The sequence below is a fragment of the Antechinus flavipes genome, chromosome 2 (assembly GCF_016432865.1).
Source record: "Antechinus flavipes isolate AdamAnt ecotype Samford, QLD, Australia chromosome 2, AdamAnt_v2, whole genome shotgun sequence".
Lineage (NCBI taxonomy): Eukaryota > Metazoa > Chordata > Mammalia > Dasyuromorphia > Dasyuridae > Antechinus > Antechinus flavipes.
In genome coordinates this window covers 148,587,492-148,731,670 of record NC_067399.1, presented here as the reverse complement: position 1 = coordinate 148,731,670, position 144,179 = coordinate 148,587,492, and the positions used below count along the sequence as shown (strand labels likewise).

The window sequence follows — 144,179 nt, the reverse complement described above, 5'->3', positions numbered from 1 at the left end:
AAAAAAAAAAAAGTAAAAAAAAATTTTAAAAGCATGAATTAAGTTTGGAAGCCTTTTTTCTGAAACAGATCAGGATAGAAATCAGTGTTTAATATACTCTTACAATTTATGTGACAAAAAGAGGATTTCTCTATAAATCGGTCAACCCCAAATAATAATCAGAGCTCACATTTAACTATTTTAAAGCTTACAAAGCACTTCCTTAGAAACAGTCCTCTGAGGTAGAGAATATATTGTTATCCCCATTTGGGGCTGAGAAAAATTAAAGCTTTATATTTTATAGTCCATATGGATAAAAAAATTTGCAACAGGTGACCATGGAAACTATTAAATGAGTGAGTGAGTGAATGAAATAGAATTTATTAACAGCAAACTACACCCCAGGCCCTCTGTTGAAGCTTGTAATGATGCAATTACAAACAAGCAAGACATTTCTTGCCCTCAGGTGGCAATGGAGAAATGAAAGGGATGGGAAGGATGTAAGATGGCAGCAGCATGATTGAGTAATGTCGGGGAAGTGATGTGAAGACCTGATTCTATGCAAGATAATGCAAAAGTTCAGCCATCAAAGCCTAGGGTCTCAGGGGATGAATCCAAAATTCAAATAGGAGAAGGATGAGAAGGAATAAAGGAAACAATGAAGATGGTTGGAGTAAAAGTAGTATGGCTTGGAAATGACTAGGAAGTCAAAAATCAACATGTATTCAGAGCTTTTCACCTAAAAACTATTTCAACTCCTAAAACATGCTTTCATTTCTCTACTAATCAACATAGAGATGATGTCCTAAGAAACAGGCAAGGTAACAGACTCAAAATAAAGGGCTAGAGCATCAGAACACTGTGGAAAGAGGTACAACATCTGACATTTAACTATACTGACAGAATTATAAAAAATATCACTTAGAAAATTAAAAGGCATTATGGTACAATATCATAGAAAGACAGCATTAAAGAAAGGAAGTCTTGTGTGACCCTGGGACAGTAACTTATGCAGAACAATTTCTAATCTATGTTGGTAAAGGAAATTTTCTTAGTAGAAGTTCCCCTAAAGCCATCAAAAATAAAGGTCTATAATAATAATCTAATTTAAACTGACAAAAAGGAAGAATAGAAAGAAATATACTAATTACGTATATTAAATGAGAATAAATAGACAGAAATAATCCAGATATGGTTTCAGGAGTGTCTTAAAATATATGCTATGGAGATTACTGGAGTGTATAGGAACTGGTGGCGATATTGAAGGGCAAAGAATTATGAAAGAATCAGATCTAAGGAAAGGTACAATGATAAAAAGGTTATGGTTATAAAAATAAATTTCGGAATTTTTTCATTGTGAATGTAGAACATTTTGGGGTCATGGAGAGAACATCTGGTAACATTCCTGAATCTGGAAGAGAAGTAGAGAGTGATGGAAGTTGAAGAGATTGTTGAACTAGAAAGTGGTATATTCTATAACTCTCTGAAGCACTAGATAAGTTTGATCACCCCTTTCCCCTGGTTGTTCTCTCCTTTCTATTTTTGTGATGCTATTCTATTTCACCTTCTGCCTATCTGCCCACTTTTTATCATTCTCTCCAAACATTCCTCTTGTCCTTATTTCTTTCAGAACATTATCCTCCTTTCGATATTCCAGGTTTGTAATGTCATAATTAGCTTGTAGTCCTTACTATCCCCCTCACTCTACACATATAAGTTAATAAATGTTGTCATTTTTACCTTCACATCACTCACATTTCTCTCCTCTCACACATATATTGCCTTAATTCAAAGTCCTTCCTCAAATCTCATTTATTGCAGCAAGCTTTGAATTGCTCTTGCTGTCTTCTTTCACCAATTCAGTTCATCCTTCAACCTGCTGCCAAAGTAATTTGACAGTTAAGTTCATATTTGAACATTTGATTCCCCTACTTAAATCCAGTGGCTCCTAGGATAACACAAATTCTTCTGTTTAGATTTTAAAGCTCTATTCAACCTCGTCTCAAGCACTCTTCCTTGTGTTACTGGATTTTACATTGCCTCCTGACCTTTGAAATCTGGCCAAATGAGCCTTCCCTCTGTTCTTTATACAAGACATATAATCACTCACCTCCTTGCCTTTATACTAGTTGTCCCACATTCTTGGAATGCACTCCCCTCCTTAACCCCACTTCATAGTCCATCAATTACATTAAAATACAATTCAAAAGGGAGTGGAGAGGGAAGGAGAAAAAATTGGAACACAAGGTTTTGCAAGGCTTAATGTTAAAAATTATCTTTGCACGTATTTTGAAAAATAAAAAGCTATTACTGTTTTTTAAAGATGCAACTCAAATCTCATTTTCTGTATGAAGTCTTTCGTGATCCTAAATGCTAGTCCTCTGCTTTCCGAATAACTTGGTCTTTAGCTACTTGGCACATATTTGTATTTATTTATTTTATATTTATTTTTGTACTTACTGTTTTCCCTTTTAGAATGTAAGCACTTTGAGAGTAAGGATTTTTTGTTACTTGTATCCATTAGATTGTGAATAGGAACTATTTTATGTGTCTTTTTGTGTTCTTGGTGCTTAGCACAGTGCCAATAGATGCTTAATAAATGATTACAGATTTTTAAAAATAGATTACAGAATTCACAAAATCACATGCAAAAAAAAATAAAACTTACCTGTTCCTGAATTGCACGTTTTAACTGAGGTAAGCCCATGGTAAATTTCACTCTCTGAAATGTCAAATCCCTCATTTCATCCAGACTTAGGTCGTATCTGTGAAAACCAGATGCCAAAAGGATGTTTTTTTAAAAGGTACAGATAATTTAAAAAATAAAAAAGAGTACCAGCAGAAATTAATAGAATAGTATTATTCTGCTATAAGAAATAATTGACAGGATGAAAAAGATTTACACCAACTGATGCAAAGTGGTAGGGAAAAAAACAGCCAGGAAAAGAATATAAATAGTCATGATAATGATGTAAATGGAAAGAATAAATTCCCTTCCCCGACACACACAACTCAAGAGAAAATGTTGCAAAATTACAAAAGAAAGAAAGAAAGTAAGAAAAGATAAAAGAATACACATGCCTTTGCAGAGGTAGGAGGGTGTAAGTTATCTGTGGGTGTGGAATGGATTGCTTCAAAATATCAGATTATTTTGATAAACTGATCAATTTTGCTGAATTTTTTCTTTTCTTTCTTTTTTAAAAAATTGTATAAGGGATAGCTTTCCGGAAAAGGGAAGGGGAAGGGAAAGGAGAAAATAGATTACAGGAAAACCTAGGAAAGAAAGGAAGGAAGGAAGGAAGGAAGGAAGGAAGGAAGGGAGGGAGGAAGGGAGGGAGGAAGGGAGGGAGGAAGGGAGGGAGGAGGGAGGGAGGGAGGGAGGAAGGGAGGGAGGAGGGAGGGAGGGAGGAAGGGAGGGAGGAAGGGAGGGAGGAAGGGAGGGAGGAAGGGAGGGAGGAAGGGAGGGAGGAAGGGAGGGAGGAAGGGAGGGAGGAAGGGAGGGAGGAAGGAGGGAGGAAGGGAGGGAGGAAGGGAGGGAGGAAGGGAGGAAGGAAGGGAGGAAGGGAGGGAGGAAGGAGGGAGGAAGGGAGGGAGGAAGGGAGGGAGGAAGGAAGGGAGGAAGGAAGGAGGAAGGAAGGGAGAAAGGAAGGGAGGAAGGAAGGGAGAAGGAAGGGAGGAAGGAAGGGAGAAAGGAAGGAGAAAGGAAGGAGAAAGGGAGAAAGGGAGAAAGGGAGAAAGGGAGAAAGGGAGAAAGGGAGAAAGGGAGAAAGGGAGAAAGGGAGAAAGGGAGAAAGGGAGAAGGGAGAAAGGGAGAAAGGGAGAAAGGGAGAAAGGAGAAAGGGAGAAAGGAGAGAAAGGGAGGAGAAAGGGAGAAAGGAGAAAGGGAGAGAGAGAGAAGAGAGAGAGAGAGAGAGAGAAAGAGAGAGAAAGAGAGAGAGAGAGAGAGAGAGAGAGAGGAGAGAGAAAGAGAGAGAAAGAGAGAGAGAGAGAGAGAGAGAGAAAGAGAGAAAGAGAGAAAGAGAGAAAGAAAGAAAGAAAGAAAGAAAGAAAGAAAGAAAGAAAGAAAGAAAGAAAGAAAGAAAGAAATTTTAAAAGAAAAAAAAAAAGCATAGGTAAAATTTCTTCCAGTAGCTTTCTCAACATGTTATGGGTTCAGCCTATCTTCTGTGTGAATATACAAAGATACTAAAATCCTCTTGTTATATAATGTACACCTTATAACTCACATCATTTCATAGGCTTATCAACTCTTAGAGTAAGGAGGGACCTTAGAGACCAGTTGATCCCACTGAATACATGAGACCCTCCATCACAAGTGACTATGAAAAACCAGGAGGGCTGTCTTCCTGAATAACATGTCTGGATTACAACCGAAATCCCAAAGTTAGCATTAGAACAAACTTAGACAGCATCTCCATGAATCACAAAATATAAGCATTGGAAGGTACCTTAGTGGTCCCCTAGTCAGATCAATAACGAAAAGAAATCTTCACAATTATGGTGAGTAGTAAACAGCTGATTAAAAAGATGATGCCTTGAGGCAGCTAAATTGGGCAATGGACAGAGCATTAGCCCTGGGGTCAGGAGGACTTGAATTCAAATTCAACCTCAGACAATTGACACTAGCTGTGTGATCCTGTGCATGTCACTTAAACCCAACTGCCTCCCCCCCCCCCAAAAAAATGTCTGAGAACAGGATTTAAAAGAAGTCAATTGCTATGTACCCAAAGTACTTTTCTCTGGCTGAGAACCCTCAATCCCAGAGAAGTCTGGAAAGGCTAAAAACTATATGAAATCCTATGGGAGGAAGGGATTACCAGAGTATAGTTATCCCTTCTATATCCTGATTTTCTCAGTCCTGCTTTCAACATATCGCAGGTCAGCATAAGAAATTTAAATGGGAATTTGGGGAGAGTTTTGCAGAAACTGAAGATGACACTCAAAGGCCAGCAGTTGAGACAAAAAGTTTAGAAACTCAGAAATACATAAAATATATGTATAGTATTTTATAAAATCAATGTTTTATCTTTTAATATCATAATAATTAAGACTTCTTCTGTGGTATGAAGGGCGGGCCAAAACATTTTCCACAGATTTTCCAAATCATGAAGGCCCTGCACTCCTAATCGCATGGATTAGAAGGGATAATTGTAGAAGGTTCCTTAACTCCAGCAGTCTTTCCTCAAGCACTTTTCCCTGTCCCCTAATCAGGAGAAGGAGCAACACCAATGTAGAATTATAGGTCTGAAGAACAGACTAAAGTCTCTGGAGGAGGTAGGTCCACTGAAGATGGAAGAAGAATTTTCTTGATTGCTTGTGGGCTCAGATTTGGGGTGCTTTGAATTTTCTGTTGAATCAAAGTCTTACAGTTGATATTTCTGTAACCTGAGTAATGGCAGGAGAATTGAGGGTCTTTTTCTTTGCGGAAACTTAGACATGATTACATTCAGGGGAGAGATTTGGATTCACAGGAACCATGGGAGGAAAGGACACTCAGGGGAATCTTGCCCATTCTGATCCCTTTTCTTGAAGGTTCCTTTTTAAAATAGTTCAATGGAAAGAAAGGACAGCCTTAAAAACCTAAGAAAAAATCTTGGAGAACCAAAAGCTATACAACATCTTCATTGAGTCTATTAACTTTTACATTAAATTATAACAAATTTTAAAAACTCTAAAATCAGCAAAAAGCAAATTCAATAATCTCTCCTCTAAGTAGAGCACTTGCTTATAATAAACATAGAATCCAGAAAGAAGTGGGCAAAGAAAACCCTGAATAAAAGCAGCCTAAGACCACAAAAGTAATTGATGTTCAAGTTTTCAAAGTGGCACATAAGAAAAGACTTTAAAAACTAATTTTAAGCCAAAACTACAACTAAATCCCAAACGCAAAAGTCTTGGTGATGGGAGTTGGGTGGAGAATAAACAAAGTCTATCTTGGCTGAAGCAACACACTATGATATGGTCAGGAATACTTCACATAAAAGAAGCCTTTCAACAAGCCTAAATGAAAAAAATCCTGAAGAAAAATAAACAATAGAGAAGAAGGAGGGTGATGGGGCGAATCACAGGAAGATACAGGCAATCCTTGATTTTCTGAGGGTCTTTATCTATTTTGTCTATTAGCTAAACTCTTTCTTTCTCAGTGTACTTCCAGCTGCATGATTTGGGATCTATTCTTTTCTATTTTGAGTAACTTCAGCAGAGAACAAACTGGAAAAAAGGAGGTAACTCTCAAATTGGTCCTGCAGCAATGGAAATGGGCACTGGTAACAAATGCATAACTATTAACCAAAATCAGTGAATATATTATCTGTGGATTCTATTTAGCTTTGCTGTTCCTGTTTCCCATATGCCATGCAGAGGTCTTCAAACTTTTTAAATAGGGGGCCAGTTCACTGTCCCTCAGACTGAGGGTCGGACTATAGTAAAAACAAAAACTTTGTTTTGTGGACCCTTAAATAAAGAAACTTCATAGCCCTGGGTGAGGGGGATAAACGTCCTCAGCTGCTGCATCTGGCCTGTGGCCGTAGTTTGAGGACCCCTGTGACTAGGTAATGGGATTTCTAAAGAGGCAGATTCTAAACCAAGTATATTAGGAGTACAGTGATTCTTAAACTAGGGTCAAGAGGATGGAATTCATTAATTTGCAAGAGAAGAAAGTTCCATCTTTATTTCAAGGTAACTGGTTTCCTTTGGAATCCTCTGTATTTTATTTGATGTATTTTAAAACATTTTTTACCAAATGGCCACTAGGGGCTATAGTACTTGAAAAAGTTAAGAACCCTTGCTTAGAGCTATATTTTCCCAACATAATGAAATGTTTTAGATTTTCATATTGTTAACTTTCTTTCAAAAAGATTAAAAAATACAGAAAAATAAGTTTCAAGATGTAAGAGATATACTTGTTTCCCTAGAAATCTCTACCACCTTGGAATTCATATTCTTATAAAAATGATCTCCTTGGTATTTTTCTGCCATGCTAAGGATGCTTTCTGAAAACATTTCTTTCCACCAGGACATGGACAATTGGAACCCAGAGATACAGCTGCTATTATCTCACAAGAGTGCAAACCCAAAGAGAAACTTAAAATTTAATATCACCAGTGCTACTGTCAAATGGTGTCTTTTTTAAACTAGATTGCAAGCTTTGGAGAGCAAGGACTAAGTAGTCTTCGTGGATCTGCCCTATACTCAACATAGTTCTTTCCACAGGGTATTTGGATGCCCGGTCTGCCCGACATCAAGCTCAGCACTCTGCCCACAACACCATACTGTCTTGTGTCCCTAACTATAAATAATAACACTGTAAGATGCCCTTAACAAACATGTTAAAAAAAATCAAGTAAATTCTTGCTCCAGATCCATAATAACCTACGATTTCTGCCTTCTCCCACCATCCATTCTTGAACAAGAAATTAATCTCATGTGTCTCTAAACCCTAAATGCCCACTGGACACAAGGAATGACAGAGAACTTTATGTTCTTTACCTATCTGTGCCTGACAACAATTCTTCCAGGTGGGAGCTGAAAAATGTTTTAGAGGCGAGGAAATCTGGGAGAAGTAAGTGCCTTTGCCCGTGGTCACACAGCTGGATGTCAGAGCTGGAATTTGGATTCTGCCCGACATCAAGCTCAGCACTCTGCCCACAACACCACACTGTCTTGTGTCCCTAACTATAAATAATAACACTGTAAGATCCCCTTAACAAACATGTTAAAAAGACTTGGCTGAGCTCACGATTTTAAGTTTTTTATAACCACTAGGTGGAGCACTAACACTTTGACCAAGAGGATATTCAGAGCTACCACTAAGAATTAAAATTAAAAGTAAAAATAAAAGATATAAGGAATAACGCATGAAAATATTTTTGGTTTGTGTAAAAAGCTTGAAGATGTGCTCACAAAATTTAAAGTGTCTAAGTTTGGTTTTGTAATATGTAAAATTATTTTACCGTGAAAATTATCTACAATTCAGACGGAACAAATAAGAACTGACAATTATATAACAGCCTACATATATTATTTCATTGGAATCTCACAGAAACCCTGTGAGGTAGGTACTACAGGGGGTATTATTTCTATTTTACAGATTAAGAAACTGAGGGAAATTTCCGAGGGTCTGGATTCAAGAATTTGGACCAACCTGGTATTTCCAGCACACCTTTGAGGAGCCAGGGGAAGACCGAGTCATGGCAGAGAAGAAAGTCATGGAAGAGGATCATCATTTCTATAGAAATCTTAGAGTGGAGAAACCAGTCTGAGGGAAGTCCCAAGAAAAAGCCAGCTTTCCCTCTTTGTCCCTGGCTTGAAAAAGCCAGCTTTTCCCTATCTATCCAGAGACACTATAAAATAATGAATTAGGATAAATGGGGTGTTCAGGGAGCACTTGCTGAGCTCCTTTCGGAGATGTTCATCCACCTTTGGTATTGGTATCTACCTAGCACTCACCTCTCAATTGTGGCTGTAGAAGTTGTAGTACATGCAACAGCTACACCCCAGTAAAACCATCTCAGCAGATGGACTCTGGGTTAAGAGTAACTAGGAGGGTTCAAAACTCTCAGTGAATTAGGGGTTATTTACCCACCCCCTTATCCTCGCAGAATGGGCAGATGAAAACCATTTGTTCCAGCAACCATAAAGGTGACTAAAGCAGGTGTTGTATAGCTCACTAATTGCTTGGTTAAACATTAAAAAAAAAAAAAAAAGACCAAGGCAATCACTCAATGCATCCCAAGCCATCACCCTTGACATTTTGACATTTGTCTTGTCATTAGACTTTGATGATTCTGGAAGAAAGATTGAGGCTGACAACTTTATGCAACTCTGCCTCACTTATTCAATTCATGAATAAATTATGACATAATCCTGTCATATCATTAGTCCTCTTCAAAAGTGAAGGAAAAACAACAAAATAATCAACTCAATTGTATAGTGGTTAGAGCCCTGAGCCTCGGGTCAGTAACATCTGAATTCAGTCTCTCCAATTAGGAAAACACTTAATTCCTAACCAGAGAGTTGCCTCACCATATCTTTATTTCTATCTGCTCTTTTTGTGAGTGAGGCAAAATTTGGTTTATTAAGGTAGGGAGTAAGTATGTATTAAGTGCAAAACATTTTATAAATATCTCATTTGATCCTTACAAAAATCCAATGGGATAGATGTTATTATTATTCCCATTTTATAACTGAGGAAAACCTTTGTTAAGTGACTTACCTGGGGACACACAGCCAGTAAGTATCTGTGGCCAAATTTCAATTCAGATGTTACTAACACAAGGCTCAGAGCTCTAATCACTAGGCAACTGAGCTGGTTATTTTGCTGTTCTTCCTTCACTTTTCAAACACCAACTCCTGCACAAGCATGTTAGGAAAGGATGCCTCCTAAATAGGGCAGGGTTCTGCCAACTTTGTGTCTTGATTTCACCTTTTTTCAATCTCCTCAATGCTGATGGCCAGTCTCTACTGGAAACGTTTCTTCCAATTATGGGGTTTTCTCTATGTAATATTCAAACTTGTTTATATTATTCAGTAAAAAGGTTTCTTTCCAGAAGCTGAATTATGAGGTTCTTGAGCACTTGAGCACAGTGTCTTCTTGTCAATTTCCTATATCTAAAAATTTTCAGTTTTGAAAATTTTCAAGATATGAAAAGATCCCAAACTCCTTTGCAGAGATCCATAGATGTGAAACATATAGTAGCAGATTTCTTTTAATATATTTGATCAGTTTTGCTGAATTTTTCCCCCTTCTTTCTCTTATTTTTTCTTTTTAAATTCTATCTTAAATGAAATAGTATTCTGGAAGGGAGTGGAGAAGAAATACAGGGTGAAATCAAGCTATTGTAAAATCAAAAGATATTAATGAAAATTTATTTTTTGAAAAAGTGAACAATAACTTTAATAATTGCTTTCATAAAACACAACCATTATTTAGTAAACAAACATGTTAACTGGTCATTTCTATGCCCTTTGCAAGTTCCAAGAGCTGTTCCTATTGCTCCTTAATCCTTCCCAGTTTATAAAACTGACTATGCTGGAGAGATTAAGGCTGGTGACTTTGCCCAATTCTGCCTCACTTAAATCCAATTCACTTTCAAGTCAAGACATCACTCTCTTGATGTCATTGGTCTTCTCTGAGAATGAAGGTTGAACAATCACAGTTTTCATAGAAAGTAGACAAACTATGATGGACAAAGCCAAGGTTCTCAGTTTCCTCATCTATAAGATGAGAGCATCCTTTTGGGGTCTAAGTGGGTTTTATACAGAACCACAAACTCAATAGATTATGACCACACCAAAATGAGAAGAGTGAAGGGAGAGAACTAGCCTCATCAGTGATGACATTGTGTCCTTTTACTGTTGCTCCTGTCATATGTACCCCATAGAGATCAAGTCCCATTCATTATGGTAGCATGTTAATTTTTACCTTTAAACAGACCCAGCCCCTCAACTTGTAACATCCTATAACAGCAGAAGATGATTAAACTATGTAATCTTTCTCCTCTTGGTGGTACAGTGGATAGAGCCATACTGGGATTACAGTCAGGAAAACTTGAGTTCAAATTTGATCTCAGACACTTCCTAGCTATATCACCTTTGGACAGTCACTTAATCTGTTTCCTCAACTATAAAATGAGGATAATGGGAGCAGTTAGGTGGTATAGTGGTTAGAATACCAGCCCTGAAGTCAGGAGGACCTGAATTCAAATCTGTCCTCAGACATTTAACACTTCTTAGCTGTGTGACCTTGAGCAAGTCACTTAACCTCAATTGCCTCAGCAAAAATAAACAAATAAATTAATTAATAAAATAAAATGAGGATAATAATAGCACCTACTTCAAAGGATTAAATAAGATAATATTTGTCAAGTGCTTTTCCAAACTTAAAGCCCTATATTAGTACCAGTTGTTATAATTATTACTATTAAGAACCTAGTATCAATTCAAAGCTTTGTTTATGCAAAGTTAAAACTAAAAAACAGCTCCTACTTTTAGGGAGCTTACATTCTATAACACATAACAACTTTTGGCTTTCTCTTTGAATAGAGAAAGCAAAACTTTCTAAAAAAACTTTTTTTATACTTTTGCCTACTGGCTCACCCTTAGCTCTTTCCAGAAAGTGAGGAAATGAATACCACCCTCCAACCATTTCCTAAAAAAGTATATCAAAAATTAATACTCAGTGGTATTCACTGTTCAGTCTGTACACAAAGGAAGATTGGTCTTCATTTTATTTTTAATTAAATTAAGAAAGATTATTAAACTAATGTTATAATTACATTAAATTCTAATAACAATTCTTTAGGAATTTTCAAGGGATCAAAAAAAAATCTGTTTCAATTAAGTAGAACAATGCCTTTTTCCACTGGCATGCAGTTCTCCTTATTTTGGTAAGGTAACTACCACTGGACAACTTCCAGTGAAAAGATTCTGATTTTATTCTGGTCAATTACACCAGGATCCACTGATGTGGGTTGACATTCTGGAGAGTTTGGAAACAAACTGCATGTAGAGACATGCAGGTATCTAATACCATTGGCTTAGAGTAACTCAATTAAAGTGGGACTTTAATTTAAAGATTTAATTTACCAAGCATTTATTAAGCACTTACTATGTATACGGCATTATGTCAGGCACTGGGGTAAAATAAAGACAAAAATGAAACAGCTCTTCTTCAGGAGTCAGCATTTTAAGTAAGGGGATATTATATTACATATAGCCAGATAAGTAAATACATGATAATTTGAGAAGGAAGAAAATACAAATAATTGGGAAATCAAAAAAGGCTATCCATAGAGGATAGAACCTGAGCTAATATTTAACAAAAGCTAATGATTCTAAAAGGTAAAAGTGAAGAAAGAGTGTATTCCAGGGGAACAATTTACACAGAGATTAGAAATAGAATGTCAACTTCAAAGAAGAGCAAATTTGGCTGAAACTTAAGAGTATCTCTCATATTGAGAGCAATATGAAATAAGTCAAGAAAAGCAGACTGAAATCAAAAAATGAAACATGAAAATTTTAAACTCCAAGCTGAAAAACTTATTTTATCCAAAAAAAAACCAATAATAGTGAGCCACAGAAGCTTCTTGAGACATCTGTATTAAGAATATTTTGGAAAGGAGAGAGGCTAGGAACAGGGAGACCAAATAGAAGTCTATTGCAATGATACAGTCAAGAAGAGATAAGGGCCTAGACAGCCCTGTTTGTAGTGGCCAGAAGCTGGAAAATGAATGGATGTTCATCAATTGGAGAATGGTTGAATAAACTGTGGTATATGAACGTTATGGAATATTATTGTTCTGTAAGAAATGACCAGCAGGATGAAAACAGAGAGGACTGGCAAGACTTACATGAACTGATGCTAAGTGAAATGAGCAGAACCAGGGGATCATTATATACCTCAACAATGATACTGTATGAGGATGTATTCTGATGGAAGTGAATCTCTTCGATAAAGAGAGCTAATTCAGTTTCAATTGCTCAAGGATGGACAGAAGCAGCTACATCCAAAGAAAGAACACTGGGAAATGAATGTAAACTGCTTGCATTTTTGTTTTTCTTCCCGCGTTATTTATACCTTCTGAATCCAATTCTCCCTATGCAACAAGAGAACTGTTCGGTTCTGCACACATATATTGTATCTAGGATATACTGCAACATATTTAACATGTATAGGACTGCTTGCCATCTGGGGGGAGGGGAGGTAGAGGGAGGAAGGGGAAAAATCAGAACAGAAGTGAGTGCAAGGGATAATGTTGTAAAAAATTACCTTGGCATGGGTTCTGTCAATAAAAAGTTATTTTAAATAAATAAATAAAAAGAAAGGGGAAAAAAAAAAAAAGATAAGGGCCTAGATTAGGTGAGTAGCCATGTGAGTGAAGGAGACAGACATAAAAAAAAAAAATGTCATGGAGGTAGAATCAACAAGAATTTGTTACTGTTTAGTCATCTCAGTTACTTCCGACTTTTAATGTTCCCATTCTTGGCAAAGATACCAGAATGGTTTTGCCATTTCCTTCTATCACTCACTTACAGATGAGAAAACCAAGGCAAACAAGCTTAAATGTCTAGCCTCAAGTCACACTGTTAGCATCTGAGACCACAGTTAAATCTTCTTGACTCCAGGCCCAGCATTCTATCCACTACACATCCTAGCTGTCCATGAATTAGCAAGATTAACCAAAATTAGCAATTCATTAGAAATGAGGGGAGGGAGGTAGAGGAAAAGTAATAGTAAAAGTAAAGGAGGGAAACAATTTTGGTCAGGTAAAAATGGTTTCTTTCTTTTTTTAATAGTTGTCTAGTAAATAAAGAACAAGTTCAAATCAATAAGCCTTCCTGTCAAGCATTTGACAAGCTTACAGTGGTCTGCCCTCAAGGAGCTTATATTTTAATGGTGGAGACAAAACATAAAAGGGAACTAAAAGGGTTGGAGGTGATAATAAATAGTATAGGCCTACCTGGTCCTCGTTGTCCTTACAGTTTGTGGGGTGTGTACGGGTGTGTGTAGGTGTGTGTGTATGTACTGAAGTTGGACTGTAATTATCTCTATATGTCCTCAGTCACAAACTCAATGGGGGAAGGTCCTGCCCACTTCAGTCTTCATATTTGCATCTACTTTTCATTTGATGCCTTTGGTTATGTGGTTAATGCTATTTTCTCTTCAGTAATCAAATAAGTTTTCATCTTCTCTGATTTTTTTTAATATAGAGAAAACTAACAAACCAGTCACCTAATCCTGGCATTATTATTGCTTTTTCTTTTTTTCTTCTCTGACATGGGAGGATTTCAATATGAATCCAATTTTTTTAACCACTGCAATATATTTCTTCATTGCTTGGCTGAGACTTGAAAATCCAACTGTTTTTTATGCTCCTCATTTCTATTTTCTCTCCAAATCAAAGCAGCTTGCTTTAGGCATGTTACAGTTTCCAACTATCTACAAGTAATGGTGAATGTGTACAAGAGCAGCTTCTTGCTGACTAGAGGAAAAGGGGCAGGACCTAGAGTCAGGAAGTGGTAGTTGTTGCATATTCTCCATGACCCCATTTGTGATTTTCTTGGCAAAGATACTCTTGGAGTGGTTGGTCATTTCCTTCTCCAGCTCATTTTACAAACGAGGAAACTGAGGCAAACAATGTTAGGTGACTTTCCCAGGATCACATAGCTAGGAAATGTCTGAGGCTGAACTCGTGTTCCTGACTCCAGATCTAGCTCTGTATCTCCCTCAAACACTAGCTGTATGATGATAGAACAGCATCTACCCTTGAAGGTTGTTAAAAGAATCATTTGCAAAACACTTAGCCCATGGCCTGGCACACAGAGGAAGTGCTGCAAGAATGCTTATGTCCTGTCTTATCCTTAAGCTAGACCTGGCCTTGGGGCTGAGCTGAAGCCTGCTCAAAGAGCTCTACCAAGTTCTTAGACTCCTTCTCCTAGGGACCAGTCAGGGACTCCCCAATGCTCTCAGACTCAGCTCCCTGCCACTGTTAGCAGAAAAGGCCCCACAGCTGGGTAGGAGAAAGCTCAGTCTAGCTCAGTCCCTGCTTATTCTGCCTACTACCTTTTATAGGCTACTTCTATAACTGTGCCCTGGGGATGCTGGAGATGGAGTGGGTAGCTGCTACCTCCCCTTGCTCTCTTTCCAGGCAGAAAGTTCTAGCTGTGTACACACACACACACACACACACACACACACACACACACGAAGGACATTCCACTTTTTGCTTGCAATTCATTAAAAAAATTTTTTGATTTAAATTTTAAGTTTTTTTAGAATCTGCATTTATCTCCTCCTCTATCAGACCAGCTTCTTCCATAGCCACCGCCTCTTAGTGCTTAGAATCACCTATAGAAAGGTACATCCAGCCATGGAAGAGGGAAAGTCCTTCATCTTGTTTGCCAAAAAGCTCCTGACCACTATTCCCTTCCATGCTTCAGTAACTTTCTCTTCCATCACCATTTACATTACAAGTGATGACCTTAGAGGGTGAGCCATGAAGCAGGCAGAGTTTTATGAGAGTTACTATAACTTTCTTATGAATTTCTGAAAGATAGATTACTTACTAAGTTCTGGGTGCTATGCTAATCAGTCACCAGGACAAAAGAGATTGTACTCTAATTGGGAAGGACAAATACATAGGGTGGCGTATTGGCAATAGTATAAAAAATAAGTGACATGGAGCCCGGTTCCAATCACAATAACATGAAAGCTTACCCATGAAAGCTTGGTTACCCCTGTAGACTCTACCATAAGCCAGGAGGCTCCCCTAGATTCTGGCTACCCACAACTGTAATCTATACATAGAGCAAAGCCCAAGATTTCCCACAATTTAGATACCTAGTGTCAGACACTTTCACAGGGAGATGCAGGCAACTCACATAGTGAGCTTAATAAATGCCCCCAAACATTTCCATTCATAATTTAAATGTTCCCCCACTGACTTTTCCACCCACCAGGAATGAGAAAATCCAAGTGGGAGCCACAGAAATGGGAATGCAGAACCTGCTCCCAGAAGATGCTGCCATTGACCCGCTTACACTGTCACTGGCAACAACAATGTTCTCCAAATGTTTCCTGGTGCACTGACACTTTCAGTTGGGCTACAAAGGATCCCAGTTATTTCTTTATCTCTTACTCATCCCAGGCAGAACATTGCTGCAGGATAATAGGCAAGCTCTCAGATGGAAAAGGAAACTAGCAACCACCATTACTTCCTTAGACCGGGAATTACCACTCTTCAAACGTCTGCCCTACCCCCTTGATGCCATTTCTCTCTGGCTATTTATGTCTGGTCTCAACTTTATAGAAAAGATTATCTGGTAGCCCAGAGTCACTTGTCCATAGATATTAGCCCTCAAGAAGCTTACATTCTAATGGGGTAAGCTGACACCAAAAGTGCAGGGAATAGGAGGTGAGGAAGAGAAAGACTATTGACAAGAAGGTGGAAATCACCAGAGTAACAAAGGAAGGCAGAGGTGATCATGGCCTGGAAATCTCATGGGAAGATAGTCCTGATCAGGGACTCACAAATCAGGTGAGTGAGATTCTGGACAGAGTAATCTCTATTAGGCAATGATGTCCTACAAACTACCAAGATGACCAGCTGTAACTGTCATTTTTCAGTAGCTAACTCATTTATTCCAGGAAATCAAAGGTAGCTGTGCACACTGTGTCCCCAAAGGTAATGAGAAAAGAAACATGAATAATGAACCTTCTAGTAAATACCACAGTCAGATTCACAACCACCCCCAGATAGGGCATTTCCAACCCCAAAGTTCTCTACCCCCACTTCTATAAGCCATACTCACCAAAGACACCTCTGAATAGTAATGAAACTTACTACTATGCTTGTTCAGACCATCAAGTGAAACAGAAACTACTTGATCATCTTGTGGTAACTTTCAGAGATGTCAGATCTATAGAATGACAAGAGTGATATTGCGCAGTCCCAAGACTAAGCTTCAAGAGTGGTTTCTTTGGGGATTGCTAAATTCACTGCATGTGAGGGTTAGCAAACAGGACACATCTGCTAACAGAATCTAAAAAGGCTAAGAGATTCCCTTCCCAATTAAAAAAAAAAAGTACACGTTTTCTTTCACTAATGGAAAACTAAGATTAGTGATATAAAAGGAATCTCAAATCTTGATAGAGGAATTTTTTGGGAGGGGGTGAAGCAATTGGGGTTAAATGACTTGCCTAAGGTCACACAGCTAGTAAGTGTTAGGTGTCTAGGCCAAATTTGAACCCAGGTTCTCCTGCCTGACTTTAGGGTAGTGTTCTAAATGCTGCACCATCTCGTTGCCTCTGGTAAAGGAAATTTTAAGTCCATAATAGCATAGCACCGACCACTGCTTTCTTTGGGTTTTCATATTCAACAAGAAAAAGAAAATTATTAGTTGCATCAGGAAATGGTGAATTTATTACCATATATCCACATAAATATATTCAAAGTCTGTGTAAGACAGTTGTCTTATGTGGATGGAATATGTCAGAAAAGAACGGTCAATTTTAAAAGGTACCTGACCAAGTCAGGGTCCTCCCTGCCAAAAAGCAGGCAAAGGTGATGGAGGAGAAATATAGGTGAATTTTCTTCCCCCAAATCTACCTTTCTTCCCAATTTGCCTGTTGCTTTGTCAAGGGTATTTCTGTCCTTCCAAATCACTCAGGTTCACTACTTTATGAAATCATCCTAAATTTGTCACACACACCCCTCACCTGCACATGTGATTTTACTCCCACAACATATTTTGTATCCATCTCCTCTCCATTCTTATAGCTCCCCCCCCCCCCATGAATTCAGACACTTACCATATCTTACCTGGACTATTATAAATAGCCACCTAATTGTTTCCAGGCTTTCCATTACAATCCTTCCTCCAAACAGCTGCCAAAATGATCTAAGATATGACTAGGATCACTTCACTAAAGAACCTTTTCCAAGAACCTCAAGAACCTTCATTTGCTCCTAGGATAATACACAAACTTCTTAGTTTGGAATTTAACTTAATGGCTTCCAGCCTCATATTGTTGTTTCCTTCACAATCCTTCCATTCTAGAAAAGCTAGACTGCCCATAGCCAGCGCCACCTGTGAGTGCCTAATGATTGTGTCTGACACGAAATAAATGGAGTCTTCATGGCTATCAAGTTGTTAAAACTCAGCAATCCACCTCCCATTTCAGTACTTTTGCAAAAAGCTGTCCCCAATACATGGAAAGCAGTCCCTTCTCATTTCCCTCTCTTAGTATCTAGAATCTCCTTCAAGGCTGAACTTACTCTGTTGCCACCTCTGGCAAGATGTTTCTTCTGAGTTCACCAATTGCTACAAATTAACATCTAAATACCTATCCTTTTACATCTTGTATGCTCCAATTAAGATGTAAGCCCTTTGAAGCTAGGAGTGTTCATTTTATCTCTAACTGCAACTTGCACATAGTAGAGTAAGTGCACGTAAGTGTTTGGTAGAGAGTGAATCAAAAAATTTAGGTATGGATTGGGCTAGGAATATTGGCTCTGAGGCCTTTATCAACTCTGATGTTCCATGATTCCATGGACTATTTTTCCACAGTGTCTAGCTTTTTATTGAAAAAAGTGGAAAAAGGAGAGATGAGGGGTAATAAAATCAAATTAGTTCACCTCTCAAAAGAGCCACTTATATATAGAATGGAGAAACATACCACTTGTGTAAATGATTTTTTTCTCAGATTTCAGCTCCCTGAAGAACATCATGGCTCTAATTTGCATCAACTCTTGGCAACAATATCTTGGCAAGAGTCTTGGATTTCATCCAGGTAAGGAATGAACTCTCAGGGGTACTCATTGTCCTTCTCAGTCCCAAATATGCTTCAGTCCACTTTGATCTTTTCTATTTCACTAGCTACTTACATTCTTCTCTATGGCAAATAGGAAGCCCATTCCCCAGTATCTTTTTCATCCTGCACTGCTGGAGAAAATGTTCTAGCCATGAATCTTGTTAGTGCTGGTCATCAATACATGGCTTCGTCATTATGGTGGAAAGCCAACTGGTGGTAACAGTGTGATAAGCAATGGTAAACAGAGTGGCTGGCCAATATAAAGGATGCCACCATCAGCAATGAATGGGACACAGAAGCTCTGGGCTTATTTTGTGCTCTTGTTAGAGAGCTATTGCCTGGAGCCACTCACTTGACAACATACAGGCACTTCAGTATCAGAATTCCTACATGTTCCTGCTGAGCACATTAAGACCCATAACCTAATGACTGTAATATTTCTTTTTATAATATTTAACATTGCCAGCTGAAAAAGTAGAGTCTAAAACAATAGTTGCACTATACACAGAAGCAATTTCTTGACACCTTTGGATGCCAACAGGTAGTCCCAGTTCTTAAGGTACTTGCCACTTTGTTTTGTCTTTCATTTTCTAAGAGGACCAAAGATATCACAAGGGTGGTGTTCTGACATACTCCTGAAAAGGATTAAATGAGGCAGAGCTGTACAAAGTCATGAACCTCACGCTCTCCTCCTAAGCCATCTAAGATCAGTGGCAGACAAAAGTCAAGACAGCTGGTAATGGCCAGGGATGTGGTGGATGACCTTAGCTTTTCTAAATTAAAGTCCCTTCCCAAGTCCCAGTGTGTCTGAGGCAACATCCATTCAATGACCAAGGCCTAGGTAAGGAATGAGACAGAAAACAGTCTATAGCATAATCCAAAGACAAAAACACTTCTGTTTCTTTTTCCATTCACTCACATCCAAATGTTCTCCACTATGATTCCCACTTCTGGTTCCTAAATTTCTTTATTATAATTATAATTATATTATTATAATATATAAACATTTATATTATAAACTTTATATACATTATAAACGTTTCTTGATCTCTTCTACTTTATCTATTTATTTCTTTGGAACAAGTTATACCCACCCAGAGCCATATTTTAGGTTCAAGTTTCAGCCCACCAAGACTCAGTGATACCTCTGAAGTTAAATTTGCCTTCTTACACTAGGAACTTTAGTTTCTTGTACTTATTACCTAAATTTGAAGTATCTGTGCGAGGACATTTAAGGCCTAAATTGTATTACTACTCTTTCTATGGATTTTGTCTTGTGAATTTCTGAGTGTTTTTTCTTCATTATAGGTACTTTCTATGATATAAGTACCCTTAGTGAATAATATAAGCAATTCTCTCTTCCCTACCACCTATGTTATTATTTTAAAGCCCTTTTAAATACATTTGCAGGACATCATGCTATCATTCCTGCATGTTATTTTTTTAAATTATTGCTGCCTTTGTTTTCATATCATATATATCTCCAGTTATATCTTGTATAGTGGATAGAATGCTGAACCTAGAATCAGGAAGATCTAAGTTCAAATCTGGCCTCCACCACTTATATGTGAACATGGACTTTCTTTTTAACAGGTGTTTCAACTGTAAAATAAGAGTCATACCACCTCCCTCCCAGATTGTCACAAGAATCAAATGAAATATTTGTAAAGTGCTTAGCATGGGAACTGGAAACTGAGTGGATGTCCATCAGTTGGGGAATGGCAGAATAAATTATGATATATGTAAGTATTGGAATATTATTGTTCTGTAAGAAAGGATGAGCAAGCTGATTTCAGAAAAGCCTGGAAACACTCACACAAACTGCTGAGTGAAGTGAGCACAACTAAGAAAACATTGTTCACAGTAACAGCAAAATTATGTGATGATCAATTGCAATGGACTTGACTCTTCTAACCAATGTAGTTATCTAAGGCAATTCCAACAGACTCAGGATGGAAAATACCATCCACCACCAGAGAGAAAACTATGAAAAACAATGTGGTTAGAAACATAATATTTTCACCTTTGGGTTGTTTTTTGTCTGCTTGTTTCTTTCTCATATTTTTCCTCCTTTTGGTCTGATTTTTCTTGCACAACGTAATATGAAAATATGTTTAAAAGATTTGTATATGTATTTAAACTATATCAGATTGCTTGCTCTCTTGGGGAGGAGGAATATAAGGAAGAAAAGAGAAAAAAATCTGGTATACAAAGTCTTATAAAAATGAATATTGTAAACTATCTTTACCTGTATTTGGAAAATAAAATACTATTGAAAGTATATGCATGTGCAGGCAATGATGGTCAATAACTCATCATCCTCATTTATAATAAGTTGCTATCCTTCCTTGTTCTACTGCAGGATTTCATTCACTTTTTCATAATTTGTGCAGGAGTCATCCCTATATATCTCACTTTGTCATGATCTTGCCCACAAATTGGTCATGCCCCTCTTCTTTGTGAATTCTTATGTCCTAAAAGGAGGCGGTGTCCATTAGGTTGCTGCCCATCTTGCCAATGTCAGTAATGACTACCACACAAAGGTTTTCTTTGACATACCATGCTTTTCCCTCAAACACATCTTTCATTCTATTTTCAATGAAGCCTTGATTATATTTCTTCACTTTATACATTTCATTACCCTGGAAACACAAAGTTCAGTTTTAATAAAGACAAAACAATCTATGAGTACCAAAACAATGGCCATCCCAGCCTGAGTGACTATATCACTACTGGGGAATAAGTGAATGAATGAAAAAAGTGCAAAAGCATAGTGCTAAACAAAGAAAATACAAATGGAAAAGATAATCCTTGCTCTCAAGGCATTCACAATATATTTTTTTTAATTTTTCAGTTGACAAAAAATTATTTTTTTCTCTTCTATCTCCTCTCTCATTAAAAGAAAAAAGAAAAGCAAAAAACCCTTTTAATATGGCAAGTTAAATAAAATAATTCCCACATTAGCCATATTCAAAAATCTATATGTCTGATTTTGCACCCCAAATTCATCATCTTTCTGTCAAGAGTAATATGCTTCATTGTTGGTTCTCGTGGTTGGAATTTGTATTCATCATTAGAAACTGTTTATCCTTATAATGCTGTTGCTGTTGTTTTCATCCTGTTCACTTTGCATCAGTTTGGATAAGTTTTCCCAGGTGTCTGCAACCATGCCTTTCATCATTTTTACAGCACAATGGTGCTCCATTATTATTGTATTATAATTTGTTCAGAAATTTCCCAACTGAAAAACACCACTTTAGTGTCCAATTTCTTGGTACCCAAAAAAGAGCTGCCATATTTTTGCGTATGTGGATCCTTTTTCTTTGCTCTTTTGAAGGGGAGGGCTATAGACCTAGTAGTGGTGCCACTGGCAAATTCTCATTCTAATGGGGAAGATGACACATAGAGAACATTTCACTTACAAATCTGATGGAAACATTCCATGGTCCTTAGGTTGCAAGTGGCAAAACAGATGATAATCATATTCTTTTTTCTGTAACATTTGTTTTGAAATTTTATTTTCCATTTATGGAATAAAACAAGCATTCTTATGAAATAAAATATTTATTATGAAAATTTTTTAAAAGACAATTTTACATGAAACTGCAAATTTACTACACACAAACTTCCTTTCGCAAAATTACTTTCCTATTCAACAAAATTATCATGTAAACTTTTTTCTTTTTTTTCTTCCCTCCCCTGTTCCACTTTAAAGACAGCTATCTTTAGATACAAATTGGTATAGGAATGTGTAGTGTGTGTGTGTGTGTAAAATTATTCTACATATACTTCTATTTATCAGTTCTTTCTCTGGTATAGATAGTGTCTTTCTTCATATGTTCTTTGGGTATTTATAATAGACAAAATAACTTACTGTTTACTCAAAGTTGCTCTTAAAACAATATTGCTGTTAGTGTATACAATGTTTTCTTGCTTCTGCTCATTTTGGTCTTCATTATTTAGTGAAAGTCTTTCCATAATTTTTTAATAGTTGAACTCATTTCTTTGGGGAGGGGCAGGTTTTGACTTAAGAGTATTTTATTTTTTCTAATGACATATAAAAATGAATGTTGGAAAATATCTTATAAGTTTTTGAATTCCAAATTTTTCTCCCTCCTTCCCTTCCAAGACAGCAATCTAATATAAGTTATTCATATACAATCATTTTAAACATAATTGTTTCCACATTAGTCATGTTGTGAATTCAGAATGTTAATTCAGAAAAAAAGAGAAAAACCATGAGAAAAAAAAAGTAAAAATTGTATGCTTTAATTTGCATTCAGACTCCATAGCTCTTCTTCTGGATAGGAATAGCATTTTCCTTCACAAGTCTTTTGAAATTATCTTGGATCATTGTATTGCTGAGAAGAACTAAGTTGATCTATACATAATGTAGCTCTTACTGAGAACAATGTTCTCCTAGTTCTGCTCACTTCACTCAACATCAGTTTTATAGCCTTTTGGGCATAGTTGCAAATTGTTCTATAAAATGTTTGGACTGATTCACTACTCTACCAACAAAATAATGTATATTCTTTTGTATCATTTCCATTGGCAAAATCATTTCATTTCTGCTGTTGAATCATTTGACAATGCCAAGGATTTTATGATAAGAAATGATCAGTTTTCTGGGTCTTTGATACCTGTGGCTACAGTACTAATAGACTACATTTCTACAAGGGTTGAATGGGTTCATGGCTGTAGGATCAAGGCTGATCTGCAATCAGGGCTAGTGGTCTGAAGGTAGGGCTGTTATTCCCAGGGCTTTGGGAGCACTTATGGAAGGGAGGCAAAAAAAGGTGAGTCTCTTCTCCAGTGACTCCTTCCCTCAGTGATGGCTGTATAGGGATTGGTTTCCTGGGAGTATTTCGATTACAGGGCTTTTGGATTCAGTGTCCTGAGCTCTTTCTATGGGGATCCAAGGAAGGTAGTGATCTAAATGGGAATGGTTTTATTAGTCTGGAATCAGCCATCTCCTGTGTCTCTTTCAGAGTGCCTAGTTGCTTCAGCCTTATGGATGGGTTCTTCAAGATTATGTTCTTGGTTAGTGCTGATATCAGATCATATAGTCTTAGTGAAGTCAATATAAGCCTAGGAAATTAAATAAGTCATTGTATTTAATCATGCCTGTGCCTGTAACTATAAAGCACATTAACCAGGGCTTTAAAAGTGCCCTGCTAATTAGAGAGACAGGTAGGGCAGGGCCCAAGTAGGAAAAAATGAGCCAAACTGGAGGGAGGAAGGGAAGGAAACTTCCACTGTGGCTACACCATCTGGATCTGTTGCTTGTCCCAAAGAGAACAGAACCTAACACTTTAAAAACATTTAAATAATACATATCAAGATTCCAAAATAAAAATATGAAGTGAATTCAATATAGAATGAACTCATTTATGATATGCATGTTAAAATAGATTACCTGCTGAAATGTTAAAGAAGGGATCCACATGGAATTCCATTTTGCATTTTTATCTGGTTTATAATTAGAGGTTCTAAATTCTCTATATTGAACATTTATTTCAAAGTTAACTTTGAATTTCATTAAGGCTATAATTTACAGAGGAAGATTTTAGAGGTCATCTATTCCAAACACCTCAATTGTGGATTAGAAAATGAAGCCCAGGAAACTGAGTTATACAGAGAAGATGACAGGTAGAGATACAAAAGCTATTTGAAACTAAGTTCAGACTCAGCAATCTTCTTTCTTTTTCATTTGACACTGAGAGGAATATTTCTAATTCTCAATAGCCTGTATTCACTCAAAATCAACAAACTATTCAAAAAATAAATCTTCACACAACAACACTAAGAATTTTCCATTAATACAAATTAAATTCTACCTAAACTATACAATAGTTTTGTAACCAGGATTACCTAAAATTATATGTCTAAAAAGTGAAAAATCTTTGTAATATTTTTTCATAAACAATTAGCAGTGGAAACCATTTTGGAGATTATTTAATCCCATACTTCACATGGAGCTTGTAAACTTTTTTCCTAATGGTTTGTTAGTTGTATTTCTATATAATGGGTTTCCTTTTTACTCCTTCATATTTTATGTTTTGTATTTAAAAACACGAATCTTAGAAGAGATTCATAGGCTTCCCCAGATTACCAAAGGATCCATGGCACAAAAAAGGTAACAAATCTCATTTCTTACTACAATCAAGTATGTTTAATGTTGTCAGTATTATTGAACAACAATTCAGCAAACATTTATTGGTGCTTATACATACAAGTTTCTATGCCCTCCCAACAAATTTACTGATGTATGTCATGGTCATGAATGGAAAAGGTCAAACCAGGCAACATCAGAAAAGTGAGAAAAGCCAAAACTCAAATATTGAAAGGATAGCCATGTTAAAGAGCTTGGGGCAAGCAAAAGTAGGGGAGGGGAACAAATTTAAAATGATGGATACAAACTTAAATGGAAATATTGCCTCTGTATAAAGAGCTTGATTTAACATGTACGAAACAGAACTCAGTTTTGCTGCTAAAATACAATAAAACTTTCCTATTTCTTTTATGGGAACTAATATCCTCCCAATTCTACAGCTTTAGAATCTTCCTTGTTGACCCACCACATTTATTTGTGTATTTAGTTATCAATTCTACCTCCACATCCTCCTTAACCATTTATCCCCTGGCAGCAAGATGGTACAATAGAATACTGGACAAGGGATTTAAAAGATCTAAATTAAAATCCAGCCTCAGGGGAAGGGAAGGGAAGAAGCATCTATATCGTACCTACTATGTGCCAGGCATTATGCTAAATGCTTTTACAAATATTATCTATTTTGATACTCAAATAACCCTGTGAGGTAAATGCTATTATTATTCTCATTTTATAATTGAGGAAACTGGAGCAAATAGTGGTGAAGTGACTTGTCCAGAGTCACACACCTAGTTAGTGTCTGAACTTGGTTCTTCCAACTGCCACTGGCACTTACTAGCTGGGGTGATTCAAAGCAAGTCACTTAACTTCTCTGCTTGTCTCAGTTTCCTCACAAAATAGGAATAATATCACCTACTTTTGAGAGTTGTCATGAGGACAAAATGAAATGTTTTTATGGCATTTTCCAAACATTAAAGTGCTATATAAATGCCAACTATTCCTGTTGTTATTAGTATCATCTACTCACAAAGTTACCACTCTGGTTCAGGCTCTTATCACCTGTTGCCCGGACCATGGCAATAGGCTCCTAATTGCTGCCCACTGACCACACACACACACACACACACACACACACTCTTGTACTTGACCCATTTCCAATCTCTCCTCTCTCCAATCCATCCCCAACTCACACACAAAGCTACTAAAAATCATCTTTGTAAAACATTGGTCCAATCATATTTCCCTATACAATACCTCAGCCTGGCATTTAAAGCCTTTCTCAATCTGATGTTGATTTAACTTTCAATTTACAGATCACATTATTCTCTTTCTCTTGGTATACCTGCTGTTTCAGCCAAATTGGACTATTCTCCAAACTCAACATTCCTTCTCTTGACTATATGTATTTGCCTAAGCTTTCCTCTGTTTTTGGAATACACTCCCTTCCTCCTCATGACTCCTCTCAAGAATCCTTATCTTCCTTCAAGGCTCCCCTTGACTTCTCTGGAACATTTTCTATCAGCACCATTCTTTAACACACACCAGCTGCTAATGTTTTCTAAATCCTCAAATTACCTTTCATTTCCCTGTGGAAGTTGGATCTCTGCCCCAAGTCCACCCAGTAGAATGAAACCCCATTTACTCTCCTAAAAATAGACACAGCCTCATTTTCCATTAGATTATAATAAGCTCCCTGAGGACAGGGGGCTACTTTTTTGCCTCTTTTTTTTTTAATCCCCATCAGTTAGCACAGTGCTTAGCATGTAGTAACTGGTGCTCAATAAATGTTATAGTCTGATCTTGATGTCCATGTTTTCTAGAGGCAGTATGGCACAGAAGAAATCTTACATTTGGAATCAAGTTTGATTCCCAACTCTACCACTTGAGCAAGTTACTCGACCCATTTCCCCATAATTCCCTCTCTGGGCCTAAGATTACTCTTCTGTAAAATAAAGGACTAACATCTCTGCAATCACTTCCAGCAACAAATCTATGATCATGTGACTTTTTTCTTTGTACCCCCTATATTGAGTATGGTATCTCATGCACTCAATTCATTGCCAAGGCTTATCTATTCTACCTTCACAATGTCTCTCTTAAAAATTCCCTTCTCTCCATTCAGAAAACTTCCCCCCAACTTCAATCCTTGGTCATTTCTTATCAGGACTATTGTACTAAATGCAATAATGACTTCCTTGACTCAAGTCTCTCCCCATCCCAATCTATCTTCCATAAAGTTACTTAAATAATTTTCCTAAAGAATAAAAGTCTGACTCCCTTTATCCCTTTCCCCATTCTCCATCATATACTCCAAAAAAAAAAAAATCAGTGGCTTCCTAATACTTCCAAGATATAATAAATGCCTCTATTTAGGTATTTAAAACTCTTCATATCCTGTCCCTGAGTTTGATTCCCCAAGTGACTTTGGGAAAATCACTTACCCTGTTTGTCTCAGTTTTTTCATCTGCAAAATGAACTGGAGGAGAAAATGGCAAACAACTCCAGCATCTTTGCCCCAAATGGGGTTATAAAGAGCCAGACATGATTGAAATGACTGGACAGACAACAAGTATTTTACAATCTAATCATACTGATCTGCTTGCTGATCCTTATATATGACCCTCTGTTTCCTCCTTCTATGACTTTGCTCATCTGTCTCTCTTCCACTTCTTAGAATTCCTGGCTTCTTTCAAGACTCAATTTAACTTGCGGGGCACGCGCATGTGCTTGTGTGTGTGTGTGTGTGTGTGTGTGTGTGTGTGTGTGTGTGTGTGTGTGTGTGTGTGTGTATTCGTGTGTGTTTGTGTGTGTGTGTGCGCGTGTGTGTGTGTTTAACAGAGAGAGTAGCAGAGAGAGACAGAGAGATCCTGGGGTTTTCTATCTCATCCAGGTTTTAGGAAGACATTGATATGCTAGATAATGTCCAAGGGAAGGCAAACCGGATAATAAATAACCTGAAGATAAAAGCATATGAGGATTTAAAAGAAAATCTGGGAATATTCAGCCTAAAGAAGACAGAGGGAAAGCATGATAATAGTCTTAAGTGTTTGAAGGATTATCATATGGAAAAATGGATACTTTTTTTGCTGCTTAATCCCAAAGAGCAGAATTGGGAGCAATGACAGAAGTTTCAGACAAATTTAGGCTTGTTGTCAGTAAAAACTAAGAATTACAGCTGTCTCCAAGGGACACAGGCTGCCTCAGGAGGTAGTGAGTTCTCCATCAATAGAAGTCGTTAAGTAAAATGAATGACCACTCATGAGGCACAATGTAAATGTCTTGGAATTCAATACCAACAGTCATGTCTATATAACAGGATGAAGATGGTATATAACTATTGATGCTACCTTTACAATATCCTTCTTAAAAGTTCCCTTCATTCTCAAAGAGAACCAATGACATCACAAGTGGGATATCTTGACTGATGAGTGAACTGGATTTAAGCAAAGTGGAACTGTGCAAGGGCCTTCTTGCTCCCTTTTCTAGTCTTAAACATCTTTAGTGTAGGTAGATTCAGGCATTCAACAAATCTTCAAACAAATTTAAACAAAAACAAGTGTCTACTCTGTGCAAGACTTTAGGAATACAAAAATCAAAAACATAACATAATCATTCTTTTTTTTTTCTTAGAGAAACTGAGAGGGGAGGAGAGGAAGGAGAGAGGGAGATAGAGAAAGAGAAGGACATAGAAAGAGATAACAAAAAGGGGCAGTAGAGTGGGGTTATTAATAGACTCCAAAAGTTTCAATGAGTTAGGAGTTGTTTATCCTAAGCATGTGAAGATCTTCCCTAGTAGAAGGAGCGGATAAAAACAATTTGTTCCAACAGTCATGAAGGCAGCTGAAGCAAGCTGTGTGGAACACCTAGAGATCAATCAGATATCAAAGGCACCAAGATCACCCACTGCATCCTGGGCCATCAGCAGTCACCTTTTGCTTTTGAGTATTCAGAAAGATAAAGGCTGAGGACTTTGTGCAACTCTGCCTCACCCAAATTCAATTTACTAGGGAGTCCACACATTACCTTCGATGCCATCAGTCCTCTTTGAAAATGAAAAACAAAACAACAAAAACAGGGAATAAATGTTGAAACCAGGATATGAACTTTGATTCTCTGTTCTCTGACTCCAAATCCAAAGCTCTGTTCCATGAAGGAAAATGCAGAACTTTTTAAACACCCAAGAAAATACCATCCATAATTAGTATTCTAAAATTTGTCACAAAATTGCCAGGCCATCTTATTATTTAATTTTATAAAGAAATACAGGAAGAATATTAACACACAATTTCAAAACTGAATATAGAATTTATGGCTCAGTGGACAACACTCTTAATTCTTTTTCTTTCTCCAAACACAAAGCAGATTTTCATATCTGAAACTTAAACTCCAAAGTGTTTTAACAAACATTCTTTCAGCATAGTGCTGTAAAAAGAACACTAATTTTGTTATTGTTCTATAAGAAACAATCAGCAGTCTGATTTCAGAAAGGCTAGGAAAGACTTACATGAACTGATGCTAAGTAAAATGAGTAAAATCAAGAGAACATTGTACACAGCAACAAGATTACATGATGGTCAACTGTACTGGACTTGGTTCTTTTCAACAATGAGATCATTCAGGCCAATTCCAACAGATTTGTGATGGAGAGAGTCATCTCCATCTAGATCTAGACTGAATGTGGATCACAACATGGTATTTTCACCTTTGTTGTTGTTTCTTTGCTTGTTTTTTTTCTCATTTTTTTCCTCTTTTGATCTCATTTTTCTTGTGCAGCATGATAAATATGGAAATACAGTTAGAAGAATTGCTCGTGTTTAACCAATATTAGATTGCTTACTGTCCGAGGGGAGGGGAAAGATGAAAAGGGAGGGGGGAAATGGGAACACAAGGTTTTGCAAAAGTGAATGCTAAAAGCTATGTTTGCATGTATTTTGAAAAATAAAAATCTATTATTATTAAAGCAAACAAATAAATAAAATAAATCCTTTCTATCTTTTTAAAAGAAAAAAACACCAATTTTAGAATAAGAAGACATAGGTCCCTATCTTAAATCTACTACTTACTGACTCTTTGAGCAAATTATTAATTTTCTTTCATTTACAAAAAGAGGACAATAGCTGTATTACCTGTCTCAAAAAATTGTTGTGACAATCAAATGAAACAATGTAAATGTAATTAAAGTCACTTCATAAACTGTAAGAAGCAGAGCAATGTTGTTAAAGGAGCCAGAGCCATACCTATGGCGAGACAACCAGAGCTTTATAACCACATGGCACAATTTATAGGGTGCAAATAGCACCATTCCAAGGAATACTTCTTCTTTCCTCCAACCTCCAACTAGGGATCAGATGTCATATGAACTTCTCTGAACTTGCCTCCCTGGACAATAGCAGCTTTGACCCAGCAACTGCTTCCTCTTCCCTATAGCCTCTGCTCTGTCCCACTCTTCTTGTTTAAGGCACAAAAATTTCTTGTTAGGACTCTAAAAAGCATACTGGACTTGAATATGGGAGACCAGTCTTACTACTCATAATGTTACAAAGTCACTTAAGTTTAAAGTTTTGACTAAATATTTGTAAAATTGATATACAGTAGATTCTGCTAAAATGTGCTATAATGTTCTATTACTATACATTTTTCAAAGACCCCATCTATCATATCATCAAATTTCTATCTTTCTTACAAGCTTATCCCACATTTATTTTCTAATCTGCTTTAAGTGAATTTATAAGAAGATTACTGTCTAATCTTTATTCCATGAATTGGGGACTGAAGATAGCCTCTGCAACCGCCCCCCCCCCCATTTTTTGAAAAACTCAGCAATACAATTAACTTGAGAATTTTCTGAATAGTCTTGTCTCTGAAAAGGAAAATCTGTGGAAATAAGATAGTTTGAGGAAAAATAAGGGATGATTTCAACATTTTGTTAAAAAAAAAACCAAACCTGTCATTCATGAACACTGAAAAAAGGTGGGTTTGTTCATCTCATAACATAATATTCAAAATATCAGTACAACTAAAAATCTGTCCTAATTACAGAGTCAAAGAATTTTACATTTAGAAAGGACCTAAAGCAAGGATCCTAATTCATATACAAAAACCAATCTCCTCTAACCTAAGGAGACATGGTTATCTACCCTCTTCATAAAGACTCCAAGGAAGAGAAACTAAGTACTCGTAAGCTTCTGGATGTTTTTTCTTAATGATAGCTATTTTCTATGATATATAACTTTGTGAATAATTTAACCAATTCTCTCCTCTCTGCCACCCATGTTATTATTTTAAAGTCCTTTTAAATATATTTGCAGGATAGGAATCTGAACTAACAGACAAACAAATAAACATTCCTGAATGTTATTTCTTTTGTCTTTTGTCTTTACATCACATACATTTCCAATTATATATGGCATAGTGGATAAAATACCAGCCCTGAGTTATGAAGACCAGAGTTCAAATCTAGCCTCCAACACTAACTAGCTGTGTAAACCTAGGCTTACCTTCTTTTTCTCAGGTGCTTCATCTACAAAATGGGGATAATAATAGCACCTTTTCCCCAGAGATATTATACAGACCAAATGAAATATTTTTAAAATGCTTTAGCACAATCTCTAGAACATTTTAAGTAATTAATAAGAGCTAATGTGTGTATGTGTATACACTCCTTTCAATCTCTTTTCCAAAACTTAATACACTGACCACATCTGATAGCCTATGTCATATTCTATACCCATGATTTCCCTATCTCTCCAGTGAAGAAGGATGTATCATCTCATCCCTGTCCCTTTCTCCCCATCCCCTCCGGACTTTTATGACTTAGTCATAATTAGAATTCTTGGGGTTTTCTGTGTTTTCCATTTATACTGTTGGAATCATTAACTATATTGCTTGTCTGGTTTTGCCTACTTCACTCTGCATCAATTCAAATGCTTTCCCATGCTTCTCCAATTTGTTGTGTTTTCCATTTCTTATGGCACAGTAAAATTATGTTCACATATCATTTGTTTAGCATGTCTCAATTTTAAGTTTTTCAGTTTTAACGGGGAAAAAAGGGATTCATGGGATTTTTTCTTTCTTTCTTTTTTGCTGAGGCAATTGGGGTTAAGTGACTTGCCCAGGGTCACACAGGTAGGAAGTTTTAAGTGTCTGAAGTCATATTTGAACTCAGGTCCTCCTGACTTCAATGCTGGTGCTCTATTTATTGCACCACTTGGCTGCCTTTTTTTTTCCTGGTAAACAAGTTACCAAGCTTGTTTCTAATTCTTTACTCCCACAAGGTGCTGGTATGAACATTTTGGTACATATGAGACCTTCACATCTTTGACCCCTCTAAAATCTGTAAGTCAAAGGAGATGTATATTTTAGTCCATTTCTGGTTTTGTTTTGTTTTGGATTTTTTTTTTGAGGCAATTGGGGTTAAATGACTTATCCAGGGTCACACAATTAGTAGGCCTGGTTTCACTGTGCCATCTAGCTGCCCCTCATCCATTTCTTAGTATAATTCCAAACTACTTTCAGAATGACTAGATCAATTAACAGCAACTTAAACAGTATATTAATGTGTTTCTCTTCCTATATCCCCTTCAATATTGACTTATTTTTTGTCATCTTTAGCAATTTTCTTTATCTTGTTTTTAGCTTTTTTTTTTATTTTGAAGATTTCCTTTAATTTGCACCTCCCTTATTATGAATAGGGAGCAATATTTCTTATAGTTAAGAGTTTGCAATTCTTTTGACAATTATTTGCTCATATCTCTGATCACTTATCTATGTGAATATGCTTTTGGTCTTAAATAATTGACTTAATAGCCTACATTTTGGACATCAGATACTTACAAAAGATGTTTTATGCAAGGTTTTATGGAATTTATCATCTCTTTTTATCCTAATTGCACTGATTTTATTTGTGCAAAAACTTTCCAATTTTCTGTCATTGAATTTGTCCTTTTTATTCTTTATGATCTCCTCTTTTCCTTTTTTGATTAAGTTTTCTCCCTCTAGCCATAATTGTGAGATATGCCTCCTGAGATCAATTTACCTTCAATATTTTAATAAAGTGTCATTTTATATTTAATTCAAATATCCATTTGGAACAGTGGTATGCAGTCTGTAAACTGTGAACTTTACTTCAAAGCTTAGGAAAACTCTAGATTACACCATTTTAAAAATATCTAGAATCTAAAGGAATAATTACAAACAGCCCACATATTTTATCAAGACTCAATCATACTAGAACAACTGGTGGCACAGCAGATAGAGCACCAGCCCAGGAGTTGGGAGGATCTGAGTTCAAATCTGGCCTGAGACACTTACTATGGGACCCTAGCCAAGTTATTTAACCCTGATTGTCTAAAAAATAAATAAACAAATAAATCATACCAGGACTAACCTTGTTTCCCTTTTCTTTTCTTAACATGATTAATAAGTTGTAGAATCAAGAAAATGCTATGGATACAGTCCACTTTGATTTTAGCAAAGCATCGATAAAGTAGCTTGCTAATCTCATGGCTAAAATGGAGAGAACTATAATATAATTTGATAGATTCAGAAATAGTTACAATGATAGGATAGAACAATAGTCAGTGATATAATGGAAACTTGTTAGGTTCCTGTGTTCAATGCTTTAGCATCTGCATAGATCTGTACTGTTTGTCATTGTTATCTATAACTTAAAGATATAGATGGCAACCCAGAAAGAAATGAATTCCACAATGGAGTCAGGACCCAAAATGGTCTTAATAGGCATTGGACTGAATCTAAGACAAATTCAATAGGCATAAATACAAAGACTTAAACTTGAACTAATTTTTTAAAAGAACTTCACAAGTACAAGCTAGCACCGGTATTGGCTCGTTATCTGAAGAAATCTAGGGTTTATAGAGGATCAAAAGTGCAAGATGTGGCAGTTAAAAAAGCCAAGATAGAGCTTCTAGGAATTAGAAACTGATCCTGGATAGGCCACATTTAGAGTACTGTGTTTAGTTCTTAGCGCCACAATTTAAGATGATAATATCTGAAGGACAACCAACCAATGTGATTAAAGACCTTAAGTCTATGCCAAATGAAAGTCCATTGAAAGATCTATGGACATTTATCCTGGAAAAAATAAAATTCAGATGTGAGATGTTAACTTTCTTCACATACCTGAAAACTAAGTGGCATCAGATTTATTGTTTGGCCAAAGAGGGCAGAACCAGAAAATAATAAGTACAAATTGCAAAGAAGGAAGTTTAGGCTTGATGCCATTAATATATTCCTAACAATCAGAGATGTCCCCAAAGTTCAAAAAGCTATCCTGGGAGGTAGCAAATTGCTCATCATTAAAGGCCCTCAAGCAGAAACCAGATGAACATTTGTCAAGTATATTACAGTTTGTAGAGGTCCTTTCCAGAAATTCTTTGAATCTGTGAAAATGCTGTTCCAAACCAGTTTTTCACCAAATTGTTTACAATTTTCCTAGCAGCTCTTGTCAAATAAAGATTCTTTTCCTAATGGAAAAATTAGGTGGCACATTAGATCAGTCGCTGGACCTACAGTCAGGAGAACTTGAGGTCAAATCTGACTTCAAACACTTATTAGTTGTAGAACCCCAAACAAGTTACTTAACCACTGTCTGCCTCAGTTTCCCCATTTGTAAAACAAGAATTAAAAATAGCACTTACTTAATCAGGATTTTATTTTGGGCTTTTGGGGGCATTGGGGGGGGTAGTTGGAGAGTGAGGATAAAATACAATATTTATAAAGCATTTTACAAAACTTATAACGTGTTATGTGAATACTACCTGATACTGTTAGTTTCTGTTCTTGTGTATATTATTTATAGAGAAGATGTATTTCTGATTCTTGCTTATGTCATCTGTCCCACTGTTAGTCCCCAAATATAAGCTATGCTCTAGATATTCAAATCCATTTCTTGGACATCATCTTCTTAGCTTGCTTTTTATTTCTCTTCTACAACTCTGGCCTTCAATGAGTAAGAGTGAGGAAAACAATATGTATTACTATGATCTTCTATTTCTTACTCTAAATCCTATAATCCTTGGCAAAACTTTCTAAATTCCTTAAGTAAATATTATTTATATCCAAGAGACTTGTCAAGTCTTGGAAAGTTCTCTGTTATATCTCAGATCCATGTTCTGGGAAGATAACAGACCTTTCTGTTATTATCATGTTACTAAATAGCTGCCTTGGTACCTTTGAACAGGGAATCACCAGCCATTTTAGAACTCTTCTTCCTCTGGTCCTTATTAGATGATTTTGCACCTACCTGATAGCTTTTGTACTTCTCCTTTCTTATTCTTTAGAAGCCAAAAAAATTTTTTTTAAATTAAACTATTTCCTCCTCAAAGCAATCACCTCTCTCTTTTTCAGGGAGAGCATCAAACTTTTTTTTTTTTTAAATCTTCCAGTGTACTGTTGTCCTTTCCTTCCCTTCTTCAATGAGATATTCTCTCACGTTCAAATCTCCTAACAGGGATCAAGTTTCTGCTCTACCACATTATTTCCCCTCCTCCATTGAAGCTCTACTCCCATAATTTTTTTTTAAATAAATACTTCATCCTCTCTCCCAACAGGAAGGAAGGAAGGAAGGAAGGAAGGAAGGAAGGAAGGAAGGAAGGAAGGAAGGAAGGAAGGAAGGAAGGAAGGAAGGAAGGAAGGAAGGAAGAAAAGAAAGAAAGAAAGAAAAAACCTGTATTACGAAGAAGTGCTTTTGAGTCTTTTTACCTTCTATTCTAGGAAGGAGTATAGCCTACACTTGTAACATAATTACTTAGGCTATGATAGAATTATAAATATGGCACAACTCAGTGCTAGAGAGGAAAAAATTCATCCTACTCTTTATCCTGACTATAATTCTAAGTCTTGTCTCTTTTTTTATTTTTAAACTACTTTCAGATGTTTACCCAACTCCTGAGTACCTCTTTAAGATCTTTATCACTTTTAAAAACTTTATGGCTAAACCAAACTTCCTTTCTTTTATCTCAACAACTTACTTGTTATATCCTACTTCCTTTCTCCTTTAAAAACAGCCTCTTATTTTGTTTCAACAATTTGTTTTACTTAAAAACTTATTTTATATATTTAGCAACTACCTTCTTCATTTCTTTGGATTTGGAGTTGGAAGAACAAGTTCAAATCTCAGCCTTGGTTTAAATTCCACCCTTGCCATTCAGTAGCTGTGTGAAATGAAGTCATTCTTATAAGAAATCTCATCTTCATCTATAAAAATAAGGAGTTGAAGTAGATGGCCTCCAGAATCCTTTCCTGCTCTAAACAGATAACATATGATTCTTCTCAAGTCCTTCACTTCAGGTTCTCACTCTTAATCCTTTTTAAAAATTCATTCAATTACTGATTCTTAGTTCTCCCACATTTCTTTTCTCCCAGATTTAACTTTTGGCTGCCTTTCCAATTCCAGCCTCCTCAAAATCACTTTCTTCTTTTTTCTTTGATATGTGTGGGGAGGGTGGGGAGGGGGGGAGGAAAGAGGGTTAAGGGATTGGAGGAAAGAGCAATCACATTAACCAAATTGCCTAGGATCATGAAGCTAGTGTCTAAGTCTGCATTTGAACTCAAGTCCTCCAAACTACAGAGCCAGTATTCATTCCATCCACTAAAACACACAACCACTCCTCAAACCATCTACCCAGTCTCGTCTCTTTTTCTATGTCTTTCTCCTGTAATCCTCTTTCATTGAAATTGAAAGCCAATTTTCAGTTTACCAGTGCCATCCTTAAGTGTTTGTTTTCTTTAAAAAAAAAAACAAAACAAAACAAAAAAAAAAAAAACTCAAGATTTTCTCACAGTTACTCAGTACCAGGATTGGTTTATTGTTATATTTTTCCCCACTTGCCTAGTCTATCATCTATAATATTCCCCATACCAACTCAATATAGAGAACTTACACATACAATAAAGGACAGAGAAAAAAATCATTTTATGGAAACCCAAGGCCTCCAACTAAGCCCTTTTTTAGGAGAGAGTACTCATTTGAAAGAATTATTTAATGCCTTTCTATCTTGGTATTTGACACATAATAGGTAATTATTAAATGCTAGTTGATATAGTTAACTTAATGAAACTTAATATTATACCTCAGAGTTCTACTGAGTATTATAAGCAAGCAAAGAGGGCAAAAAATAAGTTGGAAAAATTCTGGAACCTCTATGCTTCCTGAGTTAAGATATCCTAAGAAGGGGGAAAAGTTTAAGTGGAGCAGTACGGGTGTAACAGGAACCCCAGAGTAAAGGAAAGAGTTTTCAAACATTGAAAATAGGTGAAAAACCACAAGCAGACACTTCAACTTCCATATGAGGACAAAGAATAGCCAGATAGCTGGCTTCTGAACCAGAAGAGCTGATGAAACAAACGCTTACAATGATAGGCAGTGAAAAGAGATTCCCAATTATTTTTTGAGCAGCAACTCAATATATATTTAAAAGAGGTGACCCACTTTTTGGCTTTGCAAAATGAAGCTTTTTTGAGCCATCTTCTGAGAGTGAGATAGGAGGACATCTAGCTCCCTTATTTCTCTTTTTTTTTCCTGAAGCAATTGGGGTTAAGTGACTTGCCCAGGGTCACACAGTTAGGAAGGGTTAAGTGTCTGGGGTCAAATTTGAACTCAGCTCCTCCTGACTTCAGGGCTGGTGCTCTATCCACTGCACCACCTAGCTGCCCCTAGCTCAATGATTTCACCTAGCCTCTATATGCCCATAAATCTATGTCCTAGTTAGTTAAATCAGACTAGGTTTGGATTTCTTCTTCTGTTTACATCCCTGTGTACATGATTAAGTATCTTGAGACAAAGTGGCCAAAGATCTGGAGGCCTGGCAGGTCAGCATACACCAAATAGACAGTGATGCATATGAAAGGAAATAGCTACATTAGGGAACAGAGTAACACATCAAAACAGAAGGATAGTTAGTTACCTCAAGGAGATAACAGTTTCAAGAAGTACAGCAACCTCTTTTATCAAAGAAGAATTCCAACTGCAGAATCAAAGGATTTTCAAGCCAGAAAGTAGGAGTTATGCCTTTGCCAGCTAAGCAACGTGTATCGCTATCTTTGTATTCTTTAAGTTTAAGCCTGCTACTTACTCTGGATGACATATAATACATATATATATGTATATATATATATATATGTGTGTGTATATATATATATACATATATATATATATACATATATATATATGTATATTTTTTAAAAGAGAGGAGGGAAAGAGAGAGAAGGGGAGTATATATATATATATAATGTCCTAAAATGAGGTATAGTTTTGGGTGGGAAAATGTTTTATAAGTACATTGTTACATTTGATTAAATTCCTTTGATAAGAACTATTTAGCTGTACTGGCTGATTGTCAGTAGTAGGAGGTTTTCTTGTTGGGGCTCAAGGATTACAGTATAAATATAGCTTCACATACGTACCCTTAGAATCTTTAGAGTACTGAGCTGTCCTTTAGGGAAGCCAACAATCAAGTGTAAATGAAAGTTAGGTAACTAGATAGAGTATTATATTTCATTTTAACATATTACCAAATGTGAAGAAATATGTTTGGAGATGTAATTAGAAAAATTGTTTCTGTCCTTAAAGAACTTATAATTTATTACAATCTTTGCTTCAATATTCCTGTTCCATAAAATAGAGGGTAGCCATGTTCTCAAAATGGAGGAAAATCTGCCTATTTAAAAAAAAAAAAATTCAGAGCAATTAGATGGTGAAGTGAGTAGAGCACCAGCCCTGCAGTCAGGAGAACCTGAGTTCAAATCTGACCTCAGACACTTAACAATTACTGACTATGTGATCCTTGGCAAATCACTTAATTCCAACTGCCTTGACGAAAAAAAAAAATCAATAGATGAGATATACATGTATTATTAATGTCTAATTTTTAAGGAAATTTTTTGATATAATTCAAATGAAATTAAAGACAACCGTAACCAATCAGAACTAAAGCCTGTTTAAAAGCATTCACAAAGAGTCTCCTAAAAGACCTATTTCCATTATTCTCTGCTTGCCCTTTCCAAATCCCAGAATTCTGGCAAGAGTTCTTAATTTTTCCCCTGGCTATTCTCGTGGTGATTACTGAACTGAAACGAAGGCTGCTCTCAGAGACCCCCAAGAAACTGAACCAAAGAACATTACAGACACATCTCTCTCTTTATTTTTAAATTTATTTAATATTTTTCCCCAGTTACATTCAAAACAATTTTTTTTGCATTTGTTTTTAAGATTGCTTAGTTCTAGGCTCTCTCCCTTATCCCCACCTACAGTTAAGAAACTACATGTGAAGTTATGCAAAATATTCCATAAAAGTCAAGATTTGAAAGAAAACATAGATCTCCCACTCTAATGAAAATAAAAACTCTCCAGAAAAATTAATTTAAAAATAAAGAGAGAAATAGAGAATGCTTCAATCTGTATTCTGACACAATCAGTTCCTTCTCTGGGTTTGGAGAGGATTTTTCATCATAAATCCTTCAGAACAGTTGTGGATGGTTGTACTACTGAGAATAACAAAGTCATTTACAGATAGTCATTGCAAAACATTGCTATTACTTTGTGTATAGTATATTTCACTTTGTTCATGGAGGACTTTCCAGGTTTGTTTTTGTCTCCCCCTGAGAGCATCCTGCTCATCATTTCCCAGTGAACAATAGTATTCCTTCAGAGAAACTTGCTTCAAAACTGTTTTTATAATTACTATTGTTCATTGTATTCCCCCCATTTGTCCTCTCTCTCCTTTCATCCTATCCCTCCTCAAATGTTTTGCTAGTGATTACTCCCTGCCCCAATATACACTTTCCCCCCCTTCTCATGTCCCACTACCCTCCTATTCCTTTTTTCTTAATAGATTTCTATTCCGCTGTTGAGTATGTATATTATTTCCTATTTGAATCAATTTTGATGACAGTTCTGATGATATGGTTCACTCACTCACCCTTTCCTCTCCCTTTTACCCTTTACTGTAAAAGCTTTTGCTTGTGTCTTTTTATAGCAAATAATTTGAGCCATTTCACTTCTCCCTTTTCTTTTTTCCCCAGTACATTCCTCTAACCCCTTAATCTCATCAATTTTTAAAAAAGATATTATTCCTTCATATTCAAATCACACCCATGCCCTATCTACGCATACTCCTTCTAACTGCCATAATAATGAGAAAATTCTAAGAAGTTTCAAGTATCATTCTCCCATGTAGGAATATAAACAGATAAAGCTTATTAAGTGCCTTATAATATCACTTTCCTGATTACCTCTTTATTTCTTCTCCAGATGGACACATCTCTCATAAGATTGCTTTTTGGGGAGGTCATATCATACTCTTTATTCATATTAACCTTGAAGGCACCAAAGGCTAAAAATATTTTCCCCCAAGTAAAGTCAATACTTTTTGTTAAGCAGATATTATGTGGCAGATAACTGAGCCAAGTTCTGGGGAATACAATGAAAGACTAAAAAAAAAAAAAAAAAAAAAAAAAAAAAGTACCTGACCTCAAGTAAAAATGCAAATGGCAGGCAAATAATTATGTACAAGCAAGTTATATGCAGAATAAATTAGAAGAAATCGTAGAAGATAAGGGAGGATCAAGAAAATCTTCTTATAGAAAGTGGGATCATATTGGGATTTTAAGAAAGTCAGGAGACAAAGATAATAAGAGAGAGAATTCCAAACATAGGGAACAGCATACTCAGGAGAAATAATTTATGCAAAGAAGGAAGAAGGGGACTAATTGTTTCCTTCTTCACAAGACAGGTTGTAGAGTGGCTGGTAAAATGGGCAAAGCCTTGGGCCTGGGGCCATGAAGATTTGAGTTCAAATCCAACCTCAGTTTCTGTGTGATTGGGCAAATCACTTAAGCTCAGTTTATCTTGTAATAAGAGCCTAATTCTCAAAGTTGTGAAGATTAAATACAATAATAATTGTAAAGTGCTATTTTTTTCCTCTCATTTTTTCCCTTTTGATCTGATTTTTCTTGTGTAGCATGGTAAATGTAGAAATATAATTAGAAGAATTGCCCCTGTTTAACCTATAATGAATTATTTGCTGTCTAGGAGAGGAGACAGAGAGGGAGGGGGAGAAATTTGGAACACAAAGTTTTGCAAGGTTGAATGTTGAAAACTATCTTTGCATATATTTTGAAAAATAAGAAGCTATTATTATTATTTAAAAATAATTGTAAAGTGCCTGGCACATAGTAAATACTAATGTAAATGTTAATTATTATTATTAGTTATTATCCCCATTTTATACATAAAGAAGCTGAGATTCTGAAAGGTTGAAGTTATTTGCCCTAAGGTCACACAATAATAAGTATCAGAGTCGGGATCTGAACCTAGTTCCCTTGATTTTAGATCAATTCAATCTAAAATGTGTATTAAGCACATTCTGAGTGGAAAGAAACTCTACATAAGGGACAATAGACAAAAAATAGTGCTATGCTGAGCTGCCTCTCACAAAGAACTTTTCTACAAATCCTCATTCTACAGAAGAGGAAACTGAGGGTCAGAAGAATGACTCTCTCCATGGTTACACAGCCAGTAAAAATCAAATTCAGTTTTGAAGCTAGCACTTACAACTCCAAGCCTTATGTTTTTTCTCCTATAGCATTTGAAACAAGTATTTATTAATCACCTATTATGAGTCAAAAACTGTATTAAATGCTTTACAACTATTATTTCATTTGGATCTTCTGAATAACTCTGAAGGTAGGTGTGCTTATGTGTGGAGCAAGGAAATATAACTAGAGCAGCTCAAGATTAAGGAAATCAGCACCAGCAAGTGGGCTGTTGAAAAGGGAGAGATATTTTGCTTAAGGCAGCCAAAAGGGTCTTTTTGGCTGACCAAGTTCAAGTGCAAATATCAAGATTCTAACTGAAGGGAGGATGGAAAGGCAAAGCCTTCTTTAGTTTATAATATTCTTTAAACTATGGGAAATGGTCTAAAAGGCTGACAAAGCCCTTTAAATAAATTCCTAGAATCTACATAGCACAAAGCAACCCTATAATTTTCTCAAGGTCTAAAACCAAGTAGTGATGTTCCAGAGCTATGGCATTTAAAAAGCCATACACGAGGCTCATTTCTTTCTGTGTAGATTAAAAATAAAACAAACAACCCTACCACCATTTTAGCTCGCATGACAAAAGAAACTATTTTAAAAGCTCAGTTCTATGACTGTACCCATAGGACATCCCACATTTCCATTCCATTAGAAAGAAAAATGAAAGATTTCAAACATATATGTTTGAGATGGGAAAACATATATAATCAGGAACTATCCAAAGCTTTCCATAAGGATGACATGACCCAGCTTACATGCTTTGAAAGAAGAAAAAGAAAAAAGCAAGAAGTCAGGGGAATTTGGGGCTATCTTTTCCCTTCCTTCTCTTCTATACCTTTCTCCATATATGTAATATGCGCTAAAGAAAAGTTTCTGGGATTCCAGATGCTATAGACATTGTGACTTAATGGAAAGATTACTGGATTAAACATTGGAGAATCTAGGATTGGAGAACCCCTGGATCTGCCACTTAAGCTCATTAAGCCTCAGTTTCTATAAAATGATGAAGTTGTACCTGATAAGCTCATAGGCCTTACTAATAAAGTTAGACCTGTGTGCAGAGCAACCTGTGTGAGTAAAACATGCTCTTATTTAAAAAAAAAAAAAATAAAACATTTATTAGTCATATTCTTGACAAAGTGACACATATAATATATTCAATTTTTAATTGGATTATATTATCAAATTTGAGGTACTATTTGGTTTTATTGACAGTTTACTAATTTTCCAATACCAATCGCAAAGAAAAAACCAAAAGTTCTAAAAGTCCCCAAATTGAAAAGTGTTTAATTTCACCCTGATAAACAAGTTATTTTGGGGTAAGCAAAAAAAGGACAATATACTACCTTCTATATCGAATGAGTTGGTCAGAAAGCTCAAAGAAATGAGGCATAAAAGTTAATAATGAACTCAGCAGAGAAGTTTAGTGATTCCCTCCCCCCCCCCCCAACTTCCTTTGTCATGTACAAACTCCTGCAGATCTGGAGTTAGGGACCTTGATTTCCTTAAGGCCAGAGGAAGATAATAGGGCACTTACAAAGACATCCTGAACAATTACTTGACTGGTAAAAAGCTCTGTACTTCCCTTTATTACCAAAGAAGTTTTCAGCTGACAAGTATTTTGATAAAGTCCTGAGTAGGATGATCCATTTACCCTTAAGGAGTTTTTTTTCCCCACACACTGATTGTACTAGTTTATTTCCATCTTAAATTATTTCATCCCTAGCACATAAACCCCAATTGACTGGAGTTGCCTAAACCTCAGCAGTATTCAAAGAAAATGGCTTGGGGGGAGAGGGAGAGGGGGAAGGAATTGGCCTTTTGACAAGGAATATCTTTTTGACACTTTCTTTGCAGCCTCACTCTTTGCAGAGACAAGAAAAGAGCAAAGTTAATGCCCCCTTTCAAATTATATATATATATATATATATATATATATATATATATATATATATATATATATATATATATATATATATTTATATTTAGAAAGTGAGAAAATAGTTTTCCTTAATCTAAGGGCAAAAATTCTTCACCTTTTCTGGGTCATGATTCCCTTTGGCAATTTGGTGAGTCCTATGGGCCTCTTCCCAGAATAATGATTTTAAATGCACAAAATAAAATATGCAAGACCACAAAGGAAATCAATTATACGGAAATAGTCATCAAAATATTCATTTTCATAAAACAAGATCATGGAAACCAGATTAAGAACTTCTGCTGGAATATCATAACTCCACAAATTAAAAACACAATCTTATGTCATTACAAAAGAAAACCATCCCGCAGAACAGTAGAAACCTCAATAAGGGTACAATTTTGTAGTCACTTTGAAATGATGAATAAAGAGGCATTTATTGAATGGTTACTATGTGCAGAGTACTAGAGATATAAATAGAAGATAATCCCTGCTCTCAAAGAATTTACATTCTGACACTTAACACATATAGGGCGGTTTCATTGGTACAGTATATAGTAATATGTGATTCATCATCTCCATGAGAGTTACTTTCTTGATGAAGTATGGTTGCAGGGGCCAGCCTGCAATCAGGACTGGTAGTCTGGAAAGCACTTCTATACCAACCTCCTCAACATAAAAGAAGTGATGCTCAACTGTAAACAACTGGTGCTTTAATGGAAAATAAAGCAGCAAAGTTTCAATCCCAACCTGTGAGCATCTGGTTGTCTCAGAATTACTGAAAATGGATCCTTATCTTATACTATCAGCAGATAGAATCCCAGCCTGAAATCAGGAAGACTCATCTTCATGAAAGCAAAGCCAGCCTGGGACACTTATTAGCTGTGTGACTTTAGACAAGTCATTCAATCCAATTTACCTCATTTTCCTCATCTGTAAAATGAGCTGGAGAAAGAAATAGGAAAACCATTTGAATGTTTCTGCAAAATAACAAAACAAGCAAAAAAAACTCAAATTAGATCATGAATTAGACAGGACTAAAACTACAGAACAATACTATACCAAAAGCTATTACTAATAATGCAACTACTAACAGGGGGGTGGTCTGTGAAATGTTTTGACATCAAAAAAGTCAGAAGGTCATCCAGGGAAAATGAACCTGAGAAATTTTTTCAATTTGAAAGTTTGGAAACTTATGCCCAAAATAAAACAGTGGAGTTTCTACTATAGAATTCAATGGATGAGAATAGAGGAAGGAAGTGTACCCCTTTGTGTAATAATGCCCAGTTTACACAAACACAATCCAGATCCTATCAATTTAGATTCAACTAATCTCTGTTTTTAAAATACAGAAGAAATATATAATTAAAATAAGCAGGGGGGAAGGGCGTTGGATTTGTAATGGTGATACCTATATACAATATGTCTAAAATGATTGATTACATTGACAGTGGCTGATAGAAAGAAGTGTCCAACACTTCTTTCACCTTGGACATAATTCTCATTTGCTAAGTTTAGTTTCTTTAGATTTTCCCCTCTTAGAGTTTCCTCCTCAGATTTTCCCCCCATTGCATTAGTGACATTGAATTGTTTCCCTCCACAAGTTTCTATGAGAAAAATACAGAAAAAAATACAAAAAATATTGAATATTTTTTCATTCTTTCTAAAAATTGCCTCAGGTTCCATCAGGTTAAAAAAAAAAAAAGGCAAAACCAGAAAGATAGTTCTTCCATGCCTTGTGTACTCATTTATCATCATGACATGATTTTCAAACTTCAAAATTTCACTGAATGTAATGGGAAAAAACACCTCAGTAACTCTTCTAGGTATTAAGGAGATCTGTATCTCCTAATGCATTTAGAACTTTTCCACTCTGTTGAGAAATATGTATATATGAAAGTCAGCCAGACTTGGATTCAAATCTTGACTAACAAGAGTAGGTCCTATGAAAACATGCTACTTAGCTTTCTGTGCCTCAAGCAACTCCCTAGAATTTATTTAGTAAAATCTGCAAAGGTTGAGACAGCCCCAAAACCTGAGAAAAGCTAACCAAATTAACAATTCCTTCCTGTATTTGTATATATGCATCATCCTATAATGTTGACTTATAAAATGGAAAAAAAAAAAAAAAAGCATTTCTTCTTAGCATGCCTAAGCTGTAATTCTCAGGAAACCAATGACCTGGATTCTCATCTAAAAGAAAGTGGTTATATTGGCAGATTAATTAAAACATCTAGAGACAAAATCTATTTCTTTTATTCTTTCCAAAATAGAAATTCTGATTGTTAATTTGCTCACTGAAAGTATGTAATGAGAACCAGTTGTTTGACCTAGCCTGTGCTGGCCCCCGGTAAACATCATCCACAATCAACTTTCATGAAGTAAGAGGAATAAAGTAAAAAGAACCTTGAATTTGGAATCACTGCCCCATGGGTTCATATCTCAATACTGGAATTTACTAGTAGTATCATTCTGGGCAAGTGATTTTATTTACCTCCTTGGGCCTACTTTTTTTTCTATCTGTAAGAAAAAAAGAGTTTGTGTATTTGAAATCAGAGTCCCCCAGTTCAAGTCCTGGCTCTGCTTTCTGTTATCTCATTGACCTTGGACAATTTTACCTTTTTGGGACTCAATTTTCTCATCTATAAAATGAGGGAGTTGAATTAGATGATCGCAAGTTCTCTAGCCCTAAACCTGTGACTACCGATAAATGGGATCTATTTCAGCCTCAAAATTTACCTTAGTTTTAAGCTTTGTAGTCCTTGCTTGTAGGACAACATTCTGATAAAAATTGTTTTGAGCTACAGGCAGGCCAGTGAGACAGTCTCTCACTGGAGAAGAGGGGGAGGATTTTGGACAGGGTGCTCTCTTCTGCCAATTGCTCCTGGGACCCTGTGTTCCTTTGAAGAGAAAACATGTGAGCCAAGCCATTAATGGGGCATGACTGCTACTGCTGCTGCTGGGGCTGTTGCTGGATACACTGACGATAGACCCATATATACAAGCAGCTTCAGGGCTAAGCATCTCAGTAATATCTATAATCTTTTTATTTTATGTAGTCAATGTGAACTATAACATGACTGTGTTTCCTTGGGGGGTCTATGGAATAGGGAAAGCAATAAGAATCTTAATGAAAAAATGAAAGAAGAACAATACCTAGGTATGATTGAAGATTATTTAACCTGAAGTCAACATTAACAAGCCAAAATTGTGAAAATGTATGAATTACTATATGCAAATAATCCTTTTATATTTTAAAATCCTACTCCAAATCTAGAAGAATCTGGACTAAGATGGAAGATGGAGAGAAGGAAGGAGAGTCAATGGGTTTATGAGCACTTCCTAAATAATCAACAGATTGTTGCCTACCTAGCTCTCCTACCTCAAGTAAGGTATATTCTCTACTCTCCCTCTACTACTTCCTGTGAATACACAGGATTCAAAACAAAATAGTTGTGCTTATTAAAAAGGAAGAAAGTACAGAGTGAATTGTTAAAGACCAAGAAGGCTAAAGAACATGGGAGAGAAACCACTACAAGGCTTGGGGAGCAAGAGAGGAAGGATGGTAAGAAGGAGCCATAGTGGATGAGGGAAGAATTTGGAATGGCTTAGTATCATCCTCACATTTCCTCTCACACTTCCTCTAAGTATCCTTCACCACTATTAGAGAGCATTCCTCTCTGATTTAGCTTGGAGTAAAAGCATGGGGGTGGGACTAGAGAAGCAGAGTCAAGATGAATGGGGGGGGGGGGAGGTTTGCCTTGTACTTGCACTGTGCTACTCCACTCCATTGAAGGTAGGGAGCACCACTCCATCACCATTATCCCTCTTTTCCAAACCAAAATGCACTGCTCTCTGCCCCACTCTCAAAGTGACATCACTCTGTGATAAAGGAGTTCATGACAGTAGCTAATGACAGATTAATGAAATAAGTCCTAAGTAAGGGCAAGTAAGTGGAGCTTTCTTCAAATAAGAAATCAACAAAAGTGGGGATTCTATCCATCGGTATTTGAATAGAATGGGGACTAAAGACAAAGTGGGTGCAGAAGATCCTTTTCCTGCCCTTCCCTAATAATATCAGGCCACATCAACTTTCCTTTTCTGCCTACTGCCTTATGAAATACTACAGGCGCCCTGCGAGCTTAACTCCACCATGGAAACGGAATGCCTGTAGAGCCTTATCAGTATTGCTTATCTGGCTTCAGTCTACTCTTTCCCCAGCACATCCCATGTGCAAGCTTAGTCCTGGGCAGGACCAGGGCCCTCCCCACTGGAGCTTGTGCTAAAACTCTCACACTGAGTTCTTTTCACTACACCTCAATGGCCCAACCTACTTCTTTCCTTGATTCTTTGCCCTCTCTAACACCGGTGATTGAACGCGTTTTAAAAATGCTTTTGTAAGTGAGCAACTGAGGATTCAGGCGATCAGTGGGAGTCTAAGTCCTCCTCTCAACTTAGCAGGAGAGTTACACTGATCATAGGGGAAAAGAGAAGGAGTTAAGAGAGCATCCCACCTGTCTAAAAGCAAGCATTGATGAAGCTGGCAAAGCCAGCCAGCCAATCTTTATTGTCACAGGGACTTGGAGAGATGATCTAATCCTTTCCTCAGCGTCCGATTTACCTCATCAAACCCATCTCATCCCCAAAACAGCCTGGGCTATTGTTCAGTATCTTCAGAGGAAGTTCGCCCTTTGGTAAAAACCAAAAACTCCTTAACACATAACCCAAATCCCCAACTTCCCTGGAGTGTGGCTGAACCTCGCTCCCGGCAGTAATCAAGCACACATTCCAGACGGAGAGCAGGTCGGGTTCCACTCCAAGCCAACATAGAGAAAGGAGGGCTTTAAGAATCCCCCTGGCTACTGGGAGCTTAGACAAAACAAGGGAGGGGAAAAGAAAAGGCCCCAGAGCTTGCACGCTCTCCTCCTCCCTCCGCTAATTTCCAACCTCCAGTTTGGAGAAAGTGGGAGTTCTAGCTGCGGTTCAGCTGGGAGAGAGGGGGGCCACAGGTACCTGCTGGCAGTTCGACAGCAGGTATTGCGGCTGCTGGGAGGCAGCTGTCTCTGACGTTGGGGAAGGCTGACGGGGGGCAACAGCTGCTACAATCTAAAGAGATTGGGGAGCAGCTTTGATTGGGAGTGGGGGAAGGAGGAGCAAGGCTTCCGCGCTCCCAAAGCAGGGCACGGAACAACAGGGCGAGAAACGAGACAACCCCGAAGCTCCGGGAGATAGAGGGGAGTGAGCATCAAGGGGTAGGCTCGGGGGCGTGCACGGATAGGGAAAGAGGTACCTTTGCCAGAAGAGGGGACAACCGGCCAAGAGCCTGCGGAGCTCATTCTTCAGCTTCCAGAAATCCCCATCAAGGTATCTGTGCAAGGAGGAGTCGCCCAGTCCGAAGTCCCGGGCGGGCTCCGGCTCCATTGTGCTGCTTTCCCTTTGGCGGCTCGGGCGGCTCTGCCTGCGCCCACAGTCGCGGCTCTGGGCGCCTTCACTAGCGGGCTCGCTCGGCCCCTACTCGCCACCTGCTGACAGCTTCGCGGCGGCAGCCGCCCGAGCCCCACGGCCTCAAGCTGTTCCAGCTGCGCCAGCTGCAGCGGGGGCGGCGGCCGAGGCTGTGACTAGGACATCGCCGTATTGCCACCTCTCCCCGGCCCACTTCACGTCACGTGGGTGACAGGCACATTTTCCCCCTCCCCTCATTTCTTGCCAGGAAGCTCACTCATTTCCCCTTGTTTCTCACCTCTCCCGACCCTTTCTTTCGTACCAATCTCTCTTCTCTTTTTACCTGTTTTGCCCCTTTTTTCTCTTCCTAAAACACTCTCTTTTCTCCATCCTTTTCCACTTCTTACTTCACCCCAATTTCCTGTTCCTACCGCCTATTCATAATCCCCTCCAAATGAGGGAGAGAGGAAAAGGTGCTGATCAAAACAAGGTACTCAGCCACCTGTGGGAGCTGGGTGCTGAGATAGAAAGTCCCTACTTTACTTGTGGTTGTGCTTGTCAAGATTTAATGAATTAATTTTACTGAATAAGTAAAGATTTGGGGGAACTATAGTATAGTATGGTGTCAAAGATAATCATGATGATGGTTGTCAACTACCCTTCCCAGACTATACTTGCTCTTTCCAGACTTCCAGCTTTTTTCCCGAAAAGCAAAACGGTTTGTCCCACTCTCAAGCAGAATCTCAAAAAAGTTTTGCCTCCCTCCACAGAAATTTCTATTTCATCTGCCCACTATTTTCAATGCAACTTGAGGTAACAAAGAAAAGGGGTAGAAGGGAGCTGAGTTAGTCAAGTCCTTAAAATAAGCATTGATGGCCCTAGGCTGAGCTTGAGCACCCACAGTTTAGAGCTTTAGGAAAGGAAGATGAAATAGGAAAAGAAAAGGGAAAATTGAGCCATTCTGGCTAACAAAGGCTTTTATGTTGGAGTTTGTTTTTTTTATTATGCATGACTCAGAAAATTCAATTGTTATGAAGGATGGGACGTTCATGTGATAAGTTCCTATTAAACCAGGAGAAAGATCAACCAAGGCAAGTAAGCAATGCCTTTCTTTGCTTTAGCTCTCTGGAAACTTGACCAGTACCCAAACTCTTCCCTGCCTCCACGGCCTAAATTTGATCTGCCTACTTCTTTCTCCTTCATACTGCTCAGTATGCTGGTTGCTAGACAGAAAGATTTAGAGAATTTATTTTTTTTTAATTTAGAGAAATTTAGAAAGAGATCGAGAGCTATGCCAAATGACTGGCTGGGAAAGCCAGAAGATAGGTCCAAGACTTAGATTATAGTTAATAACTCATATTAGATTTATTAGATTCTTTGTTACCCAGTAAGGAAAGATAGGTAGGTCTAGGATATTAGTCTCCTGACTCCCAGTCTCAAGCTATAATCCCATAACTTTGTTTTATTTCTAGATTTAAGAGCAAATTTAATTTCCTTTTTCTTTTTGGTTCAGATTTTGTTCTCTTAACTTGCATATAATATACACATACTGTTCATGTTCAAGGTAGTATCACAGATTGTGTGGGGGTGTGTTTGAAAAAACCAATAATGTTTTCATGTTCAACATAATAAAAATGATCTTATGTGGAACTGACTTGCAGAGTCTGGCCTGCTCTGCCCTTCTGCTTCTTACACTCAGTGTTTCCTCAATATTTGTTGAAAACAGCTTGACTGTTGCTACCTACTCACCCAGCTGATCTGTCTGCCACTCCTGTTTACTATCAGTTACTGGCTACACAATTCAAGGTTTTTTAAATGTTTCATCCAATTTAAAGACTTAAATCAGTCCCCTAAGTACCCTACTGCTTCACTCCAAGAGACAACTTCCTCCCTAACTTTGTCTTTTTCAGATTCTTCAGGGCTCAGCTCAGGTGCACCTTTATAGAAGAATCCTTTCCTGACACCATAAATTTCCTCTCTTTTCTTCTCAAATGATCTTCTCTTTATCATCTTATATGTTGCATCCTCCAAATCCAGGAGAATGTAAGCTCCTTTGCTAATCACTGGGGATACAAAGAAAGGCAAATAACAGTCCCTGCCCCCAGGGAGCTCACAACATTAAAGGAAGGCAATACAAAACAAATATGTACCAAAAGGTTACATAAGAGAGATTGGGAAAGGCATCTTGAAGAAAGTAAGATTTAAGTTAGGATTTGAAGGAAGCCAGAAGGCAGAAGTGAGATGGTAGAACACTCCAAGCTTACGGGACTAATCAGAGAAAATGCTTGCAGGTGGGAGTCTTTTTCATGGACTAACAAAAAGCCAGTCTCACTAGATCCCACAATAATGGGGGAGGGCAGATTATGAGGTATAAAATATAAAAACACTAGAAAGATTAGAGAGGTAGGTTATGAAGGGCTTCAAATGCTAAACAGAACATTTATCTGTTTATTTGATCCTGGAGGTGAGAGAGTCATTGGAATTTCTTAAATTGGGAGTGATGGGAAGGGTATGAGTGATATGATCAGGCCTTGTACTTTAGGAAGATCACTTTGACAGCTGAGAAAGATTAGAATAGACAGGAGTGGGGAAAGACTTGTGGCAGGGAGACAAACTAGAAGTTTATTTATAATAGTTCAAGAATGAGGAGAGGGGGATCTACATCAGGGTGATGATAGTTTCAGAGGAGAGGAGATGTGTGTAAACACTATTATGAAGGTAATCTAAATCCCAAAGTCCATTGGTATGGGATTCTCTCCTCATTTGTGAAGAGCAATATCCCATACCTGGGGTGGGGAGGAGGTTGGAGTTTTTTCAGAATTATAGAGAAGAGACCTGAAAGCTCTTTGGTTTCTTTGATGTTAGCATAATCTGGCCCAGTTCTTTTGTTTTTTAGGAGCTCTGTGAAGGCTGTGGGTATTTCTAGCTTTCAGAGAGCAGTTGCATAATACCAATCCCATTTCAGGTTACTACAGGAAGAGTAAGACTCAAGGAAGAGGCTGACATGAGAGGATGTCATATCATACAGTTTGCTATACTAGAGACATTGGGGAATTTCCCTTCAGGTGATATCTGAGTCTGTCTGTATCTCTCTCTTTCTCTTGATCTGAGTTACTATGCTTCCAATAGGAAAACTTCTTCATTTTGTATTGTCTGATATCTATTCTCTTATGTATTGTCTCTGATTTCTGTTTAGCTATCGATTTAGATAAGGGAGTTTCTTTGCCATTTGTCATGTGTATGTTCATAGTAGAATTGATAATTTGGTGGAAAGAGGATCAAACCTGGGATATAGAACTTGGGATCCTTTCTCCATTAAGAAAGATCACTCAGAAGGTTAGCCCAAACCTGAAAAACACATCCCCTGATTAACAATATTTAAGGTAATAGATATAATTCTATCCTTTCTTGCTGGAAGCCACCAGTACTGCTAATGATTCACAACCCTGGGCTGGGGTTAGGGCTGAGACTGAGGCTACACACTGGACTCCCACCTTGGTGTGTCAGACTTTTTCTGTTGAGCTTCTAAGTTGCCTTCGGCTGGAAAATGTTCTTCTCCATTTTTGGAAGTGTTCTGATGCTCTAAAATTTGTTTAGAGTCATTATTCAAAGGAATTTGAAGCAGTGTGGGGGAGAGGTTGGGCAGATTCCTGCCTTTACTCTGCCACCTTGGCCCTACCTCCTTGCCTCTCTTCTCTGAAAGGAGGAGACTGGCCAAGTTTCTGATCCCAGTCTCCTGATTCCCATTCTGGTAAGAATTAAAGTCTCCCTTGGAGAAGAGTGGGAAGTGAAGGAGCTAAAGATGTTTATCGCTCTCCCTTTGAGTCACAAACAGGATGCCCTGTGGTACATCTGGGGAACAGATATTAGCAACAGATTGGATGGAGGTGGGGAGGTGGTCAGAGATAGTGAGGAGCCAATGGTGATAACTAAGTTGTTTGGGTATTAGAAGGATGCCACCATTTCTCAACAGTACCCTCAAACAATAACAGGAAAATTTGGAAGGGGAGAGGGTTTAAAGAGAGAAATAATAAGTTCTATTTTGGATATGTTTAGTTTAAAATGTCTACTGAATATCCAGTACAAGATGTCTGAAAGGCAGTTGGAGACGCAAGATGGAAGGTCAGAAGAGAGGTTAGGAGTGGATAAATAAATCTGACCATGCCCAGGGCTTAATTTCAGTTGTATTGGACAGGAGTTGTGCTTGAATGAAAGACTAATAATAATCAAAGCACTTTACAAATATTAGCTCATTTTATCCTCACAACTCTAGGAGATAGATATTATTATGACCCCCATCCAACCCTCTATCCACTGTACTAGCCAGGTACTTGCTCTGAATGAATGAATAAGCTCTTAATATGCACAAGGCACTATGCTAAGCACTAGGAACACAAGTAGGAAAGCAAGACTATACCTGCTCACAAGATGTTCACATTCTAATAAGAATGATAACATACATAGGAGATTTCAGCTACAAGTCAAATGGAAAGGTCCTATGGTCCTTAGGGTACAGTGGCAAAGAGGTGATAATAAATCTTCTTCATTGTTATTTTCACTAATAAAGTAGTTCTGTTTCTATTTTTGAACCACTTAATAATGCCAAAGACTGTGGAATAAAGAATTTTCCTTTCTGATTCTTGAGAATCTGTGAGTGCTGAAGAGATTTAGGCTGCAGCACCTGCCAAAGTAATTGTCAGTTTCTCTCTGTGTGGAGGGTACTTCCCAGGATGACAGTCATTAGTAGGTTTCTGGGTCACTATTGATTACACCTGCTTGTCATTTAATGCCAAATATAGCCTTTAGAAGATGCTAATGAGAATTCTAAAGATAGTGAACAGGAACAAAATAATTCTGATCTCTCATGACTACTCTAGCAAAGAGGAACAAAATGCACCAAACCAAGTAATGGCTGAAAAATCCAAAAACATAGAGAAAATGTACTTTTTCAGCCCAAATTTACAAAAAAGAAGCTTATAGAAAGAGTACAGTCTCAAAAAGCTAGAAGCCAGGAACTCAATGAGTGGAAGTCTTCAAGTTCATGAACCACGATCTAGGAAATGACTTCTGCAACTTTATCATTCTGATCCTGGACCAGATGCTGGATGCCTGTGGAACTCTTCCCAAAAGAACAATGATTAGTCCATGCCCTAGATTAGAACATGCTGGTAGAGTACAATTCCTTCCTGGAAAACAGTTAAAATACAAGTAATGGAAGAGTCACTGAAACTCCATGAACTCTTGACCATAAAAACAAACAAACAAACAAATGAACTCCTAGATACCCTATTTAAAAAAAAAAATAGGTGAAAACTATTCAGCCTTAGGACAAAGCAAAAGTAAAAAAAATCTACCAATCATCTCTTGAGAGAAACTCCAAAATGAAAACTCCCAGAAATGTTATGGACTCCCATGTTAGAATTCTTAGAATGTACTAAGTCAGTGGAATTGACAATAGTTGTTTAGCAGGGTCCTTAACAGTTCTCTAGATGTACTTAGTACTTACTATAGTTCCACAAGATTCACACCTTTAAAAGAGCACATATAGGCTAGGAGCCTTAACCAGGATTGATTCTGAGAGATTCACAAGCTAGGATTCAAATGAGGAGATTCAAAAGCCAGAGAAGGCAGTCGGGTAGAACAAAAGAAGACAGAGAAGTGGTGGCAGGCTGTCCTGTGGAGAACACTGAAACCAAGATCCAGAAGGCCTCCTTGTTTTCTCTGCCAAGTAGTATGTTCTTCAGGATGCAAAAAAAAAAAAAAAATGGAATAAATATGATTGGTTTCCAAGAAAGTGATATCCAAGATAAGCAAGTAGCTAATAAAGGGACTAGTTGCCTTTGATAATATCAAGTCACATCTGTTGATTACTTCCAATTCATACTGTATGTAGCTTGTTTATGCATGGTTGTTTACATGTGGTCTCTTCCATTAAAATGAGTTCTTTGAGAACAAAAACTGTGTTTTTGAGTTGATTAGTGTCCTTAGAGCTTAGCAGTACCTGAACTAATTTTGTTAATGATTCTTCCTTTACCAAAATCTTTTTGTATTTATTTCTTGTATATTTTATATTTATCTGTGAATATGTTGTTTCCCCCAATGGAATGTCAGCTTTATAATAATAGGATCTGTTTCATGGGGTTTTTTTTTTATTCCCAATACCAGCCCAGTGCTTAGTACATACATGTTGCTTAATAAGTGCTTATTTAATTAAAATGACAATTATTCAGCACCACAAATAAGACAACAAGAAAACATTCGGAATTAATAAAAAATAAACCAAGACAATCATATGCAGTTATAATTGGATAGTTACCAAGACAACAGAACTTGGACTTAGAGCATGTGTAAAGATAAACAAATTGCAGTAAATGACACACATGGTGGATCATTCCTGGATGATTTTTACATGTCATCTGGAAAGAAGTAAAAGAGAGATCACAAAAGAATTGAAAGTAACTTGTATGTGTAACCCAGGTATGGCACCAAATCCCAAATCCCTCAAGTTTCATATTCTTCCTGGACTGAGGCTGGTTCACTCAATTCAACTTTCATGTATTTTGCTAGGTTGGGGCCGGCGGATGGATCTATCTACCCAGGAGACAGTTATCATGGCCACAACCACATAGCTATAATTGTGATGAGGGGAGATCAGGCACAAACTTAAGGAAAACTATCAAGGAGGCACAAGAGCAGGGAAATCCAGGGATCACAGAAAACTCATAATTTACAGGTGCAGGATTCTAGGACCTGCTTGTCTTTGCAAAACAGTCTGTATCCCGTGTTATCTGCAGAACAAAACAGCTCTGCTACTTGCTCCTATTCTGGTCCTCACAGTGGTATTGTTTAGCAAAACTACTTCTTTGTGTCTATCAGGTGAGCAGCGATGAGCTCTTTTAGCACACAGCCACCCATGGCAGGATGCTGAGAAAGCATAATGCTCTTTCTGTGTCAAATAGTTCCCTTAAACCAGAAAACTGCCAAGTTCTCTCAGATTTGCCCTGAGGCTCTGCAGAGTTTCTCCATTATCAAACTATAGATAGAAATGGGGCTGTGCAGCCTCTCTGCAGCCAGTTTTCTAAATATCTGGGGGTTCATATCTGACTAATTAGTTTTCAGAAAGGCAAAGCCTCCTCTCCCAGCAAAACAGATGAAAAACCAATGTTTCTTTCTTTCAAAGAAGAGAGAATCATAAAGGGCAACACAAGAAAACTTGGAAAGGTTTCCCTCTCCCTCTTTTCTTCAATCAATCAGCTCTCAGGAAAGCAATGCATCTCTTCCAACCAACACAGCTCCCAAACTGCATATCCTGCCTGTCAGTTTTGATCAGCTCTAGTCAGTTCCTATATTCTACGAACAGTTCTTTTTTTTGCTTCCTGTCCCTGCCTCCTCTTGCTTCCAGCTTCCTCTTCTGCTTCTTTCTTCATCTGGTCCTCTCCTACCTTTCCGATAGTCTCCGTTTCTTCTTTTGGCTCCTAATGCCTCACATTAGGGTCTCCTCATAAGCAGTGGCCCATTTCCAAATTGTTACATAAAAATTTTAAATTCCACCTTTCTATTGGGAAAGGTCCCCAAAGTATTTAATCTTTCCATAGTTCCCAAACTGTCATTTGATTGACAGGCAATAATAACAATGGCCTTACTCAGCTTGTCCAAGCAGAACTAGAGACAAGAGATTGGCATATTCTGACTAGTATCTTTACAATTCATCATACTTTGTGAGAAACAGGCTCCTCCAATACGTGAGGGAATGCATTAGCCTCCCTATTCCATATAATTTATTGAATTATGTTCAACACTCTGAAAGTAGTAACATGTACATGAGCTCCTGGACCACACGGCACCACAACTGTCAGCATTCCATCTTCAAAAAGGTCTTCATAACACTATATATTTCCTCTGCATTTATTTGAGAGGCTGTGTCTCCTCAAAGGCTTATTTCATCAGCTTCTCTTCTCAAATGTTCTTTTTATGTCCTTTGTTGCAGCTAATATGTCCATACCACAGCCCAAGGAGTTTGTAAGAGGCTCTAATCTAGACTGACACAGAGCTTAGATTCATCCAAGGACAGCCTGATTCTAAAAAGAAGGGATCAGATATCTCTTGTTCTCTCTGATTCATTCTCTAAAATAGGGCTAAATGTGGCTCAGTCATTCAATCAAGTCCAACTCTTCATGACCCCATGCACTCAAAGCATGCCAATTTGGTCTTTCTTTCATGCCAATTGGGTTTTCTTGGTAAAGATACTGAAATGGTTTGCCATTTCTTTTTCCGGTGGATTAAAGCAAACAGATTATGACTTGCCCATAATCACATAGCTAGTAAGTATCTGAAGCTGTATTTCATTTCAGGTCTTCCTGACTGTAGGCTCAACACTCTATCCTGTGAGCTACCTCTGATCTTATATCTACTACTTATCTAGCTACTCATATCCAAGATCTCCTAAAACAACATTAACAGAGTCACATAGGGTCCTTCTAGAGAAGGTACTTAATGTTCAAAAAAGATATCAGCTTTAATGGTTAATTATTTCCTCACCACAAGCATGTGTTAACAAATATTTTAAATATAAAACAATAAAATAATTCCCCATTATAATATTCCTGAACAACAAAGGCACCTTGTGGAATTGCTAGCCCAATATTTAACATTCTTCTCAGACCTGTACTACTACCTAAGCAACTTAAAAGATTCAGATCTTCTGAACAGCCCAACATGGCTCATTAGTTCCCTTGTATTTAATATGACCCTGAAGGTAGTCATCTCCTCAGAGAAGCATAGTAGTTGTAGGCAATCCAGGAATTCTTAAAATCACGAAGCCAAAGCTGAAAATAAACTTTTCTCAGAATTGCTGCTCAGCAACTTGTGTTCAGAGAAATAGACATAAAACAGAATAGACAGGCTGGGACTTGAGGTCCAGTCTCAGGGTCACCAAGGCAAGCACATATCTTTGTTGTCTATGAACCATTGTAGCTGGTGGGGATGGGGCTAGTAGGAAGAGAAAAATTCCTTTCCTCTCCCACTAGAAATATGAGAGATTTGGTAGAGTCCCAAAGCAGTGAGTTCAAAAGAGAAGTTTTTCTCTTTGGTTCTTTCATTGACTCCTGAGTTGGCGGACTCATTTATCAATCATTTTCAAAGCAATTCCAGTGTCAGTAATAAAAGAACTAATGAGGAGTTGCTGAATTAAACATTTCCTTTAGCAAAGGGCCAGTGCACATGTGTCCTATATCTATGGATGGAAGGCTCTAAACTTTTAATCTGAACTTATATAGATATAATAAAATACTCAGATCCATGTTTGCTCACTTACTCAGAATGCCAAATGGAGTGAAGAGTTGGTAGCAATAACTTACAATGACTTCAGACACTTACCTAAGCAATGATACAATATGGCTAGCATTTTGCCTTTAGCTGTTAAGGTAACTGTTTCTAAAATGCCACTAAGTTTGAGTCTTCTTAAAGATGAAGCTAATCCCCAACAAAAAATTGTTAATTGCAGGACCAAAGATGCAATCAATTCTGTTTATCTCCAGAAAAGAGAGAAGTTGCTTATATGATATGTCCCCTAAGCCCTATAGGCTGAAATCTGCATGTATTCTGGCCAGTGCTTTGTTTTGGATTGTGGATCACTGAATAATGGGATCTCAGAGTTGGAGAAAATAAGCATTTATTGATCATTTGCTATATGCAAAACACTATGCTAAGCCTTGGTGATACAAAGAAAAAAGCAAAGCAGTTCCTGATCTCAAGGAGCTTAAATAAATTTCAGCCCCAAGTCAAAAAGAAAGATCCTTAGGGCATAGAAGCAAAGCTGAAATTATCTTCTATAATGTCCTTCACACTGATAAAACCCTATTCTTTGTTGATCATGGCAAGGACTTTGGGGATAAGAATTTTCTTTTCTGGATATTTAAGAGTTATGATTGCTGAAGAGGCAGGAACTGTAGTACCTGCAGAAAAGACTTCCAGTGATCATATCCATAATGATTGTTCTACTGCATGATAGCTGTGGAAACTGGACTGGAAGCAAGACTAGTGGTCTGGAGGACTCTTGGCTCAGAAGGCTAGGTTATCTCCACCCATGTTTGAAGGGAAGTGGTAGTTAAATTGGTGGCAATGAAATGACTCATTCAGTACATGCAGCCTCCTATCTCTCCCTCGGGGTAAGTTATTGCTTTAGCTAGGTTAGCTTATCTGATCTGTCAACAACGTTACTCAGCAATTGGTATTGCTGGGGATAGCTGGTCCTTTCTCCAAGATGATTACTGAGTGGCATGACTGGCTGATAGGGGCTTGGTTTGTAAGCAATGGCAGTAAGATCTGGGAGATAGTATTATTCCTCAGACTCAAGGTGCTGGGCACTTACTAGTGTCTGAAAGGAGAGGGTGTTCAAATTGGTGGTGATAGTTTGATTTTAGAATCTAGTTCCAGAATCCCCTCTACAATGATCCCCAGATCTTCTAGCTTTTGATTGAAGACTTCCTGTGAAAGCACCCTCCTCAGGTACCAATTGTATTTTGGGATAGTTCTGTTAAAAAGTTTTTCCTAATTTCTTCCTATTGCTCCTAGCTTTTCCTTCTGAGACTAGGAAAAATAAAATCTAATTTCTCCATAATAGTACTCCAAATATGTAAATATAGCTATCTGGACAACCCTAAGTCTTCTATTTTCAGGTTAGCCATCATCAGTTCTTTCAGCTAATCCTTATATGGTAAAATCTCAAAGCCCTGCATTATCCTGGTTGTCCTCCTGTGGAAGCTTTCCAGACTCTTAATGCCTTGTCTCTTCAATAATTAGATCTCCATAGTACATCTGCCATCTGGGAAGCATCATCTCTATACACTCCTTTTTGAACCTCACATCATAGATGGGAAACTATTTCTTCTACTTTCCCATACTATCATTGTGTCCCTCATTCCTAGACTACCCTTGGGTACATCTTTGAAATAGCTTCACAGCTGGTTTCCACTTGCCTCCTGAGAGCAGGAACTATGTCTTTTCAATGTTTCTATGAAACCTCCTTTACCTTCCTACTCTGTCAATTAATTTTTTCTGTAACTCCACTCATTATCTCTTTGATTTACTTGACCAAAACACTTCTCCCTACCTACTACATGGTTAATTATGCTGTCTTCTCCTACTTGAATATAAGTTCCTTCATGGCTGGGAGTATTTTGATTTTTGTCCTTTCATTCTAAAGAGCTGAATGAACATTCCTTTGAACATAGTAAGCATTTAATAAATGCTTTTTCTTTTTTTCATGTAGTCATTCACTCATTTTCAAGTTTTTAAAGTAGTCTCCCTTTTATATGTCAATATTTTATGTGTTGAAAGGGACAGAAAAAAAAAGATTAATGTAAGAAAAGCAGGTTGAAACTTCTAAGTATCTGAGGAAAAACTGCCTTCAGATAAGTGCTCTAGAAGGAACTGTTCAAAAGCAGCTCAAAGACAAGACTACTGAGGTAAAACTGATAGCACCTCAAAAAAAATTTCCATCAGCTGATCTATAGATGACTAGATTCAGTTTTAAAGAATATAACTTAGAAACTATAAATCAAAGAGCTTCTCATGAACTATGGGAAAATGTGTGTATTGTGTTTTGTGCCATACGCAGTAAAACTGTGGATTTAGGTTTTTTCCACTTGAATTGAGATGAATCACAACTAAAAAGATGACCCTGATTGGAAGCATCAGAATTCAAAATCTGACTGACCAAAGTAACTGACTATAAGACTAGTCAGAAAATGCTGGAGATAGAAGACAAGGAAGAAAACAAAAAGCTACTTATAGAAGTTAAGAAAGAGAAAGACAATTTTGTTAGAAGTCATATAGATTAAAGGAAAGATATTATTGCTCAGAATTTGTTGTAGAATGTAACACCAAATAAGAATTTGAACAGACAGTTCTCACAAAAGTTTCAACTACTAATAATGATATATAAAAATGCTCCAAATCATTCAAAGAGAAATGTAAATCAAAATAACTCTGAAGTTTCACCTGATTTCCAGTTGAATTGGAAAAGATGGCAGATAATTGGAATAATCAATGTTAGAGGGTTTATGGAAGGATAAAACACATTAGTGCATAGTTGGTAGAGTTGTGAATCAGTAAAAATGTTTCAGAAAGCAATTTGGAATTATGTAAATAAAGGGAAATATCCGTATCCTTTGAATCTCAAAGCCCATACTCTTTGACTTCAGGTTCAAATATTAGAATATATCCCAAGGAGGTCCCCTGATAAAAAAAGACAGTCCCCAAATATGTCAAAATATTTATGGCAGCATTTTAAAAATAGTAACAAAGAATTGAAAGCAAAGTAGATAGCTGTTAATTGGCTATAGTTAAACAAATTGTAGTTTCTGAATGTATTGGAATATTAGTGTATTTTAAGAAACAACCAATGTGATTAATACAAGGACACGGAAAAATTTACATGAATTGATACTTATTGAAGTAGTCATATCAAAAAAAAAAAACTTCCAAAAAAATCCCCAAACCTATATACACAATGACAACAAAGTAAATAGAAAAAATAATAAAATAATGATACAATTGAAAATGGATGTTGTAGAATTACAAAGAATAAGCAGATTCCATAGAAGATATGTAAGACGTCTTCTCCAACTCTGTCCCAGCTGTAGGGATATGACACACTGTTTAACAGTGTGAAACATGGCATATATTTTCAGACATTTCAATGTGCTAATGATTTTGCAAATTTTTTTTCTTCCTCTTTTCTTTTAAAAAAGTCATTTTCTTTCATAAAAACTATTTAATGTTTCTCTGATTTGTTATTTCACTTTTTAGAAATGAATTCTTCCCTTAAATTCCTCTTATTACAATTTTCATTTTGTCCTACTCTGTAATAAGTATATTTAAATTTTTTTGCATTTTTTATCGATACCTTGAAAAGCGGAAAAATGTGTACTTCTTTCAATTCCATTTAATAATTACCAGAGGTCTACCATACATAATTGTCCTAACATTGTTTTCTGGTCCTTCACTTCACTCTTGTTTAACTTTGTTAGATTTGACTAGGTCTGATTGGGCCAGGCAATTTTTTTTTTACTTTGTAGTTTATTCAACTTTTCCTTTCTCTATGAAGTTATGATACCATTTGTTATCCCAACTTTATATATGTGTGTGTGTGTGTGTGTGTGTGTGTGTGTGTATATATATATGTATGTATATATGTATATATATGTAATATATAAATATGTAAAGTTTGGTGTTTATATATTTAGAACTGAGGTTGTTTCATTACCTATGGTACCTTCAATCATTATGTAGTTTCCCTCTATCTCTTTTAACCAAGTCTATTGATATTTTTGTCTTGTCTCTGAACATGAATGCTTTTCTTGCTTTTATGGATCTAGCTGTGGAATAATATTCTCTTCCAAACCCTATTTTAACTATGTGACCCTTTATACATTAAGTATACAATTTATACTTACATATAAGTGTATACATTTATACACATAAGTGTTTCATATAAACAGTATAGTTCAATTTTGCTTTTTGATCCATTCTACCATCCTCCTCTATTTTATGAATTCAGATTTTCCCATCCAGGATTATTTTTTCATTTTCATTCTATCATATCCTATTACATTTCTCTTTTTCCTTTTCTAACACTCCCTCACCTCTTTACAAAGAAAAAGGTAGGAAAATAAATAAATTGAATCAATACTAATAAGCCACAGTTGGAACTATCTGATTGCAATCCTTCCCTTCCCCACTTTACCCAAAATAGACCCAAATTATTGAGTCATGTCCTTTTTGCAGTATGTCTTTTCAATTTGAGTGGAGTTGCCATGGTCAGCTAGGCAACACAATGGATAGAGTGCCAGGCCTAGGTCAGGAAACCCAATACATCAATACCTGAGTTCAAATCTATTCTTAGACACTTACTATCTGTGTAACCCCAGGCAAGATACTTAACCCTATTTGCCTCAATTTTCTCACCTGTAAAAGGAGCTAGAGAAGAAAATGACAAATCACTTTGGTATCTTTGCCAAAAAAACTCACAGAATTGTCGAAAATGAAGTTGGACATGACTGAAATAGACCGAACAACAAAGAGTTGTCTTAATTTAACACCCAATTTTTTATGTCCATATTTATATTATCTTCAGAAAACAACAGAGATCTTTTAAAAATTATTATTAATATTTAAGTAGCAACTAGAAAAAAGTTTTGCTCTAAGATCTGGTTCACAACTATTCCCCTAACCCTAAGTTTTACTTGCTCAAAGATTGAAGAATATGAAAAACAGGAGTTAAGAGAAAATGAGTAAGAATTATTTTTTTAAAAATCAGTAGGAAGAGCTTGCTTCTCATGCACAGAGATTGGTTATATTGATGTATTGGGTTTCCTAAATCACCCCAACTCTCTGAAAACAATCCATAAGGGGAAACATAATTTAATTCCCTGGACATTTTCATCTTATATCTTTCCTATTAGTGGTACTATACAAAGAACAAATGTCTTATATTTTTGGTAAGATCAAATCTCTGGAAAATCTCCATTAGGACTTAGCTAACCTAGCTAAAAGATTCATATCTTTTAGACTCTCATTCTAGACGAATTTATTTTGAGGTTAATATAGATCCTTAATATTAAAGACCCTTAACACAATAAATTTGCCTCTCCTTTTATAATCAACATAAGGCCCCAGTAAGGGGAATAATGGAAACTAGTCAAGAGTCTTTGATTGCCCATGTCTTTTAGCAAGGTGCTAGAGTATGGCACCCAGCAGAAGGGCACAGTTCTATCCCCATGCAAGATTCAAGGGATGTGCTGATAATATGACCTCTACTACAATTATATAATACAAGTTTTCCCAATTATCTAAGAGGAATAATTGACCGTCAAAACTCACATGGTTAGCTCAGCCTTCACTACATACTGCAGCAGATGGTCAACTCTGAAAGCTGTTTTAGGGAAGATTATAGCAGCAGGGAAGGAGACAAAGAAGGTAAGTGTATTTAGATATAATGACATAATGGATGTTGCTGCGCATGAATTGTTGTAAATCGAGTATTTTAAAGTTAGAGACTGCCTATACTGGCACTCTAAGGTAATAAATATGATTAAGAGCAGGAATGGTATCACAACTACTTAGAAATGGCCATTGACATATAGGGTAATGACGGAGGCTGTACAACCTAAAACAAATTCAAAGAAAAATGGAGGGATAGGCCACTTATATACAACACAATGCCCATAGAAAAATGAGTTCAACATTTTGAAATCTTCCAAGCTTAGCCAAACTTGCAATTTTCCAAGTTCCAATCTTGCCTCAGACACTTACTAGCTCTATGATCCAAATCTCAAGATAATAATAGCATTCCTCCCTCCCCTCCCCCAAATTATTCAGAGTATCAAATTATACTTGTAAAGCACTTTGCAAACTTTAAAGGACTATACAAAGCTCCTTGGGGATAGAAGTGATTTTTACCTTTCTTTGTATCCCTATACCAAAGAAATCACAGGTGATAACTATGATCTCAGTACCTACTCTTTTTATAAATAAGGAATTCAGGCATAGTGCTTTAGGCATTCTAAGCAAAGTGCCCATTTTAAGGGTTCCTAGTACTCAGATAACAATCAAAAACCCCATGAGTTAACTTCTTAAGAAGAAAAAGCAGGAAAACATAATTAGAGTTAAGAAGAAACAAATACAAAATAGAAGGGAGAGAAAGGTTCATATAGAACCAATTTTTTTAAAAGGAAAAACTAAGCAATGAATCAGATATTTAAAAATAGTAATATTAATTTTGCTTGATGTCAATCCATGTTATTATCATTTTATAAAAGGTACAACAAAAAGAGAATAGCAGATGTTAATGCTCTAATATTTCAAGTATTTGTGACCAATTTCCCTTAATAAGAAGTTAGGCAACCCTAGATTAATGAATCTAGAGCAAAGAAAGGACTGAAGCAATCTAGTTACTGTGCTAGAGAATTAATAAGTTAGGGAAAAACATTTAGATACTTCAGTAATTTTCACTGGATTTTGATTTTTTCAAAATTCTGCATTCAAGAAAACTCATTATAGAGAGGTGTGCTAATAGATATAGATGTGTATTTTCCTGAAAGAAATATAACTTTTCTAGTTGGTTCTTTAAAAAAAAAAATCTATAGTGCTAAGTGGGAGAATGTTAGAAGCATATCACAAGGAGAAAAGTGAAGACTACATGGTAAATATTTAAGGGAAAACAACTGAGGTATCTAGAATGTCAAAAGGCATTGTGCTGACAAGTCCAAGGAATCGATGGTTCCACAGTTATCCAGAAATTTTAATTATATGATCTCTATTCATGCAGAAGCTTCCAGGTGCCTAGAACAAGACCTTTCCCAGTAGCAAATTTAAGATAAGTGTGGCCATTAATGTATCCAGGCAAAATAATTTCATGTTTAATCTTCAAGGGGAAAAGGTTTCTAGGAACCTGGAACAGAAACAATTTATATTTTAACACACTTCAAAAAGTTTACCTGGATCTTTACTCAGGACTTTGAGAAGAAAGCCTATATGGATGACCTATAACCCTTCTCTAAAAACAAAGGTCCATCAAGCTAGATATCACCTACAATAACTCTTATATAACCTAGGAAGAATAGCATAGACACACCCAGAAGTTCTCAAAAAATAAAGTCCAAGAAAGGAGCCAGGAATAAAACCTATGATCTTCCATGTCTATCTACAAAAAATGGGTAACAATCAAGATGAACTAGAGATCCTAAAACAAGGATTATCTATCCTTGACTATCATTAAGACTTATTAGGTTGAGTCTTATGACTAAAACAATTGATTAATATAGTATTTAACACATAGTAAGAACTTCATGAATACTAGGTGACTGAAATATAGCTTTGTCTTGAGACAAAGTGAGGGAACAGAGTAAAACTGTACATTAACATATTCGTGACAGGAAATATATAGTATATGGAGAAACCAGAGAGGGGAAGGCATAATGGAGAATATTTGGGTGAAGCACAAATGAGACAATAATAGAAATGATGTCATCATAATACAAAAGAAAAAAATTGATCAATTCAGAAAATAGCTTCCAAGGTGGTCTGAGGGACATGAGAATAGTGATGGAGACTTAGATGATCTAAATCCTGCCAGAGCATTCTCTTTGCCAAGAGTGGAAAAGTTTTTGGTTTGTCTTAATGATAATTTGCCTTTTCAAAAAGTGGAAAGAGAAGCAAGGAGAAATTCTAGCCTGAGTCTAATTCCCACCAACAAGACTGCAAAAGTAGAAATGATGAGAACTTTGCAGAGAAGTGACCACCCATTTCAGAATTTGTGACAAGGAAAAGAAAAGTTGAGTATAATCCAACACATCCTAAAGTTTGGGAGAGCAAATTTCAAAGAGCCATGGGACAAGGATAGATAGCATTCCATGACCTAAAATTCAACAGGGAAAGTTAACCCAAGAGGGATACAAAAATTCTCACAAATAAAATTTTGAAGATGTAAAAAAAAAAAAAAAAAAAAAAAAAAATTCCAATGAGTAAATACGATTTTTAATTTTTTTACTTAATAGTTTTATCTTTTCCAATTACATGTAAAGATAGTTTTTAACATTTACTTTTATAAGATTTTGAGTTCTAAATTTTTTCTCTTTCTCCTTTCCATTCTTCTCCCCAAGATAGCAAGCCATATGATACAGATTTTACATATATAGTCATATTAAACATAAGAAATAAGATTGTTCAGGAAGACCTAAAGGAATGCATAGAAAACTCACCAATTTAGGGTTTATTTGTGTTTTTTTTATGATATTGGCAAAAGATGAAAACAAGGGCAGGGAATTGAAGATGTATATAAAAGTATGGCATTGTCCTTTAAGATTAATGTCAAGAATGTTAAAGCTCAGAACAATTTGAGGCTGGAAAGGAAAATGAAGATCAATAAAAAGATGGTTTTCAACTAACTAAGGAAAAGATGAGGACCAAGGAAGGGATAGAATTGCTGCTCAAGATGTGTAAGATGATAATAACTGACAATGAAAAAGTAGAGATGCACAAATATCATTTTCCTTCTCTTTTCTCTGCTTAAGAAAATAATCTTTGGATCAGAAAGGACAGAAGAAGAAGGCTAAAAAAGAACTTATTTCCAATATAAGAATAAAGAAAGAACACATTTAGCTATCCTTGATGAGTTCAGATCAAAAAATCTACATGAACTAATACTGAGTTTATGGGGGAAAAAAGGTTTTTATTTCACTTTCAATGATTTATGAAATATTTTGGGGAAAATTCAGGCATGACCACTGTAAAAAGAAAAAATGTCATCAATTTTATTTTTAAAAAGATTATTGAGAACATAAGTGGCACTAGACCAGAAAGGAGCAAATAAATACCCAGTTTTCAAAAAGAGAAGAAAACATATGCAAACTATAAGTGAATGAACTTTCCTATAATTTCTAGCAAAATTCTAAAACATTAAAGGGATGGTTGTTATTGTTTGTCCTTTGTTCTCAAAGAGGACAATAATATCAAGGAGGTGAGGCATGACATGCAAGTGAATTGGATTTAAGTGAGGGAGGACTATGCAAAATCACCAGGTTCACTTTCTGCAGTGTCCTTGGTGGTTTTCTGGAGATCTTTGGAGCAGACTTCCTTCTAACAGATTAATCACCACAATAATAGCCAGGTATTAAAGTTTAAAAGTTTTTATTGTCTCCTTAGTCTGGTGCTTTCTCATGGCTGTCAGAGAGGACTTGGTTTCAGTGGAGAAAATGCAGAAGGACAGACCTGCCACCACAGGGTATGAGAGGAGTGAATAAATCTATCTCTCAGTCCCTCAGGAGAGTCACCAGGAGCCTGACAGAAGATGGAATGAATTTCTGTCCTTGGCTCCAAGAGCTTGAGCTCCCACTTCCTGTCCTTTGTCTTCTCTGCACTGACTCTGGCTGAGGCTCCCAGCTTATATGCTCTACACTGAGTTTAAACCAATCATTATATCACTAGAAAACCACTATTTGTTGTAAGATTAAATCAATCACACTGAATTTAGAGAACTATTAATCACCATGCTGAACTAGATAACCATTGTCTCATCAATTCCACTGAATTAGCACCTTGTAAGAATCCTTGTTTTAAGTACAATAGTTCTGGCCCATAACAACTTTTACCTCCAGAGCCATCTGGACTGGAGATAGCCTTGGATACAATGGAAGACCTTGACCTTTTAAGCTAAGGTCTTCAACAGGTCTCAGTTTGATTAAGGCCACACCCAGTTAGTAATTAAGGCTAGATGGTTGTTGTTTGTCCTTTCTTCTTGAAGAGGACCATGACATCAGGGAGGTGATGACATAACATACAAGCGAATTGGATTTAAGTGAGAGAGGGCTAACTTAAAGTGAGGCTGAATTATAATACAGTTTTGTGTATTTAAAATTAGCTTGTAAGAAGATGCTGACCTATACTGCTAGAGGGTATTTGCTTACTAATGAGCTCCCTATACCAATGAAATCACAGGCCCATTCCTTATCCCTATCACTAGTTTGGATAAACACATAGATTACATGCTTATATAATTTGTATTGATTAAAAAGTAAGAAGGATAGCTAACAAAATGGATGAAATCAAAATGTTCTGGACAGAGTAGAATTTGGGGCTGAATCCAGAAGACAAATTTGAGGAGGGATAAACATGGGCTCAAAAAATCATGAAGATAGGGAAAAGTATTGCTATATAATAGTTTTTTCCCCCTGAAAAAAATTATGAATTCAGTAAACCATAAGCTCAATATGAATATAATGTGGAAGCTAAGAAAACAATTAGCCCGCATCAAATGAAATATAATTTACAGAACTTTTGATTCAGTAGTTCTGTTGTACAAAGCTGTTTGCTCAGACCAAAATTTGAGTGCTGAACATTATAAATTAGAAAAATTCCACAAGGAGGAAAACCCATGATGGAAAAAGTTCTCAAAATCATGACTTACTAGGCTTGGTTGAAAAAACTGGAGATGTTTATCCCGAAAAAGAGAAGATTTAGAGGGGATATGATAACTACTTTTGAGCATTTGTAGAATTGTATGGAAGAGAGACTTGTATTTAGACCAAGAAAGCAGAACTGGGAGCACTGGGTGAATTTTACAAAGATGTATATTTAGGTTCAACTTAAGAATGCAAAAGCAAATTCACAAAGCTATCCCAAACTAGAATGGATTTCTAGAGAAAACTGTGAATTCCCCCCTCACTTGAGGTCTTCAAACTAAAACTAGATGAATAGTTGCCAAGTGTGTTGTAGTAGAGAGCCCTGTTCTGGAATAAATTGGATTAGAAAGAGTCCTGTCCAATATAAGATTTTGTGGTTCTATTAAAAATATGTATTATTGAGAAATAATCTTTTCATGATTCGTGTAAATGGGCTCAGAGAAGTTCCAAAATCAATAATTATCTGATTTAGTAGAACAAGACTTTCTATGGCACAACTGTAAAATGATCATCTGAAAGACTCAATGGAATAGAAACCTTGTGGATATAGTAAATGCAAGAACATTTTCAGTTGCAAGTTACATAATCTATCAGTAAAATTTACAGGCGTCCTCAAACTTTTTAAATAGGGGGCCAATTCACTGTCCCTCAGACTGTTGGAGGGCTGGATTATACTAAAAACAAAAACTTTGTTTTGTAGGCCTTTAAATAAAGAAACTTCATGGCCCTGGGTAAGGGGGATAAACGTCCTCAGCTGCTGCATCTGGCCTGCGGGCCATAGTTTGAGGATCCCTGAGTAAAAACATATAGGAGAATATTAAATACTTCATGTATAGAAAATGTTATTTTCTGGCAAAAAAAATCAGAGAATCCTTTCAGGAGAGAAACTCTATAAATGTGATGAGTCTGGTCATGGTTTCATTTCAGTCAACAAATCTTAATATTATCAGAGTTAACATGGGAGAGAAATCCTATCGTGTGGAAAAGGATTCAAGTGAATTGCCTATTTTCACACAGGAGAAACTTTATAAATGTGATCAGTATGAAAGAGGATACAATAAGCACTCAATCTTTTAGACATCAGAGAATCCACAAAGGGAAGAAACTATATTTGTAGTAAGGCAAAGGTTCAATTGGACCACATTTTTAAAATATATCAGAAAATATACACAAAAGGAAACTCTATAAATGTGATAAGTATGAGAAAGGCTCTACTCTAGCCCTTGATTGCCAGCTTTCCATTGAAGATATTTAACTGCATGTTCCATCAGTATCTCATACTTAACATAGCTAAAACTTAACATATTCTGCCCTAAGATTGATCTTCTTCTGAACTTCTTTTGTTATAGTAATCAAAGTATTTAACTAAGTGTTGTTGGGTCTGAGCTAGAATCGATGTAAGTCCAAGATACAGTGTTTAATAATATACTTGGTCACATAGGGGAAGCTGTAAGAGCTATTCTTCCATTCACTCCCCATTCCTGGCTTAGTAGGAGATCTGACAATAATAGTAGTAAGATTGCACTTGGATAGTTATTTTTATATTTAATCTTCCAAGAACTGTGTCCCCAAGCTAGATACACAGACAATGACTAATATAGAATAGAATAGGTTCTAAATAAAGGAATGTATAACTGAAAAGAGAATGGGATAATATGGAACTAGTGAGAAGAAAAAGATTTCCTAAATTTATAAAATGAAAAAAACAGTTGAAGAATATGATCCTTCAAAATTCAGGAAAGGTCCTGGGTAAAGAAAAGGAATAGACATTTCATCGAGCAGAGGGTTAGACTGAAATTTTAAAAAAATCTGAGTTCAAGTCCTACATTTGACATATACTGTCTGTAAGTCACATAGATATTATTTTTATTATCTAAGACCACAGAAAAGGTACCAACCTGCCTTAACAAAGGGAATTTCCTCACCTACTACTTCCCTATGCCAATGAGATCACAAGGCCAGTTCTAGTCCTAATGAAAGGACTTTAGTTGGGAACTATAAGGAGGGAGAAGTGAAGAATAAAAGATCAATATATGATTAAGAAAAACAGGCAATAAAGAATGTTCAGTCAATATTTCAGGAAAATCAGCTGAAGAAAAAGTTATCCCACTTATACTCAGGTCAGAGGCCCTGAATTAGAACCCCTGGTCAGAGGCCCTGAATTAGAACCCCTGTTCTGCTATTCATAACCTTGATCACCTTGGGCAAATTATTTTACTTCTTCTGGTCTAAATCTTTATTCGTAAAAAATAAAATAATAAACGAAAGGATTAGACTAGAAAGGCTCTAAATCTATGACCTTATAATCATGGCCCTGATTATTACATGGGGAACTGAGACAGAGCACTAGGATATAAACTACCCAAAGTTGCTATGTTTTGTTATACAGAGATCTAACTTGATCCAATTGTCAAGTTATATAACCCTACCATTGAAGTAGATTGGGGAAACTAAAGAAGCCTATTCTCTTCTCTGCTGCATGTGTCAAATTTATACAGAATGCTTGCATTCAAGTTGATGCAAAGAAATAAAAAAATCTTAATTATTAAGGGGTGAATATTGGTTATGTGTTCAATTTTGACAAAGTATTGTCATCTATTACAGAATAGCTTTAATCAATTGATTGTGTTATTAACCTAACATGGACAATAGAAGAGAACAGTATCCCTAAAAGTATACCTAAAATGAATTTCACCTTATCTCTAGTTTTTGAAGTTCGTTTCAAGCAGCAGGAAGTGTGTCTTCTAAGCTAATATTTGTCAATCCAAATTACTCATCTTCTCTTGTAAAACTACTCCTTTTAGAAAGAAGAGATAGTAAGTCAGTGTTTCAGTTAACGATTAGATGTGGCAAGAATAATATCTGAAGCAATGAAACAGGTTGGAGTCTAAAAATAGGTCTGCAAGCTGTGGCTTTATTGATGTATTATGGGTATAATTCTGAAGCAGTCGTTGAGACATATAATGAGTACAGGAGGGAGTAGCCCAGTCAACAGCCAGTTATTAAACTTCTAGTAAGTGTCAACTGTGTGCCAGGTAATATGCCCTGGGACAAAATATAATCTCTACCTTCAGGGAACTCCCAATCTAATGGGTGAGTCAACAAGCAAGAAAATATATAAAATAGGGCTATGTATAGAGCAGATAGAAAAAACGTTAAAAGAAAAGCACTAGAATGAAGGAGGGTTGAGAAAGAATTCCTGTGCTGGGATTTTAGTTGGGACTTCAGGGAAGTCAAGGGAGGAAGGAGATAGATGAGGAAGAAGAAAATACCAGAAATTGAGAAGAACCAGATAAAAAGTCAACAGCTGAGAGATGGAATGTCTTCTTCGTGGAACAACCATGTATCACTGGACTGAAGGAAACAATTTATCATTGGACTGGAATATGTGACTGTAAGAAGACTGGAAAAGTAGGAATGTGACAGGGGTTATATTATAAAAGGCTTTGAATGGCAAACAGAAAATTTTGTATTTGACCCTGGAGATGATAGGAAGCCATTTGAGTTTACTGAATAGAAAGATGACATAGTCAGAATTGTGCTTCAAGAAAATTCCTTTGGTGGCTGAATGGATGATGGATTAAAGGGGGACAAAACTTGAGTCAGGCAGACTCAGGTTATTAAAATAGTTCAAACCTGAGGTGACACTATCAGAAGAGAGAGAAGGGGATGCCCTCACGAGATGTTACAAAGGTGAAATCATCAGGTCTGGGCAACAACAGATTAGATATGGAGAATAAGAAATAGTACAGAAGCAAAGATGAAGTTTAGATTAGATGGTAGTGTACTTACCAGTAATAATCTGGAGATAGGGAAGTTTTAGAGGGAAAGATGAGTTCAGTCTTATACATATTGAGTTTAAGATGTCTATTGGACATCCAGTTTGAGATTTCTGGATGGTAGTTGGAGATGCATTATTGAAGGTGAGCAGGAAGATTAAGACAGGAGGGGTAGGCTTGATAAGCATAAATATTGAGATAATAATTAAATATATGGATGCTGAAGAAATTATCAAATTAAGTAGTATAGAGGGATAAGAAGGCCCAGGACAGGCATTGTGCTAAGCGCTAAGAATGCAAGGAAATTCTAAAATGGTATCACAAGGAGTCAAAGGTATAATATCCTTAAGGAATGTGTAGGATGATCCTTAGATATCCCCTGGGAATTCTATTAGCTATTTATTCCCTCAAAGACCCCTTAACTATACCTTACTGATCTCCCTGGTGGAAGTTACTTATTAGCTCAATAAGGAATTGTTGTTTAACCTTACCATATCCTAACTCATTTTTCAGCTTGTCTTAATCAAGCTAAAAGATAGTATGAATTCATCTCTGAATTATTTCTGTGTTGCATGTGACCAGGAGTTCTGTGTGCTGAGCAAGGCAGGGCTAGGCTGTGAGCTAGAAGTCTTAAGACAAGGGGCTTGAGAGGCAGTGAGGGGAGTACAGAACAAACATTAGTTAAACTAATATGTGAATAGCAGAGCAAAAAGTATTACATGGTTATAGATTTAGTTTGTAGATTCTGTATTTTACATTTGTAGATTGACAAATTTGCATTTGTAGATTAGAATAATCTTTTTTTCAGAGTTGATTTAAAAATCACTAAAAACAAGATATCCTTACTTAAGAGAGAAGGAAACTGAACCCTGAAAGTTTGTGACATTTTTAAGGTCACACAGCTACCTAGTGGCAAAGTCAAACTAACAACCAGTTCTCTTGACTCTCAATCCAGAGATTTTTTTGCTCTACATCTTTGTTACCTTGTTAACTTTTGAAATTTTGATAGTACCACTTTGGAAAGGATATATAAATGAAACAATTTGATATCAGTAAGAATTCATTTTTGAAGGGAAACTTATGGCTAAGCAATACAATGCCTGTGACAGAAAAGACAGATTCTCCCACTTTTCTAAATCCAATTTAACCATTTTCCTGTAGCCTCGAAAAGAAGAGCACACAGTAATTTGAGGCACCAAAAGAAACAGCAACAATTCAAGGGGACAGAAGCAAATAGCAAACGGCATTTTGATGTTATATGAATTATAAATTTAATTTATAATTACTATCAAACCCTTGGCACATTCATTTGGATAAGAGGCAGATCAGGGTTAAATTGAAAAGAAGATACACAGGAAAATGAGAATTCAAATTAGTTAAAGTTGGAGTGGTATAAGGTAAGGTGGATTTAGTGACACAAGCTCCAAATTCAAGCTAAGTATTATGATTTCTTTTTTACATTTGAATATCAAGTTATGTCACCCAATCAAAAAATTGCTATCTCTGATTCTTATGTTTTCTGTAAAACACTGGTACCTTGATTAAAGAAAGGAATACTGTCTGATTCTTTTACCTAATTACAGATAGAAACTGGGAGAACAAAAAGATTCTTCCTGTTTTCCCTTATCTTATATCTTTTTTTAAAAAAAAATATTTTTATTTTATTTTATTTAATAATAACTTTATATTGACAGAATCCATGCCAGGGTAATTTTTTTTTTTTACAACATTATCCCTTGCACTCATTTCTGTTCCGTTTTTTCCCCTCCCTCCCTCCACCCCCTCCCCTAGATGGCAAACAGTCCTATATATGTTAGATATGTTACAGTATATCCTAGATACAATATATGTTTGCAGAACTGAACAGTTCTCTTGTTACACAGGGAGAATTGGATTCAGAAGGTAAAAATAACCTGGGAAGAAAAACAAAAATGCTGATAGTTCACATTCGTTTCCCAGTGTTCTTTTTTGGGGAGTAGCTGCTTCTGTCCATCATTTATCAATTGAAACTGAGTTAGGTCTCTTTGTCAGAGAAATCCACTTCCATCAGAATACATCCTCATACAATATCATTGTCGAAGTGTATAATGATCTCCTGGTTCTGCTCATTTCACTTAGCATCAGTTCATGTAAGTCTCTCCAAGCCTCTCTGTATTCATCCTGCTGGTCATTTCTTACAGAACAATAATATTCCATAACATTCATATACCACAATTTACCCAGCCATTCTCCAATTGATGGGCATCCATTCCTTTTCCAGTTTCTAGCCACTACAAATAGGGCTGCCATGAACATTTTGGCACATACAGGTTCCTTTCCCTTCTTTAGTATTTCTTTGGGATATAAGCCCAATAGAAACACTGCTGGATCAAAGGGTATGCACAATTTGATAACTTTTTGGGCATAATTCCAGATTGCTCTCCAGAATGGTTGGATTCGTTCACAACTCCACCAACAATGCATCAGTGTCCCTGTTTTCCCGTATCCCCTCCAACATTCATCATTATTTTTTCCTGTCATCTTAGCCAATCTGACAGGTGTGTAGTGGTATCTCAGAGTTGTCTTAATTTGCATTTCTCTGATCAATAATGATTTGGAACACTCTTTTATATGAGTGGTAATAGTTTCAATTTCATCAACTGAAAATTGTCTGTTCATATCCTTTGACCATTTATCAATTGGAGAATGGCTTGGTTTCTTATAAATTTGAATCAGTTCTCTATATATTTTGGAAATGAGGCCTTTATCAGAACCTTTAACTGTGAAGATGTTTTCCTAGTTTGTTGCTTCCCTTCTAATCTTGTTTGCATTAGTTTTGTTTGTACAAAGGCTTTTTAATTTGATGTAATCAAAATTTTCTATTTTGTGATCAGTAATGATCTCTAGTTCATCTTTGGTCACAAATTTCTTTCTCCTCCACAAGTCTGAGAGATAAACTATCCTATGTTCCTCTAATTTATTTATAATCTCGTTCTTTATGCCTAGGTCATGGACCCATTTTGATCTTATCTTGGTATATGGTGTTAAGTGTGGGTCCATGCCTATCCCTTATCTTATATCTTGGGCACAGAAGTGGAAAAAATCTCAAGTAGAGCAACAAAACTGTGTAATAGGGAGCAAAAGAATTATATTCATTTTATAGATGCAAGAATAGAAAAAAAAAGCATCATAATAATTGCATCAATCTAAATAGATCTAGTCAATTCCAAAGAATGTAATGCCTCTAGCTTCTAAACAAGTTTTTGGAATTTTAGGGGATCTGCAAGAAAGATTCCAGCAATAGGAGACATTGTAAACTTCTAAAAGATAGGAAATTTTATTTGATTTTAATTAAACCACGGTGATAAAGAATAATCTATTGTAATGAAAAGAATGTTGGACTCAAATGAGAATGAGGGAAAACTGGATTTAAATTCTAACACTTCACTAGCTGTAACTATGAATTCTGAATTGTTTTATTTGTAAAATGGGGTTAACAATACCTGCAACATCTGCAGATATAGGATTGCTAGGTAATACAGTTGATAGAGTATCAGATCTGGAGTCTGGAAGACTCATCTTCCTGAGTTCAAATCTGGACTGAGACACTCCTATGTGACCCTGGATAAATCACTTAACTGTTTGCTTAATTTTCCTTATCTGCAAAATGAGCTGAAGAAGAAAATAGCAAACTACTCCAAAATCTTTGCTAAGAAAACTCCAAATGGGGTCGAATCAGAAGGGACTCAAATGACTGAATAACACCATCACCTATAGATACAGTGTCCTCCAGAGAAAAGAAAAAAACTCTTTATAATAAAAAGTTAAAATTACAAAGTTAAAAATGCTATATGAGTCAGTTATTTACTTTAAGTAGATCTATTATCCCCAGAAATCATTAATCATTACTAAAAAGTTAATAAATTAAAAGTCTTCATATTGCATTTTCTACTAGTATTCTGCAACACCCTTGTTATAATTATCATACTAGTAACAGTCCACATTACAGCACTGGACTGAACCTAGAATTTAACAAGCCCAAGACCAATATGGTCTGCTAGAAGTAAATGATAATAAACACTCATAGCTAATAAATATAAATAAATATTACGTAGCTGAACTAGTACGTTCTGGTATTTAACCTTTTCTATTGACTTCTTTTTCATTCGGCCTATCAGTTGCTTCATTTCCAAAGCTTGAGGATCCTTCATTTCCAAGATAATTCATTCTTTTATTTCCCACTTATTACCGTTAGGGTTAATGTATTTAAGTGTGTTTAGGAAGCAATCACACAGTTCTTTGCTCTCCCCATTCCCAGCGTGGTTTTAGTATCACAAGAATTGGGTTTGAACCCTGGCTTCAATAATTAGCGAGTCTCAGGGTCTCCGTTTAACCTTCTTTAAAAAAAAAAATAAAACAAGGGGAGATGGATGAGATTTCCAGAGTGTCTTCCAAACTCTAAGTCCTATGATTGTTATCTCGACTATTAGTTTTTATTGCCTATGTCTAGTGCCCAAAGATCACAACAACAAAATAAAGGCCAGGGACAGCCCTTTCATTTTTTCACTAATTCATTCACTATTATTTTGTAAGCCGCTAAACCGTAATTCCATCAGTCAAGGTCAAACTCGGTCTAGCCTTTCTCCTCGCTCCCCACGCCTTTCCACTCCAAACCAGCTTAAAGATTGCAAAAGAGAGTTCCCCTCTCTGTGGGCTTCAGCTTCCTCTGGTACAAAATAAAGGGGATCTGTAACACCACCATTGCCCCATCCCCATCCCCAGCAAGCGTAAGCTAGCGGGGAGAGCCACGGCTGGAATCACATCTAAGGGCGTAGGTTCAAATCATGAATCCGCCTGGGACGTCGGCAAAGTCTCTTAAGCTCTCTAAGCCTCAGCTCTCCCTTCTGTAAAACTAGGTCACAGTAAATGTGCCTCCCACCCCTACACCTGAGATACCCTAAAGCGTTAAGGTTGAGAAAGAAGAAGCGCTTTTACTTTCCAACCAAACGCATTCACTAGGGGACTGTACGCAAGCGCAGACAGCCGGTGCCCAATAGGCAAGGACGAGGGCGAGACTGACCGAGGAAAAAGCCCCTCCCAGCAATTGCGATCCTGATTGGCTAGTGCAATTTCAGCATTTAGCCAATGAACGCGTCGCACTGGGAACGCTCGGGAGTCGGGCTGCGCCTGCGCGGGAGATTTGAATCCGGCCGGTGGTGGCTGCTGTCGGAAGTTGTGTCTGTGTGTAGATTTTGTGTGTGTTCGTGTGGGAACACCATGGACGACCCAAAACGTGCCCTGCTGTGAGTCTCTGGGGTTGGGGGTGGGAATACTAAATCGAACGATGGGAGGAGGGGTGGGTTTCGTTCTTAGGATTAAGAGCCGGTAGCCCCCATTTTACAGATGAGGGAAACTGAGGCCTACAGAGGTGGAGCGGCTCGTTTAGTTTCATGCGGGTAGCAAGTGACAGGGCCTGGATTCGAACCCGAGTCCCCTAAGTTCACAAAGGCCTATGCCCTCTTAACAATCGAGGACTAGTGGCGGCCCTGTCTGGCTGGAAGGTGGGGGCGGTCCGGGCTGGGGTTGAACGTTTGTTGTTGTCAAAGCCAGAAGCACTTCCTTCTCCTTCCGTCTCCCCGACCAGAGTCGTTCCTATCGCGAACCCTGCTGGGGCACTGGCGAGACAGTGTGACATCGGGACCTCGCCACTATCTTCCCTGCGTGATTTCTGGCCCCGACCGGACCGGCCCGGTTGGCCTGATGTCTTAGCAGGACCTCTTCCTAGTTGGGTTGTGGCGAGCATTTGTTTGGTCCACTCTACTGCTGCTGCTGATAATTGTAATAAGGATAATGACAGTTATGCGGCTGCTGATAATTGTAATAAGGATAATGACAATTATGCGGCTGCTGATAATTGTAATAAGGATACTGACAATTATGCTGCTGCTGATAATTGTAATAAGGATAATGACAATTATGCTGCTGCTGATAATTGTAATAAGGATACTGACAATTATGCGGCTGCTGCTTAGATATTTTTAAGGCACTAACTAAGGTTGAAACTAACCAGGCTAAGACCATAACGGGAACCTTCTCATACTATTTCGGGCCTATAGGATGTAAAGCCAGAAAGGTCCTTTAAGGATCATTTTAATCCATTTTACAGATGCATAAATTGAGACCAGAAAGCTGTAAGGTGATGTAGTGGTTTAGTGATGTAGTGGTTTATTTTGCTCCATTTTGTTCTTAAATGCATTCAGTTGTCATTAAACTAAGGGGAAAGAGTAGCATTTAACATCAGCTTTATCTATATCTTTTTGATATGAAAGTTACATGAGGAGAGGAGCCATATTTATCATTTTCCCCATTCATGACAGTGGGCACGACACATAGTAAAGACTTAATGTGGACTAAATTAGTGAAGATGATAGTCTTATCAGTCAGTCAAACCATTTTTATTAAGTATCTTCTATATAGCTAGGTCCTGGAAAGTGGCACTGCAAATACAAAGAAAGGCAAAGGCAATCTTTCCTCTTCAGGTGCTCAAAGAAAGCTCTTTAGAAACTAATGAGGGAAACAACATGCAAATAATTTTGTATGGAATTGGAAATAACAAAGGGGAAACACTAGAACTAAGGGGTATTGGGAAAGGTTCCTGATAAAAGGTGAGATTTTAGTTGGTATTTGAACAGGAAGTTTCAAAAGAAACCAAGAGGAAAAGATGAGGGTGCATTCCAGGCTCATAAAACAAGCCAATTAAAATCCTTGGTCCCTGCAGGTGGAGTGTGCAAGGAATAGAATAACTTGTAAAGTATGTATGATGTTCAGTTAGGTGTATATAGACCAGAAAGTTAACAGGACCAATCATGCAGGATTTGGAACACCAAACTAAGGATTTTATATTTGATCTTGAAGATAACAGGATCCACTGGAATTTCTTGAGAGTTGACGTGGTTAGTCCTGTGCTTTAAAAGGAAGATCATATTGGATGGCATAGCAAAGGAGAGAATAGAGCAGGGAGAGACTTGTGCCAGGAAAATTAGCCAGCAGTCCATTGCAAAAATCTAGGCATGAGGTGACAAGATCTATACTAGAGTAATGACAGTAACAAAAAAGAAGGTAGAAGAATCAATGAAATGTTAATGTACTCTGAGAAATGATGACAGGTGGATTTGGAGAAACCTTGTAAGATATGTATGAAATGATGTAAAGTGTATTGAACTAAACTAAGAGAACATAAGCATTTGTTAATTAGCTTTTTTGTCAGGTACTGCTAAATACTAAAGGTACAAAGAGAAGACAACATGCAAACCGCTAAGTAAAGATTACATATAGATATTTGGATGTATCCTTATGTAGATAGAAATAGGCATACAATTAGGGGTAATTTCAGAGAAAAAAAACCATAGTTAAGAAGGACTTTTAAAGGTTTCTTGCAGAAAAAGAAAGAATTTAACTTGGGGCTTGATGGAAATCAGGGAAGCTGAGATAGGATTTGGAAAAGGGAGAATTCCAGGTATTGGGGAAAGCTGTAGAATCCAAAAGTAGAGTATCTTGTTCAAGGAACAATAAGGAGATCAGAATCATTGGTTTGTGGGGTATATGGAGGGGATTCAGTTTTTAAAAGTCAAGAAAGACAGGAAGGGGCCAGGTCATGAAGAATTTTAAAAGGATCTTATATTTGGTCCTGGAAGCAATAAGGAACCAATGGAATTTAATGAATAGAGGGGATATGTGGTCAGATCCAGGCTTTAGGAGGATTAGTTTGACAGACTGACTAGAAGATGGACTGCAGTGGGGAGAAAGTTGGGGTAGGGAGACCAAACAGTAGGCTATTGCAATAGTTCAGGTGTGGGGGATGGCAGCAATGACAGAATAGAGAAGGGAACTTATATAAAAGATGCTATAAAGAAAGAATCAAAAGAACAATAAGAATTGTAAAGATGTGTAGAGTAGAAGGTGACACTGAAATTGGGGGCCTGGATGACAGAACCAGATGTAGTTCTCTACATAATAGGGAAGTGGGAGGGTAGAGTTGAAAGGAAAAATGAATTCTGTGTTGAACACTTGAATTTAAGCTTGAGACATCTAGACAGAGATATCCAATAAACAGTTAAAGATATGGAACTGGAGCTCAAAAGAGGTTTGTTGTTTTTCACTCATGTCTGACTGTGACTCTATGTGGGTTTTTCTTGGCAAAGATACTGAGGAGGTTTGCCATTACCTTTTTCAGTTCATTTGACAAATGAGGAAAGTGAGGCAAACAGGGTTAAATGACTTATCTGAGGTCACACAACTAGTAAATGTCTGAGGTGGTATTTAATCTAGGTTTTCTTGACTAGACCTAGGACTCTATCCACCTGGCTAGAGGTTAGGACTGTGTAAATCTAAAAATCATCTGCATAGAAATGATAATTTATCCATGGGAGCTGCTAAGGTAACCAAGCAAAATAGTTCAGTGGGAGAAAAGGACCCAGTACAGAGCTTTAAGGATTAACCACAATTAGTGCAGGCATAACAAAGATAAAGAGCCAACAAAAGATATTGAGAATCAGACCAGTAGGAGGAAATACATGAAAGAGCAACTTCTTGAAAACATAGTAGAACAATGTCCAAAGCTGCAGAGAAGTCAAGAAGAATGAGGATTGGAGAAGCATTGTTAGATTTGACAATTGAGAAATTATTGATAATTTTGGAATAGGCAGTTTCAGTTAAATGAAATCAGAAGAGTTAAGAGCTAGAGAAAAGGCGAGGAAGTCACTGTTAGTAGACCTGCTCAAGGAATTTAGACACAAAAGGGAAGAGAGATGTGATATGATAGGTCATAGGAAAGGTCAGCAAGTAAAAGTTTGAGAATGGGAAGGAGGAACATAGGCATATTTTTAGAGAGTAAAGAAGTGGTCAGTAGATAGGGAGAGATTGGAGAGAGAGGATAATAGAAGGATCAATTTGTAGTAATAGTGATGTGTATCAAAAAAATGAAAAGTAGGGACTAGATCATCTCCAAGATTCCTTCTAGGTCTAAGATTAAAGAAATATTTATTGAATACATTCTTTGTAGAAGACAGCATATGCTAAACTTTGGAATGGGAATACTAAGATGAGGAAGGAATAGGCCCTAATCTCAAGGAATTGATATTCTAAAATGAAAAGAGGAATGGAGGGGATACTGCCCCAGTTCTAAGTCCACCCCCTACCCTTAATTAGCTGATATGTGAGGTCTATTATGCTTTCATGATATTATGTGAATACAAATAACAATAGACTAAAATAGATTGCCATAGAGTAATTGCATCAGATAGGAGGGGATTTTTGGAATGGCTTTATGAAGGTGCTATAGAATTCTGAACTCTTAAAATTGAAGATTTAGACAAGAGATGGTAGAGTAGAATGTTCCCCAGTGAAGGAAACAAAGATGTGGCAGAAGAGAAACTCCTAGGTCATTAAAAAATAGTTTGGGTGATGCCTTTTGTTTCTAATTTGAGTAATTTACTAGTAAAAGGCCCCTTTTGTTTTTATTTTTGTTTTTTTAATAGCTTTTTATTTACAAGTTATGTGCATGGGTAATTTTACAGCATTGACAATTGCCAAACCTTTTGTTCCAAGTTTTTCCCTCCTTCCCCCCACCCCCTGGTGGCAGGATGACCAGTAGATGTTAAATATATTAAAGTATAAATTAAATACAAAATAAATATACATGACCAAACTGTTATTTTGCTGTACAAAAAGAATCGGACTCTGAAATATTGTACAATTAGCCCATGAAGGAAATCAAAAATGCAGGTGGGCAAAAATATAGGGATTGGGAATTCAATGTAATGGTTCTTAGTCATCTCCCAGAGTTCTTTCGCTGGATATAGCTGGTTCAGTTCATTATTGCTCCATTGGAACTGATTTGGTTCATCTCATTGCTGAAGATGGCCAGGTCCATCAGAATTGATCATCATATAGTATTGTTGTTGAAGTATATAATGATCTCCTGGTCCTGCTCATTTCACTCAGCATCAGTTCGTGTAAGTCTCTCCAGACAAAAGGCCCTTTTTGTCTCCCCTCCCTCTTGCCCCATGCTTTTGAACTCTTCTTTGTAAACAATTAAAACCAATCAGTACAGTGATAACACTCTCCCTGGGAAGAATAGTCATTAATCTGTTCTCTAGTTCCAAAACTAGCCATTTTAGTTATTTCATGTCCTTGCTTCTGTTCATATTTTTTATTTACATTATTGTAGTCATTAACTATGAATGTATATGTGTATGTATATATTATTCTCCTTTTTTTCTTACTGTTTCAATTTATAAAAATCTTCCTATGTTTACTTTATTAATATGTTTATTAGAGGCAACCACGTGGTTACTGTATATACATGGTGTTTCCAGGACACCAAAAACAATATTAAATAATATGATTTGGCTGAAATATAGGTGAAGTGTAACAGAGTAGAAAGTAAGTTTGAGTTTAAAAATTCAGGTTAACTAAATAGCTATAGATCTGAAAAAGCTTGGAGGCTTCGTTAGACTGCAAGCTCATTATAAATGAGTCAGCAGTGACATGGCAGTCAAGAAAACCAAGGCTATTTTGAGCTAAAGAGCAAGTTAGCTTTGGCAGTGTCTAGTCATTGGACTTGGAATCAGGAAAATTTAAGGGTGCAGGCTTTTACTAGATAGGTAACCCTGGGCTACATCCTTAGGTTCAAGAGTTGTGGAAAAGATCAAATGTGCTACCCATGTACAAAGGATTTTGCAAATCTTAAAACACTATATGAATGCTATTACTTCTAGGACTGAGAAAGTGATAACACAACTGTTTTTTGTCATAATCAGATCACATCTGGAATATTATTTTTAAAAGGTCATCGATCAATTAGAAAATGTCCAAGATCCTGACAGTTGCCTGAAGTTTTTGCCATAGGGAGATCTGCTGAAGGAACTAAGAATAGGTAGCCTGAAAAACAGAAGACTTATAGGGAACATGATAGTCATCTTCAAGGATTTGAAAGGCTGTCATAAGGAAGAAAAATTTAACTTGGACTGTTTTACCTTGAAACTAGGAGAAAGTGAAAGTTGCAAAGAAATTAATTTTGGTGTAATATAAGGGAAAACTTGATAGCAGAGCTACTCAGAAATTAAATGGTCTGCCTCACAAAGCACTGGTTTTTCCTTTCCTAGAGATCTTCAAACAAAAACTAACCATTTATTAGCTACAATATGATGGGGATTATTATTTAGTAGGTCAGACACTGTGGCCTCTGAAATTGATTCCAACTCTTTAGCCTCGAATTAACTTCCAAATTTCAGTGACACTCCATTGCCTGACACAGAAAGGAGGAACAATTTATGTTAGTGTTCAAGGCCATATATCATTTGACTTCAGTATGCCTTTCCATCCTTCTCACTATTTCCATATCTATGGTCTTTTTGAGCCAAACACAGCTACACCTTTTCTCATGTTGTCTTGGTTTTCATACTTTTATTTTCCTTTCTCACATGCTTGAAATAGATTCTTTTGCCTTCCACCTATGGAAATCTCTTTAAGGCAAGTATTAATTCCTCCATGAAATGTTTCCTATTTTCACTGACATCCTTATTCTCATTTGAAAGTAGTTTTCCTTTTTAATTTTTTCATAGTACTTCAGACTCCTCCTGTGTACAACTCATTCTCCATCTTGTAGTATTATAATTTTGTGAGGTTTTCCATAGAAATTGTTGATTGATACATTTTTCATATTTTTATGTCAAAATAAAAAATAGCAGGATATTGGGGCATCACTGGGGCTCAGGGACCAGAGCAGAAAAGAAGCATTGTTTTGGTTTTTTCCAGGAGTGCAAATCTGATATTAAGACACAGATTGTCAGACTCAATACTTTAATTTTAAAGCAATACTTTCTCACTGAATATTATCTTGAAGTATTTTTAGTTAATTGTATTTTGGCCTAATTTTTAAGCTTGCATTTCAAGTTACATAAATAATAAATACTACACAAAATCAGGACAATTTTTTTTTTTTTTTTTTGCTTTTACTATCTCACGGTGATACTTTGTTTTAATAATTTTTTTTCTTTTCTTCTTCTTTTTTTTAATAGAATGTTTGAGGCCCATGTACAAAGCTACAGGGGGGATGATCCACTTGATCTGTGGGAAAGGTTAGTATTCAGTTTACTTTTATCTTTTATTTTTTCCTGAGGTAATTGGGATTAAGTAACTTGCCTAAGGTCACACAGCTAAAAGTGTTAAGTGTCTGAGGGCACATTTGAACTTAGGTCCTCTTGATTTTAGGACTGGTGCTCTATCCACTGCACCACCTAGCTGCCCCTACTTTTACTTTTTAAAAAGAATCATTAACCTTAAACATTTTTTTCAAATATTCTTATTCCAGATACGTACAGTGGACAGAAGAGAATTTTGCTCAAAATACAGAATTTTTGTCAACACTCTTAGAACGTTTAGTCAAGACATTTTTGGATAAGAAGAGGTACCACAGTGATCCAAGGTTCATTAATTGCTGTGTAAAATTTGTGAGTATGTTGAAACAAACATGTCAAGATATTTATCATAATGCCTAAAATTCTAAAGTTGTTTATTTTTAATAAAAGGACTTTTTGTCTTGGTCTCCAATGTTTTTCTCTCAATTGTTCATAGCAATCAAGAATATTATAATTACTAAATAAAATTTATTAAATCAAAGGAATACTTGTAGGAGAGATGAGAAGTTGGATGGGAAGAGAAACTGCTCTGTGGTTGGGAGAAGATGACTGAATATAGATTTCATTAAGAATATCAGAGTTGCTTTTCAGCAATGAGGTGATTCAGACCAATTGCAATAGGCTTGTGATGGACAGAGCCATCTGCTCCCAGAGAGAGGACTATGGAGACTGAATGTGCATCACAACATAGTATTTTCACCTTTTTTTGTTGTTGATTGCTTGCTTATTTTTTTCTTTCTCTTTTGTTTTTTCCTTTTGATCTGCTTTTCCTTGTGCAACATGATAAATGTGGAAATATGTTTAGAAGAATTAAATTTGTTTAATTTATATTGGATTACTTGCTGTCTAGGGGAAGGAGGAGGTGGGGAGTGGGGGAGAAAAATTTGGAACAAAAGGTTTTGCAAAGGTAAATGTTTAAAGCTATTTGTGTGTATTTTGAAAAATAAAAGCTATTATAAGAAAAAGAAGAATATCAGAGTTTTTAATTAACTGACTAAGGTTAGGAAAGACTAGGGATGGATTAGAAAGTGAGATAAGATTGAAATCTTTATAAATAGTTTAGTTTAAAGTGTCAATACCTAAAACTATGGGGAGAAGACTTAATAGGTTTTTTGATTGTAGAATAAAAGAAATTGTAAATCAAGAATAGGACAACTAAAATCAAATCAGTGGATAAAGGAGCCTGTTTAAAAAATCAAGGTGAAACAATTCAAATCTTTGACTTTAGAATGGCAAAGGCTAATCAGAGACATCAGAATTTTGAAATATTTTGAAATGCAAATGAATGAAATGATAAATACATTAATAATATATTAATAATTAGTACCCCGATTTACCAGATCCCAGGATTGCTGGGACTGGGCAAGAAATTTTTGAAAATTGACAGCAGAAGTTTTCGAACAATTTAAATTACTACTTCACACAACAAGTAATAAATTTGTGATTTTCATTTCAAAGTATTAGTATCAGGAAGAATTACAAATAGAATTAAGCCTTAATGGAGATTTAGGGATCACAGGAACAGAAGTGGTAAAACTAAGGAAATATTTAACTTTTAAGGTTGACATTAGAGATCAACTATGCCCTTCTATAGCATAACACTTAAGGTCTTTGACAATAATATCAGGCAAAATGACATAGTAATTCCTGTGTTATAATAAAATATCTGAAGGTAATGTTTTCTTTTGCTTTCTAAACTAGGCCGAATTTAACAGTGAACCTCATCAATTTTTTGAATACATACACAGCCAAGGGATTGGTATCAAGTCATCTGCTCTGTATATAGCTTGGGCTAAGCACTTTGAAGTTCAAGGAGATCTACAGCATGCCAATGATGTTTTTCATAAAGGAATTCAAAACCAGGCGGAACCTACAGAAATATTGCATCAACAGTACAGGTAATTTATCAGATTTCTAAATCTGTTTTAGTTAAGCACTATTCTTTGCAGCACTGCCCTCCACATTATACAACACAGTACTCATTCTTGGCAAATAAATATTGTCTACGTACCTCAAACATAAGTTAGATTAGATTTGTTCTCTTTTTTAGCTATATGGCTAAAAAGTCTGAAGTGAGCTGTTTGAGCAATTCTCAAGGATAGAAATTTTTTTTTCAATTATTATTTTTAGGGGTTAGGGCAATTGGAGTTAAATGATTTGCCCAGGATCACAGAGCTAGAACATGTTAAGTGTATGAGGTCGAATTTGAACTCAGGTCCAATGCTCTATCCACTGTACCATCTAGCTGGCCCCTCAAGGATAGAATTTTAAAGGCACTCATGAAGAAGGAAAAGGTAACCAAGAGATCAGTGGCCCTTTTAAGAACTTTTTTTTATGCCTAATAATCTTGAGAATAGTTTACATATATATCAGGGTATAGGTTGACTAAAACATGAGAAAGGAACTTTTGTAGATAATTCTACAACAGAAGCATATTAATGGTCCCACAACTGACTTAGAGTCTTTAAAACCCATTGTTTATCATTAATTACAAAAAGGTATTTAACCTACTATAGCAAAACATATTCTTAAGTATTCTTCAGCAATGTCTTATCTAATATGTACCACAGTTATAAAATTCCTTGGCCAACATTAAGTTTTCAGCAATAAGTGACCCAAACAAAATTTGCTTGCTAAAGGTCATGATACATACTCTGAAGAATTCCCTTTAAGCAGTTCTAAAGATACTCATTTGTGAAAGAGATGCTGAATACCTTGAGAATTAGATCTTCTTGGACAAGATATAGTTTTTCAAAGGAAATCTACTTAACTTTTCCCAATGAAAAAGCAAAGCAAATGAAAAATTTATGTTGCCAATATTATGGCATAAAGTTGAGCAGAAGCCCAAGTTGATCAGGACATAACTTGGATAGGCACTAAAGATGGCATTAAGATGGGGCCAAATTGAGTAACAAGAGTGACAGTATAGAACATTCAGTGATCCCGTGAGCTGCTTGTTGATGCATATACTTAATTTTTTTACACCAGTATTCTTTTGGGTTTTTCTACATGGCTGCAAATGATATAATGTGACCATATCAAACAATTCCATATTGCAGGTGGACCAAAGGATAGTGAGGGGACATAAGTAGCCTGCAACATATTGCCAATGATAACTTGTATGCAAAAAGTTAACTCTCTTTCAGCTCTAAAACTGTGATCATGTAAGTAATAACAACCAAAAAATCCAGAGTGTATATGATTAAAAAAGAATATTTGACTAGTAGTATAGCAAGAAATAAGGATCTATAAAAGATATGTGAACATCTAAGATGCTGAACCACTAACTAATAAAATAATCAAGGAAGACCTAGCACTTTTGCTAGGTTACTTATGGCTATTTTTATAGAAAGTCATGGACAAGATTTGCATAAGATGAAGTATGGAAGAATTGCAACCTTTTTTTATTAGAGTATTCATGGTGATAAGACCCATTAATAGAGCCATTAACCTATATGATATAGTGAACAGTGGTAAAGTCATTTTATTCCAAAGCAACCCTATTTTTTCATGTCATGTTAATTTACACAAATTTATCAGTATCTTGATAGGTCTGTTTCAGTTTTGGTTTCCTTTTAACAAAAATGTATGTTCAGAAGTGACATCTACCTTGGACTAAATTTTATTCTTGACTCCTAATCCCTTTTTAATTTAGTTTATTCCAGAACCGATTTACTGGAACAGCTTTGCCAGCTCAAGGTAAAATTATTTTTTTCTAAGTTGAAGTTACTAATTTATTTTTTTTTAATTTTTAATAGCTTTTAATTTACAAGTTATATGCATGAGTAATTTTACAGCATTGACAGTTGCCAAACCTTTTGTTCCAATTTTTCCCCTCTTTTCCTCCACCCCCTCCCCTAGATAGCAGGATGACCAATACATGTTAAATATATTAAACTATAAATTGAATACAAAATGAGCATACATGACCAAACTGTTATTTTGCTATACAAAAAGAATCGGACTCTGAGATATTGTACAATTAGCCTGTGAAGGAAATCAAAAATACAGATGGGCAAAAATATAGGGATTGGGAATTCAATGTAATGGTTCTTAGTCATCTCCCAGAGTTCTTTCGCTGGGTATAGCTGGTTCAGTTCATTACTGCTCCATTGGAACTGATTTGGTTCATCTCATTGCTGAAGATGGCCAGGTCCATCAGAATTGATCATTATATAGTATTGTTGTTGAAGTATATAATGATCTCCTGGTCCTGTTCATTTCACTCAGCATCAGTTTGTGTAAGTCCTTTCTAAAACCATCCTGTTGGTCATTTCTTACAGAACAATAATATTCCATAACATTCATATACCATAATTTATTCAGCCATTCTCCAATTGATGGGCATCTACTCAGTTTTTAGTTTCTGACCACTACAAAGAGGGCTGCCACAAACATTCTTGCACATTCAGGTCCCTTTCCCTTCTTTAAGATTTTTTGGGATATAAGCCCAGTTATAACACTGCTGGATCAAAGGGTATGCACAGTTTTATATGAAGTTACTAATTTAGCAAAAATATTCTTTAGTACCTAGAATGCTGTACTAGATGAAATAGGAGAATACAAAGTAAATATAGGTTCTTTCCCTGTAGACAGCATTCTTTAAGAACAAGGAATACTCACATACTTAGCCCTCAATTCATAGTTAGCTCAACAAGTTTAATTGTAAAGTTGTTTAGTTGTATAATGAAAAATAGCAAAAGTGTGTCTGTGCTATCGTATTATTTTCCTGAGATATGGTTCTTGGGAACGAGGCAAGCCAATAATGTAAATGATTTCCACTATGAACACAAAGATAACCCTAAGCAAAATTTTTAAATAGATGAAATTAATTTAACATTCTTTCAATTCTCTTTCCCTAGGCATCTATTGTTTTTGTGAAATTCCCCTTTCCTCTAATTCAGTATCCCATACCTGTCCTTCCCCTCAGAATTCTTCATGTTATAAAATGATCCAATTCTTTAGCCCCCAAAGTCAGTCTCATTTCCCTAATGAGGCTGCTCTAATTCCCACAAAGGTTTGAATGACTAGTAGCTAGCACTTTAATCTTAGAGATTTTTATATTTCCTTAAGATGCTTATTAGCAGAACTAAATCACTAGTTTGGAGAATCTTACTTAAAGTAAGGGAAAAATTAAGGTTACATGTGGGAACATATTTTTAATCTATAAGAAAGGTAAGGTATCAGGTGACTCTATCATACTCATAGGCCAACCTATCCTGGGCATGTGCTTTTAGACTTAGTTTCCCTGTTTTTTATAGTTTCTTCTTGCCTCTGCTTTTAAATCCCATAGATTTTTAAAAGACTCACAAATTGGGTCTTTTGGTTGGTTTTTTACAACAACCATTTGTCCATGTGGATTGGTGGTCTTTTAATTTAAGGATTGCCTGCATTTGTTTTATATATTTCACAGTATTGGTCATTTAGTAGTTACTTGGTAAATAATTATTGAATTGGATATCCCTCAAAAATGAGAAATCAGAAAAAATCTAGATCTGTGATCATACTTTTTAAAAATTCCATCTTGTTTCTGAAATTTAATTCACAAATATTATGTAGAGAAATGTATAAGATACTAGAAAGGATCTAGTCCAACAAACATTTATTAAACACTTATTCTTTTAAATATTTATCATGTTAAATAGAAGACTGTATGAGTTACTACAGTGCAAACAAAAAAAATTCCAACTAGATATACAAGTTTGTTTATTTTAAATTAAATAAAAAATTATGTGTTTTAAGTGCTCCTTAATAATGAATAAATTCATCTCCTTGTATAAAAGACCACCGTCAACAACAATTTCAAAGTGGCCTGTCTTGTTAGTTGGAGTTTACTAAATTTTTTTTAAAACTTTCATCCCCTGCAATGATTAGAACTAATTAGAAGAATGATTAGACTGATTAGAAGATTAGTCTCTAGGAAACATTCACTAAATAATGAAAGTAGTTATTTGGCCTACAACTAAAAATGAACAATGTGTGAATAATTTATGGTCTTCCTTGTCAAATTTATTGCAAATATATCTCTATAATCTTTTGTTTCATAACTTTGCTTCTTATGAGTTTTTAATTTGACTAATTCCATTTCTTTTTCTTCAGAACCCCTTCGCAATTCTCAAATATTAAATCAATTGACAACAACAAGATCATTTCAAGGAAATGGTGATCCAACTTGCATTCCTAAAAGTCAGGTAGCAAAAATAAATAAATTTATTATTTGGATTCATGGGATAACTAATAATTGTATTACCCAAAGTTGCTGGCCATTGATCACTTAATAAAATAAAGAAAAGTGCCAATCAAGTAAACATTTGAGAATTTTTTGCCTTTGGTAAAGTTTTAATTTGTGGCTCATTAAAAATTTATTGACATTCTGAGATTACATGTCATTATTTTATTGACTGGTGAAAAATCTGCCATGGAAAATATAGTTAAGTTATTGTCAGATTTTGGGGAGGAGACTATTTAATCCAACAGGTAAAGACAAGTTTACACTCCAGTTCAATCAATAACAATTTGACACTCAGAAGTGTCAAATTCATTGCCCAAAATGAAGATGCAAACCTCATCCCACTGCATGTAGTCTGAACAAGGTTTTTTGGGTTTGGTTTGACTTGGCTTGATTTAACTTTGAGTTTGACATCACTGTGATAGACCATTGCTAGAATTATGTATTAATGGATGTCTTAAGAGATTTTTGCTTACCCCTCTTCCGCATCAAGTGATGTATTGGATTAATTTTTATTTTATATTTGATTTCCTGATGCTAATGTCACAAGTGTACCTTTATTGATTAAAAACCTCAAACATTAGTGGTAATATATATTTGAATATGTACTTGGTTTAAAAAAAGGTACTTGATTTTTTATTAGTTTCAAACTATTTGGCAGAGTTGATTGGATAAAAATGTATTTTAATACAAAGAATCCATTTTTTTTGTGTTGTTTTTTTTTTAGGGTTCACTTCCTTCTGCAGTGCAGTCATCTACTCACAATAAAGAATCAAAAATGCAAGTACAGTCCATGCATTAAATAATTGGTTTGCTTTAGAGAAAAGCAGGATGAAATATACAGTAATAAATGTATGCTCCATATTTTTTCCATTACAGAGAACAACGTATCATCATTTCTAAATCAGGCTATTCAGTCCAGCAATCTTCTCTGGCATCCAAAAGTGAAATCAAACAAATCTGTATGTACTGCAAAGATAAGCTCATTTGTGGCGATTCAGAGTTATCCTTCGAAGAACTAAGAGCTCAGAAGCACATGCAAATGAGAAAACAGAAAGAATGGGGTATTTATTATTGTGTTTTTTTTTTTTTACTTTATATTCCTTATCTTAAGAGCAATGTGATCCAGCTTATATTGCAATTGCCTCCTATATGAGAACTTGCAGAGAAGAGCTCTCAGTTACTGTCAAGAGAGCTAAAGAACATTCTCCTAAATACTAAGGAGATAAGCAGCTAAGGGTTCACTTTGAGATTCAGCTTGTGAGATTCTGACAATTTCATAAAAACGAAGTCAACTGAGTGCAAAAGTGGCATGCAATAGCAAAAGAAATGTTTGGGCTAATTATGTAAGAATGAAGAATAACAAATGGATAGCCCATATCCTCTATAGATACCCAAAAAACACAAAAAGCTCTAGTAGACCGTGTTGGGTAGATCGTCTATAGAAGATATGCATAGGAGTCTCATCAGTTAGGAAGATGGGGATGGGCTGCTATCTGTAACAGTGGATGAAAGTATACACAAGAATGAAATTCTAACTCTATTGAAATTATGATTTCTACAAGTAGTGTTCTTAAATCTCTAGATAAAGTTTTCTTTTGAAGAAAAGATCTATGATTAACATCTAAGTTCATGAATGTTTTCCAGTATAAATATTGTTACCAAAGAAATAAAAGTGAACTTTTACTTTGAGAATTGGGGTAAAACATTGGGGTGAATCAAATCATACTTCTTATGTACAGTCTATATATAGTAATCTTCCCCTCATATTACAGAAACCTTATATAGGATTTCCATGTATTTGGAATTTATTGTGATAACATGAATTTTGGAGAAAGTAAAATAAAATTACTCCTATTTCGGTGACCATTGGAAATGTGAATCTGTTGGATTCTACTCACTATATTGTGGTTTTTCCTTCCTTCATCCTCCCCTACTTCCTGCTGGTTCCCCTGGTTTGCAAAAATCACCTCCACTTCTAAATCAGTAATCAGAAACAAGTAAGCCCAGACTATGGAAAACAAAAATGTATTTTCTGAGTAGGACAACTTGAGAGGTCGACTAGCCAGAGAGTCAGCCTTAGAGTCAAGAAGACCAAAGTACAAATCTCTTCCTCTGACACCAGCGAATAACTGGAGCCATGGAATAATCACATGATTTATCAGGGCTTCGGGCAATTATTTTAAGATTATCAGTTATAGAACATTGTGATCTACAATTGGTACAAGAAGTTTCCATGCTGAATGTTCCCTACAACTGATGAAATCACATGTCTAGAACCTCCTCTCCAAAAACCCAGGCTACATAATAGAATATTAAGCTACATATGTCATTCACTTGAATTCAGAACTACAAGCACTAACAAAAACTAGTCTGTAAATAGTTGTTTTTCATGTTGTAATCATTTTAGAAATGATTCTAAACTGATCTTTTAATGTATATAACCATTTTTCTTTAAATTCTTGTGGAGGAATCCGTCTCATTGAACTTGTAATATATATGCTTTTTCTCAAGAACTTGTAATATATATGCTTATGTTTATAGCAACTATTCTTAAGTTGATCCAGATTTGTTCTTAGAAACTTTAGTATGTGGTTATTGGATGAATAAATGTATATATGGCTCTGTGTGTGTGTGTGTGTGTGTGTGTGTGTGTGTGTGTGTGTGTGTGTAAACTAGATTAAGAGGCTCTGGGCCTAAAAATACTGTTGAGGTGGACCAACAAAGATGAAATGAAAAAGTTAAATACATTGTTTTCAGTGCTATCATATTCCTTAAATTATTGGTAAGCTCTGTTAGCAGCACAAAAATTACTATAGCTTTTAAAAAAAAAATCTGTCTTTGGATACATACAATTATGTCTTAAGGACTCCATCTTGCATATAAGGCTTTAAATTAATTTGTTTTAATTTGTTTGTACATCAAGTGAATGAAGACAAAGAATACTTAAAAAGAAAGGAAGCTGATGCTTTTGAAGACCAACTTTTAAAACAGAAAATGGATGAACTTCACAAGCAGCTGGCTGAAGTGATGAAGACATCACAGGGAAATACAGCTACTCTCCAGGGTAGATCTGAGGTAAATTCAGCTGGTCAAATATTAACAACCTATTACAAACGGAGCCCTTTGGCTATAATGATAAAAAATGAAGGCATCGCTGCCCTCTAGCTTAGTTGCACAGGGCAGAAGTGAGTGAGCTAAGAATGTGCACAGATGAGTGATTAAGTATCATAGTAAACTAAGAGGAAATCTGGGGCCAGAAAAGGCACTGACAACTTTGAGCTGGGAGGATGAGGGGAAACTGTCCAAAAGAGCTGGCACTGGGCTCAGCTTTCAAGGAAGAAAAAGATTCTAAAATGTAGAGAGAAAGGCATGGGGAATTACTGTTCTCTGACCCCCAGAATTATAAATGGCGACACTATTCCATATCAAAGACTGAGCTTTCTCCTAAAACCAAAATTGATCTTTAGCACTAAAATAGCTGTTCTCTATTTTAACATTTATCAATTCTTTTTATTGGTTAGTAACTTTCATAGTTTCAAAAATATTTTAAATCCAATATGCCAGCTAGACTTCTTTTCTGTTTCAACATTATATCACAACTCAGAAAGAGGTCAGGTACTGAGATACAGCTTCGCCTGAATTCCTCGTAACAGTAAAGGGTAGGAACAAAAAAGAAAGAGTTTAGACTCTAGTTTGACATGTGTTTGAACTTAACACGTTTGAATTGAGGTGTTTGATCAATATTACCTTTGGAAGAAAAATGAAGCAAAGTCACCATACAATATGCAGTTGAGCCACAGTAGCATAAATAGAGTGCTCAGCTCAGTCAGAAAGACAGGTTTAAATTGACCTCCGAAACTTAATAATTGTGTAATCCTGGCAAATTACTTCATCTTTGTGGCTTTAAAGCACTCTCTAAGATTAACCTGCAAAGTTCCTTGACAATGACAACTGTTAGATTATTCTCATGTTCATATAGAGGCTATTCACAGATTGTTAAAGCTGGGATGGATGCTAGTTTAACCTGTACTTAATGAAATTGAGGACCCAAGGCATCAAGTTATATGCCTAGAGTAATATGACTGCCTCAGGTCATAGGACTCAAGCCAAGTCCTTTACTTTTGACTCTAGTTCAATTTGCTTTTCTACTAACCATAGTACAAAACAGTTAAAATAAATCTTCACTTTATTTTGAGTTACACCAAGACTATCATCAGTCTGTTTGCCAGTAGAAATAATCTTGGATTTGTGGGTCATCCTTTTGTATTTAAGTATTTTTCTTGTTTATTGGTAAGACAAATAACATTAATATAGCTACTCCTTAATAAAATATCTACACTTCTCTATACACAGATTTTGAATTGGTGACTTTGTTTCATTTTTCTTCCAAAGATAATATTGATCAAACACCTCCTATTTGCAACTAATGAAATAATCTGAAGAGAACAATTTTTTTTTTCTTGCTTCCTGAAATGAAGGAAGATAGATTAATTGTCCGGTGTCTATGATTGAAAAGATGCCAAAGTTATCTTCATACATGGAGAAGAGCAGATGGCTATTCTGTTAGTTTCTTCTAAAACTATCCAAACCCCTTCTTTCTAAAAGTTGTCCTCATTTCCTCAGAGATATACAATGTAGAATTAAATCCAGTGATTTTAGTAACTAAAACAGAAAAAATTAGAATTCTCTAAATCCAAGTTAAAACATCAACAAAGGGAAATGAAAATATCCAGTAGTGGAGGCATTTGCTTCAAGGGAAAAAATATTCTTTATAAGATTAAATTACTTCCTTAGTAATTTTAAAATTAATTTCCTTTTTAAATTCACTTTAAAAGGTTCATCCAGTAAGTGTGAGATCAAGTGAAAGTTTGCCAAAAGAACCAATTGGACCATATCAAGCCAGAAATCATCAGCCCTCAGTTAATCCACAAGACCAAAAGCTAATGGCATCCTCTGTTGTGCAACTTCCAGCAAAGACTATTCCTACTACCTCATTGTTACCAAGGGTCCATCAAAATGTTAGCTGTCCCATCTCTGTGAGGCCCCAGTCAGGAACAGACTTCCCACTTGCAGTATGTGGAAAGGATGCCAGCAAAGTGCAAGAAGACTCTGGAGAATGTAAAGATTATCACCAAGCACAAGCTAATAAGAACAGCATGAATATTATGCCTGATCCTTTTCAGAAGCCCTCCGTGTCTTCCCATGCTCTGGAACTTAGAGAACCGTATGTATAAAATAGTCTTTTTACTTTTCACATTTATAGAAATAACAGTTGCATTAGTGAATCACTAGATTATTCTAAAACCTTTTCCAGCTTCCAAGATTTACTGTAAAAGAAACTTGGTGTTTACTGTAGTTCATGGTTCTTTCTTAAATCCAACTTTCTCCCCATATTAAAAGTCAGCTTGATACTTCTTGATATTTACTGAAGAAAATGCAATTATTAAACTAAAATTATCTTTGCTTGCTGGTATTAAACTTGGATGTGTAGAGGTAATTGTTAAACCACATAAAAGTTTCTGATGTACAATCTCTTCATACATGTTTCTTTCAATCTCCTGGGGGAATTGTGTGAAATTAATATCTAAGATGCTCTCTGCCAAAGTAAAACCATATAATGTCTTAGAGATTTTAATTTTGAGAGATTCTCAAGTTGTGTTTTTAACTTGCACTTTGAGATTTCTGATTTTTATTGTATTAATTATTGAAATTGTGATCGTCATTTGGTTTTAATTCTATATTATATATATCCCTGAAGAAATTTTTCCCATTTCCCATTGGCAAGAAGGGAAAGGGATAGGCCAAAATCCTGAATCTCCCCTAGAACATGCCATTCTCTCTTTTCTGTAATCTTTCTCACCTGCTACTTCAAGCATATGTCTTATAGTGCTCTTTTATTTTCAGTAGATTTAAGCCAAAAGTATTTCTGATACTAGCAATTAAAAGAAATATATCCCCAAAATTTTTTCTTAATTTTTTAAAACTAACCTTAAAATCTACCAACTAACCAGTAAGGAATCCTGGACTCAATCAGACCCAACTCCCACATTACTGATATCAGCCTTCTCCATGTGGAGCTGCAGTCTTGCCTGGAAAACAACTTTGTGGCACATCTGCCTCTTAGCTTTACTCTCAAAGGACTGACTAGCCTTCTTATCGAACCTTGTACTCCACATTACTGCTTCAACCCTAAAATTTCCCTCAGTTACAATTTTCAGGGATCATTATATTTCTACACTAGCAAAACTGCCCAGTGTCTTTCTCAACAGGATGGTTACAGTTTTATCTCCAGAGTGACTTGCCACACTCTTTTCTCTATATTAAGAAAATGTGGCATTTTTATGCATTAGTTTATAGTTACATATAATAATCTATATTCCTTATCACAGAGTAGAATAGAAGGTGAGTGAAAAGAAAATGTGGTAGCGATCTACCTGAACATTAACTGTGACATACTTGAAGTCTATCCAGCCTTAGCTTGACCATTTCTTGGGAAATGAAACCCAGTATCTCCTAAGTTCTCCAAAGTTCTGTTCCATAGTTTTTCTAGACAGCAAAACAAAATCTGCCTCTGTAACATCTATTTTTTGTTACTAATTCTACTCCCTAGGGGAAAGTAGAGCAACCTAATCTCTCTCAAAAAATAGTTCCTCAGATACTTAAAGGCAACTCATGTCTCATTTAATCCCAAGATTTTTTCCTCTCCAGACTATAGCACTTTTTTTCCTTCAATTATGTTCCTATAACATTTCTTAATATTTTTATTCTAAATTTCTAAAGACAAAGCATGTATATCTAGAGTGGTGCCCATTTCCCACACATCGAAAGGAGATTGTGTGTACATTCTTTTGTTTGTAGCAATTGATTGGTGCTACTGAAGGAACTCTCCCAAAGTCATATCATTTGTCTCTTAATTTGTTGAAAATGATGTGGGACAAATATTCTGAATGTCATTTTTATCTCCTGGTCACATTTATTTTTGAAATCTGTAAACCAATAACTAAAAAATTAGGAAAGGAATTCAAAAAGCTTTTTAATGATATAATAGGGAACTTAATTCACTGAACAATTAAACTTTTCAATTTCCCTTTATGATTAGTTAAATTAGAATATACTTTTTATGGTTAGTTAAATTAGAATATATTTTTAATGAAGTTTTGGGGGAGTTTTTTTCCTCTTGATTCTATATCCTTTGTAAATGTACTTAATCATTTTGGATTAGGAATGTGTTCATATTACCAGACAAATTCTAGATTCTGGATGGAATTGCCATAAGTGATGCTTAATCACTGGTTTTGAGGTTTGCATTTAATACTTGGTTCATAAAGTATGTAGTAGTGTATAAATCAGAGACATGGCACATGAAAGTATCCAAAGATTTGAAAATGAGTTTCACACAGCGAGCAATCTAGAGAAATACATGATAGTTGTGAGCAGGCTGCAATGTGTTACCCATAAAAAATTCTGGAGGAGTAGAATCATCTTTGTAGAAATAAGAAGATAGAAAGAGAAATGAGGGATGATCATTGGACAGCCACATTCTCCCCTCTCATCCTCACAGTGTCAGGAGAAAGGAAGGAAGGCCTCTAGCACAGAGGGTGTATCTTCTATGACAAATTTACAGGAGAAACACACAGAATGGACAGACATAGATGTTAGAGGAAACATTTTTCCTTTACTGTTAGAGGAAATATTCAAATTGAAATGGAACATCCATTTGAGTATTTAATAGTGAACATTTTTCTTTAAGAGACAACATTTCTATTGATCCAGGTATATTCTCAAATGTTTAAAAAGTTCAATTTCTGGTTTGAAACCAAGAATGACTGAAGGAAAAGGAGTTTATTACTATAATCTGACCACTTCTTTCTTGAGAATTTATTTAATATAGTAGCTGCTTATACTTCAATTAACTTTTTTTTTCTTTTCCTATTAGATATGTGAATAAAAATACTTATGATTCAAGGCCACATACCGGACCACAGGTTAAAGGTAATTACTCATATAATCAAATTTACTTATAAAAAGTTATTCCCAGTTCATTATTGACTGCAAATGGGTCTATTTTGTGGCAAAGGAAAAAGGAACCTCTATCTTTCAGGTAGCCTTGGGCTTGGATTTAATCTATTTAGAATTTAGAGGCTACCGTATATTTTTGTATGGTTTTTGTTGGAGGTAATTATAGGTCTTTACATACAAGATAAACTTTACATAACTTAATGTGCAGGATAACAAAGCACCCTTTCCCCTTCTACATGAATCTTTCCACTTTGTCAGTATAATGCTGAATAATCTCACAGTTTGTCCCCTGGACCTGGAACATTCTTCTTCCTCACCTCTCTGACTTAACACCATTAGCTCCTTTCAAAACTCAATTCAAGCATCAACACCTTGAGTAAAATTTTCCTGACTTTCTCCTTCCACTCCCAAATTACTTTGTATATTTCCTTTGTTCACCTATTTGTGTATGTGCTGTATCCCCACAAAAGGATATAAGTTCATGTTCAGAGAATGACTCATTTTTGTATTTGCCAGGCTCCTAAGAATGCCTGCTTGTTGGAGGTGCTTAATAAGTGATCAGTGTGAGAAACATGGATAGTAGAGAACAGTGGCGAGAGAGATGAGACTCTTTTTAGCTCTACCACTAGCTTGCTGCAATTATAAGCAATTTCTCTATGCTTTTATATCTTTGTCTATAAAAAAGATAGAGTTTATATCCTCAGAAATGATGTAAGATTAAAAATAAGAGTCAACTCAGGTATTAGAGCTGAAGATAGCCTCAGAGCTCATCTACTTAAATCTACCTATTTTACTGGTGAGAAAACTCAGAATAAAACAGACATATCTCAAAATTGTGTGACAAAACAGTGACAGAGAGGAGACTGGAGTCCCAGTGTCCAAGTTCTTGGCCCAGTGATTTTTGTCCTCTATGAAAGTGCCTTGAAGAAAAAATGCTATGAAAATGAAGGTAGTAGTGTGATTATCGTAGTAATAGTAGCAAATCTTTCCTGAAAGTTTTGATTTCCCTTGATGATTTCGGTATTGTTTTGACACTATGTTTTCTTAAACAATTTATATTAGCTGAAACACCTTCAGCTTTTGGTGTAAGTACTTCTCATGTAACACCCAACACATCAGCAGGAATGATACAGGCTACACCATCAAGAGTCCAGCCTTCACCCACAGTTCACACCAAAGAAGCTCTAGGTAAGGGGACTTTTAGACTACATCATGCCATGGATTAATGATAATTCTTCTGCAATCATTTTGTAATGAACTTTCCCTTTCTTCTTTTAAGGTTTAATAATGAATATGTTTCAGGAAACTTCACATCCTGAAGTTTCTGTTGAAGAAGATAAACTTTCCTCTCTGAATCAAGATGATGATATATTTAAGGACCATTCTCAAAGTAATGACTTCCTTCATTCATTTCATTAGATATGGATTGGTTGAGTTAGCACTGTATTAAGATCTATGGGGCATATCAAGAATTATAAAAACATGGTCTCTGGTCTGGGTGGGATCATAGTCTAGTTGCTAAGGCAGGAAACCAATAGGAGGCAGCTAATTGGCTCAGTGGATAGAGCACTGGGCCTAGAATCAGGAAGATCTAAATTCAAATACAGCCTCAGATACTTACTAGTTGTGTGACTCTGGGTAAGTCATTTAACTTATTTTTCCTTAATCCACTGGAAAAGAAAGTAGCAAAACACTCCATTTTCTTTGCCAAGAAAACTCTAATGACAGTGTGTTCCATGGGGTCACAGAGAGCCAGACATAGGTGAATGACTGAACAACCACAGTACACCAATGTGGTAAGTGACAGAGACAGTAAAGACTAGAGAAGTTTAGAATGGGAGAGTGTGGAGTGGATTAGGGTGACCAGCAAGGACTTCACAGAAGGTCCATCCTGAAGTGGACTTCCAAAAACAAAAAAGCAATAGGATCTTCTAGGCTGGAAACATGCAGAGCATTAGACAGAGGACCTCAGTTCACATGCTGCCAAATGGTTTTTGTCACCCTGGGCGAGATACTTAAACTCCCTCAACCCCTTTCCTTTTTCAAGATGAGGGAGTTAGACTAAATAGTGTCTGAGGTCCCTTCTAGTTCTATGATCCTATGAGTCAGACAGTAAATAGAATTGTTTGACCATGGGAAATTTCCTTTGTTAACAGATAAAGTTGAAAAAATAGATATGGGGATCAGATTTTTCCAGAGCAGAGACCTGAATGTTAGGCTAAAAAGGCTTTGGGAGGTTTTTTCTTTTTAAGCAGTACTGAAGTAAAATGATGAAAATAATGCATTAGATTAATTGAGTAGTGATTGTACAGGATTAATTAGAATAAGGAAAGGTTGGACAGAGACCCCTTAGGAGACCTGCAATTGTTTCAGCAAGTAATAAGAGCCTGAATACATAAACTCTCAGTGGAAAAGAAAAGGAAAAGGTAGAAATGAAATATTTCATAATGGAAGAATCATCTCTACATAGTGACTAATTAAATATGGATAGAGAAGACATTAGAAATAATTGAGGTTTGGAGTCAGCATGGTTAGAAAAATGCTGGGATTGCTGACAGAAAAGGGGAAATAGAATCAATTTGGAAGGAAAGATGATAAGTTTAAAACAAAACTAAACATCCAGAGTGTCAGCCATTGTCAAATATTAATCAAAAATGAATTTTTAAAAATACTATAAGCCATATAAAATAGTAATTTTACAATAACTATGTATATGTATACATATTTAAAGATGCATTTATATTTGAAAGAAACTTATAGTTGTCTGTATGTGTTTTATTTATAAGAAAACTTGAACTAGTTACCTAATTATTTGAAAAGTCGATATTGTTACTTGGTTTTAAGAACCAAAAAATCTATTTAGTTTCTCATTAATAAAGTATAACATAAAATGCATCATTTTTACAGCATTAAAATTGATTGTGCTTAACTGTCTTGCAGAGACTCTACAGCCCCTGGGAGCTTGGGGAGTTAATGATGTCCCTTCTGTGTCACCTGCCTTTTCCATCTTTGAAGATGGAAGTAAAGAAAATGCTGGGTAAAACAACATAGTTACAATAATAATTTGGGTTGCAGAATGGAACCTTATATATTCCTATAGATTTCAAAGATTTAGAGCTATAGGAAGTCTCAGCAATCATCTTGTCTAAACCTTGTACATATGGCACAGAGGGAAAACACTGGATTTAGAATCAAAGGACTTGAGCTCAAGTCTGGCTACTTTCTCCCTATGTGATCTTGGACAAATCATTTAAATTCTCAGAATCTCAGTTTCCTCATTTATAAAAAGAGGAGATTAGACTGGATGTCATCTACAGCCTTTCAGCCTCAAAATTACGAACTGATAATATTACAAATGAGAAAACTGAGGCCTAAGAACATTTTCTTTCTTTTTTATTACTATAGTTTTTTTATTTAGAAGTTATCTACATAGGTAATTTTATAACATTGATAATTGCCAAACCTTTTGTTCCAATTTTTCCCCTCCTTCCCCAACCCCCTCCCCGAGATGGGAGGTTGACCAATACATGTTAAATATGTTAAAGTATAAATTATATACAAAATAATTATACATGTCCAAACAGTTATTTTGCTGTACAAAAAGAATCGGACTCTGAAATAATGTACAATTAGCCTGTGAAGGAAATCAAAAATGCAGGTGGACAAAAATAGAGGGATTGGGAATTCTATGTAATGGTTCCCTAAGAACATTTCCAGGGATTATGATATGTAGTGTGTAACTATCCCTCATTATAACTAGAATAAAAACTACAAAATTAGAACTTACCTCATTTTATTTTGTTTTATTTTAATAGCTTTTTATTTTTCCAAATGCATGCAAAGATAGTTTTCAATATTCACCGTTGCAAAACCTTATGTTCCAAATTTTTGTCCCTTCTTCCCCCATTCATAGACACTAAGCAATCCAATATAGATTAAACATGTGCAGTTCTTCTAAACATATTTCCATATTCGTCATGTTATGCAAAAAAAATCAAATCAAAAGGTGAAAAAAAGAAAAAACTATGAGAAAATAAACAGCAACAACAACAAAAGGATGAAAATATTATGTTTTGATCCACCTTCAGTCTCCATAGTTCTTTCTCTGGATGTAGATGGCTCTTTCCATCACAAGTCTATTGGAATTGCCTTAAATCACCTCATTGTTGAAAAGAGCCAAGTCCATCCCAACTGATCATCTTGTTACTGTGAATAGTGTTCTCTTGATTCTGTTCACTTAACATCAGTTCATGTAAGTCTTTCCATATTTTTTTGAAATCAGTCTGCTCATCCTTTCTTGTAGAAAAATAATATTCCATAGCATTCATCTACAATAACTTGTTCAGCCATTCCCCAACTGATTTGTATCCACTCAGTTTCCAGTTCCTTGCCCCTACAAGAAGGACTGTTATAAACATTTTTGTACATGTGAATCCTTTTTCCCTTTTTTATGATCTCTGGGATACAGACCTACTAGAGACACTCCTGGGTCAAAGCATATGTACGGTTTGATAGCCCTTTGAGCATAGTTCCAAATTCACAGCATTTTAAAAAGTAGAAAATGATTTTAAATTACCCAAAGCTTCAAAGGGAAGCTGTTTTTAACTAGGGAATATTCACTAGTAGATGTAGCTGATTGTCTAGCCTAGCTCCATTAACTCGATGAAAATTTTATTACAGGAATATAATAAAGAAATAGGGTATTTCAAGACATGAGAGAAAAATCATTGTCTAGGAACTGGAAGAGCTGCAGAAAAATCTTGGAAAGAAAAAATGAATTGCTAGGTGAAGAAAGGAAGGCCATGATTTCCAATTTATTACCCTACCTTTTTCTTTTGTGTTGAAGCTTTAAGTGAAATACTTGGGATTCCCTAATTTATCCTTCCAAGTGAATAAATCTAATTTTGCATCAAAAATGAATTAAATTATTTTATTTTTTTTTAATCAAATTTTGCTTTTATCTGTTTCACTGATTAAAGGTTACCTATATTAATAGAATCTTAACTAATAGGACAGATGATTTTTTTTTTCTGTCACTTTTATCTTTTCAGTTTATTTAGTCTGTCTTGTTTACAAATTGGCTTTTTTCTGTGCCACTCAAATTTATTTAAAAGATTTCCAATCCTTTCTAGATTAACACAGCCTAAAAACAAAACCATGGGAATCAGATTCTTTGGTGAACGACCTACAAGCAGATCTGCTTCCAAATCAAATGTAAGTATAGTGGGAAGAAAGGTAGCATTCAAGAATCTTAATGAATTTGTAATTGTTCAACTCATCTGCCACAGTCATTAAGGGGAACATAATATTTATTTATTTGGGGAAAAAATGTTTTATTAAGCAGATGAAAAGAAAGTAGGAGAAAGATTGCAAGAGGAGATGACTGGGATCTCAGTCATGGATAGAGATGAAGGAATAGATTTAAAGATGGAAGTAGAAGAATTAGAGTCGTTTCCTATGACTGGGAGACAGCAAAAGCAAGTAGATAGTGCTTCTGAAAGGTTTTGAGAAACAGTTGTGGGATTGAGGGGAGTTGCTGTAGTTAGCTTTCAGTCTCATTAAAATCAGAGGGTTCAGATGAGGGTGAGAGGAAAGAAGAAAAGGCTTATACTAGATAATACAGGCTGCAAGAAAAAGGGTTAATGAGAGTAGAGTAAAACAATTTTCATCATCAAGAGCCCATCTGAGATTACTTCATTTATAGTGGGCTTCCTGTATTTTCTCCAGCACTATTCAACAGCCCTGGAACTGAAAATGAGAAGCTGAATGGTGGATTCACAAGTATCATGACAATTAAAAAAGAATATATGTGAAAGAATTTTTGAAGGCCTGTACAAATGTAAGATATTATTGTAGAGCATCAGTTTAGGAATGAGATTCTTAAGATTTTGGGATTTGAAATTAGTGAGATTGTAGTGGTTTATAAATGTGAAGAAATGTCTAATTTTAGTACATTTAGCTTTCTCTTCAAATATTTTGTGAAATAATGTAGAATATCTGTTCACCATTCATTTGGATAGTGATATAAGCAAATAGACAAAAAAAAAGATAGATTGACTGACAGATAGATAAATTTGAAGAATAAGAACTTGAATACAGTTGTCAGAATTTAGTTTAGATAGCCTTATGTAAATGAGAAAGAAAACCCAGTTTCCTTCTACACAACAGGAGTGACCTAAAGAAAGCTTTCTCCACTATTAATGAAAAATCCAAACTTAACCCTCATATTAAGTGCTGATTGTTGAGTTGTCAAACTTTTAGAGTAAAATATATAGCTTCAACTTTGAAGTTAAAGGGGAAAATAGAAAATCAGGAGTTATGAAAATTAATTCAATACATGTTCTATATGGATAACATAAAAGTCATTGCTACTTTTAACCAGTACACAACTTTAGTTATTAGCCCTCTGGTCTTTTTTTTACTGTCTTCTTCAGGAATCTCATCTATTTTTTGTGGTAATAACTTCCAAATCCATATTACTAGGTCTGACTTTTCTCCCCAGGTCCAGTCTCTTATTTTCTGATTGCCTCCTTTACCCCATCCCCAATCCAATACCAAAAATGTAACATGTCCAAAACTAAACTTATTTTTCTCAGACCCTAAATTGCCTCTCCTTCTGTCTTCCCTACTTCTCTCAATGGTACTATTATTCTCCTGATCATTCACATTCTAAGATCCTTTTTTTTAAACTCTTCTATAATCTCCTATATCTAACTAATCTGTTCTAGAGACACATAGACTTCAACACCACAATTTCTTTAATACTTTTTTTATTCATCTATTCAAGTTTCTTATTAGCTCTCATCTGGATATCAAAAACTTCCTAAATGTTCTTCCTTTCTCTAGTATCTCCCTATTATTGTCTGTTTTATACAGCTTTCTGCCATTTCAGCTTTTCTAAAGTAGATCTCTAATATCTTTCCCCCTATTCAACCTTAAATGGCCTATTGAATGAAATGGGAAACTCATTAGACTGGCATTCAGTTTCCCCCTATAATATGGCTTCAGTGTCTCTTTCAGCCTCCCATATATAGATACCTATATGTATCTTTCATTTTGGTCAAAGTAGAGTATTCACTATTCTTTAAATATACCTTCTATTTCTCTGACTCCATATCTTGGCTCAAACTTTTCCTTTTGCTTAGAATGTTTAATCTATTTTCCACCTCTAATCCATTTCTTCCTGTCATAATATTTAGGTCTAATCTCAAATGCCTGTCCTTAATGAAGTCTTTCCAGATTCTTTTCTCTTTCCCTTCTCCATCACTATTAAGAGAAAACCAAAAATACCCCAGAACAACACCCCTCTTCACAGGGGAAGGTTATGATGTTTGTCAAATACTTTATAAGCCTTAAAACTGGCAAGGGTCCTCAAACTACGACCCACGGGCAGCTGAGGACAATTATTCCTCTCACCCAGGGCTATGAAGTTTCTTTATTTAAAGGCCCACAAAACAAAGTTTTTGTTTTTACTATAATCCGGCCCTCCAACAGTCTGAGGAACAGTGAACTGGCCCCCTATTTAAAAAGTTTGAGGACCCCTGCCTTAAAGTATTACATAAATGAAAATTATAACTAATGGTAATATTGTTATTTGTGTATATAGCTTAACTATCAGATTTCTGATTCCCTAGTTGATTACTCTTTCTTATTATCTTTGTAATTCTCAAATTACTTTGCAAATAGTGGGTCTTTGATAAATATGAGTTGAGTTATATTGAATTTTCCCTTCTTTCCTCCTTCATCCTACCTGCCTGGTGTGCCAGTCTGTTAGCAGGGCCTTACTATAAACTTAGAATGTCCCAATCTGATAAAACAATCCTGAATCCTCTTCTGATATTTTGTATTCTACTGTTTTATAGTTTTAGATAATCTAATCTCTACTGCCTTTATTCTAGCAAGCTCTTTGATCTTTTTCTTAGAAATATACCAGTTTAATTACTTCAATTTCATATAATACCTTTAAAAAAATCACAATTGTGGGAAGAATCATTATTATTTCTGTAATAGGACCAAAATAATTTCTTTCCATTTGACACTTAATATGTATTATCTTTGATCCATATGGTTTCTATATCTTAAAAAGCTATTAAAATTTAAAATTTCTTTGGGAATAGGAAAGTTGTTACTTTTCAATCTTTCTTATATTCCAGGAAGGATTTCAGTCAACAGAGCCCTTGGATGATTGTACTATATGGGGTGTACGCTATAATAAAACTTTGGCACCCAGTCCTAATAGCACAAGAGATTTTACATCTGCTGCACAACTTGCTTCTACACCATTTAACAAAATTTCCATGGATGCATGGCAAGCCCTGGAGGACAAAGGTGATTGTTACTGTATTTTGGTACCTTTGGAACCACTGTTGATATTTTAGTGTTCCAATTGTAAGTTTTAAATATCTTTTGACTTTACTTCATCATGTCATCTCATATCTCTCTTCCTGTAAATGGCCAAAAAAACCACAGAGATAGACAGACAGACAGATAGATAGAGAATAGAGAATTCTGGCATCTATAGGGATCTTTTTGCTTTTTTTGAAATTTAATATCTTATGTTGCTAGTAAAATAGAGATATGTAAGTAGCAGTTGAAGGTGTATGTTTTAATTTGAACCAACTATATCAGACAGTTGTGTACCCTGTTCACATTTCCCAGATTTCTTAACAAATAATGAAAGCTGTCATCATTAAGGCAAAGTGGAAATTGCTTTCAAATTAAGGAGGAGGTACAGATCTGAATCCTTTTTCTGAAGCAGTCTCAGGTTCCATGCTACTTCTATCCACTCTTCCTTATGTCGCATATTTGTAATGAATCTCTTCTCCCCTCCACCTCACAGAAGGTCCAACTTTGCCTAAAAATCACTTCAAGAAGTTCCTTAGGGAAGTGGCTACTTATTAATCTTGGTGCCTACCTTTCAAAAAATGGTTGCTGGTCTGATGATTGAATCAATGAACCATCCTGTGACTGACAGCTAAAGTAATTTTCCTTCACTCAGCCTTTCCCCACTTAATGACTGGAATTCGCCTCCTTCTCAATTGCCTTTCTCAGAATCGTGAACTCCCTTCAAGATTCGGCTCAGAAATCACTTCTGATATGAAGCCCCTCCTGATTCCCTCCCAAATCTGATGACTTTGTATTTATCTTATTCACATTTAGTATTTGGGCATACTATGTGTCTGTGTACAATATATACTGTTTCTCTAGGTAGCGCATATGATCCTGGAGGTCATCCAGGAAACAAGCATTTCACAAATGTTATATATCTTCAGTGTCTGATACATGGCAGGCACCCGTTTATTTTAAAATGTAGTCTAATAATGATTTCTATGAGAGCTATTCTTTTAAGTCCTTTCCATATTATAATCTGCACAAGCAACTTATAGATTTTTCATTTATTTAAATTTCATTCTATTAAAATTTTGTGTTCCTGACTTATCAAAATTAGATAATTATAAAAGTTTATATAGTCAATAAGTAAACATAGCTGATTTTAAATTCTTGGAAGAATTTCTACAATAGAGATGATACTGAGAACAGAAGGTAGAATTGTGGGGATAGAAGGAACTAACTATTCTCTTTCATCTTTTTCTTTGAAGGCTATTTAAGGGTGCCTTTGTGACTTTGTTCTTTCTGCTTGGATGCTTCTCTGATGTCTTCAGTATTAATCATTACTCTATAAAGATCATTACTTATTTGAATTAAGAGCAGATTTTTATTAAGTGTATCATCTAAATCCAAAGAATCATTAGCCTTTCATTATCAATTTACAGAAATCCTCTTTCATACATGCAACCACCTTACAGTGTCAGTAATTACTCATATCCTATAGTCAAAACTCTTTTCTCCTGATACATCAATTTTTTTTAGCAGCAGTTAACTAAAGAAATAATGTAAACTGCCAGGAAACTCTGAGGTTACTAGACCAAAGTATATTTTAATATGGGTTCAGTACCTCCTGGTCCCATTTGTTTAAAGTCATGATTACCAATTGAAGAATGAGAGAACATAATCCCTGGTTTATGGACCTGTAAGTTAAACTTTTACTTACTTTTTTTTTTTTAGTAAGAAAGCCTCAATAAAAGGGAAAAGGTCAGGCATTAAGGTAAACTTGTCACATAGTTGATTAAACAAGGTTCTGAAAACTATTTTTATTTATTCATTTTTTTATTATAGCTTTTTATTTACAAGATATATGCATGGGTCATTTTTCAGCATTGACAATTGCAAACCCTTTTGTCCCAATTTTTCCCCTCCTTCACCCCATTCCCTCCCTGAGATGGCAGGTTGATCAATATATGTCAGATATGTTAAAGTATAAGTTAAATACAATATGTATGCATGTTCATACAGTTATTTTGCTGCACAAGAAGAATTGGACTTTGAAATAGTGTACAATTAACCTGTGAAGGAAATTGAAAATGAAGGTGAACAAAAATATAGGCATTGGGAATTCTATGTAGTGGTTCATACTCGTTTCCCAAGGTCTTTTCCTGGGTGTAGCTGGTTCAATTCATTACTGCTCTATTGGAACTGATTTGGTTCATCTCAGTGTTGAGGAGGGCCACGTCCATCAGAACTGATCATCATATAGCACCATTGTTGAAGTATATATTGATTCTTGGTCCTGCTCATTTCACTCAGCATCAGTTTGTGTAAGTCTCTCCAGGGCTTTCTGAAATCATCCTCTTGGTCATTTCTTACCGAACAATAATATTCCATAATATTCATATACCACAATTTATTCAGCCATTCTCCAATTGATGGGCATCCATTCTGGCCAGTTTCTGGCCACTACAAAGAAGGCTGCCACAAACATTCTTGTACATACAGGTCCCTTACCCTTCCTTAGGATCTCTTTGGGATATAAGCCCAGTAGTAACACTGCTGGATCAAAGGGTATGCATAGTTTGTTAACTTTTTGAGTATAGTTCTAAATCACTCTCCAAAATAGCTGGATGTATTCACAATTCCACCAACAATGTATCAGTGTCCCAGTTTTCCCACATCCCCTCCAATATTCCACATTATCTTTCCCTGTCATTCTAGCCAGTCTGACAGGTGTGTAGTGGTATCTCAGAGTTGTCTTAATTTGCATTTCTCTGATAATGACTTGGAGCATCTTTTCATATGGTTAGAAATAGTTTCAATTACTTCGTCTGAGAATTGTGTATTCATATCCTTTGACCATTTATCATTTGGAGAATGGCTTGATTTCTTATAGATTAGAGTCAATTCTCTATATATTTTGGAAATAAGGCCTTTATTAGAACCTTTGACTGTAAAAATGTTTTCCCAGTTTATTGCTTCCCTTCTAATCTTGTCTGCATTAGATTTGTCAATTTGATATAATCAAAATTTTCTATTTTGTGATCAGTAATGATCTCTAGTTCTTCTTTGGTCGTAAATTCCTTTCTCTTCCACAGGTCTGAGAGAGAAACTATCCTATGTTCTTCTAATTTATTTATAATCTTATTCTTTATGCCTAAGTCATGAACCATTTTAACCTTATCTTATTGTACGGTGTTTAGTGTGAGTCAATGCCTAGTTTCTGCCATACTAATTTCCAATTTTCCCAGCAGTTTTTGTCAAACAGTGAGTTCTTATCCCAAAAGCTGGGGTCTTTGGGTTTGTCAAACTAGATTATTAAAGTTATTGTCTATTTTTTCCTTTGAACCTAACCTATTCCACTGATCAACTAGTCTATTCCTTAGCCAATACCAAATAGTTTTAGTAACCACAGCTTTATAATAGAATTTTAGATCTGGTACAGCTAGGCCACCTTCATTTGTTTTTTTTTTTTTTTTATTAGATCCCTTGAAATTCTTCACCTTTTGTTTTTCCATATGAACTTTGTTGTTATTTTTTCTAAGTCATTAAAATAATTTTTGGTGAGTCTGATTGGTATAGAGCTAAATAAATAGATTAATTTAGATAGTATTGTCATCTTTATTATATTTGCTCGCCCTCTCCAAGAGCATTGAATATTTTTCCAATTGGTTAGATCTAACTTTATTTGTGTGGAAAGTGTTTGGTAGTTTTGCTCATATAATGCTCATTTTCCCTTGGCAGATAGATTCCTAAATATTTTATACTATTGGTAGTTACTTTAAATGGAATTTCTCTTTGTATCTCTGTTGGATTTTGTTAGTGATATATAAGAATGCTGATAACTTGGGTGGGTTTATTTTGTATCCTGCAACTTTGCTAAAGGCGTGGATTATTTCTAATAGCTTTTTAGTAGAATCTCTGGGGTTTTCTAAGTATGCCATCATATTATTAGCAAAGAGTGATCATTTGGTTTCCTTATTACCTACTCTAATTCCTTTAATTTCTTTCTCAACTCTTACTGCCGAAGCTAGCATTTCTAATACAATATTCAATAGTAATGCTGATAGTGATCAACCTTGTTTCACTCCTGATCTTATTGGGAATGGTTCTAGTTTATCCCCATTACATATGATGCTTACTGACGGTTGTAAATAGATGCTACTGATTATTTTAAGGAAAAGTCCATTCCTATTCTCTCAAGTGTTTTTATTAGGAATGGATGTTGGATTTTATCAAATACTTTTTCTTCATCTATTGAAATGATCATATGGTTTTTGTTAATTTGGTTATTAATATGGCCAATTATACTGATAGTTTTCCTAATATTGAATCAGCTCTGCATTCCTGGTATAAATCCTGCTTGGTCAAGGTGTATTATCCTGGGGATGATTTTCTGTAGTGTTTTTGCTAATATCTTATTTAAGATTTTAGCATCAATATTAATTAGGGAGATTGGTCCATAATTCTCCTTCTCTGTTTTCAACCTACCTGGTTTAGGTATCAGTACCCTGTCTGTGTCATAAAAGGAATTTGGTAGGACTCCTTCATTCCCTATTTTTTCAAATAGTTTATATAGCATTGGGCTAATTATTCTTTCAATGTTTGGTAGAATTCACATGTAAATCCATCTAGTCCTGGGGATTTTTTCTTAGGGAGTTGATTAATGGCTTGTTCTATTTCTTTTTCTGAAATGGTACTATTTAAGCAATTTACTCCCTCCTCTTTTAATCTGGAAAGCCTATATTTTTGGGGGTAGTCATCCATCTGAAAACTATTTTTAAAGAAACTCTAGTTCAAATAAAAATTTTCCTCCAGAAGTCAATATTGTCTGTTTAGTTTGCTATTTCAGCTCCGTAAACTCAAGCAAAGCTCTTTGTAGTATGAAAAACACTTGAGAAATATCTAGTACCCAATGACTATCTCTGCTAGAAATGATTCAGTATAGAAGTAACTGTGGCTTGAAACATCCATGTGTTTTGAGTTATATCATTGCCATCAATATTCAGTGATAGCATTTTCAAAGCCCAATTTAAATGTTGCTTCTCCTTAATCACCATTGTGAAGTGATTCTTTGTTTCTTAGCACTCCTGTAGCACTAATTGTATACCGTTCATTTGACATTTATCACCTTGTATCTCCTCATATTTCTTGATCAAGGATATGGTTTTTAATCATTTGTGTCCCATTTATTGCCATATAGGTTGGCTTTGAGCTGAGAGGCATCATCACATAATGGAGTGACTTTCAGATTGTGATCTGAAGACTCCTGGAGTCCCTGAGACCCTTTCAGAGTATCTACAAGATCAAAACTTTTCATAATAATATTAAAGATATTATGTAAAACGGGTACTCTTCTCACCAAGGTTTTTGTATGTTTTAGAAACTAATTATTTTTCATAAAATATTTTATTTATATTAACATGAGGGTTTATCATTTTAATGAATTAATTTTTTTAAACGTATGTTTTAATTTCTAATATGGTAAATATTAGTAGCTATAACCCACATAATCAAAAGTACTTTGGGGTCCTCAGGATTTAAGGAATCCTGAGACCAACAGGTTTGAGAACTGATATCAGAGTCTTGAAATTTTAAGTTCAAGTCTTGCCACAGATATCTATTGGCTTTGTGATCCTGAGCAAGTCACATCTCAGGGTCTCCCAATAAATTCTCTTAAGACTTATTTGCTAATAATCACTGGTAGTAGAGAGTTTCCTATTACAATGAAAACACAGGCATTGTACACTGATGTTCAAAAACTTGCCTTTATCTTCTCCCTTACCTTATATCTAGTCAACATAACAAAGTCATATTGATTTTGTATCTGTTAAATATCTTTTATCTATCTCTTCATCTGCTGACACCATCCTAAAACAGACCCTTATTACTAATCCAACTGAGCAATAACTGCCTTGCTAGTCAATTCTTCATTATTTATACCTGCTAGTCCATCTTTCATATAATTTTCAAAATAATCTCTCTTATCTGAAGATCAAACTTGATCAGTAAATATTAAGTGCCGACTATGTGCCAAGAGCTGTGCCAAGTGCTAGAGACACAAATGCAAAAGTGAACAGTCTTTGTCTTTGAGCCCAACATTCTATTGGCATCACTCCTTTATTCAAAAATCTTCAGGCTTTCCATTCTGCTTGAATCAAATTCAGAAACCTGTTTCTGGCCTATTGAAGGCTCTCTATAATTTGGCACTATCCTAACTTTCCAATCTTATCTCTTTATTTACTATCATGTATTCCATATCCCTGTGACTTTTTGCCTCAGACATGCCCTAGGCAAACACTAATCCTAATGCCAACTCTGCCTCTGCCTCTATGATTTTAAGTTCATTGAGAAAGATCAGTATATATTATAAAGAAGGTTCCTTCCTTGGAGCTCCTAGAACTCATGCAGTCACAAGTTTGATCCAAAAATATGTTTTATGTCTTTTTTCCTCAACTAGACTGTGAGATCTAAGAGGCCAAAGACTAGCTTATCAAAATTGTGTTTCTTCCGCTCTATGTAGCATAATGTTCTATAAACTGGAAATGCTTGATAAATGTTTGTTGAATTAATGTCTTTATGTACTTTCTGTTTCTAGTGTTCCACTATAGCTTGCCAACCTGGAGTCAGGAAGATTCATCTTCCTGAGTTCAAATTCTGCTTTAGCCACTTAATGGCTTTGTGATCCTGTGCAAGTCACTTAACCCTGTTTGCTTCAGTTTCCTCATCTGTAAAATGACCTGAAAAAGCATATGGCAAAATCACTCCCATGTCTTTACCAAGAAAACCCCAAACTGAGCCATGAAGAGTTAGTCACTCCTGAAACAATATAGCTTAACAGCTTGCTTTTTGTAGAAATTGTGTCTAGTTGTATTTAACTAGTGGGAATCATTGCCATATTTGTTTCTCTTTGTATGTATTCATTTTTCAAGTCTGAATAGCAAAACAAAATTTTCATTTCATTATGCTTTTTCAACCTATGTATATAAGACTTGATTAAAGGACATTAAAGGTTTTCTTTATGTTTTTAAGAAACTAGAAGATTACATACTACATTGGGCATTTTATAAACAACATTAGTACTGAAGAATGATAGAACTTCTAAATAATCTCTGAAAAAATTCTTTTCATGTGATTCTCCCAGCTCATGAGTTGTGCTCATTACATGGAACCATACCATAATCTTGAAGCTACTTCAATATTCAAGTTCATTAGGAAAAATGGAAAGTCACCTTCAAGCATAAAAATGATATCTGGTTTTGTAAATATATGTGCTATTCAGAGATTTGCCTAGACTCTTTGTATCCATTTCTTTGAAGAAAGAAAAAGAATGGAAAAGAAAAAGAAGGAAAGAAGGAAATTTTTATTAAAGGGAAAAGTTAGTATTAGAATTCTTACATATTTTATTATATTTCTGAACTAAGCTTTCCTATGAGAATGAAGTTTTGAAGTTCTAATGGAAATCAGTGCTTTTCTTTAGTAATACTTTTGAATCCTCAAATCTAATATACTGTAAATTAGGGAATATATAATTGAAGTAATTACAATTGCTGTCATAAAGTATCTTTCTTATCATGTGCCTTTTTTTCTAATTAATTATATTTGGATTTTAGAAAATATGATTGAAAATGATAGTGCTGGGATAACTTATGACTCCTGTAAGGAAAAATTTGTGGAGAACTCAAAAAATCAAAAACTAAGGTAATCACACATTCAAAGGTTCCTATTTCTTTGTTTCCAAATGTGTCTTTAATTTCACATCTATAATACAGCATTCAAGTCTAATCTGTATATTTTATTATGTAGTTATTTTAAATTGAAAGCTGTTCTCACTTAAGAGATGCAGACTTGAACTCTATAAAGTTGAGAAGCCAAAGAGATAAATAGCTGGAGTAGTGGTCTCATGCCCCTATAACCTTGTTCTTATTGGATTTGGCGGGAAAAAATTAAGATACCTCTCATTCCTTTTTTCCCCCCCAGCAAGATCATTGGGATTAATTTCTTGCTAGTAAGAGCTAGTGTCAAGTGTCTGGGATTAGATTTGAACTCAGGTTCTCCTGACTCCAAGGCTGATGCTCTATCTATTGAGCCACCTAGCTGTTCCTATACCTCTTATTCTAAAGACATGCAATGGATTTCAAAGCTGCATGGCCATTATTGAGACATCAGAGTGCATCCAGAAGAGATTGACCAAGATAGCTGAGTTATATCTTTCATAGAGCCAGGGGAAGACCCCGGGAGTAATGGGTAAGAATTGCAGAGAGGTAGATTTTAGCTTGATCATTATCACAATTTATATTTAGATGATGTAGTCATTACTTTATATAGAACTTTGAGGTTTACAAAGAATGTTCCTCACAGCCCTGTGAGGAAAGTAGTACAATCATCATATGCCTGTTTTATAGAACTAAGGCACCAAAAGGGCAATTAGTGCCTGAGTCAGGATTCAAATCCAAGCATGCAGATTGTTGTATTAGATCAATCTGTACTTTAAAGTTTGCAGAGAATTTTCTTCACAACACCCAAAAGTAGAAAAGGCTGCCTTAGGAAGTGGTGAATTTTCCATTCCTGAAAGCCTTCCCAGGAAACTAGATTCCCATTAAATGGAGGTATTATAGATGGAAGAGATTATTCAGGTTGAACCACATGACTCCCTGAGATCCTTTCTAACTTTGATGTTCTGTGACACCCTCTTTTAGTTTCATATCAAGGGGGTTTTAAAATACCTTTCAGATTCCTTGAAGTACAAGTCCCATTCACCACAAATAAATGTGTTCCAAATATGAATTATTTATTCATATCACTTGGAGAAGGGAAATAACTATTAAAAATCTTGGTTGATATAATTGAATATTAGACTTGGAGTTGAGAGGCTTTACTCATGTCATTTGACCTCTCTGAACCTCAATTTTCTCATCTGTATAGATCATCTATGTATTTTATAGTATAAAAATACTATATGAGCCTGTGTGAGCCTCATGGGGTTATTATGAGGCTCAAATGAAATAATACCATATATGTAAAAAAGCCTTGTCAATTTCAAATAATAAAGCATTATGTAAATGTCCAATTAAATATCATTGTTACTTTTAGAAAATAATCACTTTGGTGAAACAGAGGCCAATAGATCAGACAGCTATTAGTAGCACTGGTAAGCTAAGCAATCATTCAGGGTCAACATTCAATTAACGATTATTGTGCACTTCCTGAATCAAATCCAGAGCCCAGGGTTTGGTGATGAGGGGGGAAGTTTATATAAGAAAAATTAGGTAGACAGAGTTTATGCAATCATGAAGCTTACAATACAGTAGGATGCTTAGCTTATACACAAATCATTAGAATAAAAAACTATAAATAGCCAATTGTCAAAGAGTAAACAATACTATAGGAAGTCCAAAGAGAGAAGGGCGTCATGTATTGGAGGTTAGGGGATTAGGCTTCATGAAGGTGGTGCTGTTTGAACTGGGCATTTAAAATGAGGTAATAGTCTATTGCAGAGATGAGTATGGGGGGCAACTCAGTGGCACAGTAGATTAAACACCAGCCCTGGAGTCAGGAACATTTGAATTCAAATCTGGTCTCAGACATTTACTAGCTGTGTGACCCTGGGAAAGTCACTTAACCCAGTTGCCTTCCAAAAAGAGAGAAAGAAGTACGTGTGGGGAGTGATGAGCAAAGGCATGGAGCTGTGTATAGAGAATAATAAGTATTCAAGTATGTTCCCAGCAAAATGTTTGTAGAATGACCAGATTCTAGTAACTTTGAATTCCTAAAACTAATAATTTAATCTCTTTTTACTCTGAAGTTTTGAAATATTGCCCTTAGACTCAGTAGAAAACTTCTTGGTATCAGTCAAGTATATATTCTAGTCCCTGGACTTCTAGCATCTAATTCTCAAGTTTAATTTTTTTCTGCCTCTTTTATGTTTGACGTATCCAGTATAATTCAGGAAAATGATCCAGAGAGTATGTTACCAGTTAATGTGCCACCACTCCCATTCACTCAGCATGCTGTGGTTGGAGCTGTTACTGATGGTGTTGAGGAGGGCCTTGTTGCTTGTAAACTCACTGAAAATGATATTGCAATGGAGGTGGAACTACAAGTCAGTGATGAGCAGCCAGACAATTGTACACAGAGTAGACCATCTGAAAGTCCTCATATCCAAGGTATGAACTGATGATTATTTTAATTTTCTTAAAACAAAAAAAAAAAATTGACTTCTGGACATCAAGGATAGTCTTTGAGAGGGAGACAGTAGTTAATAAGAGACATTATTTAAAGCCAGATTTGTGTATTGTTTGATAATACTTGTTTTAGAACATTATTGTTTAGTAATTTTTTCAGTTGCATCCAATTCTTCATGATATCATTTGGAGTTTTCTTGGCAACGATACTAGAGTGGTTTGATATTTTCTTCTCTAGCTCATTTTATACATAAGAAAACTGAGGCAAACAGGGTTAAATGATTTGCCCAGTCACACAGCTACTAAGTGTCTGAGAGAGAATTTGAATACAGGAAAATGAGTCTTCCTGATTCCTGATACACTTCTCTATCTACTGCATCACTTTAATATTGTTAGGAGTTATTTTCTGGAAAGAAAAGCATTGCAGTGATAAATGTGTTTTCATTTTTTTTTTTTTAACTAAGATAACCAGCTGAACTAAACTATGTTCTAGGCATACACCAGGTGCTCTCTGTTACTTTTGTGGTGATCACACCAAGTTCTTTGATTTCTGCCATCAATAACAATTTTTATGGCAATATTATTTTAGGAAGAAATTGTTCTATTACTTTTTATTAGTTAGAATTTACTTGTAGAACTTTTTAATACTAATATCGTTAAATATACTTTTTGTGAGTTTATGAAAAGCACGTGTGTAATGCCTATAAGCATATCTGCTCTATTCATATCTTTTAATGTAAGCAAAAAGTAAATTTAGAAGCAGATCATAACTGCTTTAATCATCATAACAAATAGCATTTGTGATGTTTAAACAGATAGTATATTTTATGTAGGACACCTAGGTGTCACAATAACTAAAGCACTGGGCTAGAAAATAGGAACATTTGCTAGCTGTATGACCTTGAGCAAGTCACTTACCCTTGTTAGCCTCAGTTTCCTCATCTGTAAAATTATCTGGAGAAGGGAATGGCAAACCATTCTAGTACCGTTGCCAAAAAAAAACCCAACTAGGGCCATAAGGAGTCAGAAAAGACTGAAATGACTCAAGATCAACAATGTTTTAATAATGTTAGTAGGAATAAATTTTAAAAGGATGAATCCAAGAATGCATCCTAAGTTAGTATCCATCCACAAGACTTTAAGTACCTGTTATGTACTAGTCTCTGTTCCAGTTTCCAGGGATAAATCCAAAGAATGAAACCATCCCATCTCTCAAGAAACTTATCTTCTCAAAGGGAAGAAATGAATATAAAGAGTGTCCCAAAAGTCTTAGTGCACTTTTTCAGTTTTTAGAGCTTCATGTATGTAGAGAGTAAATATAAAGAAAATAAATACAAAGTAGTTAGGAATCTTAGCCACAATCACCCCGAAGTATCAAAAAGATGACTAATAAAAATAATGTTGACTGGTGTTTTTAAAGAAAGAGGGAGTTTTTGAATCAACAGTGATGTAAAAGTACATTCAGTATCTGAGGGATGGCCAGTGGAAAGGCCCAGAAATGATGCCCTGTGTGAGGTAGATAGGGAAGGCCTATTGGGCAGAAGCTTAGAGTGTCAGAGGACAAGTACTAGCCAGTGAAGGTGGGGACACTTTGAAAGCTCCCCAGAAGAGTTTGGAAGCCTCTAAAATTTCTTGCAAAGTGGGATAGTGACACAATCAGATCTTCCCTTAAGGAAAATTCCCACTGTGACATAAATAGATCTCTGATGTACACAGAAACACAGTCATATTTTATGACTTAGAACCTTAGAGACCATATAGTCCAAACCTCTTATTTTACATATGGAGAAACTGAGGCCCAGAAACATTATAATTTAATTATCCAAGGTTAATCATCACTAAATTGCAAGAGAGCCAAGACAATAATTTGAATCTCCTAACAACTAAGTTTAATGTTCTTTCTGCTGATCCCACTAATTGCCCCTATTGAATATATATTCACATAATGACTTATCCTACCTCCTGGTTTGTACTTCCAAGTTCTTCTGTGCCTGTGTATCACTTTATATTCTAGCCATATATCTTACCCATTAAAGACTGAGCTTGGTAGAGGAAAGGACCATACCTTAGTTAATCTTTAAATTTCCTGAGCACCTAAAATAGCATTATACGTCTAGTAAGTGTGATTATCTGTCATTTCTATAAGACTATAAATCTTATCTTGATATTTATGCTTCTTAGAATGTGTCTGGATATTTAAAAAGCTTAACTTTCTGAAGAAACTTCAAACTACAGTAGTCTCTTGATAAGTATGATCATTTAAATGATGTATAAAAAGGCATTTTCTGGGTCTTCTGCCAACTCTGTGCTTTTGACAGTTCTTGTCCCCTTTCCTAGCTGTTTTTGCTGCTAACAAAAGAATAAAATTTGAACTTCCAGAGTATAATCCTGTTTGACAGGAGTGGGGAGAGGAGAATATCTCTAATTGGCTTGTATTCTAGGCTTTTTGATTAGGGCAAAATGGGACCAACCCTAGATAGGCCCTCAATAGGCCTTGGTTTTTGAAAAGCAGAACTTTAACCATCCAAACAACATTAAGCCCAGATGTTTAGGGATTTTTTTTCTTTTTGTTTCTTAAAGGTATCTTTGAAATCAGAATCTATTTAAAAAAAAAAAAAAAGAAATCAGAATCTATTGAGATAGAAGCTATAACAAAAATAACACAAGATTGCAGTATATTATGGTTTGGTCAGTTGGCTAAATGTTTAAAGGGTTAAGCATAAATTATTTAGAAGACTTTCTTATTCATAGACTCATTCCCTGATAATAATAGCTAATTGAGAAAGGTAGCATGATAGAGGAGAAAGAATCCAGGTTGAAGTCCAAAACCTATGTTTGTGACTTCAAGCAGACTATTAACCTTTCTAATACTCATTTTTCTCATCTATAAAATACAGGAGTTGGTCTAAATAACCATTAGGTCTCTTTTGGCTCTAAAACCACAATCCTCTGATCAAGGTTTTGCTATACCAAATTGTATATTATGATGGGAATGGGTTATGCTTTGTTTAGTTTCTGATGTGTTTTGTTTTATAAACTTTTTTTTTTCCCTTTCTCTTTCAAGACTTGATTGTTGAGAATCCATGGGATAGTGACTTGATTCAGAAATTTTTATCAAGACTATCTACACCAATAAGTTCTTATCCCAATGCTTTTGAATGGGACTATAAACTTCCAAACATCAAGCTAAAATCTGAAATCCAATTGGGTAAGAATTGTTATGTGCTCATTCAGTTTCAGTTCTATGAGGATAATTGGGTTGACCATGTAATATAAGGGCAAGGGAGAAAACTCCAATACTCAGAGTGTTATGAAGACCCAAGGGGAAAATTTCTAGCATAGAAAGTAGATCTTTTTGAAAAGCTTTGTACAAGTATGTGGACACAGTCTATAAAGGCTAAAAAGGCATGCTGGTATCTGTGTTAGGGGAAATACTCATACATTATATAGTATAGATCTTTCCTGTTTGTTATGCATTGTCGACAAATTTCATTTTATGTTCTTGTAGTGGACCACAGCCTTTTAGGCATTCCCTAATCATTTACTCTTATTATCCTGTTACTTTTCTTTTTTCTTTTTTCAAAAAAATGTATACTAGAGAGTCTTGTAGGATGTATTTCTGGCATTGACAAATGCATATAGCATATTCTCCTTTTACCTTTGTAATACCATGGAATATTTTACCAAGCAGTTGATTTCATGGTATAATGGAGTGTTTAGAACAAGAAATACATTTGAAATTCTAGTCAGTCTAGCCTTGGTTATGTTCCTTGACTTCCTCTGCAATTTTATTCATTTACATAATAAATCTTATTGCATCATAGCCCATAGATACTTATTGTACCTTATTATAAAAGAAGGCTTTTTTATTAGTAAAAAATTTTTTAAAATGCTTATATTTAAATAAGTCAGCTAATAATAAAATACTCATTCTTCTTAAAGAAGCATTTATGAAACTTAGTCTTTAACAGTTTCTAGACCACTTGGTGAATAGTGCTGCTATGATGACCTGTTTAAATAAACTTCATCCAAGATTGTAAAAATATTTTGCTAAGGTGGCAGTATTTTTGTAGAACTTTGTATATATTACAAACTTTTTCTCATTTCAACTTATCCCTCTTCCGAAGGTCCATGGTTGACCTATGTTGATTCCTTTCTTGGAGAGGGAGCTTTTGCCCATGTTTATGAAGCTACTCAATGGAATATGAATGACACCAAAAACAAGCAGAAAGTAATGTTAAAGGTAAGTTTTGGGGATGAGTTACTTGAATAATAGAGAGGTCAGTTTCAGAATATCTTTGTCACCTTTGCTTTCAGAGCAGTTCTTGATGTAGTTTCATAATTCGTATCAATTTTTCTATAATTATTTGGCCATGTGACATGGATATTACACTGACCTTGTGGTCAGGAGGAACTCAGTTCAGTCCTTTCTTAATCTCATATCAGCCACCCAACTCTGGGTGAGGCACTTGCCTTCTCACTACTGCAGGCATGTCTTTAAACTCTTAATTGTGGAACAATTATCAATATACTTGAGGAAAAAAGTTTTAGTCAATCTGTAAACACTTATTAAGTTAAGTACCTATAGCCTGGATATTGTGCTCACCACGGGGGATAGAGAGACAAATATTTAATAGCCCCTGCACTCAAGGAATTTATATTCCATTGAAGAAGATTTGGGGAGAAAGATGTACAGGAGGAGGAGATGTATAGAATAAATTCAAAGCAATGAGGTGGAGGGAGGCATTCCAGCAAATGAAGGATCAGAAAAGGTTTCATGCAGAAGATGACTCTTGAGCCAAATCTTAAAGAAGGGATGGGATTAAGGAAAGAATGTATTTCAGGCATGGGTGTTGGCCATTGTGAAAATGCCAAGATGAGAACATTATTTGTGAGTAAGAACAATAGACTCTGATTGGCTATACCTCACAAATGTGAGATATTATCTTTTATGTAATATAATATCTATGTAATATATTTTATCTGTAGTAATAATACTATTGTATTGATAATATGGCTGAAAAGGTAGGTATAAGCCAAGTTATGAAGGGCTTTAAAAGCCAATAGGAAGCCACTGAAATTTATTGAATAGAAGAAGTCATATTCAGACTGTGATTTAGGAAAATCATTTTAACTGATATTTGGAAGATGGATTAGAGTAAGAAGAGAATGAGGCAGGGAGAACATTGCAGGTGAGAATGGGTTAGAGTATGAACTAGGTGATGCAGCATGTGATAGAATGCCAGTCCTGGAGTTCAAATCCAGCTTCAGACATTTACTGGCTGTGTGACTGTAAACAAGTCACTTAACTTTGTTTGCCTCAGTTTTCTCATTTATAAAAATGATCTGGAAAAGGAAATGACAAAGCATTCCAGTATCTTTGCCAAGAAAACCCCAAAATGAGTCATGAAGAGTCGGACACAACAGAAAAAAAACAACTAAATGTGAGTAGAGAGATGGAATGGATGCTAGAGGTGATATGGAAGTAGAAACAAGATTTTGGCAACTGATTGGCTATGTAGGAGACTGAGGATTCAAGGATAACTTAGAAGTTGTGAACTTGATTATCTAGAAGGATAGTAGTACCTCTGACAAAAATAAAGGAGTTTGAAGAAGGAGGAATTTGGGGGAGGGGAAAGTTGGACATATTGAGTCTAAAACTTCTATAAGATATCCAATTTGAAGTGTCCAGTAGGCAGTTGGACATGCATGTCAGAGTATGAGACAAACCAAGGCTAGATATGTAAATTTTAGAGTCATGTGTACAGAGCTAATTAAACCCATGGAAGCACCACTTGAAAAAATATCAAGAAAAGGGAACCCATGACAGAGCCTAAGGGTGTACTCACAGTTAGGGGATGAAATACTAGTGATAACCAGCAAAGAGGTTTGAGAAGAAGTAGTTAGAGATGAGGAGAACCCAAAGAGAGAAAATCCAGATGGGAGAAAGTATCCAGGAGAAAAGGGCAGTCAGCAGCATTAAGTGTCCGTGTTAGGAACAATGAGGACTGAGAAAAAGCCATCAGATTTAGCAATTATGAAATCGTTACTAATTCCAAAGAAAGCAGTTTCCATTGAGTGGTGGGGTCAAAAGCCAGTTTATAAAGGTTTGAGATGTGAGTGAGAAAAGAACAAGTGAGGGTGATGGGTATAGATGGATTTTTCTGAGAGTTGGGCTTTGAAATGGTAGTGGACTATCATTTCAGGAGATACCAGGTTTTTGTGACAAATGAATGAGTTTTAGATACATTTGCAGGCAACAGGGAAGAATCCAGCAGATAGAAAAGAGAGATTAGGGAAGGTTACAAGAGTGGATCTACTAGAGAACCCAGAGGAGATGGATTAAGGGTACATGTAGAGAGGATGGCTTTGAGAAGTGTCATCTCTTTATCAAGGGTTGAGTTGAGAAAGAAAGTGTGGGACAGGGTGGGGATGATGACAAAGAGTTTTGAGATATAGAGAAAGGGAGAAGAAGAAGCTCAGCATGAAAAGCTTCTATTTTTCAGTAAAGTTTGGGGCAAGGCCTCCCCAAGCTTGCTCTCCTGATGAAATTGGGATGTTGGAACTTCTCTCCCACTTCCACGAGAAGAAAAAAAATGGATCAATTATCTCCAGAGGGGAATTATTAAGCACAAGTGTGTATAGTTCTCCTCCTCTCGTACAGCACTCATAGTATCTCCCCTGCCACAGGACACTTCATCTGAATTCCAAGGAAATGATGAGTTCTAGTGTTTAGAGTTACTTTTAATCTTGTTGAAATTGGTTAATATCCTTATGATATGTTATTTTTCTGATATTTTTCAGAGTACCCAATGGATTTTTCAATAAATATTCCCATATACTTAATTTACAGGTCCAGAAGCCTGCAAACCCCTGGGAATTCTATATAGGAACCAAACTGATGGAGAGACTCAAACCCAGTATGCACCATCTATTCATCCAGTTTGATGCTGCTCATTTCTTCCATAATGGCAGTGTGTTGGTTGGTGATTTATACAGTTATGGAACATTACTAGTAAGTACATTCTATCTTTCAATTCAATTAGATAAGTAATTCTGTTTGCAGTGTAGATTTTTGTGGCTGATTGAGTTCTGTTCAGTTTTGGAGGCTAGGTTTTTGGAAATGGAGAGGGATTTGGGGGTATTGATAGCTAATTTTAAATCTTTGTTGTAATCATGTTGCTGCTAATAAAGAATGTCATTTCTGTTTACAGAATGCTATTAACCTTTACAAAAACACTCCTGAAAAAGTGATGCCACAAGCACTAGTTCTCTATTTTACAATAAAAATTCTTCACATGATAGAACAACTTCATGGCTGTGAGATCATTCATGGGGATATTAAACCCGACAATTTTATAATTGGAGAAAGGCAAGTCGCATTCCTTCTTGTCAGGAATCCTCTTACTGTTTATTAGCTCTTTATTTCCATGGCAACCAACTATATATATATATATATATATATATATATATTTTTTTTTAACTCAAATTCAGGTTTCTGGAACAGGACAATGGAATAGATGATTTATCTCATGGATTGGCTTTAATTGACTTGGGTCAAAGTATAGATATGACCCTTTTCCCAAAAGGAACTGCATTTACAGCAAGGTGTGAAACCTCTGGTTTTCAGTGTGTTGAAATGCTATGCCAAAAACCTTGGAACTATCAGGTATGGAATTATTCGTTCTGAGAATTTTGGTTCAATATTTCGCAAGCTGTTGGAATGATTTGGGGTTTCTGATGATCAATTTGAATATTAAAAATATATATATCTGTCTGGGCTGAACATCATTTAAGAATCAGCAGAGATAAATATTAAAACCATGAGAAAAGCTACTTGAACTTTATATTTGGGGAAGTTTGGGTCAGTATTGAAGTAGTTTCCCCAGAAGGCGGAAATTCTAATGAATTGATTTTTTTAGTAACCATGTAAATTATAAATGATGTTTTATATGTGTTTTATTTGTAGACTGATTACTTTGGGATTGCTGCAACAGCATACTGCATGTTGTTTGGCACATATATGAAGGTGAAAAATGACCAGGGAGTCTGGAAACCTGAAGGAATTTTCAAAAGGTGAACTTTATGGTTATAGAATATGTACCTTAGTGTGAAAAGACAAGTAGACAAATAGAAATGGATCCATCTGGAATGAAATAATCTACAAGTCCATTCATAAGAAGCCAGTGCTTTGAAGGAAATATATAATTTCTTTGCCTTTTAAGGAAAGACCTAGAAACTGACCCCAAAATGGGGTGGTGAAGGGGTGCCTAAGGCACAGGTCAGTGTGTTCCTACTCTGGATGCTCTCTGTAACATGATTTTCTACAGATTATAAATGTTAGCTTAATTTCAAGAAAAAAGATAACAAGAGCATAGATTTAGAGTAGGAGTGGACCTTATAAGCCATCAGATCCAACATTCCATTTTAAAGATGAGGAAACTGACTCACAGAGGCTTTGAATAATTTAGCCCAGTCTGCACAGCTAGTGAATGTTAGGAGGTAGAAGTGAATTCTTTGTTTGGGGAAATTTGAGTCATTATTAAAGTAGTTACCCAAGAGCCAGAAATTCTAATGAATTGATTTTTGAGTAGCCACGTATATTTCAAATGATGCCTGACCCTATCTATTATGCTACCCCAGCTCCTGGATCTCATCACAGAGGGCATAATTATTAAAGAACTTAAAATATTTTGTTAAATAGTAAGTATTTACATTCTGAAAAGCAGTGTGGTCTAGTGAATAAAGCCCTAAACTTGGGGTCAGAAAGACCTGGATTCTAATCCTGCCTCAGATACAAACAGTGACTGTGAATCAAATAATTTCTCTTCTCTAATCCTGTTTCCTTATATATAAAGTGAGAGTTATAGCACCTGCATTTCAGGACTAAACATAAACATTTTGCAAGGCTTCAATTGCAACATACTAATACCATACATGATATACCTATTCGCTACATATACAGTATACTAACATTTTTGTTGTAGCTGTTGATGTTGGTATGCCTGCCTTTGTAAAGAGAAACAAAGGATGACCATAGGACCTTTTACAAAGAGTGGTGCTTTTTTTTTCTAAATGCAATAGTTTTATACTTGATACTTTTTTATACTTAAATCTCAAAGTACAGAAACCATGTCTCACTATTTATTTACAAAAATCTTTCTTAGGCAAGATGTAGCTTCCCCAGATTTATTGTGTACCATCCTATGAATCTATAATCACTGAAGCTGAACTATCTCCCCAGTTTTACCTTCTCTCTCATCTCACTCTCCATACCATAGGCTAGTCTGCTTAGTTTACTATTCCATTTTCATTTGTTTTCCATTCATCATTATGTGCTGCATTACATTTTTATTTATATTCTCTAGTTTTCTCTATTCTTCTATTTATTTCTCTTGTGTCTACAAAGAATTTTCTTATGTAAGTATTTTTGAATGAATGAGGAACCAGTTATAATGATGAATAATCATTTTTAGGAAGGTTTTGGAAGTAAATAGTCATTAATTGGTGAGCTCAAGGATCTTTGCATTTCTAATGAAAATGTAAATGCATTTTATGCATCTTGATCAAGTGAGCAAAGCCTAAGTGAATAACTAAAGTGTACAAATAAGATTTTAAAAATATTAACCATAAATTTCTTTGCTTTCAAAAATATATTAGTTGTAAATGCCTGTAGTCACTGTTTCTGAGGAGGCAGAGATTAGTGGACAGGTCTGAGCTACAGGAGGCCTGAAGTTGGGTGCCCATACTGTCTGGCACCAGAATGGTAAGCCCTGGGATTTAGAGGCCATCAGACTACACAAGAAGAGGGGAATGAATGCACATAAATAGTGGGATCAAGGCAAAAAAGGCAAAAGAAGCAGTCTTCGTGTTCCACCCATTTCCCTTCCCCCCCCCAAAAAAAATTTTGTATCTATATGTGTATATATATAAAAACATGTACCAAAAACATACATGTAGATTTTAAAATCTCATTATAACAATAGGTTCCATGTAGTAGTTATTATAGAGTCCTAGAAGAAGGCGCCTAAAAATATTTTGATGAATGATTTTAGCTAATTCACTGTACCCAATAATTTAACACAGCAAATATTTTTTCTCTAGTCACTTTCTTGAATCATAGCATTTTGTTAATATCATATGAGTTAGAACTAAATATTTTTAGTTTGACCAATTGGTTAGCCAGGATACATCCCCACAAATCTTAATTTGAGCCTTGAATAAGTCAGATCATAGCTGACAAAATTCTTGTGTCAAGCCCAAACTACTTTTATCACATTCTCTGCTTTTCGTCTATTTTGCTCTAGTGCCTTTGATCTATAAATTATAGACAGATTCCTGAGGTCTGTGAATTTGAGTGGGAAAAACTGACATCTTTAATTTTTCTAATCTTTGAATGAAATTTAGCATTTCTGCTAGCAAGCAGCAAATATTTTAAGGGGTTCCATGCCTTCACATTCTGCTAATTAAGCAAAATTTGATATGTGCAAATTTAAAGACATCTCCACTCCAAATAGTCACATGAGCCATTTGTGCCCAACCTGTGGTACAGCCTTCCCAACTCGTACTAGTCTGGTCAGCCACAGGAGAACATTTTGTACCTTGACCCTGACATAGTAATGTCATTTTGGCCCCCTTTGAGAATGAAGGACAACAACCACACCAAAAAATAAAAACCCCTGCAGGTCTGGATGGTCTTTGATGTCTGCCATTACTTATTATTCTAGCTATAAGAAGTACAAAATTTTGAACTTTAGCCATAAAAATCCCAAAAAAACACAATCTGAATCTCTCATCCTGCAGCTGATTGTATGGGCCAAATGGAAGGGTGTCTGATTCTGATCATAATCCTTCTATCACTAGCCAGAAGTTAAATAATTTCTATAAATCCTTAAAGTTGTTTTGTGTTACTATAGTCACATTTTCCATCCTTTTTACTTGCTATGGTCTGAACTGTGGATTTGAATTAAATCCAATCCTTTTGAGATCATTGAAGGTGTTACCATTTTAAAAGCACTTATCATTCTTTTTTATTCTGTGACACTTTTAGGATTCCAAATTCTGAAATGTGGAATGACTTTTTTCACATCATGTTGAATATATCAGACTGTCGCTGTCTTCCTTCTCTGGAATCCTTACGGGAAAAACTGAAAGCAGTATTTCAAAAGTCCTATGCAAGCAAGATAAAATCCTTCCGCAGCCGGCTAATTGTGTTACTTTTGGAATGCAAACGTTCACGAAAATAAAATTGGATTTGCTTCTACCTGTTGTAAAAATTGGTTCACTCTATCGCTCCCTAAGTTACATCAATTAGAACCTGTCTGTTTCATTTTCTAAATGTCCTGATATAGGGGAGAGCTGATGAAGGGGAAAAAAATACTAGACATGGAATCAGGAGACCCACATCTAAAACTAGCTGTGTGACCACAGACAAGCCCTTAACCAGTTTCCTTGTCTACAAAATGGGAGAAATATTTCTATTATCTACCTCACAGGTCTGTTAAGAGGATCAATGAGATGTATATAATTGGCAGCTATTATTAGTAACTATTGAAAGACATCCTTTGACTGAATGAATATGGTACTGTCAGTCAGCAGCATTGAACTATACTAGCCAACTTACCAGAAGCATTCAAACATCAGCTGAGAATATGGAAAGGCCAAGTCTGTAAGGTTGAAATGAATTGGGACCCATGCACAAAATAGGAAATTAAATGGGTAGTCGCCAAGAAAACATGAATTCTTCAGCTATCAAAGATGCCAGAGAACTGAAGACTTTCTGGCTGTTATTTTTTAACTTCTGTTTCATAAAATTTTTACCTTGTTCTGAGAAAGAGTATGTCTGTATATGAACTATAGCTAATTACTGTTTTCAGGGATAAGAATTAAGGCTGTTTGGTCTTCTGAAATTTCCCTTATCTCCCTATTTTCTAGGGATAAGGATTTTTTAAGGCCTTCAGCTCAAATTTTAGAAGAACTTCAAGAACAACTGTAATGTCTCTGGCTTGTACTGTTTCTCAAAAGAAAAGAAAAATGTAATAAAATGAGAGATTTTGAAAATACTTGGTATCACTGTTTTTTATACATATAGGTAATAATACCCAATTCACCCTGGTACATTTGGGCCATATCAACCATCAGGAATGTGGCTAGGAACCTAGAAATTGCAAAGGGAGAGAAAAGGAGTCACAAGGCCCACAAATTTTACTCTATGGAAGAAACACATTTATTCACAGGCCAAACAGTAATAATGTCGAATTATATATAAAACTGGGGTGGCTGATTTAGCAAGCTTGGCTTTATGGTTTCCTTGGAAACCCTCACTTCTTAAATTACGATGAGAATAGATTTCTAAAGCTGGAAGAGATTTTGTACATCATCTAATCCATTCCCTTAATTTTCATTATAGAAATATATGGGAAAGAAACCATAGACTCATAGAAAAGAGAGTTGTGTGAAACTCGAATTGAATGGGAGTGGGGAAGAAAGGACTTAGTACTTTTATAAAAATGGCCATTTCAGGGGTCATTTAGTTTAATGTTTGTTATATTTGGCCAAAGTAAATTTATTCCTGAATGCATCATGACATTAAAAAACAATGTTGTAATTGATCATAATGACTAAATTATCAACAGAATGGTTAAACAATATGTTAAACATAAGCATAACAGAGTCAGCATGGCTTAATCGAGAACTAATCTCCAAGCTAGAAAAACTTGGATTCAAGTCTCACTTCTGACCTACGCTGACTGTGAGACCCTGACTAATAAGACATGCAGACTGATACTTTAAGCAATTCAAGAAGGAAAGGAAAAGGAGTAAGCATTTATACAACACCTACTATGTTCCGGGGACTGTACTATTTTACAAATGTTATCTCAGTTGAGTCTCACAACAATCCTGAAAAGTGATATTATTCCCATTTTATAGAACAGGTAGGTAGTTCAATGAAAGAGAACTGAGACTGGAGTCAGGAAAACCTGAATTCAAATTCAACTTCAGTCATAACTATTAATAGCAGTGTGACCCTGCACATTTTGCCTCAGTTTCCTCATCTATAAAATGGAGATAATAGCACCTAGTTACTGCCCACCTGTACAATTCTGAGACAAAGCTCCTTTCTCCTTCCTCTTGTAATTTCCACTTTTAAAACCATCAGCAAATCAATTCTGCAATTGTTATACCTTAAAGTGTGCTTCATTATACTCATCTTTGACTCTTAGCATTTTCCTAACTTCTAAGCCAAAATTTTCATCCTTGGCCACCACAACCCTCTCTGTATTATCTACCCCCTTAGAATATAATGCTCTTTGTTTGTTTTTTTTTAATTTAAATTTTATTTTATTTAATAATAACTTTGTATTGACAGAATCCATGCCAGGGTAATTTTTTTACAACATTATCCCTTGCACTCGCTTATGTTTCGTTTTTTCCCCTCCCTCCCTTCACTCCCCCCCAAGATGGCAAGCAGTCCTATATATGTTAAATATGTTGCAGTATATCCTAGATACAATACATATTTGCAGAACCGAACAGTTCTCCCGCTGCACAGGGAGAATTGGATTCAGAAGGTATAAATAACCCGGGAAGAAAATCAAAAATGCAAATGGTTCACATTCATTTCCCAGTGTTCCTTCTTTGGGTGTAGCTGTTTCTGTCCATCATTTATCCATTGAAACTCAGTTAGGTCTCTTTGTCATAGAAATCCACTTCCATCAGAATACATCCTCATACAATATCGTTGTCGAAGTGTATAATGATCTCCTGGTTCTGCTCATCTCACTTAGCATCAGTACATGTAAGTCTCTCCAAGCCTCTCTGTATTCATCCTGCTGGTCATTCCTTACAAAGCAATAATATTCCTTAACATTCATATTCCACAATTTACCCAGCCATTCTCCAATTGATGGGTATCCATTCATTTTCCAGTTTCTAGCCACTACAAACAGGGCTGCCACAAACATTTTGGCACATACAGGTCCCTTTCCCTTTTTTAGTATCTCTTTGGGGTATAAGCCCAGTAGTAACACTGCTGGATCAAAGGGTATGCACTGTTTGATAACTTTTGGGGCATAATTCCAGATTGCTCTCCAGAATGGCTGGATTCGTTCACAACTCCACCAACAATGCATCAGTGTCCCCGTTTTCCCGCATCCCCTCCAACATTCATCATTATTTTTTCCTGTCATCTTAACCAATCTGACAGGTGTGTAGTGGTATCTCAGAGTTGTTTTAATAGAATATAATGCTCTTTGAAAACAAACTGTCTTTAGAGTTGTGTTGATATCTTCCATGTTCAGCCAATTCTTGGTATGAATTACACACTTCATGCTGTATGTGGCTTCATCCAGAATCATTTGCATGTTGTCTCCCCCATTAGATTATGAGGGCAGAGACTGTTTTTTCCCTCTTTTCGTATCCCCAGTGCTTACCAAAATGAACATAAGTGCTCAATACATGGTAATTGATCAGTTAGTTTCTTTGGGATCACAATTCCAGACTGCTTTCCAGATTATATCCAGATCACAGCTCAACTAATAGTGTATTGATACACCTGTTTCCCCCCAGCTCCTTCAACATTTGGCATTTTGCTTTTCTGTCAACTATACCAATCTGATGGGTGTGAAGTGGAACCACAGAGTTACTTTAATATGCATTTCTCCTAGTGATTTGGAATATTTTTGTGTTCCAAACCACTTATGTGGTTTGAGATAGCTTAGCACATAATAAGATACTTAATAAGTATTTGTTGACTGAGACTGTTAATAATTGTCTTTTTCATTTATTCATTTAATAAATAATGTGTACAAGACAATGTAAGACATACCAACACAGAAACAAGCAAAAAGAAGATAGGATTCATGTAGTAAGAGCCAGGGAGAACAAATGAAACTGCACAGATAACTGAATTAAGTGTATAAGTTCGATTTGACACAATAAAAACTCTTCCAGACACATTTAAGATTGCAATTCAGCACTGAGCAATAACCAAGAGACTTACTTCTTTACAAGTCAGGGACAGTCAAAGAAAGAATCCAATAATGTTGATTTGTACATGAAACTCTTATTTATTATATTTATGCTGTGGTAACTCAAGATCCCTGTAATTGTTCTCTGTGGGCTCATTGCAGGAAATAAGAATAAATGATCTGGAAACAGATCACAAGCCTGGCAGAAGCATGACAGTAATGATGGGGGCTTCATTTATCCAGACATGCACTGAAATTCACTCTCTCTGCCAAAATCTAAGCAGCTAATAACTCCCCGACTTTTCTAAGTGATAATTTCATCTAAAAAGTAGAAAAACTAACAGCGAAGTTTCCAGAATATAACTTCGCTGTTAGTTTTTCTACTTTTTATGCTAAGTGAAGTAAGCAGAACAAGAAAAGAACATTGTACACAGCAACAACAAGATTATGTGATGATCAGCGGTGATGGATGTGGCTCTTCTCAACAATGCAATGATTCAAGGCAATTCCAATAGGCTTGGGATGGAAAATTCCACCTGCATCCAGAGAGAGAACAATGGAGACTGAATATGGATTAAAGCATAATATTTTCACCTTTTTTTGTTTGTTTTTCTTTCTCGAGTTTTTTCCCTTTTGATCTGATTTTTCTTGTATTGCACATATTTAACCTATATTGGATTGTTCACTGTCTTCGGGGATGAGGAAGGTGGAAAAGGGAGAGAGAAAACTCTGGAAGACAAGGCCTTGCAGAAATGAATGTTGAAAATTGTCTTTACATGTATTTAGAAAAACGGAATACTATTGAAAAGAAAAATAAAAATCAAGCTGTGCAAAGCAGGAAAAGCTTGGGTTCCTGTGTGGTTCTACCTCTTTTTTTATTAATTTTTAAAATTGTTTTGATAAGCTTTTTTTGTCTCTAATCTTTCTGTCTGTAAAAATATGGGGAATATTAAGAAAAGCAAAATTCTTTTAACAAATAAACATGGTCAACACATCCAGCCATTCTGGAGAGCAATCTGGAATTATGCCCAAAAAGTTATCAAACTGCATACCCTTTGATCCAGCAGTGTTTCTATTGGGCTTATATCCCAAAGAGATACTAAAGAAGGGAAAGGGACCTGTATGTACCAAAATGTTTGTGGCAGCTCTGTTTGTAGTGGCTAGAAACTGGAAAATGAATGGATGCCCATCAATTGGAGAATGGCTGAATAAATTGTGGTATATGAATGTTATGGAATATTATTGTTCTGTAAGAAATGACCAGCAGAATGAATACAGAGAGGCTTGGAGAGACCTACATGGACTGATGCTGAGTGAAATGAGCAGGACCAGGAGATCATAATATACCTCAACAACGATACTGTTTGAGGATGTATTCTGATGGAAGTGGATTTCTTTGACAAAGAGAAGATCTAACTCAGTTCCAATTGATCAAGGATGGACAGAAGCAGCTGCACCCAAAGAAAGAACACTGGGAGATGAATATAAACTGCTGCATTTTTGTTTTTCTTCCCGGGTTATTTATACCTTCTGAGTACAGTTCTCCCTGTGCAACAAGAAAACTGTTCAGTTCTGCACACATATATTGTATCTAGGATATGCTGTAACTTATTTAACATGTAAAGGACTGCTTGCCATCTGGGGAAGAGGGTGGAGGGAGGGAGGGGAAAAATTGGAACACAAGTGAGTGCAAGGGATAATGCTGTAAAAAATTACCCTGGCATGGATTCTGTCAATAAAAAGTTATTTAAAAATAAAACAAAATAAAATAAATAAGCATGGTCAAGTAAAGCGAACTCCCAGAGTAGCAGTCCAAAATGTGTCTTATTCTGTGTATTAGTGCATGACTTTTCTAGCAGATGTTATAAGTTAGTGAGGTTTTTTTTTACTTCATTCTGTATAAGTTTATACAATGCCTCCCAGGTTTCCATAAAACCTTTTTCCTTCTCATCTCTCAGAATAATATTACTCCATCCATTTATATACTATAAATTGTTCAGCCATTCTCCAAATGATGATCAGCCTTTTAGTTTCTAGTTCTCTACTACAAAAAGCTACAATTATTGATGTATATATAAGACCTTTTCCTTTTTAAAAAATATCTTTCTGGTGTACAGGCTTAATTGTGGTACCACTGTATCAAAGAATTTGCACACTTTTGATAATCTGGGGGACATGGTTCCAAATTGCTTTACAAATTAGTTTGTATTTAATTCACAGCTTCACCAAAATTGTGCCTATTTTTCCACAGCTCTGGGTATAAGGTAGAATCTCAAAGTTACTTTAATATGTATTTCTCTGATTATGAGTAATTGGGTTACTTAAATTCTCTATTTCTTATTCTCTTATTTTGGATATTCATATTTTTATAAAATATTTATGCATCTATATAAGTTGTCAGTTTTATTGTCATATAGTTAGATCAAATTGTTTCATAAAATGTTTCATTTCTTCTTTTTTGATTGAGAATTCACCTTTTCTTTTTGATACCAGTAATTTGGTTTCTCTTCTTTTTAATTAGATTAGCTAACAATGTATCCTCCCCCCAACTATAGTTTTTAATGAGGTTTTTGCTTTCAATTTTATTAATCTTTTTTATGATCTTCCAGGTTTTTATTGTGCTGTTTAATTGGAACTTTTAAGTTTATTGATCTTACTTTTTGTTTATTTGAATGCTTAGTTCAATGATTTATTTTTATTATTGTTATTTATACAAATATTTAGAGATATGAATGTTTTCCTAAGGATTGCTTTGGGTGCATCCCAAATATTTTAGTATATTGCTTCTTTCATTATCATTAATGAACTTATAGGTCATTTCTGAGATTTATTCTTTGACCCACTAAGTCTTTAGAATTAAGGTACTTACTCTCCAGGTGATTTTTAATCCTTTATTCAACAGCTCTTTTAAAAAATATAATTTTCATTGCATTGTGGTCAGTAAAAGATATGCTTAGTATCACTATTTTTGTGCATTTGTTTGTGCGATTTTTATGCCCTCATGTGGTCAAAGATTATAAAGATGCCATTCATATTTAAGATTAGATAGATAGATAGATAGATAGACAGATAGATAGATAGATGATAGATAGACAGATAGATAGATAGATGATAGATATACATATATATATCCCTTCTGTTCCATTCAGGAATTACCAGAGATCTATCATACTTAACTTTTCTAAGATTATATTAAGGTCCTTGACTTTCTTTATGTATTTTGTGGTGAATTTTTCTAGCTCTGAAGGGGTACCTTAAAGTTTCCTAAAGGAAATCAAGAGTGCAGGAAAAGATGAAAGTTTATACTAAGTATTAAAGTAGAATATAAAGTCTGAAAGTGGAATAAAGATCTAAATAGCCAGCAATACTTCTAACAGATTTTAAACAAAAAGCAAAACAAATAAGATAAATATTTTTAGTGGAATGATAGGTCTATGGAACTATATCAGTTAGACAAATGATAAAGTTCTGATAGCCTTAAAAATTAATCTTAAAACCTAAAGCATCTAATGATGTTTAAGAAAAAAAAAAGGTGGGGCTTCCACAACCTCTCAGCATTTAATTTTAACAGATCTCAAACTTGTCATAAACCCAAAATCTTCTATTTAAGTTAATGCCTTAATTAAACCTCGTGATGCAAAACCTACACATTAAAAGAAATCCAGTTGGTGTCTGGAAACTTGGAAGAATATGTTACATATATGGTTCTAATAACCACATATCAGGATACTTTTACAGTTTCTTGAAATATGCTGTTCCATTTTTTATGTTCAGTGATTCTAAAGTTCTTTTTCTTTGATCTGATTTCTAGGTCAACTGTTTTTGATAGCAGATACCCAAACACTTTTAGGAGCAGCTAGATGGTACAATGGATAGAGTCATCTCCCTGAGTTCAAATCCAGTCTCAAACATATAATAGCTGTGTGACCTTGGACAAGCCACTCAATCCTGTTTGCCTCAGTTTCCTCATCTGTAAAATGACCTGGAGAAGGAAATGGCACTACTCTAGTATCTTTGTCAAGAAAATTCCAAATGGGATCATTTAGAGTTGGACATGACTAAAAACAACTGAACAACAAACCAACACCTTCTTCTGGTGGGGGGGGGGGGTTTCAGTTATTTGATTTTTCTAAGATGGCTTGTTTTTTTGTGGGAATCACTAATTTCTATTTAGTTTAATTTTCTCAGAATTCATCTTGAATAAGTTATACAACTTTCTACTCAAAATTATTTATATCCTTTCTAATTCTCTCCTACCTAGCTTTTATTTTATTTTTTATTTTCATCTTTCACTTCATTTCTTCTACATATTTTTGTGGAAAATCTTTTTCTCCCCTTAAATCTCTGCTTCTTTTCATTCTAGAATTATTTTCTTCTAGATTAGATTTTTTGGTTTCCTTGAATCTACAATAGTTATTCTTTATAGTTGTTGATGTCTTCTTCATTTAACTAACTTCTCCAGCTTTGTTCCTAAATTGAGCCAAGGCTAAGTTCAATTCCTACTAGCTTGGGATGGGGTGGTTGGTCTTTCTTGTCTTGACTGGGTCATTTGAGTTCCTGTGCTGGCTTCTCCTTGAATTTCAGAGGCCTGGCTCTTTAGGGCCCACTCTAGCATCTTAGGACAGTACTAGGAACCTGGGAACCCCTGGGCTTGAGCTATCCCACTCTGGTTCATGGTAAGTTTCTTGAAGCTAAGATCAGATATTTTGCCTTTCTTTGTATTCCTGACTTTTAGTACAATGCCTTGCACATTCTTAATGCATGATGGTTGACTAAGAGCCTGTCAATCAATCAGTTCAACAACCCAACGTACTAGTTTATAGGCATTGTGCTAGGCCCTAGAGATATAAATATAAAAGTGAAACAATCCCTATTCTCAAGGAGCTCATATCCTACATAAAAGTTTTTTGAAAATTAAATAGATTCAGATAAATATTTTCCCCATTGCCACTATACAGTTAAAAGTCTGGTTTTTGATGAGACATCTAACTTTTGGTTAATGCTTGCCAGATTGCGGGAGCAAAATACTTAATGTTATTTTTTTGATATTAAAAAAAGTTTCAGTTCTCTTGGGCCCAAATAGAATTTACCTTTAGAGTCAGATTGTCTTTTTAGCTAGAGCTGAATAATCCTATGAAGATAGGTGTTAATATAGCAAGTTAATAATAAATTAAATGTGTATTTATCTATATGTTCCAGTAAAAAGAAAGAGGCAAATCTTTTCATTCTGGTGTGTGCAGCACCCTGCCAATACTGAGGCCTTGTGTCAGAGCCCTTTTCAACACACCCTCTGTCCCTGGCACCATTGCCCCACTTGCCAGACGACCAGTTACAGGACTTTAAACTCCAGCCCAATTAGAAACATTGCTCCCACATTAGTGTTGTCTCAGTGTTGCCGCTTCCCATCTGCTCACCCATTTGTGCCAGATCTTCCATTTAAATAAAAACTTCAAATCTGGTTTCCTAGCAACAGGATAGTTCCCTCAGGACCCACTCCTCTTTGCATATAAAGGAAGGTACAAGGTAGCCTCAAAGTCAGAGCTTCAAGAAGCATACTTTTACTTCTCTATTTGGTACAAAACAAAAAATACATTGACTTATGGAGGTTGGATATAGGATTCTGGGACTGAAGACAATCATCCTATGTATGGTAATGTAGAAAATGTGTTGGATTTGGCATGAGGATCACAGAATGCTAGAGATGGAAGTCACATCAGCAACAATCTGAGAATGAATCCCCACTACAACGTGGCTGATGCTCTATGATCCAGCTTTTGTTCAAAGACCTTCAGTGAAGGGGAAGCCAGTATTTCCCCTGGGGACCTATTATTCCATTTGGGGGTAGTTCTACTAGAAAATTTTTCCTGATAACACCTTTGCCTTTTTGCGCAGTTGCCACTCCACAGCGCCTTTTTTCTGCATGATGGGAGCAAGAAAATTGAATCAGATCCTATACCACCTCTTGCTACCTGTGTGACCTTGAATTTAACTTCTCTGGGGGTCTTATTAACCCTTTCATCTGTACCTTGAGAGCCTTGGACTATAAGAATTTTATATTCCCTTTCTACTTTTCATCTAAGAAATAGAGGGAAAGAAAAAAGTCCCCAGCTTAATATATTATTAGTTTCAGTCTTATGTAATTGTAAGTTCTTGCTCTTCCCCCAACCTTTTCCAAAAAAAAAAAAATGGTTTGAGGGCATTTTGTTTGAGAGGTTATTTAATACCTTAACTGAGAAATCAGGCCTCCAAACTTGTGCTTTTACCTCGCTATAATATTCACATCTAAGAAACCAAATGATCTGGGAGGAAAATGAGAATTCAAGGAAAAACTTGTTTGATATTATTAGTGGAAAAGAAACATCATTTCAACTTTAAATGATATTTTCCATCATCATCATCATTCTTCCATCATTAGGTTCTGGAGATGAAGTTTGGAGCACAATACCTCGATTTTTGTTTTTGTTATTTTAATCTTATTTTTATAAGAAGTTTGGCAGAATATTTTGTTATTGTTGTTCATTCATGCCCAACTCTTCATGATTCCATTTGGCTTTTTTTTTTTTTTTTTGGCAAAGTCATTGGAGTAGCTTGCCATTTCCTTCTTCAGTTTGTCCTATTTTACAGATGAAGAACTGAGGCATATAGGGGCCCACGCTCTATCTACTGCCCCACTTAGCTACTGCTCAGGATATTTAGAACAGTCTTAATAAAGGATATAATCAAACCTTGAAGACTGAATGGCACTAGTTACAAAAACAAGCTCATTTCTGGACACAAGGTTTGAGGTACTTTTAGGGTTTCTAAATAGAAATGTCCCATATGGAACTGGAGATGTGGATTTCAAAGTCAAAGGAAGTCATGACTAGAGATACAAAACTGAGTCACATTGCATAAAGGTGATAACTGAAAATATGAAAATAAAAACAAATTGGCAGCAGAGGGATGAGAAGGGACAAGCCCATGAGAATATTCATCTTAAGGATCTACGTGCTTGTCTCTGCACTCACACTGCACTCTACCTACTATGAAGCAGCTAGATGCCACAGTGAAGCACTGGCCCTGGAGTCAGGAGAACCTGAATCCAAATCCAGCCACAGACACTTAGTAATATATAATTCTGGGCAAGTCACTTAACCCTGTTTACCTCAGTTTCCTCATGTGTCAAATGAGCTGAAGAAGCAAATGGTAATCTATTCCGGTATCTTTGCCAAGGAAACACTAAATGGGGTAACAAAAAGTCAGATAAAACTGAAATGGCTGAACAATGAAGCTTACTTTGTATATATTTTGGCTTTATAGGTATAATGGCTGTGTTACCCTGGAATTCTCTGTGTTTTAGCAGTTCTCCAGTACTGTAAGGTACAGAAAAGTTGCCAATCTACACTGATAGAGGGAATTTTCTTGTCTGGGTGTTCCTTATCTATATTAATGAAATTACAGGTTCAGCTCCTATTCCATCTCCTCTATTTATCCCTGTATGTATACATTGTTTCTTCTGATTGTCTCCATCTTACTATTGTCTTTGTACCCCAATATCCAGCACAGAGTACCTCAGCATATGCTAATAATGCTTGTTGATTGAATAATCCTTTAGGAAGTGGCCAAAGTTTCAGCAAAAGAGACGGAGGTGCAGTTAAATAGATTGAAAACCAGCAAAATGTGGTATTTCAGGAACTGAGAGAGGAGAATGTGTTAACAGGGTCCTGTGATTGTTGTTGTTTGTCCTTCATTTTCCAAAAGGACCAAAGACATCATGAGTGTAATGGCCTGAGGTACACTTGAATTGGATTTAAGGGAGGCAGGGCTGTACAAAGAGGTCAGCCTCAAACTCTCCTCCAGCCACCAAAGTCCAATGATGAGACAAAAGTCAGCAAAACTAGCAATGACCCAGGATGCAGTGGATGACCTTAACCTTCCTGAATTAAGCTCATTTCTCATCTGAGGAGAGGTCACAGAAGATAGAAGCTTAAAGGGGGGAAATGTCATTGGATTTGGCAACCAGGAAATCATTAGCAATGTTTGAGGAAGAAATTTCATTAGAGTAGTGGTGACAGAATCCTGATTACAGAAGGATTGAGGAAAGAGGGAAGGGTGAGGAATGGGAGCATCAAGTGTAGACAATTTTTAAAACAAACGTTCTCTTTATTAGGAACTTAAACATCAACAAACACTAACATCTCGATATACAAACAAATTAGTATTGTATGTGAAGTTGTGAACTTGTGACATAATTTTTTAAAGCAGGTGTTAAATTTAACAGGAAAGCACTAACACTTCCCTGCATGTCTGTTGTTCCCTTCTGGTTTTTTTTCTGCTCTCTTCTGTGCTTTTAAAAAACTATTTCATTGATGCTGTTTTGTTTTTCTTTTCTTTTTTAGCAGCACTGTTACCGCCCCCTCCAACCTCCCTCCACCCTAAGAAGTCCTCCTTTGTAACCAAGAATAGTTTTCAAGGTTAGATCTGAAAGGAAGACAGATGAGATGGTAGCTGGAGGGGGTATTCGGATCAAGGAGAAGCTTTTTTTTTAAGCTGAGAGATGGAGAATCCAGGCACATTTGTAGGCAGATAGAAAGAAGCCAGAGGGGGAGAAAAGAGAGAGAAGTATTAGAATGCAGTCCAGGCAGAGGCAGGAAGAAATGGGATCAAGGACCCAAACAGGTTTAAAGGACCCTGTGACCAGGGTCACAGAGCTAGTAAATATGAGATTGGATTTGAACTCAGGCCCTTCTGACTATAGACCCAGCATTGTATCCACTGTGATAACCATCTGCCCATCCTGCCACAACATAGGTGTTTAATAAGTACTTGTTCATTTCCTTTCTTCTTCATCATCTACAGGAACCTCATCTTCCATTTGGACTCTTTGGGTCTATTCATCAGACCCTGGAAACAATAACGGGCTTCTCATCATTCTTAAAACATTGTATAAATTCAAGCTATTGTCATCACAGAGCCATGAAGACTTCAGGTTCAGACGTGATGACCAGCTCTGCCATCTGTGGGGCAGCCCGGCTAAATCTCCCCAGTCTCACAACCCAAAGCCTCTCACTACAGCCGGAGAATCCTGCCCCCCAGCCACGCGGCAGGCTGAGGGTCTGGACCCAAGCGATTCTCAGAGTTCAGAGGGGCAGGTTGTGCGACACTGAGGACAAAGTCCGCTCCAGTCAGGCTGCAGATGCTTGAAACGGATCCCTGCAGGGAGAGACCGAGCTGGACAAGTCAGCGGAGATCCCCTGCCCGACTCCCTCTGGGTCTCTTTGTCTAGCTCTGTGTGTGTGTTTATACATACACACACATGTAGGATGTATACATATACATACTGCCCCTACGTGTACACTCATCCGTACATACATAGATGTATACTGTCTCTAATACATCAGTATATATATATGCATATAGATCTACTGCCTCTAACACATAGATGTGCTTATATACATATATAATAAACAAGTATTAATGTGTATAGATGTAGATTTAGATACAGATACTGCCTTTATCCTGTTTATTAGCCACTGAATTTAACAGAGATCTCATAGTTGTATTATTGAGCATCTGCTATATAGGGCAGAATGCTGCCTGCCACTTAAAAACATATGTTAATGAAACACGGTCCTTGTCTTCATGGAGCTTATAGTGTTGATCTTGACAGGATTCTTAGCCTGTTTTGAATCATGGGCCCCTTTGGTGATTGGGTGAAAATCCCTTCTTAGAATGTTTTTAAATTTACAAAGTAAAATATATAGGATTACAAAAGGAACCAATTATATTAAAATCATTATAAAAGATTTTTTTTTTAGTAGGGAGGATGCAGTTTCCAGGTTGGATGGGTTACTGAGCTGGAATCCAGAGTTATGTCCTCTCAAGAGCTCAACTCCTGATTACCAGAACTAGATCTTTCTTGGCTCTATGGATCCTTGTCTCTTCAGTCAAGGATGGCGGTTGTGGAAGTTGCTTCTTCCCTCTGGTTGCTGAATGGGTCTGTGTCCTTCTGGAGAGTGTGTCTCACTCCCTGCTGTTTAGTGTCTCCTAAGGAGCTGGACTCCTGAACCTATCAGCAGGACCAGGAAGGAGAGAGATTTTCCCCTCGTGTCAAAAACGGATGTCCACGCACAAGCATGCCAGTTTTCCTTCTAATTTTATCAAGAAGAAATTTCTGCATTCTGTAGAGGAAGAAGGGGCAGCTATGTGATGTGGTGGGTAGAACATCGGGTCTACAGTCAGGAAAACCCATGTTCTTGAGTTCAACTCGGGCCTCAGACATTTACTAGCTGTGTGACCTTGGTAAACCTCAGTTTCTCCATATGTAAAATGAACTGGAGAGGGAAATGGCAAACCACTATTTTTTTTTTGCCAAGAAAACCCCAAATGGGATCATAAGGAGTTGGACACAATTGAAAAATGACTGAATAACAACCACAGAGAGAAGAGTAGCAACATCTTTGCACTTTCTTAACAATTAATACTTCTTTACTTCTATAATCTGTGCACACACACACACACACACACACACACACACACACCCTCCCTGCTTTTTGTGATTACATCAAGTAGGCAGAAACAGAAGAAGAAATCAATTGGCCTGAGGCCAATTTCCACTCCTGCTCCCCCAAAGGAATTATAAATTCTAAAAGAACCAAAATTAATTTCTCTTATTTTAAACAAAAGCAAAACCCCACCACTGGGCTTCATTCCCCACCCAGTTTTTTCAGCCATCATAATTTACTTGAGACACCTTTGCGCTCAAAGGAAATAAACTGCCTTTTCTATCCCAAATTTCTGCAATTTTGAGATGTTCCAGGAAAGTTTCCAGCTTATTTGCCATGTAAACATCCCAGTGATCGATATTTCTGAGGGATTTATTATTAGGGGCAATCAGTCAATATTGTAGGTATGCACCTGGTTACATGGAAATAGTGTTCTTCTCTCAGCCACTACAGATTGAAGAGTATAAATTATGAGCTTTTAGTAATCATCTCTGATGGATCGATTTTTAGAAAGGAGAAGAGCTCCATTTAAACTATCCTCCCATCCCACTTTTTGTTTCACAAGGGAGAAACGTGAGTAATGAGGCTGGAAAGTTCTGCCCACATCTTGGGCTCTTGAAGGCAAGAGTCCACCATGCTTCCAAAAGTGAATGATGGAGTGGGGAGGCCACCTAATGGCCTCAAGGTTGATTGCATCTCACCTAGAAATGCAGGACTAGAGGGAGCTTTAATTGTTCCTCTAGTTCAATCCTGTTTCTGGACAGTTACACAAAACATCTTAAATTATTTTCTGCCCTATCCTATATCTCTCCAAAAAAAAGCTATTAAGACTACTTTAATTGCAGTTCCAGGAACCAAGGATCTCAATTTTAGTTATCTCAATGATTGAGGCCATTTCTAATGATCTTGTGTTGGAGAGAGCCATCTGCACCCAGAGAGAGGACTGGGAAATAAGTGGTCAATGCTGAAAAATTATCCATGCATATCTTTTGAAAACAAAAAAGCTTTAATATAAAGAGATTATCTCATCCAGTTTATTTTATTTTTAATTTAATTTAATTAATAAAGTTTTCTTTTCCTTATACCTCACTGAAAAAGAAAAAACAAAATCTTTTCAACAAACTATATAACACATATGTCATCAAACAAAACAAAGTCTCATATTGTCCATGTCAAAAAGCACATCTCATTCTTTACCCTGAGTCCATCATGGGAGTGGGTGGGTAAGCAAGCTTCATTACTGGTCCTTTGGGATGAGGGTCCGTTATTGCTTTGAACAGACCACTTAGGTTTTTCAAGGTTCCAACCCATTTTCTAAGTGAGACAAATACATAAATGGTTAATAAGTTTCCCTTAAAGATTTGTGTAGTCTCTGTCTTTGTACTGACAGCATCTAGGATGGTACATTGCACATCTTAGAGACTTTATAAATGTTTTTTGATTCAAATCTGAGCAAGATATAGCACTTAAATCCCTTCATACTCTGGCAACAACCTACCTTTCCACAACTATTTCACACTATTTTCCATCATGCATCTTACGTTCCAAACAAACTAGCCTACTGCCATTTTCTTTACACATTTCATGTCTTGCCTCCCTACCTTTGCATATAAAATCTCCCATGCCTGGAATGACCTTCCCCCTCACTTCTTCCTTATGATATCTCCAGCTCTCTGCAAAGCTCAGCGCCTCCCTCTTAGTCCCCTCAGATACTGGGACT

General features: G+C 35.9%; 2 protein-coding genes across 3 annotated transcripts in view; one reads left to right on the top strand and one right to left on the bottom strand.

The window, feature by feature from the left end:
- ACOXL (acyl-CoA oxidase like) overlaps positions 1–48,783 on the bottom strand; it is a 511,030-nt gene extending 462,247 nt beyond the window's left edge. Inside the window, exons 1-2 of one of the 2 annotated variants that reach the window (XM_051975799.1) lie at positions 48,173–48,783; positions 2,648–2,744 (exon numbers count right to left, since the gene is read on the bottom strand). In XM_051975799.1, coding sequence (XP_051831759.1) covers positions 2,648–2,744; positions 48,173–48,303 — 228 coding nt within the window. In that variant the 5' untranslated portion in view covers positions 48,304–48,783. Of the gene's footprint in view, positions 1–2,647; positions 2,745–8,427; positions 8,519–48,172 lie in introns of those variants that run through there. The other variant, XM_051975800.1, reaches the window with a different exon arrangement.
- Positions 48,784–77,250: 28,467 nt separating this feature from the next.
- On the top strand, positions 77,251–129,068 carry BUB1 (BUB1 mitotic checkpoint serine/threonine kinase). Its single transcript, XM_051975797.1, has 25 exons — positions 77,251–77,346; positions 84,124–84,183; positions 84,417–84,555; positions 85,945–86,141; positions 87,899–87,942; positions 90,343–90,434; positions 91,200–91,252; positions 91,352–91,536; positions 93,399–93,550; positions 95,311–95,699; positions 98,412–98,467; positions 99,557–99,682; positions 99,774–99,884; positions 101,435–101,531; positions 103,627–103,708; positions 106,648–106,822; positions 114,436–114,523; positions 116,762–116,988; positions 120,071–120,214; positions 121,134–121,249; positions 123,860–124,021; positions 124,221–124,378; positions 124,501–124,675; positions 124,976–125,082; positions 128,057–129,068. The coding sequence occupies exons 1-25, from the start codon at positions 77,321–77,323 to the stop codon at positions 128,250–128,252; spliced, it is 3,357 nt and encodes a 1,118-aa protein (XP_051831757.1). The 5' UTR covers positions 77,251–77,320; the 3' UTR covers positions 128,253–129,068.
- Positions 129,069–144,179: the final 15,111 nt, after the last annotated feature.

What these genes read in the sequence shown, in the direction of transcription:
- BUB1 (XM_051975797.1), top strand. Translation starts at nt 77,321, where the DNA reads ATGGACGACCCAAAACGTGCCCTGCT. An exon ending in ATTTAAGGACCATTCTCAAA is followed by an intron (nt 99,885 to 101,434) that starts GTAATGACTTCC and finishes ACTGTCTTGCAG; the next exon opens with AGACTCTACAGCCCCTGGGA. An exon ending in AAAAACCTTGGAACTATCAG is followed by an intron (nt 124,676 to 124,975) that starts GTATGGAATTAT and finishes TTTTATTTGTAG; the next exon opens with ACTGATTACTTTGGGATTGC.